At 41.4% G+C, this 144179-nt stretch overlaps 3 protein-coding genes, 2 long non-coding RNA genes and 5 other non-coding genes across 16 annotated transcripts; 5 read left to right on the top strand and 5 right to left on the bottom strand.

Annotated features, from left to right (window-relative positions):
* Positions 1 to 73549: 73549 nt before the first annotated feature.
* LOC125019546 lies at positions 73550 to 95258 on the bottom strand. 2 transcript variants are annotated; one of them, XR_007114084.1, is made up of 3 exons: positions 94709 to 95258; positions 73792 to 77610; positions 73550 to 73714 (listed from the first exon to the last, which is right to left on the bottom strand). It is a non-coding gene; the product is annotated as an uncharacterized LOC125019546 (long non-coding RNA). The 2 variants fall into 2 exon arrangements; XR_007114083.1 differs by lacking the exon at positions 94709 to 95258 and adding an exon at positions 81640 to 81782.
* Positions 95259 to 97837: 2579 nt separating this feature from the next.
* Positions 97838 to 105929, top strand: ctps1a (CTP synthase 1a). 3 transcript variants are annotated; one of them, XM_047605690.1, is made up of 18 exons: positions 97838 to 98021; positions 99384 to 99565; positions 99657 to 99827; positions 99920 to 100020; positions 100515 to 100631; positions 101195 to 101278; positions 101997 to 102077; positions 102163 to 102314; positions 102412 to 102544; positions 103598 to 103686; positions 103784 to 103878; positions 103990 to 104052; positions 104756 to 104799; positions 104880 to 104976; positions 105054 to 105109; positions 105187 to 105283; positions 105363 to 105507; positions 105580 to 105929. In XM_047605690.1, the coding sequence occupies exons 2-18, from the start codon at positions 99397 to 99399 to the stop codon at positions 105662 to 105664; spliced, it is 1779 nt and encodes a 592-aa protein (XP_047461646.1). In that variant the 5' UTR covers positions 97838 to 98021; positions 99384 to 99396; the 3' UTR covers positions 105665 to 105929. The 3 variants fall into 3 exon arrangements, with proteins under 3 accessions (XP_047461646.1, XP_047461644.1, XP_047461645.1); XM_047605688.1 differs by lacking the exon at positions 97838 to 98021 and adding an exon at positions 98401 to 98569; XM_047605689.1 differs by lacking the exon at positions 97838 to 98021 and adding an exon at positions 98595 to 98620.
* On the bottom strand, positions 105926 to 107725 carry LOC125020366. The gene is made up of 6 exons (XR_007114195.1): positions 107626 to 107725; positions 107096 to 107157; positions 106786 to 106839; positions 106566 to 106616; positions 106272 to 106331; positions 105926 to 106103 (listed from the first exon to the last, which is right to left on the bottom strand). It is a non-coding gene; the product is annotated as an uncharacterized LOC125020366 (long non-coding RNA).
* On the bottom strand, positions 106164 to 106237 carry LOC125020643. Its single transcript, XR_007114243.1, has one exon. It is a non-coding gene; the product is annotated as a small nucleolar RNA SNORD99 (small nucleolar RNA).
* LOC125020635 lies at positions 106399 to 106530 on the bottom strand. Its single transcript, XR_007114235.1, has one exon. It is a non-coding gene; the product is annotated as a small nucleolar RNA SNORA44 (small nucleolar RNA).
* Positions 106920 to 107057, bottom strand: LOC125020642. Its single transcript, XR_007114242.1, has one exon. It is a non-coding gene; the product is annotated as a small nucleolar RNA SNORA16B/SNORA16A family (small nucleolar RNA).
* Positions 107726 to 111411: 3686 nt separating the features above from the next.
* On the top strand, positions 111412 to 111484 carry trnav-cac. The gene has a single exon. It is a non-coding gene; the product is annotated as a tRNA-Val (tRNA).
* A 3417-nt stretch (positions 111485 to 114901) lies between these two features.
* Positions 114902 to 121863, top strand: rab42a (RAB42, member RAS oncogene family a). Of its 2 annotated transcripts, XM_047605262.1 has the most exons (3): positions 114903 to 115069; positions 115398 to 115619; positions 117301 to 121863. In XM_047605262.1, exons 2-3 carry the CDS (start codon positions 115405 to 115407, stop codon positions 117734 to 117736), a joined length of 651 nt encoding a protein of 216 aa, XP_047461218.1. In that variant the 5' UTR covers positions 114903 to 115069; positions 115398 to 115404; the 3' UTR covers positions 117737 to 121863. The 2 variants fall into 2 exon arrangements, with proteins under 2 accessions (XP_047461217.1, XP_047461218.1); XM_047605261.1 differs by having other exon boundaries at positions 114902 to 115619.
* Positions 121864 to 122443: 580 nt separating this feature from the next.
* Positions 122444 to 122577, top strand: LOC125020639. The gene has a single exon (XR_007114239.1). It is a non-coding gene; the product is annotated as a U11 spliceosomal RNA (small nuclear RNA).
* gmeb1 (glucocorticoid modulatory element binding protein 1) lies at positions 122451 to 136333 on the top strand. Of its 3 annotated transcripts, none has more exons than XM_047605860.1 (10): positions 122451 to 123088; positions 124277 to 124476; positions 124630 to 124682; positions 124802 to 124917; positions 126475 to 126578; positions 127131 to 127279; positions 128187 to 128306; positions 128425 to 128562; positions 128862 to 128984; positions 133895 to 136333. In XM_047605860.1, exons 2-10 carry the CDS (start codon positions 124337 to 124339, stop codon positions 134749 to 134751), a joined length of 1800 nt encoding a protein of 599 aa, XP_047461816.1. In that variant the 5' UTR covers positions 122451 to 123088; positions 124277 to 124336; the 3' UTR covers positions 134752 to 136333. The 3 variants fall into 3 exon arrangements, with proteins under 3 accessions (XP_047461816.1, XP_047461814.1, XP_047461815.1); XM_047605858.1 differs by having other exon boundaries at positions 128847 to 128984; XM_047605859.1 differs by lacking the exon at positions 122451 to 123088 and adding an exon at positions 123133 to 123737 and having other exon boundaries at positions 128847 to 128984.
* Positions 136334 to 144179: the final 7846 nt, after the last annotated feature.

Raw genomic sequence — 144179 nt, 5'->3', positions numbered from 1 at the left:
GAATACTGGGTTATTCACATATTGCCTACAGGCTAAATACCTGGAGGGCAATAAGCAGCTATTCATTGGCCCTGGTCAGACCTTGCATTAACATCCAACCTGGGGAATCCAATCACAAATGGCCACCTTTTACTACACACCTGACATTAAAATGCATCCCACCCCTACTTTTTACACTGGCCACTTGTGATTGGATTCCCCAAGATGGATGACAATAGGCTCCAATGATTAGCTGCTTATTGCCCTCTAACTTTCAAGTTAGAACAGGGCCATTGTCAATGGGACTTGACCACTCCAAATTTATGCAAATGTCAGTGAAAGACACCCGGGTCCAAAGTTTGATCCAAATCAGGGGATAACGTTCAGCGTTGTGAATACAATGCAACAATCACCATTATTCCAAGCCATGGCAGCTGTTTCAACAATACATATTGTACCGTGAAAAACAAAATGACGACTAACAAAGGTACTGTACTCTCTGGAAACGAACCTTACAAACGTTAATTAACATGGCTGCAGTGCAGAGGTGCGGCTACTTCAGAAACAGCTGTTATAGTTTGAGCACTGTATGGGAATTGTGTTAATGACACATCTTATTCTGTAGGTCAGAAACTTCCCTATTCTGTTTTACCTCTAAAAAAAATCACCTCAAGAGTTGCCAGGCTAGCAACTCTGAGAGGCTGTAGTTAGGCTAATGTCACAATGTTTAGTTTTAGCAAGTATTATTTTTACCATGTTAATCATGCGTGTCTAAGCACTGACCATGAGCAACTGGATGGTCAGTGATTGTGATAAATAGAAATCCTGATGGTTACCACAGTTGAGTTAGTGATTTATCAAGTACTATAGACCACACTTAACTATGGTAGTCAGTAAAGTCATGGGACAGATGACCTCAATGGGATTCATTTTCTGGGAACCATACTTGCTGTACAGCTTCATGACAATCCACTCAATATTTGTCAGGATATTCCATGCGGCTGATCAAACAAAACGTTTTGCATGCTTTTCTTAGAAGTGTGTGTTTAAACCCTAACCCAAGTTTGGAAAATATCGTATCATTATCATAATGATAATGCCTAAAAAACTACAATTTCACAAAACTCTATTGCTATTTATATGCATACATTTAAATACCAGTTTATATGGGGCTTTACAACCAGGCTCTCATGCATCATATGGGCAGTGGACAAAACTGAAAATACCCGTCATATATATGTCTGACCGCAGTGTTCACTTCCTTGTAGTGATCTGAACAATAGCAAGGGCCTCTTCTTTTTTCTTTCCTTCCCTGCCTATTGTACTCCAAAGAGCAGGGAGGGGCGTCCCACCTGCTGCTCCAGGTAGTAGAAACAGGAGCATATGTTGTTTTATTGGCCTGTGTTTGAGTGCATCCAACCACGTCCGTTCATGCATGTGTGTGCTCGAGGTGCTGTTCCTCCACTAAAGCCTGTGTTTGCATGGGGGAAGGGGGCTTGCTCTCAGATTCCTAGGTCTCTTGGTGTGAGATGTGTGAGTTCCATTTGGCTAACTTCGCCTTGTCCCCCCCCGCCCTCCGACCACCATTAGGCAACCTTTACAAGTTCTGCTTGCCAGGATCAGGTCTGATCCTGTTAACTCTTTGCTTATTAACTCCCGACACTCTCGAGCTACAGATAAGCACGAGGTATTTGTAGCTCAGCCAATGGCTGGGACACATTATAGCTGAACACAGAACTGCAACAGGAAACTGGTGTAATAGTGGTTATTTTCTTATACAACTTCCCTTTTCTGAGTGAGGCACAATGACAAATCTCCATATTTGTAACTTGTAATAAGTTATTTGATCAGACGGTGTTGACGTTTATAGTTAAATAACTTGAATCTGAACTGTATTGCAGTTTAATTTCAAGAGCTATGACATATTGCACCATATTGTTAAGAGCCTTTTGATTCAAAATATCTAGTTTATGGACATAAATATAATCCATATAATCATGCTCTGGTTACCCTGGAATGTCTTCAAACTCCTTTTTTTTGTGAGGGGGCACTTTGACAGAAAACTGTCCACATCAAGGTCTGTCAGAGGGGGAAAAGAAGTGACACTCTGTGTTTGCGCGCACTTATGTAACTAGGTGACTGTTAGCCTTCCGCGACAGCCTCGGGCAGGATTCACAAAAGCGATTGTCACTGTGCACGCAACACTGGCGTCGACTGCAGAAAATTTGCAAGCCTCGCAGGGCTCCTGCTTGCTGAGGCTCAAGTTGCATTTACGGCGTCTGTTTTGAGCGGTGGAGCTTGTTAAAGACGAGCGGGGGAAAAGGACCTCACACTGCTAATGCTAGCTTGTCTAAGAAAATGGTGCACACTGCTATCGTGAGAACTAGCCTTATGTGCTTATGGCTGTTTTTGAGAAGGCTGTCATATGCATTCTTTCTTTGCGGCATGCCTAACAAGCTTAAATCACATATTCCACACAAGGTTTAATGTACCCTAAATAAACCTCTTTGTTCTTGCTTTATAACCCTTAAATCCTTAAATACATACCTCTTGTGTAGAGCAATAACACCACTGTTACACTACTCACAATAATAAGTCTGCTATCCTTGGAAAACAATGCAGAACAAGAGAAGGGTTTTGTTGAAATTAATGCTTTTTGTAAAAGAACACACACAATAATAATAATAAAAAAAGTTACATTTGTACAATTCAAATCTAACAAGACAGTGTGTGTTTCCACTATCTGAATAATAGAGAAACGCTGTTTCTCAGCACTTATTTCTAAAGCCATTTCTTAGCTGTATAGTTGGATTTTGTGGAGAATGGATGCGATAAAGGTTTAAAACAGGGCAGCATGACTATGAACCCTGGAGCATTTCCTGTGGACTGTGAACCCTCAAGGATCTCACTTCACCAGGATTCCACTGGAAAAGAAAACAGGTTCTAAAAATTGTTTTTCCCACAATAAAGTCCCTGTACGGGAACAAGTGCTTTGCAAAAGTATACGAAATTTCAAGGTTCAGCAATCCGCAATGAGACGGCCTTCCTTCAAGTTCATCATCATTTTACACTGAAAGAATTCTGAAAACCCCCAATCATTTTTTGATACATACCCAAAAGACATTTATGTTTTTCACTTTGAGTGGGGACTTGTGAATATTTTTTTTGGAGCTTTTCCAATTTTTCTCCAAACCCTAACCACGGTCCTAGCTGCCGAGAGAATTTGCTTGGAACCGTCCTGTTATCTATTTTTGTCATTTTAGTTTGGAGGGACTTGACGAAGATGATTGACTTCCTTTTGGCTGCTTTAAATCTTGTGTTTAGGAAAATACATTCCTACAGCCACAGCCTGTGGTTCCGTCGACAGTGTGAAGGCAGAGCTTTGCTGCTAACTGATTCTTTTGGATGACTATTCAGATCTATTCTAGGACATAACCCATATCTGATACCAACATGAGCTGACAGCAAGGTCGAACAGCCCTTGCTGTCAGCATCAGAGTAAGAATAAAAGATGTCACATTTGTTTTTGTACCTATACTGAGCTTCTCCTACACGTTTAGAACAACAAAAAAAGAGCCTTTGGTTAGATCAAGCTGGAAGTCTTGATTGATTTGAGGCATCATCCCACACACCAGTCATATTTGTGTTTTCACTTTCTTTCATTGGATTTGGTTGCGCTCCATGCTAATGCTGGCTCAGCCAAACCACCAAACTGTGAAATGATGGATGATTTATTTATTGTCACAGCAATGGTGTTAAATTCCAATACAACTAGTGTTTCTCTCCATCATTTGATTTTTGGAATATACGGCCATTTCTATGAGAGTGGACAAATGTGACAGACATTTATGATATGAATGTGGGTGACAGTATCTTTTTGAAGCCCTGTCACATACTGCAGTGATTGTACATAAATGGTGAACTTACTGCTAACCCACTAGCTGGCTGGGCTAGCAATAAGACTTGGGAACAAGTACATTTCAACACTGGACACTCAGTTCATTCTGTAAAAAGCAATAGATGAGGGGAAATACATTTCTCAAATAAAGAGCTTGCAAATGGTCAGTTAGCTTCACTTCATTACTTACTCAAAAGACATATTCGTACGATTAACTTACAGTTGTCCACTGTACTTTTGTGAAACAAAGAATATTAGCACCAGTTTTTTTTTAGCTAATAGGTTCCTGTGTGTTAGACTCTCCTTTCCATAATACCATTAAGTTAATTTGGTAATTTGGATTCATTTTGTCCACATCGGCAAAATCCATTAAGTTAATTGGACTTGCTGTGAAATTTAGCAGTTATTAATGCCGGTGTAAACAATAACTGGGAGTCTTTTCTTTTCCCTGTAAGCAGAGTCAGAGCAATTTGTTCAGGTGTACATTTTTTACAGTGTAATGACTAATAGTGGCACAATGTGCCTGTTTGTACACAGCCATCAAGACTGTCTGTTCATACTGAGTTGTGTTGATGTCCTATGAGTCACTGCTGCGTGTGTCCTGTGTTGAAATACTTCTTTCCAGCAGAGACTCACAAATAATGCGAATTGAGCGTAAACACCCAGACGAGGAGACGATGATGCAGGCTAGTTGTCATCAGACCCACATGTTGTTGTACACGTATCTCATGTATGTCAGTTAAGCTTCTGTCTGGCTGTTTTACATAACACCGAATATAAAACCTCTCGGGTTACTGTAGCATCCTGACAAAAATTACAAAACAACGCTCCACACAGCTTCGCATTACATGCATCCCAAATACACGTTCCGTTCCAGAGCGTATAATTGTTTTATATGCCACTTACTCCTGATTGTCCTCTTTCTGTTTTCTATTATTGTTTTTAAGATAAGTCAGTGAAGTAGATCTCATTAAGTTCCCATCCCTGATAAAAACACTTGGATAACTGTAAAGCTACATTGTGTGGAACTTTGCGAAGACACATCAGCCGATGCAAATTTAATCACTCGACAGATAAAATTTCGCCTCTGAGTCAGACTCATACTTTATGTTTATCATATTAATGTCACCTCAGATCATATTTATTTTGCCGTGCAAATGTTTAAACCAGATACAATATGTATTTGTGCATTAGGAACATTTTCATATCAAACCCATTCATTTTATACGTAATTATTCACATATTTTCATGACGTTTCCTCGTATTTATTATATTCATGATACAAATGTAAAGATTAGTGGTTCCTAGACTGTGTCTGTCACTTTATCTCTTAGCAAATCTTTTCATTTGCCTCAGAGAATTAAAATAAGTTACATTTATTCCTTTTTTTTTATCTTAAAAGGACAAAAACCTAATTTAAAAAAATAAGGACAGAATAACTCAGCTTCCCGTCACATAATCTGTTGCCCATAAAGTTATAATAAAATATTATTTACCTCTTCTCATTGTGTGTGACAATGTGATTTATTGTTTATAGATAAGGCATATATCTTATCATATATCTCTTAAATGATCAATCTCTTTCAAACATATAACAGATGTGTATAAATAGGAATATGAGAACTTTATGGACAACAGCGTATATTGGTATGGCTACAGGACAAAATCATCACTCACAGCAGCACCTGCTTCTTTTATTAGGTTCTGTCCACAGTAGAACATACACTGACACAGAGTAATACATTATATATGTTTCAGCATTGATATGCCAACGGTGGCAATGAGCAATTTCCCAATATATACAGCAGTGTACACAGGAAATCCCACAGCAGTCCTCCTTTGGGAATGCGGTTCTCTACACAGAATGAAGTAAATCCAATAATACAACATAAAGCGATAGGCTATGGCCACTCTGGGACTTCGGTTGTTCTTTAGTGTACGTGCATATGAGAATCTACCGTGTTATCCATGTTGCTCTATATTAGCATCTGCTCTGGACATGTACGGAAATAGAAAACCAATAAAAAAAAAACGACTGCTTCCTCACAGGTGCAGAGTGGTTCACAGCTTGTTTGTTACATCCACCGTCGACAATCAGTGGCGAGTGTAGGTGCAGTGTACCATATGTGACATTCTAATCCGTTATAGCTACACCAGCTCCCCTGAAAGGATAGAGATCCAAAGATCAGGATGGCCTCAAAAATGTTGATGCCTGAGGATTTTGTTGATCTGAACCAATGAATAAGATATCAATATTAATATTACATAGTATAGACTGTACAGAGCACAATAGAGTTCGGAGAATAGACCATAAGTGAATGGGTATAAAGACGCCCTCTCGGATACGTGACATTTTTTCAAATATTACGCAAGCATTCCCTTGGACACAAAGAATGAGGATGAAGTATTTACGGCCTTGCTTTGTTGATGACAGCAAAAACAATAAAAATTCTTTGATGAGAGCACCACTGTATCACAGTAAACTGTTAATTGCTGAGCAATGCTAACAGCATCACATGTTAGCACTCCCTCAGGGCTATAGACTCTTCTTAAGGAAAACTTTGTTCATCAGAAATATATGGAAAAACAACAACAACAGCTTCTCTAAATTGGCTGAAATTTGAGCTTTGTTTGGACGGAAATGGTGCTATAAAAACTCAGTACTGACACTTCGTTCAGTGCTCAGACCACAAGCAGTCTGCTCAGTGCAGTGTTGGGTATCCCTCTGAGTGTGGAAGATCAATCAATAAAGACTGTTTACAGAAGAGGCCTTTTTCACCTCAAGGAGCTGCTTTCAAAATGGCAAGCCACTGTTACAGAGACCTTTTTACATGTGAATTATGATAACGTTTTACCTTTAACATGATTCTGAATGGTTAATAATTAGCCGTTTCCCGTGAAGGATGACCCTCTCTTATTAGGATTGTGGCTTCCAATTCACAGTTATCATTCATGCCTCCAGCTGTCATTTGTGTAGGTACATGGACTTAGTAGTGGGCTAGAGTACACAGAAGCCCATCTGAGCACTGACACTGACCTCGCAAAGTTGTGACAACGTGCTCAGAATCACTCTGCCTGTTGCCCAAGACTAGTTGTGAACTTAGTGCCCGGGAGCACAAGGTCCACTTTGCTATTCTTAGCACTCTTGGAATGCCGTTTCTCCGCCCTGTTATTTTGTTTGCTCTCTCTTCACTTCGGTCATGTTCGGAAACATGTGTTTGTCCTGGCTGCTGTTAGCCAGGATAACAACCGGCCCTCAAGGCCTGTGACGTGCTGTTGAGCTGTTGGTGGAGAAGAAGAGTCATGATGAGTTGAATGACTAGCTGCTTGGGTTAGGAAGAGGGTTAGGGTTAGGGTTAGGGTTAGTCCATGCAATAGCCGCAATAGAAAAGAGTTGATTAAAACCTTCAACATAGAAAAAAAAAGAAAAAAAAAGAGAAATGTCTCACTCTTAAGGTCTGAATATTACATTACCCTAAATATCTCTAAACGTCACTAATTTCATGCGCTGTTGACTAGAAAGGCATGAAGCAAGCTGTGCAAACAGGTGTTTACACCTCCGGAAACTCAATTTGGTAAAAGGTGTCAGGGAAAGAGTGACTAAACACTCTTGACATGGCCTTAAGCTCGGGGCTTAGCTGTACAGTGCACCAACAGAAGCCTGAAATACGATTATGTGGCTACTACATGAATGTTACACTGAGAGAGATTCACTTTTTGTTGATTGCTACAGGTTGAGCCCACCCACCGCCGCTTAGTGCTTTCCGTTGCTCATCTCTAGCACACTGTCGTGCATCATTTCCCACTCTGTTTATGATATATCTTGCATTCATACTTCATGCCAGCCTACCCAGTAGCAAAATAAACAACAGTCATTACTGACTTAGTTTTCTGCCTCAGTGCTCTTGTGTCTCTTGAAAACAGTAACCTTGTGAGCACATTGATGCCACACATACAGCATTTAAGCTGTTCTGTAATTAATTCTGGGTCTGTCCATGATCGGTCTTGCATGTATAGCGCACCACCATACATACTGCATGTATCTAGTATGGTTTATCTCCTTACTTCTGCTTCTGTCTCCTCCTCATCTCCCTTCTTTTTTGCTCATTGTCCCTCTTCTGTCACTCTTCCTATGAGCCCAAGGTGTACTCTTCTGAAAAGGGAGCATTTCCTTCCTAATCTCTTTGTTCTGGCTCTGGGGGTTCCATAGTTGCTTTTAAATTGTTATGTTCTATGCCAACCAGAACATTTGTGAATCTTTTTCCAGATCAAATAAAATTGTGCTGTTTCTCACACATCTCTTAACAGCGGTTATATTGCAAAGTGCAGGGATAAGGTGTCCTTGATTTGATCTTTAGCAGAACATCAGCTGGTAACAGAACAGAAAAAGCTCACATGTCCGGACTCCTCAAAATTGGTTCATCAACAAAACAACCAGTTGATTTAGAGCAGCTGCCTCTAGTACATTTATAGTACGTGTTGTCTGTTTTTGTGTGTTTTCAATATTTGCGGATACTTTCTTGGCTTGGGATCTTTGGGAAAGCAAGTAAGCAGCAGCGAGTAAAATTGTGTTTTTGTCCTTCAGGCAAATACAGGTTCACAGGCTCACTTTTTATTCACTGCTGTCATAAACAGATTCTCAAAAACTGAGCATGCTAAGTCAAAGTGTGTAATGTATGACCGTGTAATGTGTGACCACTCTAGAAAAGTAATATTAATTGCAGAAATTCTGAGAATTCAGACTAGGTTTTGATTTTTGAGTGTGATGTTGATGTACACTAATCCCCAGAGAGTCAGTGCAGGAATACAAGAGGCTGTTCACGGATGAAAAGCTGTAAAATGAATCATTGCTGCTGGAGACGCAGCTTCAGGAGCGCCTTAGAAAACAGAGAATAAGTGGAACATTTGAGAAATCATTTTGCTGTCTCTTTGCAGTTTGACCGGCAAGTTCTTACAGAAATCACAGTTGCATTTGTCTTGCAATGTACCTATTTTGCCTCATTTTCTGTTAGTACAGAAGAGGAAGGAAGGAGCATTGATTTCGTTTACACTAACCCCATGGCTTGCATTTATGTCAACTTGTAATCAAAGCACTGTACAGTTACATCTATCCACGCACATTCATGCAGTGCCGAGCATGCATGTGGTCAATATACTAACCCTCAATTTCATGGACAACCCGCTTTAACCACTTAGTCACAGCCTCCCACTACAAGCCAGTACAGTTTCTAATGTCAAAACTGTGTCTTACAGATCATACAGAAATACCCGTACTATATAAGAATGCTGCTGTCCTAAAGAAAGCATCCCCATCTGTATAGGACAGAAAAAAGAGACGGAGAAACAGCTGCATATACAAATGAGTGGAGGCCTGTCCGTCAGTGTGTTCCCTGGCCATGCTTTTCATTTGCTGGCCTGTAATTAGACTACGTAAGCTGCACACAGACTTTAGAGCGGCCGGCTGTCGAGCGACTGTGTTAGAGGCAGAGCTTGTGGTTCATGTATAAAAGCGTCTGCTCGCAGTGGTGCGTTGAACCGAACACAAAAGCAACGAGGGAACTGAACTCATACGGACAACCTGCACGTGAAGATGCAGGTTCAGTCGCCTTGCAGTGCTGCAGTTTATCTGTTAAATTAGTTACCTGTTGTTATAATCTAGCCTTACATGTCATAAGTAGTTGAAAACAGAGCTACGAATCATTTTAGATGCAGATGGTGTTATTTTTAACAACACTGAAGTGTTAATCCATCCTAAATCACAGGAGAACGGGATCAGACTATAACATGAGGAAAGCTACAACTGGATTTTAAAAGTATGAGGACATATATAAGGAAAGTCGTATGGAAGGTGTGGCAACAAAAGGTATATGAATATGACAACTCTGTAACCAATGAAAACATTAGCATTAGCCTTAAGTAAAATTGTTTTGAAACGCATTCAGGAAATTAGTATCGATTAATTTCATTAAGGGAGATCACAAAATCTTTGGTTGATTAAACATTTTTCATACCATATATATTATATATATATATATTATATATATATATATATATATATATTTTTTTTTTATTCCCCCTCCAAAATTTAAATTAGTTTAAGTCCAACATATTTCAGTCAAGGGATAAATCGAGGTTATCTCTCGCCAGACACACAGAAGAGAAGCTAACAGTGCAGCTCGCTCAGAGTTTAATAGGCAGAGTTTAATATAGAACACGTATAGTAGGTAGGGGGTCCCTACTTAATCTCGCCATCAGTTTGAGGGTCCTTGAATAACGCTGAAGACCCCTGCTTTAGAGTATAACTGAAACTTTGAGGTTACTACTGTTAAATGAGCCTCTATTAATGTGGTGGAACACAGCGGATGGGGCCCATAAGGTGCCGCTCAACATATCTGACAGGTTCATGCGGATACAAAACGAGCTGGGTTCATTTATGAAACAGTCAAACTGTTCAGATATGTCCTCATAATACTGTAATAATAATGTTATGCCCTGTGAGCTCATTGCTCTTTTTTGTCTTTCATGAAACAACTTTTGTTAAGATGCGCCTTCAACAGTGTCAGTTTCCCGAGGTCCAGGGAATTACATGTTGTGCTTATATATCTTTTGATGCTCTCCTGTCAGGCGTAATCAGTGTCCTCTGGCAGAATCGACATGTTCCCAGGTTGTACAGAATGTTCTGATATTCAGCCACTTCTGTCGGATTGTTTTCCTTGTTCCTTCTTGTGCTCCTCCTTGGAAAACACTGGCTGCCTTAAGTTCTTGGTATCCAGCAGAGTGATCACATGTCTCCCAGGCCTGAGTAAATCACACAGCACAGAGCAAGATGGGCTGGACAAAGGAAAATAGGCTGATAGGGAGAGAGACAGAGAGGTGGTGGTGGTGGTGGTGGTGGGAGGGGGGCAGGGTGGCATAGAGCACGTGTTTGAAGTAGCTGTGCTCATACCCATCCAGATGAGCGAGAGCACGTGGACGGGGAAAGGGGGAGGAGAGCAACGGCTGGAGGGAGGGATGGAGGGAAATCTGTCCGAGGGGAAAACACGCACCTCTGCAACAGGAGGCAACAACAGCGCTGGAGCCATGTGACAGCTCCTCCGTGTTTGCAAATAATTTCACTTTCATGGTGAATGATAAGATATGTCACGTGACATGATAGCAGAGCCAACAGGTGGACTCACACACGGCAACTTTGGATTTGAAGAATAATTGCTGTTCACTAAACTTTTATGGCTGTTTGCACTTCCACATGAATACATGTGCAACAAACATTTTCTTTTTCTCAGATTTGTTTTTTGAAAATCTGTCTTAGTTGCAGAAACACAACTGGGTCACTGGGTTTGGTTCGTCAAGAAGTACAGAAAAGTAGCTCACCACAATTTTTTTTTTTTAATTTACAGTTAACACATGCACATTCTGTTACTATAACCTCGCCTCGGCTCGTAGTTTGGAAAAATCTGGAACCTTTTGGGTCAACGGTGGCAGTTACATCTGTCAAAGTGTCAAAAATCGACAAAGAATAATAAGAGGGCAAGGGGAAACGAAATAATACAAATGGAGGAAGAACCAGGTCTTAGCCCAGCTTCAATGCCAAGGCAGATGATTCTCTTGACAGGGCCAAATTGTCTGCATTTACTGGGGATGTGACCTGTTAGCATCTGATCAAGAACTCAGCTTAGAAGACAGTTTTCTAAGTCTAGCCAGAGGCCAGACGGGGCTGTGGGTGTAACAGTTAGCCAAGGAGCTTTGTTTGGATCATGGATCATATTTCCCACTCTTGTATGTTCCAAACTTCAGAATATCCCCAAGCAGATTTGAGCATAATTAGCACCCTTTTGGTTTCATACAACAGTCATGTAATGCTAGTTTTCCAGGCATATATCAAAAAGCATAGGCTGTATGAATATCAGCATCATCTTGTGACTTTGGAGCCATAGTTTGCGCAGTATGGCTCAAATGGAGTCATATGGAACTGCGATGTCGATGACCCACCCATACTTCTGCCAGACTCACTCGTGTTTTGTGTTGTAGGAGGTGGAGTTTATGACCTATACTGCAGCCAGTCACCAGGGGGAGCTCTACTTGCTTCGGCTTCACTTTTGAGGCGCTGTCAATGTCAACAATTAGCACTTTGAGAAAATAACTTCTTGCACAGACTTTTAAGTGATTCCATGGGTGAGAATTACAAAGTGAAAAATTCTGATTGTCTGGAAAATGGATGGTCATGCCAGATCTTTTTTTATGGAGCACAATCGGTTTCCAACAGAGTAACTACAGACCACCACAACACTTTTGTGAGAGTGGGAATTTTGGGATGTCTTCCAGACTACAATGTATGTGCACATCTTGCATAACTGACAATACTAGCCACATACACACCTTTGGTCTACAGACTAGCTTGCTACTTTCACAAAGCGCTGTGACAGACCTTTGGCCGATCCAACATCCTGGTTACAAATAGCAACCATGTTGACAAGTGGGAACTTGTCAAAACTTGAAAGACTTTGGACTAATTTTCCTTGTCAACTGATAGTGGTTTAATTATTTGTAACTCTGACAAATGTACATCATTTATATGTGTGGGTGCAGACATTTTGGAAGCAAATGACATTAGATGCGGCAACTCTGCCAAAGCTTCAGGTTGAGTGAATTAACAACCCTTCTCACAGAGGTGAAAGATAAATCAGCATCGCTGTAACCTTGTTGGAAATTCACTGTACATGTCTGTCTGTAAAGCCGGCAGTGTGTTTTGCACAGAACCACGCTGACACATTACATGCTGCTGGAGCACACCTGCTGGGTTTTGGTTTCTTTCTTGCACTCCTCCTCCGCCTGCTCCTCCACCTCCTCCTCCTCCTCCTCCTGCCTTCAGTCCTCCTTGGTTCCCCTCCCCCCTGTGCATCTAAACCCAGCCCAGTTTCCTGGCAGTGTGGTGAGAGAGCCGTTGGGCTGCGTCTTTGTTTGTGTTCCATCGGCTTCCTCTTTTTTTTTTTTTTTTTTTTCAGAGAGAGCTTCAGCCCAGCAGATATAGTTAGAGCAGCGCATCCCCTCCCCCCTCTCCGGTATCCACGCCTCAGCATGGTGCTTCATGCCAAGCGACCTGAGACGCTCCCTGACTCGCAGTCCAATCCGCTGACTTTTATTGGCAAGTGTTTACCACAAACAGCAGACAGAGCACATAGCATTGCAGTTTATGCATTCAAACCATAATGAGGTTGTGAGTTGTTTGGTTTGACAGACAAGTGGGCTATTATCTTAGATCCAGTGCAGATTTTTATCATCAATAAATATGGCGTAGCTTTGTCAGCACAGATTACGCAGCAGTGCACGATGATCAATATTTAAAATAATTAGAAAATGCTCCAAGTGTAAGACTGTCCAGTGTCTGTGTTTGCTCGATTATGGCAGCAACTGCCAACTCTCAGTCTTCTGTTCTCCTGGTTGGATACTGGAAGCTTTTAAATTCATTTGGCTGGTTGAGATGGTGCTGTGCTTGATACTTTACTTTGACATGGGGATTTTATGCCATATGTGATGTAAATAAATGAACAAACTGACTTCTCCTTCTTAAGCTAATACGACTCAGGGATTCAGTTTCAAGGAGCCAATGCCAGCATTCATTGGGTGACGTGAAGGGAAGTACCTTCTCTCTTCACACCTGTGGAAAATTAACAGTCTAAACTTGACCTGCAAGTGTTGGGATTGTGAATAGAAATCGGAGCACCCAGAGGAGGCCACACAAATGCAGAAAGAACTATTTTATTCTTGACGCCACCTGCTTGTCTGGTTCCTCCCACTGTATTATTTTGTTGTGACACTGAGAAGGTTTAGCTATTAGCTCATTAGATAGATAGATTTTGTTCTATGTCCTTGCATCTGTCAACAATGTCAGGGACTCCAGCTCTGCTTGTACTACAGAGCCCTCCTTCTGTATCAATTTGTCCATCCGAGCCTTTGAGCTGAGAGCTTGGGGTATCCTTGGATGGAACCTGTTTCTCCAACACATCCCTCAGCTGCTTGACCAGATAGCTGAGAGAGGCCAATTACCATCATTAAAAAATATTTAGATGTGTTTTCACGGTAACATCAACATAAATGATGTTTACGTTTACACAAATCCAATTTTTGGGTGAAACTGTTCTGCAGTTCTTACACCCTTTTGAATCCAGGTCCCAGGGCGAAAAAGAGAAAAATACGAAGCCTCTGCAGATCATTTTTTTGATTCGTGTGAACAGCCTGATGCGAACACGATGATGTCATCGTCCCACGCCCCCTGACCCTCTAGCCCCCGACATCTCATAACAACAACAACAACAATGGTGGACTACAGGCATGTAACGGGGCTACATCAGATACTGACCCTTGTTGGGTGCCCAGGTCCATATATACTGTTGCTTCGCCACTACCATGAGCTAAAAAGGATTACAGACTGTACGGTGTGCAAGGTTGATGTGCATGCTCTGCCTCTTCTTTCTTTGCTGAGGTCTCTAGCGCAAACAGCGCCACGCATAGGCCTGGGATATGTACTACAGCCTTTTTACAACTAGATGCGGTTTCGGAATGGATTGACATTTACGGAGAGATACTCGACACGACACCAAGGAAAACCGTATCTTAGCTCAGTGATTGCAAGGGTGCTTAGGGTGTACATTGGTGGATCGGCAGAACCCACAGATGTTACGATTTGACCCCCCAACTCTTCACCAGTCTTTTAGCTCTACAAGTCCTGTTGCCCTGGTTTGTTGTTGTTTTTTATGATAAACCATCACTAAGATCCTTCACAGACATCCCAATGTCAAAGGGTAATTTTTGCACCCCATGTCTACCAGCCAATGTTATAGCTGTGCTTGAAAGCTACTGTAACAATAGTCTGCTATAAAACCAGTTACATACTGCCAGAATGTTTTAGTCTGAGTTACCAGAAATGTTGAGTCCCCACATTTTCTCCTTATTCTTTCTTCTCTATCACACAATGCACATTCAGAGCTGAAATGTTTTCCCATTTTGTGTGGGTGAGACTTAATTGAGCTCTGTCAATATGGAAATGCGCTGCATCCCCTAACAATTCAATAATTATGACTAACCATCTCCCCAAGACAATGTCTAATAGACTGTAACTGGAATATTTCCGAACTTGCTTGAGAATGCAAATGTTTGTAAATAATGTAGCTCAGTGTAGGTATCCATGGTTACCTTGCTAATATTTACAACCAGGAAATGATCAAAGCAGCAGCAACACAGATATTGAAGTGTAAATTGCACCTTGTGGAGGGCAGTAACTCATACAGGGGATGTGGACCGGAAAGTTGTAGACCAAAAGTCGCATAGGTAGGAGGAGAAAAACGGCAAGCAGAATCGAACGAGCAAAGATGGACATGGGTCTTTTCAATAGGAGGTCCATCTTCACAGTCCTGCCAAATGGTTGTCTTGACAAGAAAATGAAGTATTCATGTTTTACTGTTGAAAGGGGTAAAGGGATAATCACTCCCCACCCCCATTAATGACAGGTAAGTATCCAGCCGTTAATGAGAATTAGTTGCACCAGTTTCTGGTTCTTACAGAAACAAGTCAAGCAAGTTTCTGATGAGTTTTGACCTCCCACCAATCCCTTAGAATTGAAGAAGCTACCCGGATGAGTGGCCAAACGTCTTCTCAAAACTCTACAAGTCCAGTTGCCTTTTTTAAACACCTTTTGGATTACCATGACCTGGATGACCGAGAACCTTCACAGACACATGTACAGTTTCTGGTCTTTCTAGTCTTTCAAGTCACCCATCATCTCACCATGCTTCTTCAAACATGACTGATCTTCATTATGAGATTGTTGAATAATTTAGAACTTTCCCGCGTTTGACAGTGGTTTCTTTCATTCAATACAAATTAATGTAAAATGTAATGAGGATACTGTGTACACTGACCCAGCGTTTATTCTGATGCTCACAAGCTCTTGAGGCGGGCACAGATCTGAATTCAAAGCTAAACTAAGTTAAATCCATATTTTATGAACTGTTATTCTTGCTCACCATAAAACACAGGCAGCATGTTAAAGATTCATTGAGGAGCAAAATCAACCCCCAGGGGCAATGACACAGAAGCGAAGCGCATACATAATGAACTCTGGAATACACATGATTTCAAGTCGGCCTAAGGAAGTAAGCTGTTTATCTACCGGTCAAAGATTATGTTATCCCTTTTTTTTTTTTTTTGTCCATGCTAGTATAAACATTGAACTGTTTAGTAGGACTAGCATAGTCCGCCGACTACATTTATTGTACCTTAATGCTCCTTTAAATTCACCAGCTATTAGCAAGTAAAGTTGTGAGCCAATAAACCAAATCAATGAAAGCTTGCTCTGTATGCTGACTGGAGCTGCAGAGTAGGTGATAGTTCTCTATTTGTTTCTAGTTATACATTGTAAAATGATTGCTTATCCTCATATGTATATATATATATAAAACAATTAGCACGTCTTGAATTGTTGTATGTGTGTTTAACTAGAAAACTGAGCACACCACCACCAGTGGAGCAGCCTGTAATTCTATACTGCTCACATATAGTCCTGTTGGATCCACTTGTGTTCGCACCATGCCAGCAGCACCAGGCAAGTTCCCCTCGATATCCTTGTGCGCTGGCTTTGTTCCACAATTAGAGTGTGATTGAATCATCCTGAAGGGCGTACTTTCATGACGCCGTCGCTGCTCTTGTTTTCACCAGGGTGATAATGATGATGAACAGGAGGTATTAATACACACGTTTCCTTTGGGGGCTAAGTCTCACACAGTCGGAGCGGAAGTTGACAGTGCTCAGGGAGGTTTTCACAAGTTGCCCACATTTACTTTTGTTGCTGTGTTTTGTTCAGTTTCAATTTGACAGTGAGTGGTTGCTCTGTGTGTAGAATGACTGGTTGTTTAGAGATTTGATCATTTAAATTCATTTCTGCCAAATACACAGCTTGAATATTAACAGTATATCCTGCACTTGATATTTGAATAGAATCCTGCAGCTTTAATCATAATAAACAAAACTCTTGCAGAAATTAAGTTAAATGAGCATCCAGAACCATATTTCCATGATGGATCAGGCTAATATTTAATATTTCATAATTACATCCACAGCAGTACTCTATCCCCGTCCCCAAAGACAGTATATTTGGACGATCTGCAAGGTTACAGTTAAGAGTTTCAGAGTTGGATTGTCTGCTCTACAGAGGTCCTTGAAGAAAATTGTCTATTTTTTTTATGTTGTACTCATTACACTGACTGATGAAGAAACATCCCAAAGTAAACACATGTCCGTTTGACTGAAGGATCCCTGCTGTTGTTCTTCTAAACAAGCCTACCCCCTCCTCCCGTCTCCTATTTCCCAGTGCATTGTGGGATTACAAATAAACAAGCCCAGGCGGAGGAGGAGTCCAACGTTCAGCCTCCACACCAGGGATCAGTAGCAGAGTGTTTCTCAAAGCCAGCTGAAGCAGCAGAGCTGAGTCACTTGGACTGTGAGTCAGTGTGCTTTCAAAGGGGACAACATGTTGTTCTGAAACACATCTGTGTGTCAAGGAAATGTACACTTGAAGACAGTGTAGGAAAGCTAGAGTAGGAGCATAGGAGGGTAAAGTAGTGCCAGACCAATACCCAGGAAAAGATTTAAAGGGTAAATGAAAATAGTGTAAATGTTTAAAGATACACTAGTTAAGAATATTATTGTGACCACCTGCCTAATGTCGTGTGATCACCCATGTGCCTCAGTTGTGACTCATCAGAGAATAGCCATGGGCCTTCTTAGGGTGTCCTGTGGTGTCTGGCAACAGAATGTTGTTAGTGGGGGCCTTCGGGTTCGGGATCTCAATTTCTGAGAAATTGGAGGCCAGTTTAACACTTTGTGCTGTTTTTCATTTTTTTTTCTTCTTCTTCTTTTTTCTTTTGAGGTGTTTAGTTGTTCCAAAGGTGTTTTTGTGTGGCTGTTTTCCGGCTGTATCCTGCTGGGGACATCAAGGAGTGACTGAATTGACACAAGATCAATGGTCATAATGTTTTTCCTGATCAGTGTATAATAGCTGTTGTGTAGATCAGACATTCTGAGATGTATTAAGATCAAATGCAACTGCCTCACATAACAGACAAATACAGAAGCTTTACATTACAGCAGAATGTATATGTGTGCCGCTCTACTCCAGCACACCGTCACCATGGCGATCACTGGGGAAAGGTCATGAGCTATCCGGGTGGGATGTTTTGAAGGTCTGCAGATTTGCTATTGATTCCAGTGACACCAGATTTGCTGGCACACACTGGTCATCCGTCAACTGGCTCATTTTCAAACTTTGCACTTTTGCTAAGCTCCTCGGTTCTCTGGCCCAAGTTTGTGCACAACACAGCGCTGACTGATAAGGGTCCCTGAAAGCTGATAGTAAGGTTTTTTGGAACAAAGCTACCGAAAATGGAAATTCTCCATCTATATAGGTCTTCCCATGTCAAAAGTGATGAATACTGAAACTTTGCACTGAAACTCATGATTGTATTAAGCGAGTTAACAGCTCCTACTGCTCTTCACGTGCAATTTGAATGAAGCAATCTAGTCAACGAAGAGCACTTCTGGCCCTTTTAAAAACAGTGAAATACATTAGCCACGTTTCCCAAATGTTTAGGACACATCTGCCCACTTAGCAATAGCTCATTTATTTCAGTTCAGAGTGCACAATTCACTGTTACAAAGCAGATATCTAGAAACAAAACAAAACAAAACAAACAAACAAAAAAAACATTGGTTCCATTACATGTATACAGACCCCTGGATTCATTACATAAAGTGCACCCAGCCTTTTGTTGGGTTGACTTCCCATGGAGGCATTGAATACTGGTTTATCTGGCTGAGGCTGGGTGGGCATATATAGTATGCGGGTTATTCATGTTCTAATTTTGCTGTTAAACAAATCCCCTATCATCAGCTACTGCCAGCAAACCTGCTGAATATATAAAAAAAGCTTCTTCAGTAAACATGTTAGCCCAGGTGCTGTGACATCATGTTGTAATGACAACAAGCCAAACAAACACTCTTTTGGGTCAATGGCTCCATTGAGGTCACATTATAGATCTGATCACTCAGACCACATTTGGAGGTCTGGGCCACTTGTGACTATAATCATTAGGCAGTGTGAACCCACAATGTGTTCTGGCCACATTGATGGTCCACTTATTAATCATAACTGAAGGAAAAAACAACAAGGTAAGTGGTGTCCATTCATTAGTAGACAGAGCTTTTAACTATAAGCTGACTAAACTGCTCAGTACGATTGAAACATAAATAAACTAATAATAGGTTAACCCGTGTGCATTCAATGAGCAGGAGAGACTTTTGTCTGTATTATGTCCCACAAATTGTATCATGTGACCATGCTCTGACACAACACACAGCACTGTTCATGGTTCGGAAACAGCAGCCACAACATGGAGCGACTGTGGCTCAGTGGGTAAGGGTTTTCCATGGATCACATGCTGTTCAAGTGCCCTTGGAACAAGACCCTGAACCATGAGTTGCTCCCAGTGCTTGGCATTGAGCGGAGTTCACACCTCCGTGGGACGCTGTAATCTTCACACCTAGCCGACATTTATATTTGTGCGCTAGTCGGCGCTGTGTCTTTTTTCTCAATATCGTTCTGCACCCCGTTCTGCACATTATTATGTGTTTATTTGTATATTAAGTGCAGAACTGTGATCCTGTCGCAAGTGATCACTCGAGGTCGCACGTGGAGGCCCACTTTGACACTATACACCATGATCAGCTCACCCAGTGTGAACAGGGCCAGTATATGTGTGTTTAGACATTTTAGGAGTGAATCATGCATCATCATGACTCACATTTATACGGCCAAAGAGTCCCCTGCTTTAAACATTTTTTAGGTTCTTTATGTAATAAAAGGAAAGCAAAGGTCTTTGTATTTCTTACTCATCAAGAAAATGATACGAAACAGACTCGATACAACCCGCTGCACATATTGTCATAAAGTGAAACGTCTGCTTGCCACTAATCACAACCGACTAATCATCTTCAACTTCTAAATAAATTCTGCTCCCTGTTTTCCTCCAACAGAGGCAGAACAGTCAGCTCTGATTAGGCATGCAGGTATCACACACAACCAAAATATATACATCCCAGCAGGGATTGCAAGCTCTGGGTTTTATATTGATTGAGGCGAAGTGGATTAGTTTAAACATTTGCATTCCTAAGCCCTGCATTACAGACTGTGGCCATGTGTTTGACTAGTATTGGTGAGCTGAAAGCTACATCAAGATTAGGCACTATATTGTATAGGGGATGACAGTTTTTGATCGTATGTCATGAGCAATACTCATGGTCAGGTTTTCTTCTTGAATTCACAAATTGTTTATCATGCTTTCTGTTTACTCATGTTATTTTATGATCTTGGCTGGAGTAGCAACCATGAGAGAGTGATGTGATATGATTTACTGGCTGTCCCAATTTACCCAAATCCTTATGGACACTTGCAAGGAGATATTGTAGCTCTAAATATGTCTTGTTTTAACAAATTCAATGCAGTTTCGTTCATATGGTGACAATGACAATCCTAATTGTCTAAAGGTTCTTTGTAAAAGTAGAGTCAGAAACACCCAGAGCAAACACTAACGTGACAGTGGCAAGAAGAAACAAGAAGAGAGCTTAAGCAGAAGCCGGCTTTCACAATGAAAATACTGGGTTGACATGGGATTTTCAGACCCAGGTCGACCCTTCTTTGGTGTGTTATCACATTGCCAGCAGTCCTGGGTCCTCCCACTGTGAGAGCTGCATGCCTGTTTTTCCCCTTTCTCATAAGTCATCGCATCGACAACGCCATCATTATACATTTAAGTGCACCGAATCTCCTCTTCTCCATGGATGCAGAGCAGCCCATGGATCTCACGCTCTTGCCAGTGCGCTTGCGATCTCCCAAACATAACGTAAGGGCTAATTCATCTATGTGCTTCAGTTAACGATCGTGTAACAACACATTCGATTTGTTTGAAAAAATGGACCAAAATCTCTGTCCATCAGAGACAGATCTCTGAGCTGCTCGCAACCCTGGAGCTTCTACAGTAACACAGTCTGACAGGCCAACCAGTGACAAAATCAGAATGTGACAGGCAGGTACATCAACGTCACTGTGTAAATTAGCGTGTCGACTCAGTATTCCTGTTCATATTGAAGCCAAGCAGAGCATACAGCACTCATCATATGACAAATGGATATGGCCACCAACTATCAAAATCAATCACAAATCTAATAACCAACATAGGTACAAAAATCTGAAGGACAACCAGCTGAAGCCAGGACACACCCTGTACAATACCAACATATGGCACTGCTAGCATCACGATTCAACCAAGAGTTGTACACTGTAAATGCATTCTGCAAGTCTGAACTACACTGTAGCTGATAGGATTTTAGAACTGGACTGGGATTAAATTTAAAGGCAGATTTTAATTTTAAAGTGCCCACCTTTAGTCCTATTGATGTTAGCGTTGAGATTAATAATGCTAAAAGCAGAATATGACAATGTTATGTTTTAGAAAAGGAGGGTAATGCACTGGCCCAGTGAAAATAAGCCTTTATATTCACCGGTGCATGCATATTGGAAAATGGGGCTTGCTTTAGAATGAGAAAGCTTTATTAGTATTCACAGTGCTGAGTCACAATCGTCTGCAAACTAAAAGAAAAGGACAGACGGATAACATTGAAAGACACACTAAAATGTGGTTTTGCGTCACAGACAGTGAATACTTTGCATTCCTTAAGTTGCTTCCACAAGGTCTAAACAGCAAATTATTAAGAACGAGATGCACAGTGTTTGATTAATTGTCTTCCACGGCAATGAACTGTCTTGATTATCCACTGGCAACGTCCCTGCTCGCTGTTTGTGTTGTGACCCACTTCTACCTCCAATTTCAAAACACTTAGGCAATGTAGGGCAGCAGTTACGCAGCTCCAAACCACTCAGCCAGCCAAACAATGACACACAGTAACACCGTGTAGTCGGGCAGTATTCTATCAAAAGAGAATGATTTGTTCCAGCAGGTACTGAGCCTGCGGGGAAAGGCACAAAAACAGATGGAGATACAGAGAGAGCCGACGGTTGCTGCAGAGTTAGCAGAGCAGCATTTGGCAGAGGGAAGGTGAGAAGGACCAGAAGTCAAACTGAAAATAAAGACACGCATTTAGGCATTTAGACAACACAAACTGATTTATGTATGGACAAGAGATAAATTCTCATTTAATTCAATGAGAAGGTGTGTCCAAACTTTTGTACGTACAGCAAACCAGTTTGTTGTTTAACATGATGTGCAGAAAAAAAAAACTGGCAAGTCAAGACTGTATATTATAATAGACAAGGACTACATTGTTCGGATTTTATTTTCTTACATTTACCAGCACCTTGTCGTGCTGGTAAATGGACAGTTAGAGCTAAAAATAAGTGGCAGTTTTCAGCAGTCAGCTCAACACTTGGTCATCAGTCTAACACTGTTATGAATTTCACAGGCCACGTTAATAGATTAGAACTGATGCAGTGAAGTGAACAGAAGGAACCAGCACGATGTTCATAATGTGCCAACGAGGTCAATATGAGCACTAATATCTGCACCGAGGTCAGCAAACACAAGCTAACATGCAGTGGTGTGTGGTGTAGCAGCGTTTGGATGACACATACTGTAGGCTACAATGAATGCACACATGGGTAGGCTGGCAGGCTGTGTGTTTGACATTAGTGCTATTATGAAATGCTCAGCTGTTAGCAGTAAACGAGTAATCCTGTCCTTATTTATTTTAATATCCTTAAAATTTACATTGTGTTCTTATTTGGAAATTGGACTCACAAGAGCAAATGATAGACAGTCACGTCATTATATGAGCCATCATATTTACTAGTTGCTAAGATCCCAGTCTTTGGGGAAATGATACATATTCTGGAACAAGCTGTGAAGTCTCTCACTAACTGAAAGCACATGCTTATTTTTTCATTGTGATATTCATGAATGTCATTATTTATATTTAACCTACTTAAAACCTCAACCCTCAATTTACACACTCTAATTTCCCCACAGGGATAAATAAAGTCCTATCTTATCTCTTAAAGAATTTTTTTTCTTTGCCCTGACATTTGTACCACGGAACTGGTAGAGGACGCACAAAAATCACAAAGTACAAAAAAAAAAGCACGCACACGCACGCGCGCACACACACACACACAAAGTACGCTAGAAAGAGACTGGAACATTACTGATGTGAAGTACAAAGACGAACTGGCAAAGTGGGAAGGAAACAGAGACTAAATACCATGGGATCAATGAGGCACAGGTAAGACACATCAGGACAAAGCTAACAATCAGGGACAGCAATGACACAGGTGATATGAAGACATCTGGAAAGACAGAGTTAGTGACTTAAAAATAAAACCGGAAATACCCAAAACACAGTAACAGTTAAACATGACCAACAACATTAATAATTTTATAGACCTGCTCAAAACAAACATGTGACTGAAGAGCTTTGATTTCTGCATCTTTAAAAATCCTTTTGACCACTCCGAGCCACCGTAAACATTGTCATCCTTAATGACTTCTGCAAGCTCGTAATACATTTTCAACTGACAGAATAACACACAGAGTACTCATATTTTAGATAGGGTGACCAGACATTCTCTTTCTCTTTCTCAGACCTAAAAATGTGTCAAACCCAAACTCTGAAACAATTTCAAAATTGTCTGGAATGTTAACATCGAGCTCAATGGGGTTCATTGTGTCTACGCAATTCATAATATGTTCCCGTTTTCCTTTTTTCACACACGAATTTCTTAGATGTTAATCATACCTTGATCAATTACCTTTTTTTCTCTTCAGATGATCATTTATAATAGGTGTTGTGCTTTTCTGAATGAATGATGACAGATGGTGGAACCTACACACGTAACCTACATTGGTGTGTCAGTCTGGCCCAGTCTGTAACAACACCACCTAAACGCCAAACGTATTTTTTGCTAGTCGGGTTAATTTTTATTTACTTCTTCTACTTTCTGCTTCAGTTTTTAACAATGGGGACTGAAGATGGAGAAGCAGACAGAGATACAATGGAAACATGCTACTATCAAGCGAACCACCCCCAGCTCTTACGCTTTGCGCTGCTGTTACATTTCTGGGGAGGTATGTCGTCAAGCTGCGATGTTAGGGTCTCTAAAGGCTTTGGGCTAATGCCATACATACGATGAACAGTATAAACCGCATGAATCTGAATGAGGTCAGATGGGATCATAATGGATAAAAGTTATTGCTGTGGTATTGCTGCTTTTTTCCCTTTAAACAGCTGTCCACTATGCCAATGAGTGACCTTAATGAAAGCAGTGACGAAACATTAAAATTATGAGCTGTTACCAAAACAGTCTGCTGAAAGATGCTAAAATGACACATTGAGTTGGGAGCAACTGCAAATTTTGGTAACAATTTTAGTTTTCTACTATGAAGATTACTTTTCATATTACACAACATTTTATTCATTGCTATTTGAAATGAAAATGCTTTAGAGCAGATTTAAGTCACATCGTGTGGGAAGTAGTCGAGCTGTGGTGGACTCAAAAGAAAACATATTCTATACAAAATGGAAATGCAAAACATCTGAACTAAAGCAGACTCTTTTCAAAAGTTCTTTTATTTTTACAAATTACTGCAACCTTATTTAAACAAAGTTCACATGCAGCTGTTTTGCATTAGCAGGTGCAATTTCAGGTCAACGCTAAGTATGATGTGCAAAATAGAAGCCGAAATACGCTGCACCGAATGACATCGCAAGCAAAGGGAGAAGTGGTAATGAGGTCCAGAGGCCCTCCTTTACGGCTAAAATATGAGCTTTCAAAAAAAAAAAAAAAAAAAAACACATAAGGCCCTCTGAATGTCCTTTAGTGCTGTTTACTGGAGAACCACTGTGGTTTGAAACAAACAATGATAAATTGCATGGCTAAGGGAAGAAACTGTGCCTCTGGGACAACTCTATTTGGAGCAGTTGTCAATCGTGCAAACGTTAACACTTTTTATAGCAACAAATAACCAGTTAAAAGCAAAATGATCAGGAACGCCTCCACTAGCATGGAAAATGAAGTGTTTGCTACCAGGGATTGGGTGAGGTACACTGACTTCACTGTTGAAGAGCTGTGCTGTCCACCTTTGCATGCAGGGTATGGTTTATTCCCACACAACTCACTTTTGACTACTTAAGCATGGTCATGGTTGGGGAAAGTTTCTGTTCTCACATTTAAATAACAGAAGCTTCATTGGTGATATCTTGGGAAATCAGAGCCCCATTCAGCCTCCCCGCTCTTTTCTTTTTATTGCACTTAATGAACATCACACTTGAGCAGACAATGAATGTTCTAGTCGGCTTAATGTGTGTGCAAGTGGTCAAGAATATAGGCTTATAAACGCAAAAACAAGGAGACGAGGCTCATTTCTGCTCTGTGTCCAACAGATAAAGAGAGAGAGAGAGAGAGAGAGCGTGTGTGTGTGTGTGTGTGTGTGTGTGTGTGTGTGTGTGTGTAAAGTCATGGGCTGTCGTCTGCTCCAATGATTATGCTTTCATAAACTGCAGCGGAATATAAATGATCTGTTGGGTTGGTGTCGTAATTTACAGCTGGCACACAAGTAAGTTAGAGAACGAAAACTGTTTCCAGAAAGGTGTTTGCATTTTCCAGGGTAGCACAAATATTTCTGTTTCTGGAAAGATATATACATGTTTTTAGTGCAACTGTCGTCACTGTGAGCCCTACTAATAAAATTCCACTGACTTCTGTTGTTTTGAAGCCTAGTAGAGGTGTGAAATGTGTAACGTTCTTCAAACTAATAAATTCCATTTCAATCGTATTTTTTACGTGCGACTTTTTCGCCTTCAGGTTTGACCACCACTCTTTCAGTTATATCATCTTGTTGTGTCGTTGCATCCTGTTACTCAACTGTGGTTTAATGGCAGCCAGCTGGAAAATTATCACCACTTAGTGTTTACTTTGACAAACCCAGAAAATGTATTTTCGCAAACCAACTTGCGGATGGAAATGTGCATTCCTTTGCATTTTCTTTGGCCACTTTTCCAAAATTAGTTTGAAATATTCGCTTCGCAGGGACAGAAACTCAGCCAGTGATAGCGCTGTCACGTATCTCGTGAATTCCAATTTCTAAGTAGGAAGAATTTGCTGCACGCAGGGCTGCTGCAGTATAAAATTGCACAAAGATAGAAACAAATCAAAAAAAAATAAAAAATAGAAACATTAAGAAAATAGGATACTCCAAATAGGATTCACCCTAGATGATGAGAATGTTTACACATTTTCTCATATTTTGAACGCAATCAATCAGTCAGTTGTGGTGAACATATTTACATAAACATTAGTCAGTTTTGAGGCTCTTCATGAGTATTCCCTAATATTTTATGTAATACTTCTGCTCCCCATTTAAAAGACAAATGTTGTAGTCTACTGCTTTTGACAGCTAAAGTAACTCTCCTAATTACATTATATGCAGAATGAAGGATCAGATTCTATAATGTGATTCTCCTGAAACCAGCTACCGCTCTTACATGAGGACAATTGTTCTGCTACCAACTACACTGACTATGCCTCTTCAAATTCAACATTAAAATGCAGTCCAGGTCGTCTGATTACAAGTGGGTAGTCGTACACAATCAGTCCTAACATTATGATCACCTTCCTAATATTGTGTAGAGAATGGACATGGGCCTTCTGAGGCCATGGACCTTCTTCTTGTGCTGTTCTTCATGTTTTTTTAGTTGTTCCTAAACTGTTTTTGTGTGTGTGTCTGTGTCAGGCTGCATCCTGCTGGGGATGGCTGCTGCCATCAAAGAGTGCCATTGCTATGGTGTGGGGGTGTCTGGTCTGGTCTAGGTGAGTGCTACATCCACATGAATCCCAGGTCCAAAAGTTTCCCAGCAGAACATTGTCAGTGGTTTTAATGTTGTGGCTCATCGGGTTAAGTACATGTGTTCGTACGTAGCATTTACAAAACATCTACACATCCACTTTCCACTGTGATCCAATAACAGGTCTGTGCTCTATTTGCAAATAAAACCTAGGCAACGTCATCTGGAGTGAAGCAAACAGAAAACAGCTGCTTAACACAATGCTACTGCTGTTTCAGAACCACAAACAGTGCTGACAACTTGGTAACAAGATAGAAATTGTGTGAAATAATGCTCTATCATTATTAAGTTTGTTTATCTGGTAGAGTAATAGTCAGATATCTTTGTTTATCTGAAGATCCATCTCTTTAAAACCAGCACACAGCATCCTCGAAAATGTGCCAAGAGCTCAGCCTCATCTATATCTAGAAAAGCCTGGTTAAAAATCACCATATTAAAATGCATCACTGAGTGAATGAACTGTGTGTATTTCTTGGAAATGCCACAAATTATTATTTAACCATCAAGACAAGGCAGAAATCAATAGTCCTTAACACCCTTTGACAATTCTGCAAAAGAGCACGATGAGTAGATTCGTCGGACACATTTCGTGCTAAGTGTCTGAGCGGAGGAGGAGGAGTCAGACTTTTGTGTTTCAAATTGGGCCCGGTTGAAATGGTTGGAATGTGGCCTGTGAGGGGCAGGAGGAGAAAACCGTTTGATTCGCAGGGATTAAAGAATGGCTTCTCTTCAGCTCATTCTTCCTCTGGAGCTCCTGTTTTATTCAGCTTTACTCTAATCAGGTTTTAATCAGGCAGTTTAACGGAAAACAAGATCTCTTTTTAAAGGAGGGCCCCATTTATTCACATTTTTGGAAGTGATTTGAATATATTATGACAACAGAGTTTCATTTTGCAGGGGGAAAGGTAACACCACAGCCCTCCTAGCCTTTATCTGAAAGACCCAGCACACACAGAGCAGTTAGAATAGCTAATATGAAAGCTTTCATGAACAGGAGAGTGGTTGAGTCATTATTGTTTCCTATCAATCAGCCCTTGAATGTAGCAAGAGAGCCATTTATTCATCTGACAGCTTCTCTGTCTATTTAAAAAAAAACAAGCTTTGATTTGCTCTGTTCTCTTCATGTCGGCTACAGAATCACTGAAGCCTCTGTGCTGAGCGTTTGACGACATGGAAAAAAAGTCTCATGCATAGTCACACAAGGATTGACATATGCCAGCCAGAGCAAGTGAAGCAGCTTGGCTGGGCTTGTTCACGGCCTTAATCAATGGGAGGCTTAGCTGGTGACACAAACGATCATGGCAGCAGCAGAAGCCACAGACTGTAGAAAATCCCAGCTCATCTCATTACTGCAGATGCATGAGAGAAGCCATATTACAATTTCTGCCAGATCTGTCACTGTGAGCGTTTGGGGGGGGGGGGCAAAAAAAATACAAAGCTGCTCGCTATATATGTAAACATCTGGCACCGTGCGAATATCCAGAAGCTAATCAACTGTGCTGATAAGTGTGCGTGCAGATTGTGTTTGGCATATGTTGTCACTCTCTGCGCTGTTCATCTCGCCGCATTACAGGTGCTACCGTGCGTGGAGCACACTGTTACACTCAGCTATTATTTTTATGTTAATTCTAGGGCATTTTTTTAAATAATATATGATCTGTGTGGTGTATTTATATGGTGCGCAGATTGAAATGTGCTTTATAACCGATGACAAGTAATTATCAGCATATTAACCTGCTTCACTGAAGGCTTAAATCAGCTTCTTTCACGTTCAGTGGTAACTGCTAGCAACATTAGCAGTGTTTGACCTTTCAGTACATTCTGCACAGCTTGGATATTGAATATTACTCTACTACCAGAGACAGACGGAGACATAGAAGCAGCTCTGGAGCTCACGCACACTCTGTGTCTATGGTGGCGTCTTCGCGGGGATCCTCATTTGACTTAATGGCTTCTGTCAAGCTTTGCTCACTGCGAGTTAGAAAAACAAACTCATCACGGTTACAGAACACAAGACTCCAAGCAGCTCAAGTCTGGTCAATAAAAGGCTGTCTAGCCAGGAGACGAGTGCAGTATCTAAGACATACCATTTTATCGAGGATGGTGGGGAAAAGGAGCTCATGATCCAGAGTTAGAGACTCATGTCGTGACATCTTTTTGCTACTTTGGAGTATGACACCTGCACCAAATTAACTTCAACCTAGACACGAGAAGCTCCACTCCATCCTTTAGAAATATACAGCACCCTCTGGCTTGCACCTATGTGGAGAAGGATCCATACTGCAGCAAAAAAAAAAGATCCCAAATACCCCTCAGGTTTGTAAGACTACGGTAACACCAAATTAGATCAAGAAATGCCATGGACCTTCTTCTACTCTCACCTGAACCCCACTAAACATTTAGGGAGGCATTTGAAGTCCAAGAAAGAAAAACATTCCTGATATCACAAGAAGATCTTTGGAACACAGTCATAGCTCAATAGATAACTCAAGTCATGGACAAAGATTTTTAGGCCATGTAGCTCAATTGCTACTGTCAATGAACCAAGAGTTTGACAAAGAAATATAAATTTAAAAGATAGATTCACAGTTTGTAAACAATGTGATGTTTTTTGAGGGGCGGGCTTAACTGGATGCCAAACATCTCAAACACTATAGTCTGTAGACAGCAGTTTGCATATTTCAATGGACTGTTTTGGCATGTATGGACGAGGAAAAATGGAACGGAAAAACACATATTTCAGAGAATATACTAATACACTCACTCCGAGACCATGAGTGTTATTTTAAAAAGCTGACTGTGACTGATGGGACTACATCACTGACCCCTACACTGTCATTCACTGGACAGACGATTTGACCAAAGGAGGACACAGAGGGGATGAAGTCTGGTCTGTCTATACCAAGTGAAGCCTCTTCAACAAGAAGTAAGTGGAAACACTGTGAAGGGTAATGTAGTAAATGCAACTTCTGCTTGGACACCCCTGAAACACACAAGTAATGTTGTGTTAGCTTGCAGTTAGCATTAGCATTAACGTGTTACAAGAATCCTCCAAATAATGATTAACTTAACTTAATTTGTCAAGTCATCCATCCAATGAGTGATATATGATTTGACAGAACTGCCTACCATGCCATTTACATGGATAAGCATTAACTTAACAGAATTTCAGACACGATTTAGTCTATCCCGTAATGTTATCCAGGCTGAAACTGATGATGCATTACATATTATTCTGACCTGATATGAAGTGTGCCTGTTGTTTGTCTGTTGTATTGTCTCACTCCAATACTTTCTTTTAATCACCAAAGAAAACCAAAGTTGTCTACGACTGGCAGTGGCTAATCAAACAAGCTAATAAAGTTAGTCTTCTTTTTAATTTTTTTTAATTTTTTTAATTTTTTTAATTTTTTTAAGTTTGGGGGGGGGGCTGTAGTCTCAACACATGGTGTGGGTGCTCTACTCACTAAGCTGGTGAAAGTGACAGTGTTTTTACAGTATAAAATCAGTATAAAAGTATAATATAGACCAGGGGCGTCAAACTCATTTTAGTTCAGGGGCCACAAGCAGCCCGATTTGACCTCAAGGGGGCCGGGCCTGTTACCCAATAGCTTGTTACCTGGTAAATAACGACAACACCAAATGTTTCCCTTTGCTTTAGTGCAAAAAAGTACAGCTACATGTAATGAACAACTGTGAAATTTCTTACTTTGTCAAAAATTTTCGGCTAATTTCTTCAGTGTAATTTTTGCAAATTCATCCCACGGGGCCAGATTGGGCCCTCTGGCGGGCCAGTTTTGGCCCCCGGACCTTATGTTTGACACCCCTGATATAGACTATGTCAGACAATAACTAAGAATTTTCTCCTAAAAGATGAGGCATGGAAGGATTTTTGAGACGTTGACAAGGGCCAGATTTCAGTGGAAAGAATACTGGATCAGAGTATTTCCAAAACCTCCTTTGTTCCTGTTCTGTAGCTGTTAATACCTATCCACAATGGCCCAAAGAGGGTAAAGCAGTGAACTGGCGTCAGGGCGATGGGTGACAAGTGTGGTCCAATCCATAGGATACAGTAGACAGAAAGGTGTTAGAACACACAGTGCATCCTAGTTTATTTTCCATGGGCTGTGTAGCCACATACCAGTCAGGCTGTCCATGAGAAATCTTGTCCATCACCGAAAGCACCAGCAATGTACACGTGAGCATCAGAACTGGACCACGAGGCAGTGGAAGAAAGCGGCCTGTTTTCTTTTACATTATATGGATGAGCAAGTGCCTATTCGTCCCTTTTCTGGGGGGGTATCCTTAATGGCTATGATTTGATATTTACTTCTTCTGCCAGTGGTTTTAATGTTGTGGATGATTTGCATATATTTGCTAAGATAGGTTGTTTTGACTGTGCTGTCCATCATCCTGTTGTTGGGGGCACACAAGCATGGGGCAGTTTAGATCATTTGGAAACCATCTGCTTAAAATTTCCAGTTGCCCTTTGCATAGAAAATCAGTAAACTGACACAGCATGTTACCTGGAGAACACATAAAAAGAATTACTGACGGATCTCTTCAAGCTGACACATACTATTAATCACCCTCATATAATCCTGCGGTGCAGCTGGGCCTTTGTGATTTGCAATTCATTTACACACTTCAAAGTTAAAACCCATTGTTTAGTGTGGTGTGTTTATTCGTTTTCCACACACTGTACATCCAATCCCCTCAGTATACTCACCAGTCAGTCATGATAAAGATAGAGAGCATATCATGCTCCAGCCAGAGCTATTAAACAGATATATTTAGACCTGCAGCTCAGTGCTGTAAGGCCGAGCGCCGGTATTCCCCTCTCCCTCCATACGACTGTGTTCCACCGCCGCAGCACAGTCAGGGGTCTTCCACACTGTCAAAGGCTTTGTTGAAAGCATACCCACACTGAATCAATCCCTTATGTAGTGGACACAGGAGCTGATTCACAGCGATAGGTTCCTCATAACTGATCCATGTTATTTTCTACAAAGAGTGCTGTTGTGTAGACAGGAGCCAAGCTGTCTTCCCATGACCAGCAGGACCGGCCATGTCTAAAGGAGTGTCAGGGTGCTGTGACAGGCCTGTGTCACAGATAACAGGACGTGAGTGTCTACTGGCCCCTACTCGGCTGTGGAAAATAGTCAGCGGCTTGTGTGGAGTGGCCAAGACTGTTTGATAACAGGGACTGAGAGCAGGATGAGTGAGAGTACAGAGATTTACAGCAGTTGTCCAAAAATGGTGGATTCCCATCCCACTAACCAATATACCTGATTACTATGATTGTTACTTTTTATCAACTTCTCAGGGACAACCTCTCTACTACTAAGGCGAATTCCTTCTAAAATGAAACACACAGCAAATATTGAATGAAATATGTCCTTCACCCTTACAGAGTTGGTTAAATCAGTGTATGTGCGTTCACTGGTTCCATCACTAGTATATACAAGACTGCATCATGCTGATTATTTCCCATTTGTTGAGATGATGTTGGTATACATCACACATTTCTCTCATTAAAGGAACGCCTGCTCTAACTTTAGACAAATGCAGATGTTCAAGGCTTGGTGATGATCATTCTTTGTTCTTACTTCTGTCTTTTTAAGGAATCAGGACATGTGATGGTCGAGTGTTTGATCCACCACTTGACCCGACTGAAATATCCGACTCACGGTTGAATAGATTTGCATGACATTTCTCTTTCAAGGTGCACAGTGAATTAATGTCAGTCACTTTGGAAATCCTTTTTTCCTTTTATATAATACCTCTGCAGCACAATTTTCTAGGACTTTACAAAGAGGTTTGGTGTCCTGTTTTTTTTTCTGATATTTCTTCATTTCCGTGTAATTTGTCACACTGATGTCTCTGTGATTCCCCTCTCCTTTTATCAAATGGACAGAGGGACTCTTAAACACACTGCTTGTGGTCAAGGAAGACAAAGAGGGATTGAGATGATGGGTGGGGCTGGGCGGAGGAGGACAGAAGGGGAAGTGTCACAGAGGGGACAGAGACAACAGCATTTGGCTGCAGATGATTGTTTCACTCATTAGCGTGGGTTAGGGTGTCCTCAGACTTCTCAGCAGGGCTTTTCTCAGACATGATGTTAAAGTGGTGAAAATCTGCTTCCGATCCTCCTTGTCCCTGGGTTGACCTTATTAGGCAAGGGCTATATCATGACAGAAAACATCACAAAGTAAAACTAGAATTACGGCTTCCGGTGTCTTAGTAAAGTTGACTGCTGTTGACCTTTTTAATATGTAATTTCTTCATCCTTGTGTTGTATTAGACATTTGTGTGAAATTTAGCTATAATTAGCTCATGTTGTGTTGGGTTAAGACAAACCGAATCTTGCTTAGTGATATTACAGTGACCTTCTGACAACAGCAAAACATAATCAGATCATCACTTAGCTATCACATTCAAGGTACAGAGACATGAAAAAGCTTGACTTGAGGTGCTTTTAGGGTACTACAGGGCATAGGTGCCATTACCTACCTACGTAGCCAACACCGGTAGATTTACAGTATACTTGAGTATACAATGCGTCAGTCTGGCTCTCTCTGTAAAATCCCCACCCAAACGTTAGTCTGCGCTGTGTCTTTTTTGCCAGGTTAACTTGTGTTTCTCTTTCCTGCTTCACTTTCCGCTTCCTGCTTGAACAATGGTGCCTGAAACTTTCACCGTAATCATACTGAGACATACAAATGTGTATCTCTGAACCTTCTCGGTCAATCTTTCCTTGATGTGTTCCATCTGAATTGATCCAAAACAATCAGTCCCATGATGGCAGAGACGGAGAAGCGACTAGAATACTAAAGCCGAAATACGCTACTATCACAGCTCTTGTTCTCTGCATTGCTAAAATGCCTCTGAATTTCCACTACTTTCATTTGCTCCTTCTGTTTCTCTGCTGTTAAAAAAAAAAAAAAAAGTAATTAAGCAACAGTTTGTACGACTTGCCCAGTTTAGCCAGTTTTGGGATAGCATTAGTAATAGTTTAGTGAACTGGCCCTTTCTGTTCTCTGGTTACAAATGAGACTGACAACCCACAAACTCTCTCAATCCATCCTCCAAAGACCATGCATTTATGTATCAAATTGCATGGTAATCCATCCAGTAACTGAATTAGTTCAATAACACTGGCTGTTACTGGAAAAGCCAGAATTTCACCAACATCTGCGCCAGATATCCCCTGACAGCACATTCATCACAAGTGGGTCTTTATCAGTACGATGAATGCCTGTGTTTCATTTCATTGATTACTTTTCAATCCGTCCAGTTGGGTGGTGATGGTGATTGACCAAAATGACTAATATTGTCACACCCACAGCTGTAGGTTATTTCAACAAGCACGACAAGAGCTGTCAAGGTGTAACTTAAGCAGTCATCCTCTGCTGACCATAACCACATGACAGGAGCTGTCAAGAGGTTCTAAGAGCGCAGGAATGTTTTTCTAGCTTCTATGACTGTTGAATGTATTTGTTGGAATTCAGTGTTTAAGGTAATTTTTAGTTCACAGTTCAGGTACTTTCCTGTCACATGAGGAAGCTCTACTGGCTATGAGCATATGATGATTGGTTTAAGACAGGAATTCTGCATCTACAACCACTATTTAAAAAAAAAAAAAAAGACAAAGAAAACAAAGTTGTAAAACATTAGCTCCTGAAAAACAACAGTATATTAGTATTAAACCATGTAACAAAACACAAAGAACTATAGTCCAAGCTTTATCAAGCCTAGATGCTGTGTTGTTGTAATGTTATGTAAGTGATTACCAGACATCTATTATTTAAGGTTCCTGTTGGAGATGTACTCTCCATGAGTTCTTACCATGAGGGAGTCCCAAAAACTGTTTGGTCTTAAGATATCTGTATTACTCTGAAGCAAAATGCTGAGCCAACTGAATAACTGACCAACAATGAGAGCCACAAATACCCATTTGGATCATTCACATGATGGCATCATGGCTTTATTTATTCATGTTGTGGAAAGACAGTGAACACGAGAACTGACAACCGTTCGGGATCACCTAAGTGTGGACTTTCTTATCCAGGAAAAAAGGCCCCAGACAGCCATAAAATATATTAGATGCATGTCGTGTTCACCAAAACAAGCCCAAGTGCATATAAACAATGTGCCTGTGATTACTAAATGATGCTGTCAGCTACACGTTCAAATGCTCGGGGAGATCTTTGTACTGACACACAGAATTGTCTTAAGTGAAGATGAATTTATTGGAATGTGGTCTTCTGTTGTTATGCTGTCATCTCTTTGTCATTTTTTACCACAGTGAATCAACAACAGTCAGTCAGTCAGTCAGGCAGTATTGTATTGTATTACATAACACTTTGTATATTATTCCAAAAGTAGATATTATAAATAACCAAGTGTGACCGCTGTAAAACCAGTTTAAGCAGGGTTTATTTTTTAAAGGAGAAACTGAGTAATATTACATTTGATGGTTTAGTCAATTCTGCCTCTGTGATTTTTCAAACCATCCATCCGTCCATCCATCCATCCATCCAAGATTACTATTGTATATTCTTTGCAATCAGCTCTGGAATACCCACACAGTTTCTCGGGAAGGATTTCAAACGTCAGGCATTTGAATTGGAAATAATCAAAGAAATAAACTGAGCACTTGCTCAATTAAACATGACTGCGAGGACTATGTACTGCTACTTTACCTTTAGGAGGATATCCAGGCTTAGGAAGACACATGATGGACAAAATGATTCTCACATCTGCTTGTCCCAGGCCTGCTTCCCATCCAATTCTATCAGCTAGAATAGAATAGAATAGAAAACACTTTATTCATCCCCTGAGGAGAAATTTTGAGTGTCCAGTAGCTTGTACGCAAAGATATACAGTCATCAACATAACATTATATCAAAACTAACAAGTAATAGCATCAGTATGAGCAGTGCAAGTGGAAGACTGTATAGAAGCCTGTATTAAAAATGCATGTCTGTGCAAAAGCGGGAGCAGAAATTAGAAATGATTAGCTGCCCTAATCATCAGAAGTGTACTCCCTGACCACTTATCAAGAATAGTTTAATCTACGGCTTATTTCCCTATGCACATTTATTGCCTGTTTTCATCACTTGTAAATACATTTTATTGAGAAGGCTACACAAGGTATCCTCAGGAACATCATGCTTTTCTTGTTATAATTTCTACATAGATTGAGCATCTGCATCAAATTGGTAGCTGGAAGCCGATGCGTTATTGTAGAGGTGCGTAGACACTGAATGGATATCATGAACTGCCAGCGACAAAGGCTGACAGCCACATCACATTACGTTGCCCATGTCTTTGTTGAGCACACCACAATAATTACTCTTGCCGGAAACCTGAAGTGCTAATAGCTGCAAAGCTAAGATAAACTACAGTCAGTTGGTCATCTCTCCATGCATGCATTGTCAAATGTCAAAGCTTTCCAACTTACCCTGACCAAAGAAGGGGTATAAAAATGACTGGTAGTGCTGGACCAAGTAATAAACTGTAGAAAGAAAGTGCAGTTCAAGTCATCCGAGGAAGCCTGTAAGTGAAATGTACTGAATTGTGGACATTACTATGGACGCAACTGTTCTAGGTGATTATAGTGTTGCGAAAATATTTGTATTTGAAGTAAGACATTGTCATTTCCATTTAGCTGAGACAGGCGATAAGGGTGGTCTCCCTCACTGACTCAGCATCCTGAAAGGCTGCCGACAGGGGTCTGACTAGTGGTAACGGTCCACGACAACCTGAGAACCAACAGTCGGCTGGGTATGTCACGGCCCTAAGACAGGATACAAGGAAAATACTTCATGGTGTTCATTTGAGGTATTTTCACGAATGGCGATATATACCAAAAATCATTATTGATTATAAACAACAACAAAAAAAGATGTGCAATTATTTGTGTTATGTACATGGGGTAATTGAGTTTTTCGTCAACATTATATTCCATTAAGAAAAATCAAACCAATTCTTTCTAAAGATTTGTAAAAGCTTTTTTAAAAATAATAATAATAATAATTTCATGAAGAGAGTGATGTGTCTCCATATACATCTTTGTATATCTGAAATGGAAATGTTGTGGTTTTACAGACTAAATGCACAACTCAGCTTTCACGCTGGCATTGTGTTTACCCTGGTTGTCAGCACTGTTGCAGGCTGCCTTATCAGCACCTAATCAACACATTGGGCAGTGTCCCTGATAAGAATGATCTTTCTGACAATGGGCTTTATGCAGGTCCTTAGAGAAACAAAAGCCTGCGACAACAGCGGATGGTACACAAGATGTAACATGAGCCGTCACCATAGAGCCAGGTTACCTGCTGAATCTTCCTGTAATACTTGTTCCCTAGCCATTCATTCATCGGGATGACACAGGCTGTCTTTGCCTTATGCCCTCTGCTGTGCTCTTCCCAGGCAGCCTGATTATGTAAGGTGTTATCCAATCGATGCCTGTCTGGATCGCACAGTCCTCTGTGTGCCTGTTTGTTTGCATAGTATATAGCTGAGAGCTGCACAAAGAAACGTGAATTTTGAAAGAGCTTTATGTAACTCAAAGCCACACAATGTACCACAAAAATACCTGCGTGCACTGGCTGCAAATGCACTTGGCAATGATGCGAGACTCAACGTGTAATCATAGATGTGACAATTTGGGTACACTTCATTCTGAACACAAAGGCTACGACCTTGAAAAGTCACGAAGGCCCCATTCAGATCTCACATTAACATCTGTCCTAGGCAATCCAAATGTGAGTGACCAGAGTTTTAGTACTTGTGTTCAGACCTGGCATTAACATGCTTCTCTAAATATGTCTACAGCCAGCTCTTTGAATCCGATCGCAGTTCCGCGTTCTGTATGCAAATAAATACCCATTTCATTTGAAGCGGCTGTCTCTAACGAATCAGTTAATACAGTTACACGCACATGAAAAAAACAAATTATTGCCTTAATCCGACTTTAACTGGAAAACTTAAGTGGATGTAAAGACGTTACTCCAACTAAAATAGCAGTTCACCTTATCCGATTAAGACACCCGGATAATGTTATTGGATGTATACGCCTTAAATGGACTTTTAACTGGACAACGCATGTGTGCATGCTCCAGAAATGCTGCGCTAGCGTATGACCCCAGAACAAAAACATTGAAGGAAGCCGGTCGCAGAAGAAGAAGGTAAACAGAGCTGGTAGAAGAACGACCTGAGGGATAGCATCATCTTATCTGCGCCATAGGTATTGGACACATTATGTACGACATTAAAAAAGCTATACATTTAACCATCTAATTATGGTTTGACATGCCAGTCTGCCGCATGAATGACTCTTGTCTATTTTGTGACGTAACAGGTCCACTGGAAAGGGGGCCGTATTAACCCGCTGAAAAGACACATATGGCACCTAGTGTGGAGGGGGAGGACATGTTTCTGTAAGTTATTTGATTTTTTCGGTTGCATGAAAGCTGGGACAAGGACCACATTCAGAAAGTCAAATTTTGAGCATAACTTGGTTAAGCTGTGCATGTAAACGCACTGATTGCTGCTCCTCCAGAACTGAGAACAGGGTTGTTTCACACGCTCTGACACTAGTCTTATAATCTTTTGTGCAGGTCTAACTAACACTAGCTGCGTTTCCATTACAGGTTTTTGAAAGACAGAAGCGATAATTGTGAAATTTCAATAAAATGTGTTTCCATTGAAAGGTGTTTTGTGAGTGAGCTGTAAATTGTCTCATAATGGACTGGACTTCAAATGGACTGGTCACATCTCCGATGAGTGATAAACTTTTATATCTATTGGTCTGAAAAACCACCTCATGGGAGCGTAAAAATGTTTTAGCGATATTTGAGAGGCTTTTTGGAATTTTTTATTGCGATATTTAGGTTTCGCGCATTTCTAGGGGTAATGGAGACGCAGCAACTGGAAGTTTCCACATGCACCGTAATCTCCAGTAATGAAGAAAAATAGACATTGGAGGTTGAGACAATTCATAAGACACTCAGCTCCTTATACATCAACATGATCACATCAATAATTAATCACCTAATGATATTTCATGACAGAATAACATTTGTGCACTCATAATATATACTATCAATTGTTAATTCTTGTTTAGATTGATTTATTATTTAGTTAACCGCTACAAGGACAGAATATTTTAAAATGTTCTCATTACTAATGAACAGACATCGCTTACGGGGCTTTTTCTTCTGCGTTCGATCATTTATAATAGCAGTGTGTTTTTCTCTGAATGAATGAGGCAAAATTCCTCTTCCCTTCATCATTCCTAATGCGTAGGAGGTATTTAATGTGACTAAGGACACACTGCATTCATGCTACCTAAAGAATGCGGACAAAACTGGACAAATGCAACCCAAATACCTCCATATGTGATACATTATCACATGTCTCTAATCTAAATGCGTCCTGGGGCCATTCAGGAAACATATCGTAAATGGCCATGTGTTTGTACTGTCACTGTGTGTTCCAGCACATGCGAGGTGGCATACATGGTCTCATACATTTCAATCCTGGTTGATTCAATGACTCCTACCGTTGACGGTTTTACATGTTACAATATTCTGAGGGAAACCAAACTGGTGTTTTTATAGAAAAGGGTAATAGTTGTGTTTTTCCCACCATTCTGTGAGCTACCATGATCTGATATTTTGCTGAGTGCACAAGTCTCTGATCAGCAGGGCAGACTGAAAGGAGGTTACCTTGCAGAGAAGTAGTCTGTGTGCACTCTAACGTCTGCAGCTCTTCATCTAACAGCTCACTGCGGCTGCTCCTTGGCGTTCCATTTCTACCTGAAACATTTTAAACATATCTGCTGCTTCATTTTCGATATATAATTCATGCCAAGCTCACATTAACCATGACGACTTCAAGTTGGTTAAAAGGTTTTAATCCGAAGCTAAACTTATAAGTGATCTCTTGTTGACAATTTAGCATTGCACATTCTGTTTATCAGATCTATTTATTGAGATTACATTCACAGTAACTTAATATGATATTTCGTCCATTACAGACACCTAGTTTATAATATGTCATTTGGTGATAAAGAGTGACTTAACATTTATATGAATAAAAAAACTTTGTTACTTTATTTTCTTCCTGCTTATATCTGTCCAATATCCTCATGTAAGAAACATTGCAAACTCCAATAGTCCTTTCCAACAGGTAACATAAAAAAAAGAATTATAATAATAATCACCTGTCATCAACACGAGGGGCTTTTTATTACTGCATATTTACATTCATGTCATATCTATCAATTATTAATTATGCATAATTATTATTCATGTAAGGCATAGGTCTTCAAAATCTCTCTCTCTCTCTCACTCTCTCTATCTTTCTCTCTCTCTATATATATATATGTCAATGTATGTTTGTGTGTGTGTGTGTGTGTGTATTTTTTCTCCTCCACATATTCAGATTTCTTCTAATAATCATTAACATGAATCCAATGTTTTAGTGAAGGGATAAGGGATAAGGGAGTTTAATATAGTTTAATATAGAACACATATGGTAGGTAGGGGGTCCCTATTTAATCTCTCCATCAGTTTGGGGGTCCTTGGCCTGAAAAACGTTGAAGACCTGTGATGTAAGGCAATATATTTATTGGGTGTATGGAAAAATTTAAATCAACTCAGCACTGAAATCGAATATCCATTTTCCTTACAAGTAGCCATGCAGATTTTCAACCAAATATCCACAGGAACTTTACTTGTTTGCCAGTTTCTTGGGAACATTCCTGTTCATGTTTGCATTTCATCTAAATAACTGTGACAGTTATGCAGATCAGTTCAGCTGTATTGCGTGATGCTCAATTTTCACACCCAAGGAAGCACTGCATGATTAAAGCTGTACACAAGCTGTAGCAGCTGCAGGGCTTGTGTTTGACCAATCAGCGACATTCAGCTCTACAAACTCTGCAGCAAGTTTGTGGGCCGCTGAGAAGTACAAACCCCAGAAGGCGACTATGTTAAGTCCAAAAACTATGACAAATTACCTTCTGGCTGAAACACGTGAGGTTAAATGCTAAAATGGTTCCTGGGCTTCCAGAAAGGTTCCTACAGTAAAGAGTTCTTGTGATTTGGAAAGAAGACTCACAGATGGGTCTAATTAAATGAAGACAGGAGATTTTTAAATTCTCTAAAATAGTAGATGTAAATAGTAAAATGTAAAATCCAATTTTTTCCAGTCACACATTCATAGCTCCATTATCTCGAGCTTTTAAACCCCTCCACCCAAACATTTCACATTGGATAAAAACAATCTTGTAACTCGTTTAGTTAATTTCAACCTGCAGTATTTGTGTTGACCTTTAATTTCTTTTTCAACACTGTTGCCCAATAGAAGACATCATAACTATGTGGCAATAAATGGATTCACAGTATCAAGTAGACAGAAATACCTGAAAATAAAGCAAAATATGATTCAAACTTTGGATCATTTGAACCAGACAGATTTTGCTCTGACAGCAGCTTTGCACACAGTTACCGTTCTCCTAAGATTGTTTATGGTTATATTTAGGTAGTTATGACTTTTTAAGGGTAAGGATAGGTGAAAACAAAGTCTGCTGTGACTGGATATCTAACTTGTTTAACATTATGTCAACCCAGTGATATTTTAATTTCTTTGCCCAAAGTGATGTTGTTACTTTAAGAAAACGAAAGGAGAATGGCAACTCAGGTTACATTTTGCTCCTCGTTTATTTTAAAACGAATGAACTACCTTTATGAAGTGAATGAAAGTCAGCATGAGTTGAGTAGTGTATAACTGGTAAAATTCAGTTGTACAATAACATCACTTCTGGAATACATGGGTTGGATGAAAAGGACACATCGAATAATATTTCAAAAAAAAAAAAAATTGCAGTTGCCAAAATTATTATTAGAATTATTATTAGAATAAAAATTTAACCAAGATCCCTTTCATTCAAACTTCAGGTCCTGTTGCCAGATTTCTGAGCGCTAACGGTTCCTAAGTGGCTAGAGAATTTCCTTTCAAAATCATTCTCACTCACAAGAGCTCATTCCTCAGATCTGACCTTTGTGCTAGCTAATCACACAAACACGGTGTGCACAGACAGGCCTGAAAGCCCACCGCTACCTGCTCTGTGTGCTGCTGAAAATGTAAAAACAGGAATATCGATTTTGCCGGTGAGTCTTCACGGGCGTGTGTTCCGACCGGGTGATGATTGTGGTGTGTCAGTATTCATTTAGTCATGAGATGTGAAAAGGAAGGGCTGATTCTGTAATCAGAGTCACACAGCGCCGGATCAATATGGTTCGAGACACATGTTGCTGCGGAATATGGCTCCGCTGACTCTAGGGGCGCTTACAAGAGCCATGCGTGATAATCAAGTGCCGAAATCACACGAGATGTTTTTATTCCTCCTGTGAAAAGGGCTTCGGTGGCCAGGCAATCACTTTTTCCGCGTTCGCCGTGTGAAATGGACATAAAATAAGGATGAGCAGCTGCTTGCATCAAAAGGTATCAGTCAAATGGAGCAGAGAGGCTGAAAGAAAGGGACAGTGGATCTCTGCTGCCTTTCCCACTGCTCTCTGTCAGTTCAGTCAGCTGTGATTTCCATATCAATATTTGAGTGACACTGAATAATTTAGAGGCGTGCAGTGACACAACAGGATGCAAGCCTGAGTGGCGCCCTGCCACCGCTCTTAATGTTTGTGTGTGGATGCATGCGTTTTGCCGCTTGCACTCAGAATACATATTTGGAAGTCAACTGACAGAAATTGAAAAGGCAATCATGTATGTGAAATTCAGCGCTGGCAGAATAGGCTTTCAAATGGCCTGCCAGAGAGCCCCTTGCTTCCACGGGAGCAGTTCTGATGAATACAGGCGACATTAAGAGGTGATATTTGTAAATGGAACATTTGTAGTGTGAAGGATGCCCTCTGAACACAACTTATTTTCCCGCATAGTGTTGTGTATTTTTAGAGTGGAGGAAGATACCACAGAAACAGCATCTGTTTTTCATCAGTCGCAAAAAACAAAAAACAAAAAACATAAAAACAGGTGTGTCACTATGCAGGTTTTCATAATTAAAGATGATGAACTACCTCTGAGGAGATGAGCTATAGAAGCCATTGTTTTTTTGTTTTGTTAACAGATGCTACATTATAATAAGCTTTTTGGAGAACTTATACACATTTTCAAAGTCAGTTAATGGAATATTGTTGCGTCCTGTGTGACAGCTGATTGAAATGGTTATATTTGACACTTTTTATGTGGGTATCCAGTCTGATTTTTTTTTATGCCTCGATGTGTGTTGAACTGCTAGAGAACTTATCCTGCCCACACGGTCGTTGCACTGTTTACCAGGATGCATTGGTATCAACAACCTGTGGTTGTGGGGGCAGGCATTGGGTCCAAAAAGTAAAGACATTTAAACTTGTATATATATATATATATATATAACTATAACTTGTTTGACTGGAACACGGTAAGCAAAGTTTCACAGAGCTCTGAAACACCACCTTAGCCTGAAGCTATCACTTTGTTGTCTAAACATACAGTTACACGACAGAAATAACGTTAGTCACTCAATGATCTGAGGCTCTCCAAGTGAGTTGTAAAACCTCACGGACTGTAAGACACACATACAAGGGTTCTCTCGGGGCCCGGTATCAGCATCCAACTAAAATGTCCTCGTTAAAATTCATGGGGAATTGTGTGAGCAAGACACCACCAGTCAATGCTCCTCTTGGCTAACGCAGCTTCAGCCTCATGCTCTCTCTGGTGGATTGACTCATCCTTTTCCTTTTGTAGCTTCCTCTGTTGCGAAAAAATAAACACACTGGAAAAATAAACATCTGAATCAGTCAATACATGGTAAAAAGTAAAATATCCTCATCCTAACATTTTCTGTACTACTACTAAAGAGGGTATTATTACAGATTTTGATTTAAAGCACCAGTCACTGATTCCAGGCATAATAACTAATTTTGAAGCATTAAAAAATATGTATTATCTTGGCACAAAGAGCACAGAAGGGGGACAGTGTAACATAAAATACTGTTGGACTGGAATGGATATTTACAACACACTATATTCACGCCTTGTATACAATTTTATGTAGTTTAGCACAGCTATCTTTGGCTAGATTTGAGCAGATATCATTTTATTTTACCTTTTTTTATTATTAAAGGTGTATATAATAGGAACAGGTAACACTACAGATATGATTTGATTCTGATTCACAAGGTCCTGATTCAGTTTGTTTTGATTCAACATAATTTATTAATTTAGCCATTGATTCCAATGTCGCTGCCTGGTATAATATATTATAAAATAAAGGACTATCATGAAGCATACACATATTAATATGTGTTGCCTTCTATAGTATACTCTGTGGTATAACATACTCTTCATATTATATGCATTATGCACACTATAACAGAGTATCACATGTTATAATACAATTTCAGTGTAATGGTAATGTAGTATGGTGCAAGTATATCCACTGAACAGATGCTAACCGTCATTAGTATGTGGTTTAAACCAAGTGAGAGGTTGCTCTTTGCATTCCACTCAGCCACTGTTGACCCAGAGACTTTGCCCCCGTCTCTGTGACTGATCAGCCATTTATCAGCTCTGGATCTTGTGACTGGAGGCTGCTGTCACTGCCTTCCTCGCTCTGAGTTGCCTGGAGACTGTTGCTCCTCTATCCACTTCAGGTACAAGGACAAAGGGGTTGATGCGCTCGGTCCGCTCAAGCATACTGAGGCACGCAACGGTGTTTCTAAGAGAAATACCTGGTTATTGCTTAACGTGAAGGTCGAGCAGAGGGGTTTCAGTTGATCTGAGCGCTTAGGTGCATCTCCATGCAACATATCATTGACTTTACTGTAATGCAGTGTGTACAGAACATCTTTATATCACACTGAAATGATATTATTTCTATTTTTATTAGGACCACAGATTGGAGAATGTTACTTAGACATGTACCACCAACATAAACCAGACCAGACACCCCCACCCCATAGCAATGGCACTCCTTGATGGCAGCAGCCATCCCCAGCAGGGACGCAGCCTGACACAGATACACACACAAAAGCAATGGTTTGCATATTATAGAGACTGGAATGTCGCACCATTTTTTCACCTTTCAGGAACAACTAAAAAAAACACAAGGAACAGCACAAGGTGTTGACCTGGCTTCCAAATACACTAGATCCCAAACTTCCCAAAGTATTGTGAAGGTGGTCATGATGTTATTCACAATTTCTGTGTATAAAGCCTTAAGATTACATCATTTTTTGACATTTAATATGGAGGACTTGTTGTTTGGCCCAAATTAAACAATCCATAGCTGCTACTAAAAGCAAAACACTAAAAACATCAAATATTTGCAACATCCAGGTTTAAAGGTCAGAAACTGTGGAGTCTGTCTAGATAGAGAATCCTGTCTGAATCAAAGGAAAGAGACAAATAAAGGTAAAATAAGTGTACACTTGAGAAAGCTGCAAAAAAAAAACAAGGTGCAAAAGCAAGATCCCTGAGGCACCCCACACCTGATAACTTATCTCCTCCAAATGATCTGATTTTCGACATACCATTACCAACAGCATTAAAAGTCCTATACTGGGAATAGAAATGACTTGCCTAAAGCAAGGGGCAGATGGATTGCTATAACCAACAAAGACAACAGTTTTAGGAAGGTGGTCATTATGTTATGTCTGATCAGCATAAGTGAGACACTGTAATAGCAGATCAAAACCTACATTGTTTGCTTATGGGTGCCACAGTAGATGGCAGTGGATGGTAGTGGATGGCAGAAAAAAATTTCTTGTGCAGGCCCATAATTCTTTGCTGCTCTGTAAGCAGTTTTGGGTCCAACACTCTTACCAGTCAATCCAAGCGAACTAAGCTTGCTGACTTCTCGTTAGCTTGCCACATGCAAAAATGGCCTTAAATGAAAGAAATGTGTGATCTTTCTAGTAGTGCTACAGAACCAAAAGAAACAAAATTCAGTCGAGTCCAGGGTTGTTTTGTGTGCTTGTGTTGCAGAACTGTGCACAACAGACCACTGGAATGAACAAATGATATTTCTAATGAAATATTAAGACAGTCATGCTTCCAGCAGTCATTAAAACCTTGGCACAGGTGCAATGGACGTGGAATGGTGTGAGAAAATTAGTTGTCAGAGCCAGCTACAAATGTTGGAACAGGCTTTTCAAACTTTAGTTTGTTCACGGGCACAATTTGATCCCAAGGGGCCCGGATGAGTAACATAATTGCGCAATAACCTATAAATACCAACCACTACAAATGTTTACCCTTGTTTTACTATTACATTACCAAAACTACGTCAGTATCAAGATGTTTACATTTAGTGAACTATTCCTTTACATAACATTTTATGACCAACCTGAAAGAAAAATGCAGCCCCTAGTGGACAAATAAAGAATATTAGCATCTCTAGGACTGGTTTTGACCTGTGGGCTGCATGTTTGACACCCCTGGGGTAGATGAATGATTGGAGCACGGATCTCTCGTAATGATAATTAGCACTGTATTTTGGGATTGTGTGCATTTTGAGAATCATAATTTTGGGATGTAACACTGCAGAAATAATATTTCACATCATACACTCTAACCTTGTTTTGCATGTAACGAAATGCAGGTTAAGTTGGTTAAAATACAATAAAACAGCAAAAGGGGTAGCATTTAGATCACCCAAGTCAATTACAATACTGTTAAAAAGCTGCAGACTTGGACCCAGTATTGATCCATTATGACTGACAGTGTAGGGACATTGCAAAGTTGTAATTGTGTCAAGTTGCTTCTGCAGGCATGACTTCATGCCAACTTAAGTGGATTTTCCTCCTCATTCCCCAACTGACAACAATAAAATATGTCCAACTAATCAATATCTAGCTAAACATCCACCACTGTCTTTGGGTCCCAGCCACTAAAAAGCCTTTGGGGGCTTTATTCTGGCTCCACAAACATGACTGGGACAGATATGACTGCTCCTATCTCCCTTTGATTTCTCCCTTCATTTCTCCTTCCATTTGTCTGCCTTGTCAATTTTTGCCTCCCCAGGCATGTAGCCAAGCTCATTGTTTTGTTGCACCATCTATTTCCTTCATCTTTACAGCCTCTGGATACGTGAACCAGGCTCCATTTGGCACACGCACACACACACGAACAAACACGCACAGAAATAAAGAGAAAAGGAAAATGGGTTGAGAGGGAAGGGGGGGAGGTAAGGCAGACATATGACTTGAAGCCATGTTTCCAATCTAATCCTCTGTTTGTCTTACAGGATCTCTATTCTTAAAGGGCTTGACATCAAATTCAATAAGCAGATCTCGGGCCGGCATACCACGGAGCTCATTGGTTTTCAGTCCCTGTTTTCTATCTCGACTTCGCCCCGTCTCTCCGTGCAAGCTCCTACCGCTCAATACTCCATGGTTTTTGGAGGTCACAGCAAGGAAGACCCTGCTCTGATCTGATTTGAAAGGGCAGCCATGGTCTGAGTACATCAAGCTGAAACGTTAACCATAAAAATTTCCCTCCGGGTTATAAAGGCATCCACTGCCTCAACTCTGCCACTTTAAAGCTTTACCTAAAAATGTACTTAATGCCCATTTTCTTTCAGGAGAAATCGCTGTGTTCACTTTTGCAGTGTCCAAATTTACACAGAAATGTCTGTTTGGCCACACTTGCAGATGTGAATATTCCCCACATGAAGCCCTTGAGTGTGGTCACCTTTTCCATGGTCATGCTAAAATATAGCCTGGAATGAAAGAAGGGGAGAGAAATGGGAGGCGGGGGAGGGATGGAGGGATAGAGGACAAAAGGAGACGCTAAGGGATGTAGGGTGGAATTGCAAAGGTGAAGAGTTGTTGTTTTGCTCATGAAAGAACCAAGGTGGTTAATATCCCTGTGTGTCTCTTGGGTAATGAGGTACAAGTAATTGAATGTCCTTCACACTCAGTTAAGAGTGATTACCTGGTTACATTACGTTGTTAGTGTGAATGTTTTGGAGGGTCTAGATTCATAAGCATTAAAACGCATCTCAGCATGAATCTGGAGCTACTACTTGGGATCAGATCTCATTTTCACTTTCAGTATGCAAATAAACACCACCATTATTTGGGGCCTACTGTTTTTTCAGAACCACAAACAGCGCAGTTGGTTGTGTGTGTGTCATGGTAACATGATGCAAAATGTAGGACATTTCAAACTGCAAAGTCTCTTTCTCTCATTGAAAGCACTCACGTTCATTTTTTATTCTTTTTTCGAAAAAAATAGCAGATAATAACTCGAACCCTCAAAACGTCCAAACAGACTGTTTGCAGCAATCCCAGGTGTGTTCACCCGTATACTTTAAACTGGCCTCTTGAGATCAGATTGGAGAGGACAGCTGTTAGTGCAAGATGGATGGCACCTTCCATCAGTGTGACTCAATTCAGTTCACCCACCCAATCGAGTTTTGTTTTGAGAATAAAATACTATGAACTGTCTTAGTGGTTTCTGAACAGCGTTTTTACCTATAAACCATCAGATGTATCTGGCAAAGGAAAGTGATTCAGGGTCCATCCTGGTAAGATTGACACTGTGAGGGTGTATTTTGTTAAATAAACACCAAGGCCTTTCTTTACCACAACAGAACAGAAGCTAACACGACTTTATTTGAAGCAGGTTTATTTTAGGAACTGACATTTATTTCTAATGATAATAATTCATCGTATATTAGTGCATTTTATGAGGAAACCTCCTATTGATCTGCTCCTGCTGGCCTTGTGAAAGTGCCACATGCTTTTACAAACTTACCCTTCTTGTTAATGTTTCTAATTAAAAGAACTCTGACATCTAAAAGGACTCAAACCTGTCATTTCTTAACAGTGCGTCCACTGTGTAACATTTGCGGGCATATAGTGCGCAACAGCACTCAGAAAGAACTAAAGACACAGTCACAATTGCTGTTTGCATTACCCATAGAAATGCACAAAACCTAATTATCGCAATAAAAAACTGGTAATGGGAACGGCCACTTTTAAAAACCTCTCAAATATCACTAAAACATTTCTACGCTCTTGTCTGCTTACAACTCCAGAGCAGTAGGTGGCAGTAATGAGCAAATTCCTGATCAGTACTGCCCCTCTGTATATCAGTTGAAGGCGAAGTGAGCTTAAAGTACAAACTTGCTGGAAGGTGTTTAGCTCATGTCTTGAGGCTGGTTTGAATCCCACATTTCCTGTCCCTTCATTTCCTGTCTGTCTTTACTTTCAATTAAAGGTTAATAAGAAGTACAAATTTGCTAACTACAGGAAGCTCAAGTGTGTCAAGAATGTCCAGAGGTTGAACTGAAGCCCAGAAAAGCTGAAGTAAATTACTGCCCTTCCCTACCTACCTACCTACCCATCTGGTGAATCTGCAGGAACACTTGAAAAGATTAGAGAGACCCTGCTTTTATAAGTAAGGAAAAGTAACAATGAGCACACAGTGGCTGTTGAATTAAGTAACTCATAATCATATCATATAAGTGTAATTGGCCCAACTAAATTATGTCAGGATGTTACATTTACCCTAACAAATAGTTGGACATAATCCTAGTAATTAAGTAACAGTAATGCAAGTACATCATCTTGATCCAACATATTTACATTTAGGTTAGGTCACTCAACAAAATCGTTTCTTGCTAAATTAAAGCATTTTATTTAGGTGGAAATTATTTCCATAATTTTATTATGTTCCGCGAACAAGTTATTTTTTGAGTGTAGGGTCACTGGTTTCGAATCTGTTCAGTGTAGAGAGTAAATCCTCTAAGGATCCAAGGGCAATATTTGCTGGTGTATGTCACTGTACTTCAAGTTCCTCCTACTAATTTATTACAGACTTGGGACTGTAGGGTCAATGGTTCAAATCCCCTCTATATCACTGACTTCACCAGAGCACCTAACGCCTCAACTAGTCTCTCTGCACCTTAAATGAATTTCCACTCCCCCAAGTCTACCCACTATTGTCTGCGTGTACAAATGGATTTGTTATCTAAGATTAAAATGTAGAATTCATCTTCTGCCCACCGCGGAGCTCTGTTTAAATGTTTTGTCCAATTATTCAGGAAAAATATGTGGCGGCGCTACAGGAGAAGTCTGATCACTAAAGTAAATACGGTTTGCCCTCTGGGGAACCTAGGGCAATCCATCCAGTAGTTGTTGCTATATGTCAGACCACAGCATTGCACTCCAAGTTCCTACTAATTTATTTATAGCGATGGATGATTAAAAACACAGCTGAAATGCTTTCTCTGTTAGCAGGGATAGATGGCAACGTTTCTAGATCTAATGTCATTTAGCAGTGCAAGCTCCGGACCTGAATGCTCCATCTGAATTTTCCAGCTTTCAAAAAGTGCATTATTGTGTACTGTGGTTTGAAAATCCACCGCCGGCCTAGTTAGGAAATTTACTTGCACCTTGTAAATAATTATGTGACACTATTTTGGGGGGCATTTACTGTGTGCGAAGATGCATGTCTTTAATTGTTAAAGGCATTTAGTAGAGTATGACTAAACAATAAGTGGAAGGGGTTCTTGGTCTTGGTCAGGGATGGGGAAGCTCTCCCACATTGATTTTCTAGGGACTGCAGCCAAGCAGTTTCCAACTGCTCCTGTAATAAAAAGGTTTCTGGTGGGAAATAATCAATGTGAGGGGTTTTCTTGCCTACTTGTTAGTACATTCTTTTCCTTGCTCAAGGTTCATGGCCTTATTACTCCAGATAGATCTGACAGCAAAGACATCAATTGCCCCGGAAAGGGAATGGATTGACACAATGGATAACAACAGCTTCAGCGCTGGTTTTTAAAAGATCAGTCTAAAATATCTGGGCAGCACGATAATAGCTTTTTTAGTTAAAAACTCTAAATGTTTTTATGTTCTTATAGCATATTTCATATTCATGTTTTCCATTTTAGATTGTGTCCATTACCGTCCTTGATGTGCTGCTTAACTCCATAAATGATTCAAGCCCAACAGATGGTAGGCTACTGACGGATATGAGTGTCCATGTGTGTAATGAAGCAAAAATGCAACTTAATTAAATGGTATAAAAAAAAAATTTAAAAAATCCCTGGACATGAAACAAGCCACCCAATCTACACCTCTATGTTTGTCCATCAGAAACTTTGTAACAATAAAATATCCGTTTTCATAAATTCAATTTATATGTCAAAAAGCTTCATGTATTCTAGCATTAAAGGTCACTATATTCTTGAATTAGAAATGACTTGTTAGCAGATTAAGCCAGACTAGCTGCGGGAATGTTAAAATTAAACAGGCCAATCAGTATGCATGATGTCTTGAGACTGATGTTGTGATGTCAATTTCTCTGGAAGACCATGAATAAACCCCTTTCCCAAAAATGTAAAGCTATTGATTTGGAAAATGAACAATGCAGCCCTCTAGCTCTGGGATTTACGTGGATTTCTGCTGCAGATGAAATTTTAGAATCTTGCATGTCACAGAAATTTAAGACACGGTAATTTGCAATTATGTGAAAGTAGAAGGTAAAGCAAACAAAAATATGGATATTGCCAGACAGTTCTCATGCTTTCAGTCACTGTCTCATACTATGTTCGAGCAGCAAAAGTTACAAAAACCAGCTGCACTGTTGATAAGTCACCACTGAGCTGTTCACTCAAGAGCCCAGCGACATGGTTCCGCTGAAAAATGACATGTTCCTCAGTGATATTGGACCAACTATCACGCTCTGACCAGTTCCAGACGATTACGGTATCATATTAGCTGCTGCCTTCAGGATGATTTGTAGCCCAGCTTTTCGACTGGTAGGGGAAAAACAGCATCACACTCTGACAATGCTCAAGAAAAAAAACAAAAAAAAAAACAAGCTGTCACCCAGAGTCATCGTTCTATGACTAAATAATTTTCCCAATACATACAGTTACATTTAAACTATCATTACGCAATTTTCAACACTTAGTAACGTGGGCTGATATTTATAAATGATATATTTGACTCATGGAAATTTACTCACTTGTACTTGCAATTGAAATGTTGTAATGATACGTGCAGGACAATCAGTAGTCAGTAAGGTACAATCCATGTTACAATCCATATGCTGGAGGCATGTCCATATTTCAAATAAGCTTTCTTTAGAAATTCACAGTGAAGGCTGCTACAGACAAATTATATCCTCAGTGTCTTGTTTCAGTCCATTATAAATGACCTAAAGGCAGGACAGAAAGTCTTTGTGGACTCACTTTCAGACAGTTTTTTTTTTCTTCTTTTTTTTTTTTTAGGAAGGCATTCATGGTGTTCAGATGAAAAATGGTACATTGTGAAGAATGGAAGGAGCGTGAGAGAGAAAGCCTGCCTGTGTTCATATGCCCAGCCAGTTGTCACATAAAGAGGTTGTCATTCAGTGTGTTCCCATCCACTTGTTTTACATCGAATTTGTGCTTACAAAATGATAAGAAAAGTAAAACATATATTTGTTAATTGGTATAAGAGTGAGGATGCTGATTTCTAACAACTGAATACCCCTCACCTAAAACGTACTCCTGAATACCCCTCAATACTAACATATCTGTAACTTCCCAAAGAGGGCAATACAAGTTCTCCCTTCACCTTCAATGCCATGTGTCCTCTTTTTCTGCTAGTCTGCTGTTTTAGTGCTCCTAAATTAAGATTTGCAGTACATGTGGACAGAGATATGAGTATTGATCTTCAGATCTGTCCGCGATTGTCTCACCGCTAGAAAAGAGGCTTAGAATGTTCCAGACGCTGTTAGCCTATCTGGCATCATACCGGGGCCTTTACTGCACACAGACAGTTTTCAGGATGCGAGCTTCCTTGGTCTGGGGACAAATTGGACAATCTTGCAACCTTGTCATACTCTACAAAGAGAATGTACTCACATAGTCATCGCTGTTCAAACTGCTTCATTGAGTAACCCATAAAGCAAAGGCTTGTTTTCTTCACGAGCCTACTGGATCTGAAACAGACAACAGTGACGGAACAGATGCTATTGAATGAAAGCTCTGTCAAGACCAGCAGTCACAGACAGTCTCTCCTTTCTTCTGGAGCCTTTCTGTGCTTTCTGAGAACCCTCCAGCCATGCAGCCTCTTCCTCATCATCTGTCGATGGCAGACGTCAGGTCAGCTCCAAGAGGCAGCAGGTGGTCTGTAGTGACAGTTAACCTCTCCACTTCTGACTGGCTGAACTCTGAAGCTTGTCAATATGCACGAGCATCAGCTCAACCTCACTCCGCCAAGCGGATCTGTGCATTGCAGTGTGCCTTTACCTGTACTGACAGTGCAAATCAACAGCTGCTGATCTAATCTGACGGTAGAAAGTCCCGTGTCTTCAGCTAAACAAACATGTGTGATGCAAAGTTACTGGAAGGTACAGCTGAGAAGTTCCAGTACTCATTAATCGTTCTAGGCGGGCCTGTTCAGACCTTGCACTAAAATCTGATCTAGGCAATCCAGTGAATGTTGCGAGATCCCATCTTTGACCACATTTGGAGGTGGTTTGCATTGAATGTGTCCACATTTATCTGCATTCTTTTGAAAGTGCAAACGCAATGCCTCCTGAGTCACATTTAGTGCTTCTGCTTCAAAGGTTTGCCTCATTCGCCTGTAAAGGAAAAAGCACAATAAGTAAGTCTGTTCATTATCAATAAGAGCCTGAAAATTAAGTAAACCTAATCAAGAATTAACAAGTGAAAGCATTTAACATGAGTAAACTGTGTGTGGTCGGCATGTGGCTAATTACTGAAGTGGTCATGTAAGTTAACCACATGCGGCTCCTCGTGAGGACATACGCTGATGTATGCATGCATCAACATAATTGCTCAATCACTGGTGTCTTTATTTTCCTTCATTACTGGAGATTATGCTGCGTTTAGAAATGTCCAGGGTTAGAGCTATAATATACATGTCAGTGTTTATTTACATACAGAGCAGGAAACTGAGATTTGGAGACACTTTTGGAGATACATGTTAATGCCAGGTGTGAACACCCAGATCGGATCTTAATGCAATGTCTCAACAGCCCCTTAAAGGAACCAACATCAGTGTCCTGTGTTACAGTTCAATGGTTTTTCGGCCCGTCTATTAAGCCCAACCTCCTCCCTGTGCTAACGTCATATTTCAATGGGCACATCACCACATTTCCCCTCTTGCGTCATAATTACAACATCTTTTGTGGTGGGGTTTTTACATTGAAACATATCTGTAATATGCTGCTTGAATAAATGGACAACAAAGGATAAAAACCTGTAAGCTCATCCAACAAACAAATCCACAAGAACAGAGGCTGTGGATGCCAGGTCGGGGAGGAAATAATAATTAAACACATAAAGTGTGTCAGACTATGGAACTGGTGTTGCCTCATCTGTGATATGAACTCTCTAAAACCGAGCATTCGGCATTGCTATTACACTATGAAAATGAATCGCTTGATTAAAACTCTCACACTAAATACTACAACTACGACTATGACTAATAGTGAGGAAAAATTCCTCAAAAATAAATAAATAAAAATAGTGAGAGGACACTACTTTTGTCCTTTGACTTTAATTCAGCCCCAAAGCTTGTGCAGTGCAAGGGAACCTGCCAGGTGCTGCCAGACATGTCAGAAATGATCATCTCATTGCATTGAAGTCAGCTCTGTAGACAAGTCTAAAATACATGTAGTCTGACAATGATGCAAAGCAGGTCTTCATGCATGTCTGCATTTTCACTTAAGTGTGACTCAAAGCCTACACATCTGAACGTTAAAGTCTTTGATTTAACACAAAACAATTTGCGTGCTGTGACACACACAGTTCTGAATAGATAATGCCAAACCCTGGCAGATATTTTTGTAAGACTAAGATTTTAAGTGGAAGCAGAGAGAAGCTCTTGGGATGGGCTCAAATTACCATGAGAAAACAATTGTGGTTTATGGCAGTCTGGGATTGGTATGGTACTTGCCACACCCTAGCTTAAGTGGTTCCAAAATGTGTTTACTGTAGATCATGAGTACAGAAAACATCACGTTCTGTTTGTCTTCTCTTCTATATTTTACGTTTTTACATTCAGGTTTACACTGCATGTCCACATTCCAGCAAAACTTCATCACAGATTTGGCATCCCAGCAGGCTGAAAGCAGACATGTGAAGTGAAAACAACAACCTAATCCCAAACACTGTGTCTTTGGGTTATTATATATATTTAACTTGATTGGATTTTTAATTTAACTTTGTATTAATGCACATAGAAACGCAAAGAAATGCAAGCATGCATTTTGACATTGTTAGCAAGACAAACATATACTTATTTCAGTTCATTTTCAACAGATCCGGCCAAACACACGTGTCTCAGCTGTGAATAATCAACATCGTGTTTATCAGTTCAGCTAGGTAACACAGACAGCTTTGACAGTGGTGAAGACACTTGTGCAAAACATTGATTAAAACTGAAAACTAAAAAATAGCTAATGATCAAAACAAAAAATTATCAAAATCATCTTAACATTGAATGGTCAGATGTGTTTAGGTTAAGGCTGCTTGCCTTATGTAGAAACTCATATATGTTGTCCCTCCACACAAATACCATTGATGTCAGCATCTGCCTTGATAATGACAAAGTCCAGTTTTTCTTTTTTTGAAAATTTATTGCTGCTTGCTGAGAAAGGGACACAGATCCAGAGTTCAGAGAACCAGGCAGATTTGTATAAAGTACTAGAGACCCTGACTTGAGTAAAAGTACGAGTACTCTATCAAGAAAGTGACTTGAGTAGAAGTTGAAGTGTTGTTTTAAAACCACACTAAAGGAAGTACTCAAGTATTCAACAAGTATTCAACATTTTTTTAAAGTAAAAGTAAAAGTATTGTGTTATGTAGTTATTATAGAAAACTGTCAAAAGTTTGAATTTCTTTGTTTATATTAGTTAAATGTTTAGCCTAAAAGACACTATACTCACACTACAAATGTACTGTAATGGACAAGAAAGTACAATGCTATGCTAAATTTTGATGTAAACTGACAAAACATAACGTTAGAGAGAGCTCCCAGCATTGAGACCCAACGGAACAACTAAAGTTAGCAAGTGAACGTGAACTTGCTGGCTGTTTGATCCACTTAAGGCACTGCTCCTGTTGTGTTTTCGGCTTCGGGAAGAACGCAACTACCCAAGCCAAACTCTTGGTGTACCTAGTGTCCGATCACACCGTTTCACCATTTAGTTTGTCGGTGGTCGGCAGCCAGGTTGACGGACGTTGTTTACATGGTAATGGTTATGGTGCTGTATGATTGGACAATGACCGTTTGGGGATGGGGTTTTGCAAAACATCAATTGTAACGTGAGTAAAAGTATTAAATTCATTGGAAATACGTAGCGAAGTAAAAGTGGAAGTAACAGAAAAAAGTAACACTTAAGTAGAGTAGTGATACAGCATTTTAGTATTTATGTTCAGCAGTGAAGTAGTTCTACATCTCTGGAACCAGGATGCATTTTTTTGATCCGGGCAGTTAGTGTTTAGGCTTAGATAAGTGCCTCCCTTCTTCAGGTCTACTATGTAACCTGTATCTCTCAGAGAAAATGGGAATGAGCGTAATTCTTTAAACTGCACTCCTCCACTCACTCACTCAGTCTCAGTCTCACTATTGCGAAAGTCTCTCCAATAGTGAGACTCCACTCAGTCTCACTATTTACAAAATACTATACATGGAGACAGAAGTCCTTTGGTGGTTTTTGTTAGTTTTTTGTTTTGTTTTTTTTTCTCTAGCAAAATGGATGCCATGTCCTGAGTGATATTACACATTGGCCTTAAATCTAATAGCAGAAGAACCGGTCAGCCAGTTGTACTACAAGACTGCGTATCTCACATCCTCTGAATGCTATTTCTGACACTGAAACGGTGCCACATTCAAGTTGTAAGTGAATTCTTTGAATTTCCTCGCTGTTGAGTGTTCCACTCACAAATGCATGGAATGAGAGTTATGTCAGCTGCCTGTGGATAAGAAGCTGCTGTGTACGGAGGTGGGCTGCGTACTAACCAGGAGGGGAGAAAGTGTTTGAGAGACTGCTGAATGTGACCTCCTTTTTAGGCTTCACTCTTTTTCCCTAATGTGAGCAAGGGCCCCGTATAAACCTTGGCTTTACATTACTCTGCTTCTAGATTAAGTGAAATGCACGTGTCTCTGTGTTACTCTTCTAAGGGCCTTACAAATCTTGCACTAGTTTAATCGCTTCCCCTTATTGTCTGTCCCTGGCTGGAGGAAGGGCTGGATGGAGAAAGACTGCGTTTCCTTTCAACAAACTGTCACCTTGTGGTGTTCTGTTGAGCGGACACGTTTTCAGAAGGCTATTAGGCAGCTGGTGCCTTTTTTTTTTTTCATTCTTGGCTGAATGGTTGTGGCTGTGGTGGTAGATGGAGGGATGGCAGGAAGGAGATTTGTAACCCGAGGAGAGGTGGATCCCTGGGGTGTTAAGTTTAGAGGGAGGACAGGAGCGGGGAGAGGTGGAGCATGAAAAGAGAGGGTGATAAGCCGAGTGAGGAAGAGGGGTGGGAAAGTATACGATTGGGTTTTAATGACGGCAACAAGAAGCTAGTTAAAAAAGAACTACACCGCAAAGGCTAGAAGGTTGGCTCTAAGTCGGTGATTACTGCTTTCACAAAAGTTGTGTGACGTTCTCAGCCATGCATGTCTTGCAAGAAGCGTCATTATGTCACATCTATACAGCTCAAAATCTTCCCAAATACTAGTCAGAGAGTCATATCTGGACTATAAGGCATTTGATGAGCTTTCACATCCTAATAGATTTATTCAGTGAGAATTCACACGTATTGATTACAGATTCTCGGCTACTGTCAGCCCACAAACGTGAGCCGTTTCCAGAGCCGTATCGGTCGGGTGCTAAACAGCATACAGTATGTCACCCTGTTCCCTGCACGTCCGTAGAGCTGTGCTAAGCTCACAGCAGCACGTGTGCGCCCTGTCCATGAATCATTAACCATCTGCTGGCTGCGTTGTACAGGAGAAGGAAGGAGGGAGGGATGACAGAGACAAAGAGCGAGCACAGAGCAAAGTCTGTTTTTATGGCTTTTCTAGGGCCCAAAACAAAGGATCTGTTTAGTTGCCTGCAGCATGATGATAAGACTGAGATAGTTGATTTGGGAAAGGAGCCCAGTGATCAGCTATGATAGTTAGGAGAGGTTGATGTTGGTTTATATTTTGATTTTCCCATGGAAACTCCAGACAATTTCAGTAGAGACCAGTCTGGATATTGCCCAGAGTTGCCTTTCCACACATGCATGCAATGTTGGGATTGTCACGTCAGACACGTTCTCACTGCTGGAATATTCAGTTTGGATTAGGTCAGAGTTGCTCCCTGAGAAGAGAAAGCAGTGGGTAGGACGTGATGCAAACAAGTCTGCTACGGAACGATCCAGTTTGTTATTTAGTCAACAGATTTTCTGCCGTTCCTATAAATTTTCTGACAACAGCAATGTAATCAAATCATCTCTCCAGTTAGATATGCTGCAGACTTCACACATCGGCACATTCAGACATAACATGGACTTTGTACTGGTGTTCAGGGTAAAGTCCTTTCAGAGTCTCACATGCAGCTGCTCTTTTCATGTTTTCTTTCTGTGCACGTGTGGAACTGTCTCTGTCAGAATTTGACTGCAGTGCTTCTTAAAATGTAGAGTTAAACCAGTTATTAGCTGATTGGTGAAACTGCAACTGGAAAGGCTAAATACTGTATTATGTGTGAACACTATAAACCATTTTTTAAATCCCAGCCATCTGGGAGCAGTGATATGGTCAATTTATAGCTACACTAGAATCATGATACTGTGTATAAAAGTGTCAGACTAAAATACATTGCACATCGAGCGTCCCCAGAAGGTAAATCTGTCTTTGGTGAATGAGTAATTATGTGAGAGTTACATCTACTTTATCCAACATTTTGATTTATAATCAAGTTTGTACCAAACAACATTCCCATCAGAATTTGTTTAGCCGTTCAGTGGTAATTCTCTGATTATCAGTGTGGTGTAACATCAGAGCAGGACCGTATGAGTGTTTGCCTACTGATGTTTGACGGCTACTGTAGATAAAACAATATAAAAGTATGGAAAACCGCATAAAGAAAATAAATTTAAATGTAAAATCCATTTGAGGATTTCAACTTGATTATTTCCAATTCAGCTGAAACATCTGTAACAGATGTGCCGTTTATTCTGTGGCCATCATTGCTGAGTCCAATCCTGAGTGCTCTGGTGTTACCCTGAGTTTCCATGTAGTGGCTACATGAGGTGGTGGACTTGTTGGATCTTGTTGACTTGTCAGTTACTGGCTAGCCATGACATTTGATACGCCCAGAGGATGAATCCAAATTTAGATCAGGTGACTACCTTCTGGTAATCCCCTAACTTTGCTAAGCTCAAAGGGCAGTAACAAGTGTCCCTCATTACTTTTTCTGAGTATTTTCTAAGGCTACATTTTCTCAGTGAGTAACAAGTACTAAACAACTCTATCAGTACACACTACCAATAGCCCCACTTTAAGCCAAGCGTACTAAAACCTTAACAGTACTCTGTTACTGGCTCAGGCTGCTTTATGGAGTTATTGGTGAAAACCTGTATCCAAAAGACCAACCGTGGCTAATTTGACAATAACGCTGCAAGTCACAGCCTAGAGAAGCTTCAAAGCAAAAACACTGCTGATCTGGGTGGTGACAGGGATGATTCAGAGCATTCAAGGTTAAGGACTCATTTATGTACTGAACTTCTCTCAGCGCAGTTCTCTGGAATAGTTGTACGTGTGAGACAGAACATCTGCAGCTTAAATTAGTTGGTGCACATATGTGTGACTGAGGACTGACTCAGGCGGGGTGAAAGAGGAAGATGAATGGCATCCATGGCAAATGCAATAATTCGTAGGCACCGTTTAACTCTTTATTGTGACATTTTCCAGAAGCGTAGTCTTTGAGTCACTTCAATACGCCATTAATTCCTGCCAAATCTCAATGACATGTTCGCTGGGAATGAATGCATAGAAGTGAAAATATGTAATTGATTTCTTAATGAGGTCTTATGACAACTATTAAAAATAATAACGCCACGAGTCATATCATAAAAAAAAGAGTAACCTGTGTTTAGTGCTGGAACACCCATCATCAAAAACTGGAAGGATTTGTAAGTGACGAACAGATTATTGCAGAGCTGTATTGGATTGCAGAAGATTGCAGAGGTGTAGTGTTTCTAATAATGCTTATGTAACAACTGGGTAGGAGTCAATATACAGTATTCTTGAATCATCGTCAAACTTAAATACAGCCATGACCACCAACAGTTTCCTCATAGGACACTGATTTTTCCACACCTCTTTGAATCATCCACAAGCGCAAGTTTGACGTCCAGCAAGGTTGTCCTGTGATCCTATGATCTCAGTTGTGTTGCAATAAACCAGCTGTGTGGAATTTTATTCAGTACCCCACACACTGTTGAGTGGAACGGAGCGGCTTATGCTTGAGCTGGAGCTAATAAATATGGCTAAACAGTTACTTTCCAAGAAATCACTACAACACACAACACAGAGAAGTCACACGGAATTGTCTGTGCTTGTCCGCCTCCTGAGACACGTGAACAAGGAAATGTCTTGTGGACTGGCTGCGACGTAGGATACAGTGTTGTTTCCGGAACTAAGTACTACTTTGAATTGAGAGTAAGTTACAAGTTGCGTCATTGATCATGAATCAGAGTGGTTCCAGCACATCATTCATCACCCTGACATGGTTTATGGTTGGTTCACTGTCAGTAATCACCCACCACTGCTGACCGGGGGCATCCAATAAACCTTGTCACTTCTGAGGAGCTCTGACCCAATCCTCTGGCAATAACTATTTGGTCCTTTTCGGAGAGGCTTAGGGACTTACACATGCCCATTTCACCAGTATTCAGCACCCTGCAAGAGATGACTGTTCACTTACTCATCTAATACGAGTTGTTGTGGGTCATCTGTATATTCAGCTTTACAACCTTTTAGCCTCACAGTCTAGACATGATGACTTCAAGGAATGAATGTTTGCCCAAAGTCTGCTCATCCAGAAGGTAGGCATTTCACTTCTGAGCAGTCAGGTGGAATCTTCTCTCTTTAAAATCCGTCTTTTCAACACCTAAATCAAGCTGCAGGTGTTTTAACCAGAATGTTGGCACGCAAGCAATTGCTGATCATTCCCTGACCTTTGAAGAGAAGAGATGTGGTATTATTCACACTCAGAGATTGCAAACGAGCTCATGGTTTAAATACATTCCTTATGATTGGTAGCGTTCACTGTCATGTAAGCAACTGAAATTGATTTAACCCAGTGACTTTACGTCCTACGCCGCAGATAAGGGTGTCATAGCCCTTCAATACTTTGTGCTTTTTGTTGGCAACTGTTTGTCACAATTTTACAAAAACATGACAAAATGATGACAGCTACAAACAGTTACGCAAAGACACACACCCACATGACCAGTTGATTTTTAATAACCGTAACTCACCAATGGACTGGGGAAGTTACGGTTTCTGGTGACAAAAAAGGCTGCCATTACGGTGGAGCCTCAGGAAGACAGAGTTGTTTGGAGGAAGGAAAAAAAGAAGTTAGTTATACCCTTGAGATGTCACAAAGGTCCTCCAGACAAAAGCACAACTTCCCACTGTTCAGCAACACTTTGAATTTTGTCAATAGAGCAAACAAACGGGTTAAGCACGTTTCAGCTTTTTATTGAATGACCTGCATTTATTTAAAACAGAAACAGTTTTGTTCCCTGTTAAAATCCAACTGATTTCAATTCCGGTTAATGATGGACCATTTTAACCGACTAGCCTGATCACTTTACCTGAACAATGCCTGAAAGCTCAAGGATGAACCTGCAAGTCTTGCGAATATTGTGATTCATAAATATTCATTCGGTCGTTTTCTGTAAGCGCTTGTCCTCTGGAGGGTCACAGTGGGGGTTTGCTGGAGCCTACCCCTGCTATGATTCATAAACAATTTAAAATATTATGTGATCTCATGCACAGGTGGTGTCATGACCTCATTAAGTATTTACCAAAACGTGGCCATTTTAGCGGATATGACTTTCTAATCAAAAAAAATAAATAAATAAAATGAGGCTCACTCTGCTGTAGCTTCTCACTGACCTAGGGGAAAGGTAGCGTCAGAGGGTCAGAAACAGTAATGACGCTGAAACGCTGGTCCTCCTTATGCCTTAATCAAATCAGACCTGCTTTATTTGCTCATATACGTACACACATACAAGGAAGTTGTCCTCTGCATTTTACTCAGCCATGTAAGGCTGATTGAAGCTTGAAGCTGCTTCTCTAACCACCAGTCCACAGCTTTAGAAACTGCTATGTGTTGTTCTTCTGTTAGATTTTATATATTTGTTTTATGTTACCTTTATAGGAATATGTATATAAACATAGGGAACACCAACTTATTTTACCTGCTGTGGCTGTGTGCCCTTGCAGCCTCGCAGCTAACACACTTGTTGCATAATTGCAAACACAAAAGCATCCTAAAAATAAAAGGCACTTAAAATTCATTAACAAATCTAAGCATGTTCCTGTTTTGTTTGTGTGTCTCCGTGCACGAGATAATGCTCTAAGCGCGTATGTGTGTGTGGCGGCAAACAACAGCGCGTAGCCGTAATGGCAGGGAGCAAGGATCGTGCGTAGCTGCAAGCTGTCACACTCCTGACTTAAAGAGGCAGTGCGCTAACTCTGCATATACACACACACACACACAGAGCCAGTCACACATCAGCTATTATACCCAACGAGCCTGTCCGGAGGAAATTAAGCATCATTGTCACATGCAAGCACACACACACACACATACACACACACACATCACAGCCTCAAGTGTTCGCTTTTGTTAAGGAGGACAACAAAAGACAGTGGGACAATGAGAGGAGGAGATGGCTGCCTCTGAGGGAGGCAATGAATGAAAGGAGTAGAGGTGGAGGGAGGAAAAGGAGAACAGAGCTGGTGGGGTTGTTGTGATGAAAAAGGTGAAGGGAGGCAGGGAAATGGTGGACTGGATGAGCAAGTACGATCTCAGTGGCATTTCACCACTGGCCCTGTGTCAGAGGTATTGTGTAGGGAATATTGGTGGGCAGCACAAGGATGTGTATTAAGTCACTTGCGTGCAATCAGCAGACATCCACAGCATAACCTTGCCTTTTTTTTTTTAGTATTTATCTAGGAATGAAAGGAGCGGGGGGTTGCATAAATAACATTCATGAAAAGCCAGGGACATGATCTGTGCCACATTTGCGGCATTCCTTGGATTTATCGCTACACCCAAGGTCATTAACGTGTCCTTCCTCTGACCAAACCCTGCGATTCGTCCTTCGCTCTCAAATCCCAACCTCTCCGCTCAGATCGCCTCAACATTCACGTCACACTAACACCCTGTACCCTCCGTGCACGCACAGCTGCGCACATCCGCAGACAGCCATGCATCCAGAGCAGCTCCCCACCTACACAACGCCCAGAGCAGAGCAGGGCAGAGCAGAGCAGGGCAGAGAGAGGGACTGCGGATGCCTGATGCCTCGCCGTGCTCTGTCAGAGACCCAGTGGCAGGAAAGGGGCCGAATTGCGTGTGCAAGGATGGGGGTGGGATTAGAGCTATTTAAAGCCGCACACGTCTGTCTCTCCAGCCTCAAGCACCACACACACGCACACACACACCTCCCTTTTTCCCTTTTCCACAGAAAGCATCCCATGCACCACTGTGGCTCAGTAAAGCAGGCATGCAGGGCTCTGCTCCTGGGTTCAATCCACTTATGTAACACTGTCATTGGTGGAGAAGGAGCACCATCTGGGCCTGGGGCTACTGTACTGGCTGTGCTCTGTGTGTGTGGGGGCGTGTATGTGTGCCTTTGAGAGTTTCTGTAACAAAGAAAGGAAAGGTATTGCTGCTTCTTGTATGGTTCCCCAGTCACTAATGTTCCCATTAATCTGATAATGTCACATTAACTGTGATATTTTGCGTGATTGTCATTAAAAGACGTATCACCAGCATGAACGGTGTTTCAAACCAGCTGTCTTTCTGGGTTTTGCAATGTTTTCTCCATCTGCCTTTTCATCTTGCTTTGGGCATCTCATTTCTATTCCCAGTATAGGACTTTTAATGCTGTTGGTATTGGTATGTCGGAAATCAGATCATTTAGAGGGTATGTAAGTAATCAGGTGTGGGGTGCCTCAGGGCTCTAGCGTTTGCACCTTTTTTTTTCTCCCTTATTTTTCTAATGATATTTGTCTCTTTCCTTTCATTCAGACAGGATTTCCTAGTACTAGACAGACTCTGCTGTGTCTGACCTTCAAATCTGAATGTTCTGATGTTTTCAGTGTTTTGTGTTCAGTAGCAGCAATGGGTTGTTTCATTTGGGATGCACTAAACAACAAGTCCTCCAACTTCAATGGTCAAAACCTTTTGCCATCTTACTCTTATGTCTCTATACACAGATCATGCTTAACATTGTGACCACCTTTCTAACATTGTGTAGGTCTCCTTTGTGCCTCTAAAACAGTTGGGACTCATCAGAGAATGGACATGGGCCTTCTGAGGGGGTCCTGTGGTGTCTGGTGACAGAATGTTGTGGGTTGGGGGGAGGGGGCTCTACAGATCATCCCACTGATACTTGATCATTTTGGGATGAATTTGGACACCAGGTCAACACCGTGCTGTCTAGGTCAAATCAAAATCCAATTCTTTCCCAGCAGAATTGTCACAAGATGGTCAATGTTATTTACTTCTCCCGTTTAATGTGGCTGATCAGTGTTCATAGGATCATGTTCATCTCCATGCGTTTCTCAGAACTGACCCAAATACTCATTCAATGCAACAATTTTCTGACATCACTATGATTAAATATGCATTAACACTGGCAGTGAGAGGGCGACAAGCCATAACACATTTTCAATGGAAGCCACTGACATGAAGCCACAAGCTGGCGCCTGACACTTGTTGTTGACAAAGGCTCCTCCGATATTAAAGTTGATCTAGCTTTTAACATTTTTTTCTTTTTGAAGATCCAACAGAATTTATTGAATGTAGAGCTAAAGTCCTCAGAGAAACCACAAACCCAGCTTTATTGACTGGAAACCACTGTTAATCTCCATTAATTCTTTCCCACACCATCCAAACATAACTGTAGCTCTTCACTTCAAGGTCCTCGAGGAGAAGAAAAACTTTTTCACTTCAGTATTGCTTAAACGGAATTGATGTGTGGCCTGCTCCCCCCCCCCCCCCTTTTTTTTCATATTCTGAGACTCTCACTCAATAATGTTTGATGTTGGCAAGGGCTAGAGGCACTGGACCATGTCACGCTGGCTGGCCACTGGACTGCAATGACAAGATAAATATATCTTGTTAAAGAAAGTGACACACAAAATAGGTTTAAGAAAAGAATTCTCACTTAAAGTCACAATAAACCCACAGGTTGTTTTTCTGTCCACCGTAGTTTTCCGCTAACTTAGTAACAGTGCTAGCTTATGATCATTTCAATAATAAAGGCTCTTGATGGTTGCCTCACCAGAACTCTGGTTATATTATTAAAATGTTCCAATACTAGGTATGAATTCTTTAAAAAATCCATTGGAGGACAATAAAGGGTTCTTATGAAACTTGACGGCATCTGATGGATCGAAACCTAATGTCCCAGAGGTGCTCTAATGGATTGCTATCATGCGAGTGTTGGGGCCAGTCAATGGTATCAATTCCTTCATTCTCCAGGAACTGTCTGCGTACTCTCGACCACTTGAAGCGTCATCCTCCCCCCCGTCATAGTTTCATATCGTATATCTCTATAGCTGAATGAAACTCGAACACTGAGCCTTTTCGGCCATTCAAGAACAACCGTGACAGAGTGTTTTACGTCCATCTAGGTCTCAGTTTGTGTGATGACGTGAACAGCAGGCATCCCCTGCAATCATAAAACTACAGGATGTCATTTTATTCAAACAGATGAAAATCAAGCTGCTTATGAATACAGTACTGAATAAATAATGGCAAATAAACTATAGCAAGACTGTCACTACTGAGTTCTCCTTGCAGTCAGATTTGTGTCCCTGGCATAGCCTCACATCTATTCTACATAATATTTCTCAGTTGTGCTGTTTTTTCCAGAGTCAGTGATGTTAAACGAGGCTGTTTTACTGCCAATCCTCGGTACGTTTACTGACACTTTACACGCATGCAACAATCGCGAGCTATAAGTAGCCAGATCCAGTCTCATCTTCACGTTTCATTTTATTTCACACAGCTGTAGAACTTGTCAGTCCTTCTCTTCTGCAGTATATGTATGTACAGTATAATGAGGCTGCATGCACAACTAAAGCTCAATAACATTCTGCGTAGACTGCAGCATACTTGGTTTATCCTGCGCATTTGTATAGTTTGTCGATGACTGTCTTCCTGCAGTATTGCTCACAAGATGCTTGAGAAATGATATTGGCTACGGTCTACTTTTTATTTCTCTTTTCTGAACACAGTAAAGTTTTTTTGTCCAATAAGTTTGGTACTGTTATTGGAGAGCAGTCTGGGTGTTACTTTCTGTCTGATCAGAAAGGAAAGTATCAACTTGGAAAAACTAACAATAACTTGCAACAGCAGTGCAGCTAAAAAATAAACAAGAATAATCACAAACTGGGTGATATGAATGGACAAAATTGGTGGAAAATATAGGTGTACCCATCTTTAGAAACTGCCACCACAAAATGACCAACACATCAGTCAAAATGGGACTTCAGGCAGGAACCAGACGTAACATTTGAGCCTCATCATGAGCTACATGAGCATTTTAGATAGAACATGTGTTTTATTTTACATCCAATATAATTTTGAGCTGTACTTTTTTGAGGTATTTGTCCTCACTGTCTTCCTCATCTTTCATCGATTAGCTGTTATGGTGTGAGTGTTTCTTCATTTATCTCACCAGCCATCACTTCAGTAGTTAGTATCAGCCACACTTGATAAAGTCATCCATCTTGCTCTTCAGGTGCAATGTCACAGGCAAAGTCTCGGATTGTCTGTGTTCATCACAGATTGTCTTTTATTTCTGGCATTACTTTCTCTCACGTTTATTCTGGTCTCTCTCATTTCAGTGTTTCTTCCCTGCTTCAGTCCTCCGGATTTGTTCGCTTGTCGCTGCCTTTGACCCAGTTTTACGCAGTTTTAGCACAGCTGTTCTGCCTCCAGATCTGCAATCCACATTCACACCTGCAGTTTTTAACACGATTGTCACAATTGTTTTATCGCATGCAAATCCATTTGGCATCAGACTGCAAGGGCCCATCCTTCAGAGTGCATCTTTTCATCAAAGACATCTTGGGTGTTACTTTTATAATGTACCTCATCACTGTGTAATCAGATCCCTTCTTTTCTGAATGAATCTATTTTAATTTAAGTTTAGGGCGCTGTTGTTCGTAAAAGTATTTGAGTGGATGATTAGATTTCATGTAACACCGCAGCACAGTTGAATTAGTTATACTGGGCCTCCAGGTTGTGCATGTTCTGCCTTAACAATCCCATGGTTTTGGATCAGCAGTACAAAAAAATTAACAATCATGTTCTATCAGCCTGGACTGGAATGGGTATAAAAATAATGTCAACTCTTGGGTTCTCTTAGTAGCAGACCTGAGTGACAGAAAGCATATTTCAAACAAGCTAAAGATTGTAATAAAATACCTCAAGCAAAAGACCTCAACCTAAGTTCAGAATGCCACTGTGGTAAAAAAAAAAAAAAAAAAAAAAAAAGAAAGAAAGAAGAAAAAAGGGCCACATACAGAAAGAAAATAAAACATCAAATACAATTTGCAAAACTTGCAAGGGAACCCTTGTCTATCGACATCATGAGGGAAAGTTCATCTAGATCATCTAGTGGTTGTACAGACTTGTTGACTAGTCAGTTTGCCGACTTCCCTCTTGACCATGATGCTTTAAGCATCATGTCCACTAGTCACTGATCACGAGACAATAACAACAAGACAGACGAGGAGCAAAACTAGGACCAAACTAGCAGTGGTTAATGTAGTTTCTACCATGAAATGCAAAATACATGAGTCAGTCCTGAAATACAACTAAAGTACTGCTGGAATGCACACTCATCTGAAAAGACGTCTGCTAACGCTAGCAGAGGAAAAGAGCAAATCTTCCTAAAAGCAGTCAAATGGCAACTTCACTAAGCGTTCTGCAGTAACACAGAGAAGGAGGCTGCACATCAACAAGTTGCTGGTGAATTTCATTGTCAAAGATACACAATCCCATCTTACAACACACTGTGGAGTGCTATTAAATGCTATTGATGGTGCTGAGTTGTAGCCTGTTTTTATACAGGCTATACATATTCGCAGAGCATGTAGCGCATGAGTTGCCTCATGTATACTTATTCAGGTCAAGAATATAGATTCCATTGTTGCAAAGCATTACTTTCTACCCTGTTTTTATTAGTGATGTCATCATTAATGAGTCAGTTGCTGCATTTCCATTACCCTTAGAAATGCGCAAAACTTAAATATCGCAATCAAAACTGGTAATGGAAACGCCTTCATTTCAAAAAACCACAACTTTCGCTACTATCACAGGGGGTCATGTGACCAGTTCATTTGAAGTCCATCTTCCTCAAAGTGATGAGAATTATGGGATATTGTGAGATACAGCTCACTTGCACAACTTTATTGGAATTTCAGAAACATCGCTTTTATTTTGTGAAAACCAGTGATGGAAATGCAGATAGTGTTGACTTAACTTTCATCATATAATGGTCATTTTTAGAAAACACATTCACTGAAAACAGATTTTCTTCTGATGGAATATCGTACCCAGAGCTGTAGGCTGGAGACACAGCTTGTGTAACCCTGTTTACATTTCATAAAAAGAGCCTTTTTCTGTATGTTCTGCATAGTCAAATGTACTGATCAATGGCTGCAGTAAGCAGATGATCAGTCTATGCTCTGTAAAGCATCTGCATGAGCTGATTGTGTTCTGAAACTTTCAGAGGCATTTAGAGTTCAGGTCATGTTTTTGCCGCTTTGCAAAAATCTCCCCAAGTTCTCTGTCCGTGTTATTTCATGCCTCAGCAGCTAAATAGCCTCACCGATGATCTGCTGCAGGTTACAAAGAAAAACTCAGTAAGTGGCTTCAGTTCAAATCTGACCTGCTGCATTTTAGCAGAGGAAAAAGGCAAGCAGAGGAGAGCGCGGGCGCTGTGTGAAGCCCCTGAGCCCCCCAACTCGCCCCACCCATGTTTTCTCCTCATGTGCAGAAGGGCCAGCAGTAATGACCTCCCTCTGCTCTGCAGAGCACCTTCAGCATGGCCGTGGGCTGAGGCAATCTGTCGCTTGTTTGTGCCGGTGACATCTGCTCCCACGGGGACTTGGGATTATTCCTCCTCTCTTTTCCAAAGCTCCTGAATGTGAACCTGTGTGTTTGTGGATTTTATTGCATGTGGGGGTGTGATGGGTGACAGCGAGAAAAACACTGACAGTGCACGCATATTGCTGTTGCCGAATGAAAATTACTTTTTGACCAGGATGTATCTGGGAAAGCAAATACTGAAACTTTCACACTCATGAAAGGTACATAGAAATTGACAATAAGTTAAAAACAAGCATGGAGTTTCATGCAGTTTCTCCTGAGATGCGTTCAACATAATGCAACCGTAAATCAATTGTGATTAGGGGGTACCTAATCACAATTGATTTATGGTTGCATTGTGTCTGTGATGGCGCAATAAAATTGTTAACATGCGTTCAATGGACCTGGTTCCACCCTAGGCACCTGATCTGAACATCTGCATTGTCAGCATGAGTGCAGCCGACCAGTCAAACCGCAGAAATGATTTGTGGCAATCAAGTTAACATGTGGCAGTATCTCAGTGCAATGTTTCCAATAACTTGTTGAATCTAGGATGCCAAGGACTGATCTGGCTTTGAGAGCAAAAGGAGGACCAAAGTAGTGTACTCATAAACTGTGCAATGTAATGACTTTGCAAAGCTATAAAATGAATGTCAAATAATAAGATGAAATTTGTGCAGTTTTTTTTTTTTTTTGTGATATTTCTACAGCCCAATGCATCTGGAATGAAACCAGACTTCCTTGACAGTATTTCATTGGCTCATGAGTCCCTGAAAGGGTACACCCTCAACAAATGCATCTGTTTGCACTTCTAGCCTCTGTTTCACATGTTTGCATTCATATTGATCTCAACTCATATACTTGAAATCCATCAGCTGTCAGATGAACCCAGTGGCTTCTGTTGGTACATTCAGTATAAACATGTAGTACTGCATTGTTAAAGCTAATACTATATGTGGGTATGTTTTCTTTTTCTTTTCTGATCACGAAGAACGCTGCGCCTCAAGTCACACAGGTTTGGAATCTCTGTTCTTGCACCACCAGCATGCCAAGGTTTGCCCTTATCCTTTGACATATCTCAACATTTATGAGATGGACTGCCACTAAATTTATGGTTAGCAGGCGATGAATCTTGATGGCTCTGGTATTACCATGACCTTTTACTTGATCCAGCGTTTGAGGGTCACATTTGTAGCTTTGAGCGAAATATTTCAACAATATTTGTTATGGGCAAATTAATATAAGATTTGATACACGTATTCGTGCCCACCACTGGATAAAATGGGACGTAGCTTTGGTGATATTTCCATTATCAGGTCAGAATGTCAGTTTGACTGACATTTTTTTTTTTGAACAAATTATATGCAAACAAACTAAACATCCACCATCCTCAGAGCACAAGAGGCAAAGTACAGCTCCTTACTAACCATGTGCTTGTGTCAGCATGCCATGTGAGATGTTAGCACCTCAACCTAAACATAGATCACAGTTGAATCATTTGTAAGCCCAAGCTTCACATGTATATTTCTTACATGGAGAACTGAGGAAACATACCTATGCTATTGTTAGCTAGCTGTTTTAACTGCTGCAGAGTTAAGGGACTAATTTAACAATATGACATGTAGTCTTTGTTACAGCTGTCTTCTTCTTTCTTCTGTTCAAAGACTTCTTGCGCAAGAGCAGCGGTGCTAGGATTACAGTTATTGTGGTGCACATTTTGTAACTGTGACTGATTTTATTCCCCACCCTGCCCCCCACGCGGAAGAGCTGAGCAGCAGCTAAAACCACACTCCTCATAAGGATAATGTCACAAGGAAGTATGCGTGCGTGTGTATGTGTGTGCTCCCCCATACAGTAGCCCCACACCAATGACTGATATTCTTTATGACAGCAATAAAAACTTCCTGAACTAGATTATAAGTGCAAACACCATGCACTAAAGGAAACGGAGTGAGGACAAGAAAAGCAGACAGTGTCCCTGGGCGGTGAAACATTAAGTGGTGGGAAGGATAACGGTTTTGTATTCTTTGCACAACTATACATCGGTCCCCTGATTCAAGCCCTCGACTTTATGTCAGATCACTAACACAGATGGGGACAGAAGGAAGAGACGACGAGCGAGGAAATTCTGCTCTTGAGGAGGAGGAGGAAGGGAACATGCTCAAATATCAGTTTAGGTTATGGCATCAAGCAGTAATGCACTGCAAAGTCAAAGGTTAGCAAACCATAACCTCCAGTCAGTAACTATTTTGCATCCCTGATATTTACTGACCCATTGTTTCCCTGCTGATGCGTCATCACTGGGAAGTCCTGATGAATACAGTAGCGTGCAGGTACCCATCATTGTATTATCATCGCTCCATAGGTTAAAGCAGGTGCCACACTGGAAATGTTACCCATTACCTTGTAATGTTAAAGTTAAAAAGTACAAATGGGGTATTCGAGTCAGCATCCCAGAGTGTGGACCTAGGTACGGCACTGCATAACGCAAACATCACAATGAACGTGCTTACAATCGCAGTGCTAGCATGCTGATGTACCAGGCAATATTTAAAGCTTTGACTGTAGCCACTTCGCGCAAATTCTGCGTTGTTCCGGGTCGTCACGTGTCTTTTTGGCAGTGTGAAAGGGTTGCCCCGGCATTTCTTCTCGGGTCAAATGACACTGCAAGTGACCCAGGAATTTAGCGGCTCAGCTCAGTGACATTGATGTACCTGCTACCTGGAAGCTGCTCACTCAGATCTCAAAACAGAGCAAAGTTTTGTTCCACTCCCATAAGGTCAGTGTTCCTGTTGATCTCCCTGAGGCTGATCTCTGAAGAATTGACGCAGATCGAGTTTTACGTGCCATGTGAAAGGGGCTGAAAGCCCACCAAGGCGGGTCGATCCTGGTCAGAAAAATCCCACTGCAGTGTGGTATTTTCATTGTGAAGGCGGTAGGCTATATCTTGTGATAGCAAGCTAGCATGTGCTTGATATAAGCAAAACAGCCCTTTAACCGCTATGGTAATCCATATCACCTAAGTAAAGAGAAAACGACCTTCACCATTACAAGACTTCAAGGTGAGTCGGTTTTGAAAAGAAACCTAAAAGATTTCTAAAAGTTTCTTCAAGTGCAGTCCCAAAACCCATCAAACATTGTGAAAAAATGTCTCTCATGAGGACAAACCGTCAAAAAAAAAATAGATCAAGAGTTCCCTCTGCTTCACAGGAAAATGTCAATAGAGTTCTTCTATCCTCAGGAAATCAGCATTTGTTATCATGTTATGTGACTGCAGTTTGATCAACAAGCGGATATGCAGTGCTGCAGCATGTGACTCAACATCATCATCTGACCTATATGTGAGCAGTATTCAGAGGAGTTCAAGTAGTAGTAGAGCGCAGAAAAAGGCTACTTTGAATACGTTGAAATCTAGCAGTGAAAAAGACAAACTCAGTTATATATTTTCAAAATGAAATTGGTTTGGGAAAAGTAAATACACCAAAGAAACTTATTTTGAATTCTTTAAAAATAAATGTGATAGGAGAGCAAAAAGATAGCGATGTGAGTGTTTCTGCACTGCTGAATACATGCTATGTACTTGTTTTCCTGTTCCTGTTCTGACGACAGCAGATATACAGGAATTTGTTTTGGAGCTGGAGAAGTAATGTACCAGACTAATGAGTGTTTTCACACACACACACACACACAGTACTTATCCTTATCGGTACGTTGTGCGTGTGTTCCAAGTTAGTTAGACATTTTGTTCTGCAGGGTCGTGTTACGAGAAACAACTTGTTGCTATCTTGGCGCACACAAAAGCTGGGCTGATACGCACTACGCGCCAACACAGAAGTTAATACTGGTCTGTTGAATAGTTCACATGTTGTGCTGTGAAAGGCTGCATTAGTTTATCTAACGCGACAGTTATGAGTCACAACTTGAAATGATTGTGATTTGCCACACAAGCACAGTCAGGCGCCAGCCAAGGAATTCCAGTGAGTCAAATCAGCTCCCTATTTAATGGCACTACTATCTAAAGTATCCCCATTATAAAGACGTCGAAGGAAGTATCATTGCCCTGATTGGCCTCTCACTAACAGCACAACCAATCAATTGCTCAGATGACGCAAATGACACTGATTGTCTTATTATAACAAGAAGGGAAATATTTTTGGTCCAATGTTGGATCAGGTTGAACCTGGCAGGGTTAAAGACCTGAGTTTGACCTCTGCCACATTGTTATGGCCAGACAAGTGTATAGTGTTAAGCTTGCACTTCAAGGGAAAAACTGGACTCAACACAGACTCGTTGCGGTGGCTCACTTTATTTGTGAGTTCAAATAAGTTGGAGGTTAGTGGGGGGTTGGAGGCAGATCGAGCTCTGTGCAGGCCAGGAGCACTGTTGTAGTCCGGGGCGAAAAGGCAGGTGAGGTAGGGCTGGGCACAGCGGCAGGATGGCTGGACGGTGGCACTGGAACAATAGACAACACAAAAAAATCATAAATGTGCGACTTAGACTTAGGGACATGCTAACAGGCCAACAGTTACCACTGGTGAATCACTGACGCCGGACGGCAGGATGGGCCCGGCTCATACCCTGCAGACAGGGAGGGGGAGTTGATGAGCCGGATGCAGAGCAGGTGTAGCTCCAGGTGGAGACAGAGTCATGTCCAGCCCACAGAGACAAACAACAGAGGGGAGGGGGAAACAGAGACAGAGGAAACCTGCACATCCTAACATATAAGGAGCATATCCAACTCAGTCAGGCCTATGGGATGCACTAAATCACAAGTAGTAAGAACCTACTGACAGTGGTCAGAGGAAGGCCTGTAATGCTTCCTGTCCACATACTGTATTTATATATTTCATAGGTAAGTTTTCATCATTGGATCAATGTTTACGTGTATTTAAAGAAATTTTAATTTGGGGGTTGGGGGGAATGCAAAATTTAAATTGTACAAACAATGTCTAATCAATCAAGATTCACAGACACCCTGTTGAAGGCCTACGGACTAATGGACTGGTATAATACTAATCTGTCTATGTTGCTATGGGTAGCTCAGAGATTGCCTAATTTCAGACTTGCTTCCACAGTTCAAGGGCAGGTCTTCACTCAAGGGTATTTTTGTATTTAATGTCATAATCCATATTTCACTTCCAGTTATAATCACCATTTCTGGACTTCTACATCAAACGCACAGTTAGAATCAAACTTTCCAGTAGTATATTTTTCTCCTCAGCGGGCAGTGCTGCTCTGGTGCTATGGAAATGAAGCATTGGTTCACTCACAGCATCATCGATTGCCTCAACCAGGCAGCCAGAAGAGTCACAGGTGAGCTGACAGTCCACTCACATAACCGATGACAGACTTAGGTAATCAACAGATTTCAGCAGAATGAAAAAAAAAAAAAACTCACTCATTAGGCTGTGCCTCTCCATTGAGCGGAGTTGTACGACACAAACCCATACTTGGTCCTGATTAGACTGTGGAGAGCACTCACTGATTTTCACCATGGCCTTGCAATCAGTGTAGGATCAGGATGAAACAGACCAACACTGTGCTGACAACTCTCAAATCAGTGACTTACAAACTAAAATACTCACATCATTTTCTGAGTCCTGACAATTGCTACTTTAATTTGGTGCCATGTCTGTCTTTTCCTTTTCTGGTTGCTGTTCGTCATGATGGTTTCAATAACTGCTTGGTGTGTCTTGTGCTGCCATTTTTAAAAGAAGCCAATGCTTGTAGCAAAACAGGAGGCAAATAGCAATGTTAAATAGCAAAAGTTAAATTATGTCTGAAACAAATATTCGTTTACTCAGACCCTTCGCAAATATGATATTACTTTGTATTTTATTGCATAAGTAATCCATTTGACATTTTTAATACTTAAATAATGGCTTCAAATACAAAACATTCTGCTGCTTTAAGACATCAAGGTGAGTCAAGTCAGGTCTATCTGAAACCCTAAAGTTTCCTCATTTGTACTCCCAGAAATCAAACACTGACGAAGCTCATGAGGACTGGCCAACACAAAGAAGACCAAGAGTTCTTCTGCATCAAATTCATTAAGTTACCATCTTCAGATGCCAGTACTTGAGGTGAAATAATCTAATCCAGGTAAAGGGTCAATCAGCTAACCAGATTCCCAATGAACTGATGTATATTTCCTACAGTAGGTTATGAGTTTCCCCCAGGTTGCCCTCACAAGCTGACATGCCTGGGATACCGTTACAGGTTTAGAGGTCTTTAAGTTCAATGGGATACCAGGCTAGGCAAAGAAGCTAAGATACACGTGTGTCTCTTACTGTTTGATATGCTGTAGTCGTATTAGACACAAAATTTCACACCCTATTCTGGGTCTGCCCACAAAATTGTGTTTTGCTTTAGGACAACCCAGGGCACACTACGACCCAATGCTTGAGCCAGCCTGTTCCCATACGAGGACACTGATCTCCCCATTTCCCCCCGAGGTGAATCCAGACAATATGTGAAAAAGAATGATTTTGGTATATGCCATCATATTTTGTTAGCTCATGACCACTACAATGATAGTAGCCCAAAGGACACAGGTAGAAGACCACGGTCCCAGGTTCAGACTTCCCCCAATGTCTTCCTTCTCTTTGAGGTATCCAGGAGAAACTTAAGCTAATTCAGATGACTAGGCACTGGTGAGAGCAACCAAAACTTTGGTCAGTCTTGTGCAGGCGTGACCCTTTGAGTGTTTTTCATACAATTCATGTCATCTTCTCCCTCACAGGAAATGTGTTGCCAGCAAAGTGTGGCCCTTTCCATGGGTGACAGATTGGCTCTATAATGACATTTCTACCCTTTAGTAAGGTGGCTTTCTTTATAAAATAGGAAAATAACAATAAGTCTTAATGGATCATAACATATACATTTAGAAATAAAGACTCTGGTTAATATAGGCCCGTTGCAGGAATTCAGATTGGACATATTACATGGCAAATTGTTATTTTCCAGGGAAATAACAAACAGCATTGATAGTGGATGTGGTATATATCTTTCCAGCCCAAATGGTTTGCTCAAGCTGTGTTACCATAGAAGCCCAATCCAATGTGTAATTGCTAATGGGCTCATTAGTGTGGGGGAGAGACACAAGAGGGGAAAGGAAAATGTCCAGTACTGTGGTGCAGCTACTTTTCATGTTAACTGTGCTGTATCGGCGTACTTCAGTTCTACTGCTTCACTGTTTTGTGCATCATAGTAATTATTTGCTTAGAGAAAAATGGAATTTCAGCTGGTAGGTGCATAATGGATGGCAGAGGGCCATTGTGGACCAATTACTATACATTTTCAAATTCAATTTAGATAGTAGTTGTATGTAGTTTTGTAGTTGTAGAGCCGTGACAAAAGCATAACTTGTTTTCTCCTCAGACAAAAAAATAACATACAGTTCCAAGCACAAGTGTACTCAAGGAGCAAACAAAGGACACAGTGTGAAGTGCTGTCGATAAACGTGCAGACCATTACACATGAGTGTGTGACCTCAAAAGAATAAGAGGAGAGATGGTGTGCATAAAAACACTTTCCAAGATGGTTTCTGAAACTCTGAGCTGGGTAGCATTTACTGTTGTGTAGCCCTTGTGGTTAACAATACAGGCTACGACTGGGGATAAAGCGGAAGACAAAGAGTACACAACGGGTTAACAGCCTTAGAAGAGCTAAAGTGGAATCTCAAAAAAGAAACAAGGAATCTATAGAGGTAGACTGGTTGGCAAATACTGGAGCGTGGGTTGCACCTGAAGCAAATTAGATTGAGAACTGCACTGTTAGCCCCGGTTCATAGTCAACGCCGCCCTACCGAATTCGTCCCTCTCAGGTTATCCAGTCTTTTTTTGACACTTTCTATGCTCTTCCAGATGGCAACAGCAATTTCTATCCATGCATTCTCTGTGTCAATCTTCTAAGAGTAGGGATGTGAACTGGGTGAGCCCGTACAAGCTCGCATGGTTTCCCTACCTCTCCCGTTATGTTGCCAACAGTCTTCTTCTGTTGTATAACAAAATGGTCAATAAGTTCATTAGATGAATTGGCGCCTCCCACGGCAACGGATTGTATTGCACGCGTCGAGCAGGCACGTTTTTCGACGCAGCGATGCATCATGGCGGCCAATTCGGCACTTTGCGTCGCTAGTGTTGATTATGAACCGGGCTTTAAAGTTGACAAAAATGGCTTGTTTATGGGTAGCTACCACAGAGGTGAAGAACTGGTGGAGAACTGGTGAAGAGTGGGACAGTTGAAAGTCTTTAAGTAAAGCGTCAGGCTTGATTGGATGATGAGAAGCCGGTGAGTTTGCAGCCCAGCCCCAGCGTAACGTCCTGCAGCAGCTCTGGTCAGGTCACCTGAGGCAGAAAGGAAACACTTACATGGTTAAGTAGAGATTAAGTAGGGACCCCACACCTACTATGTGCATTCTTTTTCATTCCATATGGAGCTTTTCAAATAATACACAGGTTCAAATATTCTTTTTTTTTTTTTAATTTCAAACATGTGCAACACTAGGGTGGCCATGCAACTTCCATAAATGCAAAAAAATACCTGACATATACACATGGGATTTCACCTTGGGAGTGCATAGGCTATCTTTAAATGTGTAGAGGAAAATTATAAAATATATATAAAAATGTCTAATCACCCAAAGCTTTTGCGACCCCCCGCCCCCCTTGCAGTACCTCCGTGGACCCCCTAGGGGTGACGGACCCCCTTTGATGACCTGTGCTTTACAATTTTAGCTAACCAGAAGAAGACAAAAGAAAACGTCAGTTTAAAAGTAAATAACCCATATATTTAATCTTCCGCCTCCATTCCGATTATTATGTTTCAGAATTGGCCTTTACCACATACACAACCAGTTAAAACGTTCGGCCACACTTTCTCGTTGAATTGAATGAGACAGTTTGTCCAAACTTCTGACTGGTAGCGTATTTGCTTTATGTTACCTGTTCATATTATCAATTTTTTTTTTCCACAATGGCAAAAAAAAAAAAGGTTGAGTAAAAACAGAAAGGAAGTTGCCTCAGCCTTCGCTGCCACTTTGCACAGTCCATCAGATACAGAGCGATGTGTCTGTGGCCAAGTGACAAGTACAAATCTTATATTAATTCATCTTTTAGCGCTGTATTGGTTCTCATCCGCCCTTGAGAAAAGAATTCTGTAATTTTCGCTGCTAAATGGTGCACTGTGTTCATGTCCATGTAGTCTCTAAATTTGTTTTTGTTGGGGCTGGTGGGTTGGTCCGAATGTCTGTCTCTCTAAACAATACAGCGAGCCACCCATTGAAACACAGAAATAGCACTACTGTATGATTCACTTCAAGATGTCAGAATTGTTGCTGTATTTCTCTGTCATTTTTGGGATGTTGGAAGAAAACTAATTATTTTATCAATATTTCTTTTATGTAGCTGTCTGCCAGCACTGAATACTGCCTGGATTTCCTTTACTTCAAATCTGAATGTGCTTTTTGATGCAATAGGAACTTTACATTCATTACCAGTTTTATGCCCCGGCACACTCTGTACCTTGAATAAATCTACTGAAGGCACTAAGTTAACTTTTCTTGAGTTCTAAGTGCTACATTAACCTTGAAAGTGCGCTAAAGTACTCTATATGGCATAATTTAGAGACAGAACATTTTAGGGTGGCTTAATTAGTTTTTTTTTCCTGCTACATTTCTGCAGAAAAATGACAAACAGGTCACAAAACATTTGCAGATTTTCACACCTGAAATTAGACTGAGAGAAACCACTCAAAGAAATGAAACAGTAATATTATACTTGTGCATTTATGTTGTGAAAAGGGTGTGTCATATCTGTGAGTTGCAAACGTGTGTGAATCCTTGTTTTCAGCATCTGTTGTGACTCCCTGGTGCAGACATTAGAACGTCTACAGGGAATGTCTCGTCTCCTGTAACTGTACACACACACACACACACACACAAGTAGACTATTTTGAACTATAAATATACGTATGCTTGGTGTTTTCCAGGAAAGTCCTCAGGCAAATCGGAAGCGAATTTCACAGTTTATTCATACAGAACAGATAATAACCAGCATGTCGGATAGATGCCGATACTGCGGCACCAAGTCCAAAATTGGTAAGTGCTCCCGTAAAATATTCACAGTACTGTCCATTGATTGACTGACAGGTGATCTCTGGGTGGAAAATAGTTCGGTGGGATTACCGCTTTAAATGCTTTAACAGGAAATGTTTCGCATGTATAGTAGGCTTCCAAGAGGGGGGCTTCTTTGGATTCAAGCCACACGTCCATCAGCTAAGTTGTGATGACTCATGCTGTTCCACCATGCCTACGCACATCTATCCCTCCGCTGCACACCAGCTTTATCTGTTTCCGTCTATTCCTTTCCATCGCCCTCTGCTATTGTCCTTATCCCACTCTCACACATACAGAAACACACAGTCAAACACATATTTATGGCCTAACCCTCCTCCCCCTTCATTCTGAGAGGCAAGAAGCTAGAACACGGTATTCTTCAATTCCACCAATCCGTGCCCTCATTTTAAACATATTTCCTGTCTAATTCCCCCAGTTACGTAACAGACAATTATACAACCAATTCCGTGCTCCTTCAAAGACTAGCCGCACAAGGGCAGTCCAAGCACAACGTTAAGCAGAGCGCTGGTGATAGAGGAAAAGGGAGGAAATGTGTAAGTAATTTTAATAAAGAGATGGAATACTGTTAAAGCCCATCATGGACTAATGATAGGAAATGAATTACGGGGGAGGGAAGGAGCCAGTGTGAAATTGTCAATTAGGATTTTCTTCCTGTGGTGACGAGAGGGAATTCAATAAGCCAGAGGCAATAGCAGGCCGCGTCTATATGGAGATCACAGAGGCCTGATTCTCCCTCCCTGTGTGAGCTGGAGCTCGACAAGTTAAAGGCAAACTGCAGATTATGAGATCGGCCTCAATGAATGCACTGAAGTGGTCACGGAGGAGGGTGTTTTATCATCCAGTTAGTGTCATCCACCTTTGCAGCTTGATTGATGACCTCAAGTACAAGTACATCATTTTGTATGGATTCTTACATGCAAATGACACCAATATAACATCCTTAGTGATCATATTTAATGGTTTGAAGGGTAAGGTTAATCTAAGTGGGTCTCTGACCGTAACAGTGAAATAACTTATCCTGCCAAAAGTGCAGCCCAAAAGTCTGAGACCACAGTCAAAGTCCGTCATATTTTCATGTAAACGTAGAACTAATCCGTGATTTTGAAGATTCAGAAAATGTATCTTATGACACATAAAAGCTTCTGATTTATAGGTCAACAGTCAAACTGATGCAAAGTGACCATGTTAATTCCTTTGTGCAATAGATCAGAGTTCCTCGAGTTGTAGCCTTCCTTCCCTAATTCAATGTAAAACAAAACATGTGAAACCCCATTGACTACTCAGAGACATCTACTAAGGTTTGCATTGACCCAGCTATCTCACTTACACTGCTTCTGGAATATCAGTGCCCATCTTGGACACAAAAATGCACTGGATGTAGCACCGTTAAGCTCAGAAATGTTCTTGTTAAGTCAGTACCATTACGTATAGGAATTCTCAGTAGCATCGACATCATGGATAACTTTGTTAAAAGTGAAACTCTCTTTCTAAAGGAATCTTTAAATCACGGCTGAGAGGGCAGTGCATGGCACTCTGAAATGCTGCATGAGTTCCAAAGCACAACCAAGCAGAGCAAAAGTGACCATGCAGATGATCAATACAAATATGTTTATACAGTAAGACAGTAAGAAAATCAACCTCATCACAGTTACAGAAGTGCTCATATCAGCGAAGGTCCTGTTAAGGGAGGACTGTCTAGTATTGAGTGGTCTCAAAGGAGCAGGGTCCTGTAGGCATTTCTCAGGATGACAACATTAGAGAGGGCTAAGACATTCGAAGATTTTTTATTTACTTATGGACACAAGTTAGGCATTTGTAACCGTATCAGGGGGTGTATGAAAGGAGATGAACTGGAGATGGACACCTGCACTTGCACAGACTTTGTAATAGTGTACATCTCTTTTTTTCTTACCTCCGAAGTGAAAACTAGCAATTTTACTTTGCTACCTTGTGTAACAGTGAGTCTCTAGATGCTGACTGAGTAGTACTGAACCTGATTTGAACTCCAATCAAATTTGATGCAACAAAGAATGAAGCACAGCAAAAGTCTTTAGCTCCAACAGTACTGGGAGAGCTCTGAAAAGTCGTGCTGGTTGCATTTTTACTAGAGATAGGGCCTGCTCCTGGTGCAGGGAAGAAGAAATAATAAGTAGTATACATTGACGGATGGTATAGAGTGCATGCCAATTCCAAGAGAAACAAATACAGCTAAATACAAAATGGAAACAATCACACCTACCAAATATCTTGCAAGGATGCAACTCTTCAAGGCTGTTATTTGTAGTGTAGGCCTATAAACAGAATTTTAATTATCTGTGTTATCTGAAAACGTTTAGTATGCTAAGTTGTCCTCTGTACAGTTGCAGGCCTCCTGGCTGCCTGGATGGGATGTTTTCCAGGCTGTAACAGCTCTGCGGTCACGTGGCTGGGTGGGATACAAGGTTTGGGGGCAAGTGGGGGCAGGGAAGCAGAGGGGAAAATCACATGTTCCCTGGAATGTTAGGCTCTGTTATGGGTGAGCAGTGGGAAGCTCACGGCCATCAGCATGAAAACAGTGGAGGCGCTCAGTTAAGCTAAGGTTGGAGAGGTGCAGCTGCGGAACTTATGCTGCTTAAAATGAAATCATAATGTATCTATATGTTGTATGATACAGATATGGAAATGGATGATAATAATGTATGACTTATTGTTCCAGAGGATACTAACTGGTAACAGTAGCTACCAACAGGACATTAGCCACTCACCAAATCAAGCTAACATGTTTGTGTGGGATCATTCCTATATTCCCCGGGTCCTATGTTCCCCACTTTGTATGTGACCGGGGAATATAGGACCCTTTTTTTAAAAAGGGTTAGAGTTAGGGACAGGGTTAGGGAACATAGGGGAACATAGGTACGCTCTCCGTGGTGTTAGCCTATGATGTTAGCTTGCTCTGACTGTTCAGTTGGTTGGTCAACAGTTTTATTCACATATTGTGAGTAGAGTTTTTCTCAACTCCATCTCAGAATAGCTTTTATGGCAGCATAATACCACCAACTCTTATGACTACCATCGACTTCCAAAACATACTGCAACAAATGCTTTGGCTAGAATCTATACCTAGATTACTGCACACACTAATGCTGTTGATAATTTCAAATACTTATTCTACCCCTCAGCTTTGGATACAGTGGTGGTAGTAATACTACTGACGCTCCTGAAATCACCTTCTATATTACCACAGGTGCAACTGTAGAGGTGCTACTGCTCGTATTATTATTGTTGGCTGGTACTGCTATATTCACTATAATGCCAAAAGTATTGACTCACCTGCCTTAACACGCTTATGAACTTAAGTGACACCCCATTCTTAATCCATAGGATTTAATACGACGTTGGTTTAATATGACGCAGCTTTAACAGCTTCAACTGTACTGGGAATGGTTTCCACAAGAGTTAGGAGTGTATTTTTTTGACTGTTTGCATAAGTGCACTTGTCATGTCAGACACTGATGTTGGACGAGAAAGCCTGGCACGCAGTTTTTGCTTTAATTCACCACAAAGGTCTTATATCAGGTTGAGGTCAGGACTCTGTGCAGGCCGCTCAAGTTCATCCACACCAAACTCTCTCATCCATGTCTTTATGGACCTTGCTTTGTGCACTGGTGCACAGTCATGTTGGAACAGGAAGGGGTTCATCCCCAACAGGTTCCCACAAGCACAGAATTGTCCCATATCTCTTGGTATGCTGAAGCATTCAGAGTTCCTTTCCCTGGAGCTAAGGGGCCAAGCTCAGCCCCTGAAAAACAACCCCACACCACAACCCCCCCTCCACCAAACTTCACACTTGGCACAATACAGTCAGATAAGTACCATTCTCCTGGCAAACCCAGAATGGTCCATCAGATTTCCAGATGGAGAAATGTGAGAACATCTCCACTGCTCTAGAGTCCAGTGGTGTTGTGCTTTACATCACTGCATCCATCGCTTTACATTGTACTTGGTGATGTTTGGTTTGGATGAAGCTGCTTGTCCATGGAAACCCATTCCATGAAGTTCTATACACACTGTTCTTGAGTTAATCTGAAGGCCATATGAAGTCTGGAGGTCTGTAGTGATCAACTCTGCAGAAAGTTGGTGACCTCTGTGCACTATGAACCTCAGCATCCACTGATACCCCTCTGTCATTTTTTGTGGCCTGACATTTTGTGGTTGAGTTGCTCTCAGTCGCAATCACTTCCACTTTGTTATAATACCACTGACAGTTGACTGTTGAATATTTAGTAGTGAGGTAATTTCATGACTGGACTTGTGGCATCCTATCACAGTACCATGAGAGCCACCCATTCTTTCACAAATGTTTGTAGAAGCAGTCTGCATGCCTATGAGCCTCAATTTATACACCAGTGGAACCATGGAAGTGACTGGAACATCTGAATTCAATTATGTAGATTAGATTAGATTCAACTTCATTGTCATTACACGTGTACAGGTACAGAGCAGTGACATGCAGTTTAGAATCTAACCAGAAGTGCAATAAGCAGCACATGTAGGATAAATAGTGTGGTATACAAGCTGTATGGTACAGGTTGCTTTTATAACATATGGACAATATTTACCGATGAAAACATATGTACAGGTGAAACCATATATACAGGTGAGTGAGTAATGTATATAATGTATGTAAAGATTTTTTTCTCACTGCTTAAGAAATGGAAATGCAGCTTGAGAGTTAGTGGAAAGTGTTGTATAGGCACATTACTTCGTATTCGTTGCTTGGACAGACTAGAATGTAACGTTAAAGTGCAACCTGCGCCCAGACCCTGAGTAGACCCTATGTGAAGCTCAGGCCAACCCTGATCAAGCAGCTAAAATTAGATTTTCAGAAAAAAGCAGCAAGATGTGACTTTCACAGATGTTGGAGAAGTGCTCTTTACCAACCCAGAGGGACAGTTTCTTCTCCACCCTCACTGGCATTTTGTATCACGCAGACTAGACTTCATTTCAGCTACTGAGTTAGTCTAGAGAGGTGCCACTGGAAAGTGTTCTGCCCTTTGTACAGAGACCAGCCTTTTGTTGTGGCTTTCCAATCTCATTGTACAAAATACAATTCATTGCTTTGAGCTTTTCGTTTATTTCTCTAAATACTTTACTCAGGAAGAATGCATCGCGTTGAAGCACTTGATTAGCCTATGCATGCAGTGCTGTGATATGTGATATTGGTCAAAGATACAGTACATATGAAAGAAATATGCTGTGTAAGCATACAGTCAGCATCAGGCCACCAACATGCAGTTTGCCCTTGTGTTGGACAATAAAGATACTTCCTGCTGTCATAATGCTTACATTTAAAATGCAGAGGTTGAAGGAAGAGAGAAAATGCCACTGCTGACTACCAAATGTTGTGCTCTGATGTATTTCATTGAAACTATATAAATATATATATATATATATATATATATATATATATATATATATATAATATATATATAAATATATATATATATATAATAAAGTCTTGTTCTGCAGGTAATACGAATAGAAAAGTGCACTGTTGAGAGTTCCATCAAATGTTGTTTTGAGATCTATCCCATTTGTCGGTTGGAAGGTCTGAGACACACTGTGTTTCGCATGCAGAATATATCCATGACATTCAACACAGTGGGGCTGTCTATTGCACTAATGGAGAGTCTCTATCCAGGGAACGATACAGTTCATACTGAAGGGCCAAAATGTAGAATACCAGAGGCAGTTTTCGACAACAAGAAGCAACTATTAAAAAAATGTAAAAAAAAAAAAAAAAAAAATGTTGGAACACCACACCAAAAACAAAGAAAATTGTTAACAGTCAAAGGTTGATGAAAAAAGTTCAAGCAATTAACTGAGGCTGGACACAATTTCCAGCAAAAATTCTCAGAAACTGTCCAAGGTACAAAGCAGAAACAGGAGATGTAACACCAAGTAAAACAGATATCTAAAAATGATTTAAGAGACTACTCTTCGTGAACTATAACCACTACTTTATTGATAAATACGTCAAACAAGCTGGACTCTTTTAAAGCTTTGGTTCAGTGAGTGAGTGACTTGAGTGTAATTCTGATGTCATTTAGTCTTGAAAGCCTGTGTTATTATTTTTACCATTAGCTGGCCTGGCGAGGCCAACACTCCACTGGGATTCCATTATGGGACGCGTTTCTACCAATACAGAGAAAATATTCCCCCTGCATGCAAGATAGTCCTACAACCAATCAGAGCCATTGTGTTGTAAACAAATTCAACTTCATGATCCATGGTCACTGTTATATTCCTATCCATCACCACACTGGAGCAAAACGAGTTCCCAAAATAGGGATTCCAGACCACATTTGAATTTAGTCTGTCCTCCAGGCTAATTATATAGTATTCATATTTGTAAACTGTGTTGTTAGGAAGACCAATGTCTTTTATATATTTTTTCCATATTCCATTTTGTTTTTGAGGAAACCTCTTGCCAAAGCCAACTTGAGTCTTTTAAGCATAAAAAATGCGCATTGCAGTTGTCTGAGCCATTGCTGCGGAGTAATGCAAAAGTAATGTAACAGGTAGTTAACAGATTATGTTCTACATGGTACAAAGTGTGCTATTGTCCCACAGATCTTGTAACATTATAAATAGAGTTGCTTCTGCTTGTACTTCTGCTATTGATGCTTCTACTATGTCTAATGCCACAGCTAACACCGTCACTACTGGAAATGCTCTGCTGTTACTATTGGTGCTAAACCTTATCCAGAGGCTAGATGTAAGGATTACTGCGTGGGATATGACAGGCTTCATCACTCTTAGCCAAAAAATGAAAGAGTGGTGTGTAATGCAGCACATTCCAGTCATGTAGTGGGCACCAAGAAGGTCACTCAGCCAGCTGTTAAAATGCAGCCACATCTGTTTCTTTGAGGAAAAACTCAGCCCACCTGTGGAATAACTTGCTATCAAATTAGTTCAAGTAAAGACTCCAGCACTCTCTCAATTTTCTACTCCACTAAAAAAAACATGTCTTGTGGAGTTTTCTAGCGTGTTTGTTTTTAAGGTGGAGACGGATTTCGTGGATTAGGACTTAACAACTGTAAATATCAGCACTATACTGGCCTCGTTTTTTGACTGCTGAACTTGTCGGCTTGGTATCTCAGTAGATTCGGCTTGAAAACCAAAAGTGGTTAAAAGCAGACCATTCCATTACCATTAGACCATTAGAGCTGTCCAGAGAAGAAACACAACTTAAACATGTTAAAAAATAATAATAACACCTAGTGTTATGGGTAGACCTAAGGGCACCATCAGAAAAGCTGGAGAACATGTCATTTGGCATTGCCAGACCGCTACAATCAGCTATTTCCAACTATGTACAACCACCACGGAGCACCTGTCCCACCATTTCCTCTTCCCACACTTCCACCACCTCCCCAACGAGATCCCATATCAAACATTTCACCCCCTGAAGGTATCATGGAAGTGATCAGAGTGAAATCAAAAGGAGTTACATACCTTACGCTAGAATACTACATTGAACAAGCTACTGTGGCCTCTGTCTGATGGTAGCCATCTATAAAATATAATGAGACGGAGCGTGCACTTCATCTGCTTCACTGTTACAGGGAGATAAGGCCTCTAGAGAGTAACGGAGCAGTCGTGTTTAAGGTGTAGATGGAGGATACGGATGGAAAGTAGCTGTGCTCCTGTGTTCTCTGATATTAAGACAGGTGAGACTGAGCTAACTCTTAGCTAAAGTCAGAGCGAAGACAAGCACTGTTTTCAAAGGATGCAACTCAAAAGAGATTTGCGCTATTCTCTCAAACAGGGGTGTGTTCCCAGAGGCCGGTCAGAGGCCCCATTCAACATCCGAACTGGGCGATTTGATCGCAGCTTTAGTACGTGCTCTCACACCTGGCGTTAAAAGACATCTCCATATGTGTCCCCGGCCAGCCCTTGAGATCCGATCACAGTTTGGTGCTCTGTATGCAAACAAGCACCAACATCATTTGGGGCACAGCAGAATATCTTTACAGCTGCTGTCTCTAATAGATCACTACTGCTGTTTTTGTGTGTGCCTGATGACTTAGGCACACATGTTAAGTTATTATTCACTGATTACCACCCTGACTTTAGGTATTTTAGAGACTTCTCAGATTACAATCTCTTTAAAAAAGAGCTACATGAAGACAGTATACGGCTCCTTACTCTGTTTCTATGACTGCATCAATAACAAAATGCATTTTAATTTTAATTAGTTCATCGTTGTTTAATTTTATTCTTTATTTGTTTAGTTAACAGCTGCAAACAGAATATTTCAAAAGGTTGTCAGTTACAGAGCTTTGTCCTTTTCAGGCGATCATTCAGAATAAATAGTCGTGTTGTCTTTTTTTCTGATGAATGAGCCAAAGCTCCACTCATACATCTACTTCAAACTGGTCACATGTGATCGGACTGCCCAGGGCGGATGTTAATGCTAGATCTGAACGGGGCCTCGGTCCCCTGGCTCCTCTCAAGAAGCACTTAATCAAGGCTTGTTTCTCCCTAAGCCTTTGTGACAGAATGAGATGGCGTACAATTTAATTGTGGATGGGGCTAATTCCTAGTTAATGTCTGGAGAAACATCGGCGCAAGAGCCAGGACACAACATGAGGCCTGAGCCTCATTCTGAGCACCAGCACCACAAGGCAGGCCGTTTAGCCGTGTTTAGATATCAGATTGTTCCTCATGGAGAAGTTTGGGAGGTTACCACCATTGCACAGTGTCTGCCTTGTAATCACCCAGATAGTCGAGTAGCTGATTTAGATTTAGAGGAAACATTTTTTTGTCAGTCATTTTTCACATCTGTGGCTATTGCTTTGGGGAGGGGCGACGGTATCACAGACCTTTTCGAGCTCAGATAGAAATCAACAAACCAAGGACAGACCATTCAAACTCCTTTCCCTGTCCAGTAATATTTGCATGAATGAGGCAAGAATAAAGAAGGGGACGAGAGAAGGGTCTGCCCTTCCCTTCCCTTCCCTTCCCTTCACTGTGTCTCAGTCGATGGCAGCAGGAGGAGGTTTGATTTATGTTTCCCAGGATCTGTGCTCCAGGAACAACCCCAGCTGTTCCATTGACACAGCTGAGGCCAGGGGAGAGATGAGTAATGTAATTAACCAATGAATGAAAGGAAGATGGAGAGATTGGTCTCTATGAGAGGGGGCACAGGGGTATAGTTGCCCGCTGATGTTCCCACACGACAGAGCCATATCTCAGCGTGTACCAGAGCTCTGCTCGGATGTTGTCCTCTCAGCATAATTAAATGAGATAAACGCGGCAGAGGGGCAGTGAGCCTTCAAGGCTGACGACTGCATCAGCGTGGCGCAGCTTCATGGCGTCAACTCGTGTTTCAGCGTCAGAAACAGGTCTCTTTACATCTCTGCTTGAACAACAGCTGACTCAAACACATTAGAGAGTGAGAACGACACAGGCACCAGTACTACTACCTACAGATTGGAGCTTGGCCACATTTTGTTCTAATATTCATCCAAGTGAATATACATAGATCAGGCATAATATTATGACCACTGACAGGAGAAGTAAGTAGCACTCAACATGTTGTGATAATCCAGTGTTCTGAGAGAGAGAGACCTACACAATATTATAAAGGTGGTCATAATGTTATGCCTGATCGGTGGAAGTATACATACATCTTTTAAGTTGCCAAAGTTTTGAGGGCTGCTGCTACACAGCGGACAAATCTACTCCACTTACTGATTAAAGAAAAGTACTGAAACCTCCGTAGAAAATTTGAAAGCCGATTACCATAATCTACTTCTCTCATTATCGTCAGATACGTGCCAAACAATTATCCCACCACTTTGTAAAAAACAAACAACCCCCCCCCCCCCCCAGAATACATAATTTGCAGACATTGAGTGCTACGAGGAGCAAAAGGATGGCCAGTATGACATATATATATATATCAGTGTTAGGTCAGCATTTTGTGGAGAAACTGGACTTTCCATTGTAGTGGCTGAGAAACAAAGCAGACCTGAACATGATGTTGACAGCTTTTCAGCATTTCAGAGCCACCTTGTGAGTCCATAGGCTTCCCAATTAGTGTATGTGATGCTTGATGCTGTAAAATACAGTTTATCTCATCTCATCTTCTACTACTGCTTAATCGTCACTAGGGTCGGGGGGGCGGGGGGGGGGCGGGGGGGGGGGGGGGTTGCTGGAGCCTATTCCAGCTGACATCAGGTGAGAGGCGGGGTACACCCTGAACAGGTCTCCAGCCTATCGCAGGGCTAACACAGAGACAAACAACCAAACAACCATTCGGGTCAATTTAGAGTCACTAATCAGCCTAACGAGCATGTCTTTGGACGTGGGAGGAAACCTGAGTACCCGGGGAAAACCCACGCCGACACAGAGAGAACATGCAAACTCCACCCAGAAAGGCCCGAGCTGGACGAAGGCATCAGCGCTAACCACCGAGCCGCTGGGCCGCCCTCAAAGTACAGTTTAATGGAATCAAATCATATAACGTAATTACTCTTAAGTTAATGTTTCTATTTCAAATGAATGATGTCACATCTCTCGAGTTAGATTTCTGAAAACTACGAGTGCATCAGCTAAAATCATGATTTTTATTTTGTAGCTTGAAGAATCGTGACCAAAATGGAGGTTAGTACTGAAGTCCATGCATAGAAAATCCTTACCATATCCAGACTATCCAGAGTCGCTCAGCGTAATCTGTTCGTACTTCTGATATTGGTCTATGTGTAATTAAACAGAGGGATATAGAAGAAGAAGAAGCTTTTAGCCGCCAAATATTCCATTAAATCATCATCCTTTACAGAAACTGACGTAAGAAACTGAAGCATTTGTAATTCCGAGTCTAAATTCTAAGTTAAACAATGACTGCATCTGTGGCTGTCGGTTTAGTAATTATAAAATTCACCTGTGCTCTCTTTCAGTGTTGCTTTTTTTCCTCCTTGCAGCTTAGAATGCTCTAAAAACTTCCACAGCTTTCAGCCCTCTCTGCCTTGCTGTGAATACCAATAACCTAACCGCAAGCCTGTTGAGCTGTCATATTTCCAAAACACCACTGTTATATATTAACAAGTGGACTACTGTGGGCTCTGTCTACAGACTGAAAGGTTCTGAGCAGCGACAGCAGCCTCCTGATGAGATGTCAGCAGAGAGGCGATTGGATCAGTAATGGCGGATCCTGATGTAAAACATAATAGATGTAGTTAAAACCTGGAGAGTACTAACATGGCTCCTTATTAAATCTGTGACCTGTCAAGATTATCTCACAACTTAATAGTTGCAATCATTGATCATCCAAGTGGATTAATTATTGTAGAAATGTAGTACTTATTGAAAACACTGGCCTGGGAAATCAGTTACTGTAGGATTATATAAGTCAAATTAGAGAAATAGAAGGAAAATAACTAACTAAGACGCAGCACAACGGACTGAAATTTCCCAGTCACACAAAAATGGACACCTTAAGGTGAATTAGAATAGAGACAGTTCATTTGGAAACAAAGACAACATTATTGCTCATGCATGGATGTGGATCTACTATATGCTGCGTTTTATAATCCAGCCAGGATCATGTTTGAGATCCAAATAATTTTAATAATAATAATAATTTCAGATATCAGCTTCAAAACTGACATGACCACTGCGTCAGTGTGTTTTATAACGTGTCATCTTTGCATCAGTGCACCTACGTCTGGTAAACTCGTTAGGAAAAGCCAAACACGACGTAAAGTTTGCATATGCTAAGTATTTTTGCCGCCACGCGGAGCGCCGCGATGCAGCCCCGATCGGAGCAGTGCACCGTTGCACATTAAGTAGCTCATGATGTCATGTAAGTAACGTTTCCTCGCTGTGCTGCTCTGGTCAGCTGCACCAAATCAAATCAGCGAGAGCGTCTGTGTTCTGCACACGGTGCCACATTCTCTGCAGTAATTCGACAGACTCTGTACGGTGCATGTCAGAATTGGGTTAAAAAATATATATTATTTGGAGGGTTAGTTGTTCTCTAAGTTAGAGTGATAAGGGTTAATTATTTTAATTCAATTAAATAATGAATAACTAATGGATAAACTAATGAGTGTGTGAATATGATGCATTTATAATATATTGTGTTTATTATATTATCATATACTCATATCATATAACAATATCATCATAGTATAAACTGTTACATGTGAACGCCGTCCACTTAAAGACCCTCCACACTGACAGTTTGTTAACACTCAGTCTAACAGCACGTCTGAACGATCAGGCCTTTGTAAGCCTTCTAATATGTCCCTTTAAAGCAAAGATTGATATGTGCAAGAAAACTATACCTGGAAATAATGAAGCCACACTAAGTGTGCAAAATCTGAATAGCGGGGGAGGAGCATTTACTAAGCAAGCGAGCGGAGAGGTGGACTGAAACTGATGGATATATCCTGACATGATGCTCGGCAGTTCAAACAGTTACAAGCTTATGGATGATTCAGAAGTTAGCAAATGAATGATATCACCATGAATAATTGAAATAAGTGACCAGTGCAAATACATAATATAATGAATGAAACAGATGAAAAGGGTAATGAATTAAAAATTAAAGTAGCTGCAAATTAATTAGCCACTTGATAGTGAAGAATGCTGTATATTAAAACAGAAATAAATTGCCACTTGAGATCGTCAGCTGAAGACAGTAGATGGATATCTGAAGAAAGCTGAAAGTAACGGATGACAGCAGAAAATATGAATCAGTAAAACAAGCGGCAGTAATGAACAGTTCAGATGGCTATATTTGGATGTAACGGGTACTAAAAGCAGGTAATAAACACTGCTTTAGTACATGCTGGCACAAAGGTTTGATGCGTTGCAATAATAGCGTGTGATTTTACCTTCAGATTTGCCCTGTTAGCCTAGCTTAGCATCTCGTGAGCTCTGTAAGGAAGCTGTATGACCCACTATGCAAATAACGTATCACCCAATGTATTTTCCCTCTTGTGATATACACAACCTCAAAATGGAAATTTTCCCAAAAGCTCAGAGTTCATAAGTTGCGTCAGAAATGAGAAATGATGGTTACCCGAATGAATTTTCATCAGATGAGTCAGATCATGTAGCCTATAGACTGGAATTTTACTTTTACAATATTTAGCTCTTTAAGGGGTTTTGTTCTTCTGTCAGAATGACAGAATAATTCAGGGACCTCTGTTCAAATTGAGGGATTCCCTCGTGGCATCTTTCTTTTTTCCATATTGAAGAGACATTGTGTTATACTAATATTTAAATCAGGAACTGACTGAAGATGCGCTGAAATGCCAAAACATCTTTTATAATGTGTGCACAACATAGTTAGTTGTGATCGGTGAGAGAAAGGCAGATGGCACGGCTCAGTGGTGTTATCTGGAAGCAGTCTATGGCATGAACTAACCTACTATATCTACTGGTGTAAAAGGAAGAGCCTGAGCGCAGAAAAGGAGACAGCATGAGAGAGGGAGAGAGAGAGAGAGAGACATCATCACCATGGTGTAAGACAAAGTAATCTGCCCATCCCCCATCACAGCTCCACTGTGCTCTGCTGTGGGTCACACGGTTGCATGTAACAGCAGCCCTCGCTGCTAACCCGTGCTAACTAGCTTCAGCATGGTTTAAACCACCACGTTGTGCTTGCTCAGGGGGAAATTGTAGGGTTTCTCTCTGTAACACTTTAAGCTCTTGACCTCACAATGTGTTCAAGTGCCCTGAAATGACACACAATATGTTAGGATGCGCTGATAGGTTGTTAAAATTTGAATCAATTCATATTATTACGCAACTTATAGGAAGTCAGATATTATCATAGTAGGTGAATGGGATAAGGCTCATATTGATATTAGACTGATGTTTTACTAAAACATGTGTGCATATATTTTCTAGCAGTCAGAACATAATTAGACTAGCTTAGCATAGCGACACAGGATAAAAATATATATAATTCCTTTTTAAGCAGACAGGCAGAGAATAGGCCTTCGACCTAGGGCAGTCACCACAGAATGATATCTTCAAAAGACGGTGCGTTGAGACACAAGCCCTTGACCTGGTCCAATGTTTAACTATTTTTGTGAGGAATCTGTGGACGTGTCGAGAAATGGCTAATTTGCTTTCTTTGAGAGGAATGAGACATCTTATGTCTGCTGTGTTGAACTTTGAGTAGCTGAGTATAAGCTAGCCTGACTGCGTCTTAGCCTATACCACAAAACACATCTATCAACACCTGTGAATGTGTTGAAAAAAAAAACTATAGACAGATTTCAGGAAGCCACACTCAACAACCCTTGAGGCCTTTCTATAACATCCAATGTTGACAATATACTACTGGTGTATCAGAATCATAGGCAAGTATCAAGACAGATGGCAGAACTGCTCCTCCAAAGTCCCCCTGGTGACTGGCTGCAGTAAAGGGCATAAGCTCCACCCCCTGCATGTTAGCAGGTGGGGACTAAAATACACTTAAAATTTTTTTTTTCAAGGACGGTTTCTGTCATTTTATGTAGCTAAAATAATACTGATGTATGCTCAAGTGGCAATATTATGTATAAGTTTCGTTTTAGTTAGTCATTCTTTGTTCTTCGTTATAGAAACAGGATGCGACATGATGGTGTTTTCCAGTTGTCATGCCAACCGCTCCGTAAAGAAGACCGTTTGAATGACTTAGGGAAATGATCTATAATTTGAAACAAGCTGTAAAGTCAATGAAAGCACTGAAAGTTAGAGCTTTAATAGAGTAATTTAGCTATGCTAAGCTAACCATTCTTCATGATATAACAAGCATAATAATACAGTAGATACAGGAGTACAATACATTTTGAATCGTAAACAAAATATAAAATAGCCACATTTTTTCAGTTTGGACAAGGTAGGCAGGCAGTTTGCTCTGGCATCAGGATTTATGCTAAGCTAGGCTAAACGCATTGACCCCAGCATGGAACCAGCAATAAAATGGGCATATTCTGTGACTCATGGCAAAACTACTAGATGCTCCCATCTTTCTGCCTGTGTCCAGTCTTTATACTGCGCTAGGCTAAATGCATCCCGGCTCCATCTCTGTACATTTACACACAAATCAGTATCGATCTTTTCCTCTAATTATCCGAAAGAAAACAAACACGTGTATTTCCCAGCATTTTGAACAATTCCTTTAAAAAAAACAATAGAACACAGATCAGCTGCATGAGAAACAGGGTGCAGCAGCAGCAGCAGCAGCAGACACGCGTGCTCTCCAAGTAAATATGTTCCTATAAAACAAAAGGGAAGAAAAAATCTCATCTCAGACTGACCTGCTTCCCTGCCTTCTGCTTCTGTTACATCTCTAATAGGAGGAAATGGCTTGTGGTGAGGAGAGGATCCAGCCCTTCTGTGGGAGTTTAATTCAATCACAGCCCTGGTCAAAAATGAATTAAAACTCTCATTAAGCCTCCCTCCTGTGTTCCAGGGACTAAGCTGGCTGCGAAGGCTCACAAGTGGAGATTTGGGTGTTACGTAGAGGTATCAGTCAGCTCTGCAGCTATCTGTCTGTGAGTCAGCCATCAGTCACTAACTCCATCATTTTGTTATTTTAATTTGCAGCGCTGGTGCCGCTCACCCACACGGTGCGCCCAGTGAACCCGGCCGCAGACGATCCAAACAAGTCTATCCAGCAAGTCACAGTTTGGCCAAATTGAGCTATCCTGCCTGCACTTCATATCTCACTGACACAGTGAGGATAATACGCCACGATCACAAGACCATTGACCTTTCCGCAGCACACTGTAACTAACCACTTTAGACTGTGGTCATTTATTATATGGAACAGAGAAACATAAAGTGTTGTTTTGTGTCAGGCAGAGAAAGAGGAACCTGCGTGTTGTAACCCCACAGGAAAACATCTCTGTGCCTCCAGCCACTTATGTTTTGCTGCTGAGGGACCAATTCAGTCTCGCATTGTCGCTTCTGAGCTGCAGCTTCCATTATCACCAGAGTCACACTGATACATCGCTACAGCTATTGTCAAGACACAATAGTGTGTTCTATTCTTAGACTCATGCGAATGTATTGTAGTTTTTTTTTATGTCTTAAGAATGTGAACAAATTAATTCTTGAACAGATAAAATGTGCAAGACGTTTTAATTCTCTGCCAACTGAGATGTGAACAAAGCAGGGAGCTCCAAGCAAAAATTATCTAATGCAGATAGAAGCCCAGTGCAATCTGTAAGGCTTACAGCGAATATGTAGTCTTTCTTTATCAGCTGGTTTAAAGCCTGTATAAACAAGGAAAATGTTACTTTACTCTGTGGCGGTGACAAGTATTTAATGATGAGACAAGAGCGCCCCCTGCTGTCCTTAAAATTAGAACGTGTGCTGCCTTCAGAGTCTCAATATAATATGACGGCCACAAAGTAACTGAGAACATGGATGGATTACTGAAGAGGCGTACCCATGAAAACAACAGCAAACAACCACAGACACATAACTCCAAATACACATCAAAACCTGACCTGAGGGACACACAATGACCACAAAGAGACAAAAATAATCTCAAAGAGATGCAAAATTACCCCGAAGTCACACAACATTTTGGCTACGGAGATGGAAAAGCATCAGAGAGATATAAAACAAAACAGAACCACTCAAATAGACTTTAAAGATACACAACAGTGACAAAACAGACAAAAATGACTTAAAAGAGGCACACACACACACACAGAATTCAAGAAACGGATGCAGATTGACCACAAAGATAAATAAGTACTTGTGAGAGGGTGTGACCTCAAGGGCTCACACAACAGAGTCAAAGCAAATGAGATAGAAAAAACACTGTAAACCATACAACATTACTCAAAACTGACACAAAGACGCCCCCAGACACGCACTACAACCGCAAAGAAACATGTCCTCAAAGAGACAGAAGTGAGGTCCAAAGCACAAGAAACAACCCCACATTACAAAATGACCAACTAAACAACTAAAAAACACATGCAGAGTGACCCTGAGGCACACAAAACAATCAAAAAACATAACAAATAACCCCGCAATAACTGAGCCCAAAGACAGCTACAACGATGTTGACAAGTAGAGCTGAGATGATTAATGACAAATAGTTTGGTTTACTGATGTACTGCCGAAGTTGTCTTTTAGAATAGAAGCACCTTCTTAAATATGAGTATTTGCTGTTTCCTGTCACAGTAAACTCGTCCCCTTTGGTGTTTGGACAACCCTTCAACAACAACAAACACCAACAACAACAAAAAACAGACACCAATATTCACTTGGCTTTATCAGTGAGCTCTTTCTCAACATTTTATAGAGTAAACAATCAATTAATATGCAGTTTTCTATTGGTTTATTGATTCATTGACCCAACAATTAGAATCGTTTGATGAAACAAAAAGTTCCAGACCAGACCCCACAAGAAAGGGGGTGTAGAATACCAGTGATCCTTTACTTCGGCTTTTCTGCTGCTTTAGAGGATCTTGAGGTCTGGTCTGGCTGAGAAGTTGCCAGACTTGGCTTAACATCCACCCCTTACTGAGTGGAACTGAAACTGAACTGATGTAATGATCATGGTAATACTACACACAGTCTTTACTGAAATGCATTACAGAAAGGCTTTATGATTATAGGACTTAAGCAGACTGAAACCGTCAATGCCGTTTCCGAGGCGTATATGAAGGCAGCGCAGTGTTGTCATAAGTGGAGTGAGTGATGCTGCACCATGTGCGAAACCACCATTTTCCTTTCTACCCGATACCAAGTCATACCAAGGCTAATATCCCGATATCGATACTTTTAGACATCTACTTGTGTATATGAAAATGATGACTTCAATGAACATTTGTGAATGTAATTATGAAAATTATATTTTACACCTCTAAGACTTAAACAAGTTAACAAATATCAGGTCCCTTTAATCAGAGCAATTAAAGACAATCAAATCAACAAGTAAACTCAAAATCTGAGCAATCATATTTAAAAGATCTCTCTCAAACAAAAATAAAAATAGGAACAGTGACTTTGATATACTTCATTTTGGACCAGACAGAGTGGTCTTCAGGTTACACAACTTGAACTTTGACAATAAAGGTCACATTCTAAAGTCTGTATCATTCCACATTTATATGTTTTTAAGAGACAACAGCATGCTGACATGATAAATGTGTACACGTATATGATGGCCACTGTGATGTATTTTCACTATATACCTGGATATAGCCGGTCTCTCTGAAGGGCTTCCATCGTAGAGGTCTGTCTAAGGTGTACAATCATGTTTTTTACTTTCTTAGAACTGATTGGGATGGGAGAACAGATTCTGTGTCATGGATTTATTAACATTTCTTGTCAAAGCGAACTTGGTATCGACATTTTAAAATGAAGATCGGTTCTAAAAAAAAAAGACCCCTGGTATCGACATTTCTGTATCGATACGCACATCCCCAGCAGCCACAATCGTGCTTTGTACACGTGTGGCGCCAAGTTGGGGTCTGTAGAGAAGAACGATAGCACACACGTAAATATTTGCCTCGACGTTTCCTTCTCTGAAAGAACCTCTCTAGTGAACACTTTCTGTGGTTGGCGTTTTTTGTTTTGGGGACCCCCTGCTTGAAGGATATTTTGGTGAGTTGGAAATTCGATACTGATTTAGGAGTCGGTTGGCTAGTTAGCACACACAGCAAGGTCCGCGCCATAACCCTGGCTTCCTGTCAAAAAAAATCTAAATGGAGTTACAGTGAAAGTACTTTGTAGTGCGTTGTAAGGTAGTGATTGCTTATTTATGAGCAGCGTTACACGGTATCACCGTAGACGGCCACAGTGATTCATATATCACCACGCTACTCGTATTAAATTAGTTAAATCGCTTAACCTGCTTTTATTTTGAAAGCAACGCCGGGTGTAGCACGTGTAAGTTGGCTAGCTTGTTAGAATTGGAACATTAGCATTCCTCTGGGGGTAAAGAAACGTAATTAAAGCGACAGCTTAATAAAAACCAACACATATGAAGCCTTTAACTTTGTGCCCCTAACCATATGTATTCCAATGATATTAACCCTTGGCTTAAAGCTAACTGCCCTGGCGGCATCGCCTCTAGGTCTGGTTGGCTTCGTTCGCAGTGCATCGTGTGCCGCCTCGGCGGGCGGCGCGTCCGGTTCTCTTCGTCGCAGTCGGTCAGTTGGCGGAGTCTGTAATTCCCCACCCGTGTGAGCTATGCCGAGCATGTGAGCGAGCGCTTCAAATGTTCACGGTTTATTTGTACGGGCAAATCGGTGTTTTGACAAGGATTTTAAAAACGTCAACGCGCTCCGTTTCACGCTATTTCAAATAACGGTCGTTTAAATTAAATATTGTGCGGTTATTTGCGTCTCCGTTACGTCCGAAAAATTAGCTTCCCGAGGGTACACGTTGTACAAGGACATGGGTGTTCAGCCATTGTTTTGGTTGGCCAAGTAGCACATTTCTCTGGCGATAATCTTCTGGCGATACTGTGGCCTTTAGTGGATTAAAAAATAAATTGTAATCTTCCCTTTCGACAGACGTATAGAAAATCATTGAACTTTTGTTTTATTAATAAGTGCATTTGATTTACATGCACTCTGAGGTGCAACATAATACCCGGGATATTATGCTAGATGCCATTATTAGAATGTATGTAATGATATACATATCTTTTTTTTTTTTTTTAATTAGGTGTCCACCTAACAAATATGTCTTAGAGCTTTCAGCCACATGCCATGGCCTTCATCAGCCAGTTGAGTTTGATAGGCTAGTAATAAAGACAACAAAATATAGCTGAAATATCTAGTCAGCTGACCTTGTCTGCATCAGTTCTTAAACATGTGTGATGTTCTGTCTAGTTATTCAGTGTGTGGCTGAGATTCTCAGAAACAATGAAGTTAAACAACTTTCCAAAGCACTGTAGAAAAGTGATGATGGCTTTTAACCTGAATACTTTTAATAGTCTACTGACACCTGTTTTCCCAGATACCAGAGCGCAATGATGAAGTACATCCTGGTAACCGGAGGAGTCATCTCAGGCATTGGCAAGGGCATCATCGCGAGCAGCGTGGGCACGATCCTCAAATCATGCGGTTTGCATGTAACTGCAATCAAGATCGACCCTTATATAAACATAGACGCAGGCACCTTTTCACCCTATGAGCATGGTACGTCCATGGTAGTCACGAGTGTAAATGAGCCTGTTTGCTAGCAGATGTTATCTACGCGGTATGATTGTTCTTCGCTCCCTCTGTCCAGGTGAAGTGTTTGTGCTTGACGACGGGGGCGAGGTGGACTTGGATCTGGGGAATTACGAGCGCTTCCTCGACATCCGACTCACGAAAGATAACAACCTGACCACTGGCAAGATCTATCAGTCTGTCATCAACAAGGAGAGGAGGGGAGATTACCTGGGAAAGACTGTACAGGGTAAACTCACTGCTCTTGTCAGTGTAAAATGGGGTGTCACGTTGAAGATGAGTAATTAACTTACCATGATTTGATGCTTGTCACTCTTTCAGTGGTGCCACACATCACGGATGCCATCCAGGAATGGGTGGTGAAACAGGCCAAGGTGCCAGTGGACGACGATGATGTAGAACCTCAAGTCTGTGTTATAGAGGTGAGATGTGTGGTCGATGTCAGGGTGCAGAAAGGGAAACTCGTGTATAGATTACACATCTTCTGCTGTTCCAAAATTGATTTGCAAAAACTAAAAATCTTTAAATTATTTAGTGTTGAGATGTTAAATCAATAAGGCAGAAATTACTTCTCATGCAAGTAAACTCACACTAGCGATGTTGTTCTCCACTAATGGAGAAATGAGGGATGCACCGATCCATATTTCTCACTTCCGATATCCGAGGTTTAGTATCGGCCAATACCAATACATTTCTTCTTTCTTTTTAAAAAAAACAAACAAACAAACAAACAAAAAAAAAACAACTAATAGAATAGAAAAAGACTTCATTCATCCTCGGGGGGAATTCCACCTAACAATTTATGATTTGCTCTGCTAAATGGTTCCCAGTTACTGTTCTATTGTGCAACGTTATATGCTGTGTCAATAGCCTGTTGTGGCACACGCTGCCATGATCGATGTTTGTGTGTTTACAGCTAGGAGGCACTGTCGGAGACATAGAGAGTATGCCTTTCATCGAGGCTTTCAGGCAGTTCCAGTTTAAAGTGAAGAGAGAGAACTTCTGCAACATCCACGTCAGTCTGATACCACAGGTAAGACAACAACTCCTTCAGAAGTCACTGGTTGCCCTGATGGAATCTGAACTCTTTGTTCTATTTAAGTCACAGTCTCAATCATTTTATTTCATTTGGCAATATGTTTAGTTACTGGTCAAAACAGCGAATGTTTAATTCTACAGGTAAGAGACGTCTGATGGCACCAAAACAGTCTGTCAGGCAATAACTGTAATAGTTTATGCGGCACATGGCAGAAGTATATAGCAGGGCACAGTAAAACAAACTGGCTAACTGTAACCTGCATCTCCTCATCTAACAGGCTCGGTTACCATTGTGTGAGATAGAAAATATTGCCATCTACTACAGAATAATTCTACAAGACACTTTCACATCACTTTCCCACCTTTGATTGTAATAGAGGAGAGGGTTAAGCAAAGACATTTGCACAGTAACTTCTCCAAAAACAGTCCTCCTAAATTGGCAGGCGAGCAGGTTTTTGTCTTGTTGCACGATGGATGTGAAACTTTCACTGACTGAAGCCGACTCTATCAGGATCTGTATACTTTGTTTATGTGCCATTATGTTCTCTGCATTTACAGCCAAGTGCAACAGGAGAGCAGAAGACCAAACCAACACAGAACAGTGTCAGAGAGCTGAGAGGACTGGGTCTGTCTCCTGACCTGGTGAGTCTATTGCATTTACACGTGGGTATGTTCCAGGCACCATTTGTGATCAGCCTGATCATCTGTTTATATTTAACAAGTCCGGCTGAGTTTAAAGAATCCGAGCCCATCTCCTTCTGAATGATCTAATATTGATTCATACATCCCTGAGGTTGATAGTTTAGTATACGTCTGTTCCTATGGGTGCATGAACCTTTAGCCCCTTAATCACAAGAACCTGAGGTTCCTTGTTCAGCATCAGAGTCTCATGAAGCAGCCTCAGCTGGATCAATATAGCAGGACCGTCTCCACTGAAAGCCTTAAGGCAGACGTCTGCTTGCATTTCAGATTTTATGCAGAGTTTCATTCAGTCAACTACAGCATCTGTAGAGTTATAGACTGATCGGTGAAAATGTCTCCTTTGGCTTGTACAGCCATTAATAAGAGGTGCTTCATATCATGAAATGTTATTTGTCTGTCAGTCGTGTTATCTGATGTTAGCATATCTTTTTCTGACCAAAGGACCAATACCTGATAACGGTATTGGTAACGATGCATCACTAGTGCAGATAGATTGCGATTTATTAAAGGGCACTTCACACAGTATGACACATGCTTTATATAAATGCGTTATGGTTGTCGGTACAATGCTTATTTAATCTTCTGTTGTGTTTTGCTGTTAAGTCGCTCTAAAGAGTCAGTTTCCTCCTAAATGTGACTCTCTCCTCTTTGCTGACAGATCATGTGCCGGTGTTCAACTGCCCTGGACAACTCTGTCAAAGAAAAGATCTCCATGTTCTGTCACGTAGAGCCTGAACAGGTAGGTGAAGCGCACGTTGGCGAAGCAGAGCCCCTGATTCTACCTCACAGCTGTCGACTGACTCACCTGTCCCGTCTGGCTCCAGGTCATCTGCGTGCACGACGTGTCGTCCATCTACAGAGTACCGCTGCTGCTGGAGGACCAGGGCGTGGTGAGCTTCCTGAGCAGACGGCTCAATATGCCCATAGAGGCCAAACCCAGGAAAATGCTGACCAAGTGGAAGGAGATGTCTGACAGGTGGGTCAGCAGCAGTCAGATTATAGAACTAAATGGAGGGGGATAATGTTACCATTGATTTCATTTTCTTTTCTGTGTGGTCAAATAATCCTCACAGGTCAGACAGACTGCTGGAGCACTGCTCTATAGCGCTGGTGGGAAAGTACACCAAGTTCTCCGACTCCTATGCTTCCGTTATAAAGGCTCTGGAGCACTCTGCACTGGCCATCAGCCACAAGTTGGAGGTCCTGGTACGTACACAATGTACTGTATTCCTTATTTTCATTCATTCCTTTTCTGGGGTACACCCTGGACAGGTCACCAGTTTATCACAGGGTTAACACAAAATGACACATTCACACTCCCAGCAGCCAATTTAGAATCACCATGAAGCCTGACATATCTGTCTTTGGACTGTGGGAGGGAGCTGGAACACCTGGAGAAAACCGACACAGGCTGAACATGCAAACTCTGCACACAAAGGCCCCAGGGCCAGCAGGAGTGTTTGTTCATGCTGTGAGGTGTTAACCACCACCTGTTCCTATCATTTTGACAATCTAATTTTAATCAGAGTGCTAGGATAAATAACAGAAGGATTAACCGCATCACAAACTACATCTTCCAAAATAATTATCCAACTGAATTATGAAATTTCTGACGCTGTTTCAACATCAACTGCTCATCGTGAAGAAGGAGTCAGTGCAGGACTGCATTAATTCCTAGTAGTGTACCTAATCATAAACTAGCAAGTGAGTTTTTCAGCAGCCTTAAATAAGGCACACCTAAAACAGATCTTTACATGTTTAAGGGTACGCTACACGTAGAATATTAGCTCCTCTTTACCTGACTGTCAAACAGCTTTCATCAGGTTCTGATGGGATCAGAAGACATTGTTTCTCTCTCACACAGCTGTTTGTTTATGACATTGTGTGAATGCCAGTTAGTATCTGCATGTCTGAAATGTATAATGCTCATGAGCATATCTTGTGCTCCTAACATCCATATGACATGTACCTGACACCATAAAGCATGCCCACTCTCAACTTCTCTAAGCTCTTTTTTAATGTAACACTTATTTTACTAAAAAGAACAAAATTACACCCAGTTCACCTCAAAAACTGACAATATCTGAAATATTATTCACTTATACTTTCTTGACTGGACATACAGATGCTGATTTCATGACCACTTTATTACAGTATACACAGCACCTTAGTCATGATGAGGTTCAGGACCTTTACTTGTCCTCTTTAATTTTCCTCACGTTGCCTCTGGTCTAAATTGCGTACGTCTCTTTATCTCAGTATATAGACTCAGCGAATTTGGAGCCCAGCACTCTGCAGGAGGATCCAGTGAAATACCACGAAGCATGGCAGAAACTTTGTGGCGCTAAGTGAGTTCTACACACACGTTCTTACCTGATAGAGCCTGTATGTTAAAAGGCCAGCTTTGTCAACATTTTTTTCCCCACTTTCTTCCACTGTCTTCAGTGGCATCCTGGTTCCAGGAGGTTTTGGTGTAAGGGGAACCGAGGGAAAGATTCACGCCATCAACTGGGCCAGGAAACAGAAGAAACCCTTCCTAGGTACAGGATAACACATGATCACACTCCGTTTTCCCCATTTTCATTTATTTTTTTTCTCGTAACCGTTCACGTAAACAAATATCAGCATCAGAGGTGTTCTCCTTTCTGCAGGGGTGTGTCTTGGCATGCAGCTGGCTGTTTGTGAATATGCCAGGAACGTGCTCAACTGGACAGGTAATACTGTGCTCTACTCTCTCATGTGTTGTTCTTGTGTATTAAGGAAAGTCTTTGGAGTTGGCGTCCAAGTAACAGTGAGGCTGAGGTCATCTTTCAACAAAAAAATATATCTGCCTCTTCCCAAACTGAAACTCTACACGCAGAACCCGACAAATGTCAGCAATATCCTTTACACAGCTATGAACATATGGACATTTATTAGTGCAGTTTCAGTGTAAAATAATCCACACAGCTCTGACCGAATCTCTGCAGCTATCAGCTTCCTCTCCTACAATAATCAACATTTTTTTTCACTCACGACTTTATGATTCTGACTGATTTAATCACAGAAACACTTCTCGTCCTCATCTCTTTATGAATGTGGTTTATCTTGTGCTCAACTAGGCTAGAAACCAGCTTCCACATCTGAGAGCTGTGGAGTTAAATTTGTTTACAACAAAGGGGCTGCCATTTGAGACGCATGCTGTTTAAAGTCCATTTTTTCACCTGTTGTCAAATATGTTGACGGTGAAATAACTTTAAAGGACGAACAGTTAAGGTTAAATCTCACATACTTTGTTGCTCTGATTTTAAGTGTTTTTTTTTTTTTTTTCTCTATTCACTCTCTCACCAAGTGTCTATATAAGGCTGAACAGTGTGGCTCAAATGAGCAATTCATTCTAACACTGGTCCTTTTTTGTTTTTCTTTCTTCATTCTTAGATGCCAACTCGACTGAATTTGACCCAGAATCGAAGCATCCTGTGGCAAGTTTTCTAAAATATTCAATTTACTGCGTAAACTACACCATGTACAACATTAAAGATGTTAAACTTGATTGTTGCAGGTGATTGATATGCCAGAACACAACCCCGGGCAGATGGGTGGAACCATGAGGCTAGGGAAGAGACGGACCATTTTTAAAAGCACCAGCAGCGTCTTGCGTAAGAAAAGCTTTCAGTTCATTCTGATCCAGATGTTGATTGTCACCCCGTCCTTACAGCTGTTTATAAATTTCCAGGCAAGCTTTACGGAGACGTAGACTATGTGGATGAAAGGCACAGACATCGCTTTGAGGTATGTCGACTCCCTTCATCTTTATTTAAATATCTACACACATCAGAGTGTATTTTTTACTGAGTGTTGCTGTGCAGGTTAACCCTGAGCTGAAGAGTCACTTTGAAGAGAAGGGCTTCCGCTTTGTGGGTCAGGATGTTGAAGGAGAGAGAATGGAAGTCATAGAGCTGGATGGTAAGACATTATAAATTAGTTACTTTAAAAGTCAACCATTTTCTACAATATTCCCTATACTGACTCTTTTCATTTTCAGATCATCCATATTTTGTTGGAGTGCAGTACCACCCTGAGTTCACCTCCCGGCCCATCAATCCATCGCCCCCCTACCTCGGTTTGCTGCTAGCTGCCGCAGGAAAGCTGCATAGTTACTTACAGAAGGGGTGTCGTCTGTCTCCACGGTAAACAGAGCACAAATCGACTCACCCAGCACTTCAAGTATGCACACCCACTTACTGGTTTCTCGCTTTCAGGGACACGTACAGTGATCGGAGTGGCAGCAGCACCCCGGACTCTGAGATATCAGAACTGAAACTACCTTCAATTTCAAATGAGTGACTTGCATGTTTGTAACTTGTGTAGTCTGAATTGTCACTTGTAAACTGAAATACATTTTTCATGTCCCAGTTTGTCTACTTTGAGTCTAAACTTGCCCTTTTTAGCTATAGTGCTACATGAACCTGCTGCTTAACTTATTTCTTGGTAATAATACCAAGCTGTCCGCATGCACAATTGTGGCCTTATTGTAAATACGTACAACCACATGGTGTTACAACTCTGCAGCTTACAATTTATGGAACACAATAAAGAAATTCCAAATATTGTTCTTTAGTCTTTTATTGTATTCAGTCTCAAGTGTACAGAAATGCTGAGTTTTACAGATCTACTTTGAAGCCAACACAACCAGGCCACGTTCCAGCTTCAGGGCAAGAGTCAAATGTTGCAACAGTACTCTTCATCCAGACCAGGTAGGCGACCCCTCAACATGGCACTGGACCTGAAAATTAAAGACCAAATTAGCACAAACCAGCAACATTTGCAGGAGACATTCTGCAAGTCTTGATCTCAGTCCCATATCCGCAAGAGTCATCCAACAGTCCTCATTATGTAAAGTGGTCATCACTGATCAAGGCAATCATTCTTTTACACACATTTCAAAACATACCTTCTAAATAAGCCTCCAGGTAAACAGAACAGCGACATCACCCTGGAGCTGCACAGACGCCTAGAAGAAACGATAGGTTATTAGATGTGTAGTGTGTATGTTAATGTCATTTGCTATCCATCGGGAAGTCTGTAGGACAGTTGAGTGGCTGCTGATGGCAAAGACAGGCCACAACAGTCAAAGACCACCCCATTTTCTTGCATGCACTTGGAGAACCACGAGCTACAACACAAGCCCAGGTCCTTAGGATAGCATGCTGCAGAAGAGTCAGGAACTCTGAGGAGCAAAATCTACCTGGATTTAGGACGTCTTCATCCAGCAACTATCCTCAGGCATGGCAGTCCCCTAAAGAACAACAACAAAAAAGTTAGTTTCTGAATCCATCGCAACTTTCTGTAACAATTAGAAAATGTGGCTCAGGTACACAAAATGTCTCAATCAGGACTGTCAGTGAGGGCAAGTTTGTCATCACAGCCGGGATTTTCTGAATTAAAGCCATGACTTGACAATTTACCTGCATGTTATTTTATGGTCAGTTTCCCTTCACATCTTCAGCGTCACCCAACACCTGCGAACACAGAAAGGCAGTTCAACATTATGGTAATTGCTCTCGTAGGTTTAATCATGATTAATGGAGTCATCTAGTCCAAATGTCCTTCCCCTAAATGTTGCTGGAGCAGTTATTTTCAAACTGAACAGCGACCGTCGGTGAAAGTCTTCATCTCGGCTTCCTGTTGACCGTTCGCTGCTACATTAAGAGCACAAACGGCTTCGATAGGAGCCTGTAACAGCTACGAGAAGGCGAAGAGAAAAATGGACTGTACCTGCATCCCGGAGAGATACCAATGGTTGGAAGAAGCTAGTCCGAGTCATCATGCACTTGAGCCTGTAACAGAGGAAAAGACAAAGTCATGATCCACTCCGAATCAATATAAAGGTGAATAATGAGCATGGTATATGATGTGGATACTGGGCAATGGGTTAACCAAGCTAGCCACGTGGTTCCCACATATTAGCGCCCAAGCTAATTATGCTAACTTAAGCTACAGCCAGGCCTTAGCTTAGTAAACTAGGCGTCATTTCAAAAATTATTAACTGTATAGAAAGCTCCGGTAGCATATACACGTAATAACATAGTCTCACGCTAAGAAAACGTAACTTCAGCTCGCATGTCTGCAGCACATACACTAGCAGGAGCGATCACTAAGCTCCCCGCTAGCTCGTTTAGAACAACAGGTCTCATTAATGCATTTAAATACTAGTGTACACTTCCCTTTTAAAATGAATTATATTAGCAAACAAAAGCCTTGTTTAGAGATGCATGTCTTCTATATTAATTGAACTGAGGCCTTACCTATAGTGCATTTTCTACTTGGCTCCTCGTGGCAGACTGGAGTGGAAGAGAGACCGATGAGGTTCCTGCTGCCATTATATATACGTGCTCAGTCTAGCTGCTGTCCGCTGATTGGCCCGCATACCTCACGTGGTGCATGTGCATGACGATTTTTTTTGGGGGGGGGGGGTTAAGCCGAGGCAGTGTCCTTAAAGAAGATGCTGAAACTTCAAATGTGCAGGTGAAGGTAGAAAATAGCTTTAAGTCGTGATATTTGGAGTGAATGTGTGTAGACAGAGGTAGAATATGTGTTTTATCTTAGTCTAGCACTCTAATCCATCTCTGCTCCTTGTGTTGACAAGGTTTATAATGATAAATATGAATAAACTACCAGCTACTCACTGCAGCAACACAAAAGTGGGACTGTATTTCAGTGAAAGGAATGTGCATGAATGTGAAGCGGTGAATCATCTGTCCTAGAAATGAGCTGTGGAGAGGTGGGGGATACTGTTTAAGGTAGGAACACTGTGTGAGTGTCACGACCAGCCAATCTGTGTCACAATGCACTCAGCACAACAAACACGGCACAGCAGGGTGACCTTAGTTCTGTTTTCTGATTTAAACTGAACAATCCAATATTCATTCATTCATTTTGTGTAACCATGTGTCCTCTGGAGGGACAGACAACCATTGACACACCTATGTGCACTGTTTTTTTTTTTTTTTTGTTTTTTTAAATAAACATCATTTCCTATATCCTCTCATGGGCGTAAGAAATTCGTAGCGTTCTCAGTGAGGCTACAACCCTGTATTGATTTCCTTCATCAATTCCTCCTGTGAATTAGTAAAGATTCTTTCATTTTATGGAGGTTGGCAAACAACTTGTAGGTGCATTACTGCCACCATCTGGACTGGGATGTAAAGATTCGTCACGAAAAGTATTGATAAGGGGAATCGATAAGCATGAAGGCTAATGATAATGATCAATTGAACCAGTTAGAACCAGTTGGAACCAGTTCCCATCCCTAGGCAAGATACACCAACTAGTGGTAAAATATTGTGGAAATACCACAAATCCCTAGGACCAATCACTACAGTAGTCATAGCTGAACGCAAGCTAACGAAGATTCATCTCCCGTGTCTTTTATTCTTTTTAGTACCTCTGAGAGTTTACAGCATCTTGTCTTTGCTTTTTGTTTTTTTGTTTTTTTACCCTGGAGACCAGGGGTATATTATATTAAACTCTGTGCTGACTGAAAGATATCGTCTTCTGACTCTATTTATTCCTTTGCTAAAATATGTTGGATTGCATGTTAACCCTTAAACAGGCACGAGTAGAAAACCAATTTCAAAAAATAATGTAATGTTATTTTTCTTCTATTTAAGAACCAAGTAAAACATTTTATTTAATTTTTTTTATTATGTTCTATATTTTGGATTTTATAAGTTGTATCTCCCAGGATACGTTGCCTTTTTTGACAGCCGACATTGCAAACATATTAGCATTTAATTTGAGGAAGACACATTCAATTAATGGAGGGAATGTTATTTTCTTCTCCCTCCTCTTGTACAATAAGTACCCCTGTGCCCAATCTTGGACTTTTGAGTACACAAAGAACATTTCCTTTTTACAATTGAACAAAACATAGCACATACAAATTAACAGCTACAATGCCTTTTCTGTCTCTTTCCCATCTCTGTCTATATTCACTTGTGGAATAGTTGAAAGCAGTTTGGTGGACTTTTTCCAGTGACGATGCACAGACGAACATCACATTTACTGCAGGAGATTGTTGTCTGTCCATCTAGACAGAATCTGCACCTTCCCTTGTTAGTAAAGACTGGGAAGTGATCCACTTGAACAAAGCGGACATCAGCCACTTATCTTGGGGTTGTTGGTCTTTGGATGCATCTTGTGGGACTCAGCACATCCTCTTCTCTTCCCTTCTTCTTTCCACCATGGATAAGTGCATCCGCAACCGCAAACACCAGCTCGAACAAAGATCTTGATACCCCAATGGTGTGGTTTTGTTGGTAGATACTGTCGGAGAGACCCAGCCTTTCTCCCCTTATAAGGGACCATCATTTCATCTATTGAGAACTGGTTCTCACTTTCAATTTCTAGGCAGTTCTTCCTTATGTGCTCCAGCACTGGTGTGATCTTGCAGAGCCGGTCCTTGGTAGTATCTGAGGTCTCATTATTTTGGAAGTGGATGAATCTTGACAGACATTTGAATCTTTTTACTGGCATCACATTGGCTATTTTGGGATAGCGTGTGTCTTCTGACCAGTAATCATCCATGGATGACATTCTCACCACTCCCATGATTAGCTTGATACCAACAAATGATTTGAGCTCATCTACTGTGGTGTTAATGCTGGCCCCAATTTGTTGACAGCTGTAGAGGCTTGTCTGTTCTGCATTCTATTGCTGGGAAGAACTTTCTGATGGTGCTGGGTTCCTCTGACTGTCTTTTAACTTCATCCCAGATCTTGGTGAACAGCCGCTGGTGGATGGCATGTAGAGAATCTGTAGCAGAGGAGGTCATCTTGAACTTTTTAAGGGCCTGTGAAATCAGCTTCTCTGCAACCACTGCTCACAAATATTTTTTCCTTTGCTCTTGAATCCTGTTTGTTCTCAAAGGTAAAGGTGGACACCAAAGCTGTGCCCGGAGGCACAGGGATCTCCACAGTGGGGACCTCTGTAACGTCGGGCGTCTGGCTCAGGTTTCACTTCCAAACTCTCTGGGATCAGTGGCGGTTCTGGATCAAAATTACTAGGGGGCTGAGGTAGGGCCAGTGGCACATATAAGAAGAAAACAGGGCAATATTTAAGTTTTCAAAATGTTTAGTTTATTTAAAACCAAAACAATACATTAAGTATTAATACAATAAGACAAACATTCTTTGTCTCAACAAAAATAAAATAAAGTGTGCTCAATAAACCTTGAAACCATGAGTCTTTTTTGTAAAATAAGATTTCTCTTTTTGCTTAAAATGACAGTTTTATCTGTGCAATGACACTTTTAATCTAAGCATGTAGCTACACGCAGAGTTCTTTTTCACAGCATGAGACTCGAATGTACAATCACACTGTCTTTATCTAAATCATACTCATCATCTCACTCTTTCTTTATGTACAGTCAGGAGGAAAAATGTTAAGAAAAAAAATTTTAAAAAAGGACACAATGTCCTTCTTGCTCCATTTCATGATAGCCTACTAAAAAGAAAATATAGAGAATTGTAGCATCTACCTCAGAAGGGCATTCAAGTTTTTCATTAAACAAGTAGCTACATGCTGCTGGTTATTTCACCCATTTCCCAAACATGACATCATGTTCACTGACTTCAATAGCTTTACTTATTCACAAACATAACAAGACCAAGCCATGATGAAGTGCAATAAAAACGAATTTTATCATTTATTTTATCATCATCATTATCATTAGCACAACGGTAAAACACGAATATGTAAAGCTATGCCTTCACTGACGTTATGAAATGGAATCGTTTCCCTACCTCGTAAGAAATTATTAAATCTATTATCCTTTCAGCACAGGGGCCACAACAGGGGCAGGAGTAAATTTACAGGGGCACTGGCCTCTGTTGGCCCCTGTGTAAAACCGGCAATGTCTGGGATGTCACTTTGAAGAAGAAAAAGTTTGAAGTTTATTTTGAATATGAAGACATAAAATATATAATATAATACGAGACAAAACATTTAAGCAAAAGACATATAATACATACTCGAAGGAGTGGGAAGAGGTATAAAAATTCTGAGGCCGTCTCTTTATGTGGTCGTCGTCAGTTTCCGTAGTGTAGTGGTTATCACGTTCGCCTCACACGCGAAAGGTCCCCGGTTCGAAACAGGGCGGAAACACATTTTTCTCATAGAGATAAATAAAGTATCTATCTAATCTAAATATGTCTAGATGTGATGCCTGATATTTATAGATAAATTGAATTTATGAAATAAATACATTTACATGTTCACACAATACAATCATATTAAATATATATCTGTATACACACACAAATATACATACACACTCATAATATATGCGTAATATAAACACCTTCACATATATAGATGCGTATACCCATGCACATACAAAAAATATACAAAAAACAACAAAATAAGATATAATCAGCGGACATATAAATACAAAAAAAAATGCGATATCCTCATAAGACAAAGTGCAACCCAACACCTCCCTCATCTCCATACCTCTTGAAAATAGTGTCTTTGTACCTCAATTTAAACTCCTCTGACCTACAATTACCAAATAGCCTTTGTCTTGCTCAGATTTAATGACAACCTGTTTCTGTTTTGTCCTTCTGTAATTTTTGTTAATTATCCCCAGAACAGAAAATATTGGTGTCATCTGCAAACAATAAAAAAAATGCAATACCTTAGTAATTTTATACAAAATTAATAATTTTGACTTACTTATTGTAGATTCCAGATCTTCTTGGTCTACTTCAGGGAACCTTGGTTCGGAAGTAATCAGGCTGAGTTTCAGACGGAGACGTTTTCTACGTCTTCTAAGTGCACAGCATTGTAATGGTGCGATCAACCATTTTTCAGCCGGTGTGAGGAATGCAGTGCTGTATGGCTTCAGGTGAGTGCTGGCAAAGAGCATGGACTTGACACATGCTGCTGCCGCTACTCTGATCATGATGCTCCTGAAAAAGTCCAAGATCTCACAAAAAACCTCATCTGGAAAACCAGAACTGTTTGAGGTAGTGCCTTCCCCAAACTAGATGACAGGTACTCCCGAGGCTTAACTCCTCTCCTCCTCTGCCAGCGTTGACTGGGTAATGAGCATCAAGTCCATCAAGTCCATTAGCAGCTCCGCTAGCATGTACCTAGATAGATAAACACAACATACTATATACACAGTATTTACAAGAATTATAAATACAAGTGAAATATCTGGTCTTGGTGTCAGGGGTTCCTGTGAGCAAAAAGGCCCACTGCGTGGGTTCCATTATCCTGAACTAATAATCCACAACATGGTGAATCCTCTTCCTGTCTTTGAAAATATCTTTTCAGAACAAGGTTTCATTATCACGAACTGTCTTCTCAGTGTAATGAATACGAACTGAATTTCAAATGATTCTACCTCCAGAATGCTCAGGTACCATAGGACTGTGACATCATCAGGGACTCACTAATGGAATGTGCCATCATTAGTGAGGGCCAGGAGGTCTTCACTTCATTCTGTCCTGAGATCAACATATCTACAGTATCTATACAATAAATAAGTAAATAAATACTTAACTCATAGCCATCAAGGCTTTGCCACTGAGAAGCTTCCCCTCAACATGATGCTTCCACCACTGTGCTGAATTTCAGGAATCAGAAACACTATATAGATACAAAAAATACTGTGTGCTGGTCACAACTAGGAAAATATGGCAGTTCTTTCATTTCAGTCCTCCCTAGGGCCAGCTTAGTTGTCACTGGTGGTGCTGCTCTGCCTTAGACAAGAGAGTGAAGGTCTGTGAAAACACCCCTGATAGTGATGATGATGATGATGATGACGATGCTATCTGGAGTAAGGTTCGAGGAAAACACAATATACTACTACTTTAAAACTATCCCAGCACCACATAGAGACTCCACAAATGAGAAGTTTTACAACAATCAATTCTATCAATACTATGTTACTAGAGGCTAGAGGCTCACAGGAAGTTGGAGTCAATGAAAGCTGTCATTAGGCTACAGGGGTACACCGTGGACAGGCCGCCAGTCTGTCATGTGGCTACCACAGAAAACTAATAAATTAACACTCATCAAGAAATGTCAGTTTCCAACCTTTTATTAAAATGTTTATCATTACATACTGTATCAAACATATTAATGTTTATCATCATATTTTTGTCATACGAACATCTCATAATCCAGTCTTTTAAAACCGAACTTCGGAAAGGTGTTGCTTTTATGAATAAGATCGTGTTGAACAAGGTTTTACTTTACTGTCTTGTAGTGGTTCTAAGTGGAAATGCAGCTGTAGTATTTACCAGACAACGTTTATCTCACTTACTGATTAGAAATCTATGTTGTTTACTTTTATAAGTCTGTGCACTGGAGGGCAGCGTTGCAGCAACACCTGTTAACATTTACTCGATCAACCCAACCGAGGATCCGGTCCGCAGTTAACAGCTGAAACAACGCTGATGCATTTTGAAGTTGGAAAGCTGGTGGACGTTCTCTGATGAGATGTTGTGCGTAGATGTTGTCGCCCTTACAGCGAGATGTTCATATAATGTTTTTCACTTTAACAAGGTGTTGATGTTATTAGTCAAATCAAGTCAACTTTATTGTGTGCAACATAAAACAGGATTGAAATTACCTTCCTCAAACGCCTACGGTGCAGCAACTAAACAAAAAATATTAACAAAATGTTAACTTTCCTCAGTTTGCAGAGGAAGTAGAGGAGCTGTTGAGCCTTGTTGTTGGCCAGTGATGCCGTGTTGGTATCCCAGGAGAGGTCCTCTGAGATGTGCACACCCAGGAACCTGGTGCTGCTCACCCTCTCCACAGCAGCACCGTTGATGGTCAAAGTTGCATGCTGGGTGTGCACTCTCCTGAAGCTCACAGCAATCTCTATTAGGTCTCTGTGTAAAGAGTTAACTCATTTTCAGCATGCCTGGCAGTAGGAGACAACATAATTGAACAACAATGACTTTGGTGAAAACTTAATGCACTTCCATTACTTAGACACTAACAACCATTTGTGGTGGAGTAAAGAGCTGGAGTGCCCCGCACAGCTCAGATGCTCTTACTGTTGATGCAGGTGATGCAGGTCAGGAAAACACAGAAATAGTTTGAAATAAATTGATGGAAATTAATCAGTTCAGGACATCAGAAGCAAGACCCAGCCCTGGAGCAATTACAGTGGCTAAAGGTGATAATATGAATAAAGGAATACACCTTTATCTTAAAACATCTCAAAACAGTGAAACAGCATTAGAGTGATACGTGGTGGACAAGGGTAACAGAAGTCATCTGGAGGGCACAGACATGGGATCTGCACCTGCCAGCAAATGCAATGTACATAATATATTAATCTACAAAGCAACAAGTTTGAGTGAATTTAAGTAGGGGGTAGTGGTGGTGTCTGTGACTGACATTGTGGCAGGTAGATTTAGTGTGAAACAGACCCTTGATCTGTTCTAACATGAGGAGGCTTTAGGAGCAGGATGTGTCAGAGCAGGAAGGCAACGTGGAAGAAAACTCCCATTATGGGTCCCTCTGGTGAAGTTAGTTTACATGTACCGCTGCCTCTGCGGGCACTGTACCAAGATGGCGGCGCTTTAGACACGTCCCCCACAGTCAATGCGACGTCTACGTATATGCCTATGGGTTAGCCTACTTCAGAACCACGGACAGCAACAGCACAGAGCAGTGTTTTCTTTTTTTCTCTCTTTTTTCTTTCTTTTTTTGAGAAAGCTGACGGTAGGGAATTCAATTCAATTCAAGCTTACATATATTTTTTAAATGTAAAGGGTGACTGCATTGGGTTTAAAGGCAACCCCAATTTTGCTTTCCTGCCGCTTAAAATCCCACTAAGAATGTTTCTGGCTCCCTATGTGCGGAGGGTTTTACAGTCGCGATATCCAGAGTAGTAGAGCATAGGTAAATCTATCACATGACTGCTGCGGTCGCTCTGTGCTCCGCGTCTCTCCCCGAGCAGAAGGCTCCTTGTAAACACGCTGATCGCAGGGCTTTGTCTCTCTGTCTCCCTCACACGCTCACACACGCCGCTGGTATCTCCTCCTTCTAGTCATGCCATGGATATTTTGTGGCAATACCAGTTCCGAATCATCCTACTCGGGGATTCCACGGTGGGGAAGTCGTCGCTGCTGAAGCGTTTCACGGACGGGATTTACAGCGATGTGGCGGATCCCACGGTCGGGGTGGATTTCTACGCCCGCTCGCTTGACATCGAGCCCGGGGTGAAGATAAAGCTCCAGCTTTGGGACACGGCCGGCCAGGAACGATTCAGGTACGAAATAGTATGTGGGTGGGGGTGGGAAACCTACACCTACCGAATATGAACTGTAGGATAAAGATGATTCTGTAGGGATTTGTCGTAAAAGCATCGAGAGGCCCTGATCCTCTGTCTTGTTGACTCCTGTGTTCAAATGAACCTTTTTCGTGTAAAAGAGCAATTTATTCACTGGGATTTGATGCAGGGAGCGCGTCGTGGAGAAAGGACCAGGAGGACATTATGCCCTGGCCTGTGCAACAACATTGCATTTCGAGATGAATCATTCATTCATGGATGATGGGCAGCCTCCTCATATTTAGGCCCCGGTTTGATTTACTCGGATACTGACTCCACAGTCTCCAGGGCAACGCAGGGATGACAAGTCTTCTTCTGCATATTCCTCCTTTCTTTCTTTCTTTCTTTTCCTTTTTTTTTGTATTTACTAGTCCTGTTGCTTGTTCTGCTTCTCATGTGTTCCTGCTGTCATGGATAATTCCCTTTAAACACTTCAGTGTCTCCTGGAGCAGCTACGCTCTTAGATCTGCTTTCCCTTTTGAAGTCTGTGCTTCTGAGGGTGTTTTCCTTCAGGCTTCACCACACCAGAGGCTTTCACTTCTGTCTCGACACGTCTTCCTGTGGGAAAGTGTTTGTGAAATCATTCAGCAGTTGTTAAACCACTGTGTGCACATAATTCATAATTAGGACTAGTTTTCCTTGGATGTGTAGAAAATAGAAACTAGTGGGAGGTTGCAGGCATCCAAAGAGCCATTAGTATACTGTGCTGCTGTCATATTTCATTCAAACAAACACGGACCATCTTGTGACACAATGTTCGGCTGGGAAACCTTTGGACCTGACATGAGGAACAGCACAGGGTGTTGACCCGGCCTCCAGATTCACTAGATCTCAAACTGATCAAGTATCTGTGGGATGATCCAAAGACCCCCCACTAGCAACATTGTGTTGTTGGACACCACAGGGACAGAAGGTCATGTCCATCAGAAGGTCCATGTCCATCCTCTGATGAGCCACAACTCTCATCGGAGATACAAAGTGACACACAAAAACCTGCTGTGTTTTTGGAGACAGTAAGAACCCATTTACAGCTGGTATTAACATGCGAGTGAGAAAGAGGAAATGCATGTAAAGGCAGAGTGTACATGCCAAACCCTTATCTCGATCGCGTTTGAGTGGGCTTTGGTTGCAAGAACATTGTCTCCCAATCCCAGTCTATTCTTGCACCTCAAGTTGCTCATAGGAGCGAACAGAGTGCTTATCACTTATCCTGGTATCTGGTCACTGCAAGGAAACCCACAAAACATTGGCCTTTGCCCCAGAGGCGAAGTCATGAGACAGCAGCAGACGGGTTCCCTGATGAGGTGTCAATGAATGACTTTGACATTTTAAAGAGAACAGTCAAGCAAGTTGAAAGGTCATTACTTATTGACTGTCTTTATCACGGCTTGTAGCCGAGCCTAGAGTTGTCTCTTGACAGACTGAGGCTTCCGTTTTGATACTTGACAGACTTGACAAGAGAGTTGATGTCTATCATTAAAGATTAAACTCATTTCTACCTCAAGGTAGTAGATCCTCTTTGTTTGTGTGTCCACGAGGGACTTTCTAGATATTATGAACTGACAGCGTAGATCATTTTGCCTCCCTTAACTAACATGTCATCGATGTCTCTACCCACCAGGTCCATCACAACATCATACTACCGCAACTCCGTCGGGGGGCTGTTAGTCTTTGATCTGACCAACCGCAAGACATTTGACCATGTGAGGGAGTGGCACAAGGAGGTGAGTGAGCACATCCTGCCTCACCACATGGTCTATATCCTCATCGGCCACAAGAGCGACCTCAACAAGGACCGCAAGGTGACCCGGGACGAGGCGGAGCAGCTCGCGGCCGAGCTGGGCATCCGCTACGTGGAGACGTCGGCCAAGTGCAACAGCAACGTGGACCGGGCCTTCGAGCTGCTGACCAGAGACATCTACGAGCTGATGAAGATGGGGGAGATCGTCACCCGTGACGGCTGGGACGGTGTGAAGAGCGGCCTCACCGCCAAGGTGCTCTACCCGGAGGAAGAGGAAATAGCTGCAACGTCCGCTGAGAAGGGCTGCCACTGCTGACTGAGAACTCTTTGTGTCAAAACACTCTCCCATCGCACCAGGAGCTCACCTCGTCTCACAGCTGTCCGTCAAAACCGAATCACTGCGGCTCAGCACTCCCGTGACGCCGCCATCTATCACCTCCTCACCTTGTGCTTCATGCCCTCTGTGTGTGTGGGGGTTCTCCAGACAGCTGGGATCGCTTTCTAACAGGGTTCTTGTGTATATTCCAGTGTGTCGGTGTGGTCAGGTCTAGGGGCTTAAGTGTGACTCATGCCTCTGCAGGACTAGACGTACGCACGTAGCCTACACCGGTGCGAACCATTTATACTCGTGCCCTCGTCAGTCTGTCTCGCTCTGTAAAAACCCCACCCAAGCGCTAGTCGGCCCTGTGTCTTGTTAGTCGGGTTAATTTTTGTTTCCACTTCCTGCTTCACTCTCAACAACAGTGAACAAAACTTCCACCGAAATTTTGCGACAAGTCGTACAAAAGGTTGTACCTTTGAACCTCCTCAGTCAGTCCTTCTTCGATGCATTCCATCTTTGATCCAACATAATCGATTTGAAAATTGCGGAGACAGAAAAGCAGACGTAAATACTAAAGCGGAAATATGCTACTGCCGAGCGGACCAATCGCAGCTCTTGCAGACTGTGTTGTCATGATGCATAGTTACAATTCTGAGGTGGTGCACATCAGGCTACGGAGTTGGGGTCTGTGTAGGGTCTGCGCTGTCGCTGTAGCTACGGCGTCAAACTGACGTAGAAGCATAAACCGCCTATCATACCTGAGACACAGTGCTGGAGGTAATGGACTACTGATAAGAAAACAGTCAGATCGTCTCTGTGCTCTATTTCACGTGGCACCATCGTGGGTTTCTACCCGTCAAACTTCGTTGATGCTTTGCCTGCAATCTTCCGTGACTAATATTGTAAATAATAGTGAAATCTATGGAGATGAAAGAGAAAGAGAAACGAAAGTGTCTCTGATAGCTTTTTAATTGATAGTGTGAACAGATATAGTACCCTGGAACAAGCGTCACCATATTAAATCGATGTGCTCCTCCTGCTACTGTAAGCTGCAAACTGACGTAAACCTTTATCATTCTGTGAATATATGAGTAATGTTTTTGTAAAAAAAGATAGAGATTATTTGTAGTTGAGGCGTACACATGAAGATAGATCATTGTTATTAGGGTAGGCGGTCCCATTTAGGTATTTAGCATGAACAGCAGCTAGAAGTGTAATGGAGACTCATCTCATCAGTCATCAGTCCTTTAACAGTGACGGAAAGGGCAGTTTGAGGTTTGCCTGCAGCTTTTTTTACGTTCAGCGTTCAATTGAGACCTGTGGGTTGAAGAATACCTTCTCATTAAATCCACCGGTGCTTTATGATGTGTTTTAGGACGAGCCTCTAAACCATTTATGTTTTTACTAATCCACAGTCCCGTTCAGGAGTTTTCCCCCCTCTCACTCCTCGTATTTCCTGTCATATATTTTTTGGCGTAGAAGTAATTTTTAGCAGATCCTCGAAAGCATCGTTATATAGTATTATCTTATGTGTAACCGTTTTACCAAACAAGTTCGTTCACTTCCCAGCAAATACCAAGAAGTGGAAGAGAATCCTGGCCGGGAACTTTAGCTGCTGTGGATGTTGTTGCCAGATTAACTGATTTAAACCTCACAAACATCTCAAACACTCATTGGGCCCTGCCCCGAGAAATCACATGTTCACCAGACAATGGTTATTCCTGCCCTCGAAGCAAAGTTGAGTAAGTAAATTAAGAATGAGCAACCTGAGCATGACGAGCATATGCTGGTAGCCTACTTTTGACATCCGCTATCATGTAAACTACAGCTTTCGCTTTCTCTAACTGCAAAGTGTATTTAAAATATGAAATAAGTTGCTGCAGAGCAGTCCTCATTTCACTTAGGTCGCCTTTCCCCATTCGGTCACTTGAGATGAGGTGGAGTTCACAATAATCTTAATAACATCCTGTTGTAAGTGATGATGATGTGATTTTTTTGAACCAAAAAATTGTGTCTGAGTTTAGAGGAAAGAATATAACCCAAATTCAGAACTGGTTAGGGTTCTGCATAATTCCTGCAGTCTTAGCCCACCTTTAAATGTGAAGAACTTTATCAAAGAGCAGTGACCCGTGACCTTCCCATTAAAACTGAAGGCAGCTCACCTGGTTCCTTCTGTAGTTAGAAAACACAGCTAAAATGCATTCATTCCGGAGAGAAAAGTCGTGTAGTTTTTAATGTTACTGACACAAAATATAAGTAATTTTGATAATTCAGTTGTTGTCACAAATAAAACAAATAAGCTACATTGTGTTTCTTAAGTTTTAGATGTGTGTGCAATTAGGGTTAGGGTAATTTTCAGTATGCTCTAGCTCATGCCCATGTTTTCACTCTCATAAAGAAAGCTGCTTTCCATCCACCTAAATACCGTTCCCAAGGGTAACGCTACACTTAAAGTGGCTGTAACTCTACTCATCATGTGCGCATACCGTTGCTGGGACTCTTAGGGACTTGACTAACTTGTTAAGCTTTTAATACCTGCTGTAACGGAGCCAGAGTGGATGTAAATGTGAAAGTTGGTCAACTTCCTGCTCCTGATCATCGAGCTGCGTTTACACACTCGCGAATGCACGTCCGCACACATGACTTCCAAACATGGCTACCTTTGACGCAGATTATCACGAATCCGTTCAAGTCTCCAGAGGCTTATAGCTGTAGATCCGCTCACTCACCTTTCACCAGCATCTCAACAAAAAAACCTCTCACTCTCTCCACACACACACTCGCGCTATTATCAGCAAGAGATTATGCATTCAGCGGTTTCTATTTTGTGTTAATGTGACCCACCTAACAGTTTTTAAGTTGTGTGTATATGTATAGTATATTTTCCATCATGTGACTGCAGTTTTGTGTTTGGTAAGGAATGTATTCTAATGCATTTGCACCATCCCTTTATTTCTGCACAGATTCAACCTGAACTGCTCACAGTTTAAGCGTACTACTGTATATACACCATATGTTTTTTAGTCTGACAATCAGATGTTGGTATTTCATGTTCTCACTGCACTCTGAGCGCCTTGTCAGAGGGGTGCTGCTCCTTGAAATCTTGCTAAATGCCCTTTGACCATTCGACACTCGGCCTGACTATGTCTGTACTACTGACTTTCTCGCTTTTGCTCTCCTCCAAACAGGGTGAAATTGTATAATAATGTACGTTAATACTGTGTTGTTAACAAATCATTCGTTTCTCAAGTGAGCATGAATCCCATTCCTGAGGACTCCATAAGAAGATGGGCAAGCTCATTTAGTCTGAAGGACAACACTGCGTAAAGAAGCGAAAGAAGGAGCATTTTCAAAGAATTTATCGAGAAGAATAGACGTGTTACTAGATGCCTCTATATGCGTCAATGAGGAACAGCTAATAATTTAAGAATTGCATTTGCATTGCAACTTTCAGTCAAAGTCTAGCCTCTCTTACTGTCTTATAGAGAAGCCATTACAAGAGGAATATGCTTATTTGCTTTCTTTCCAAATGTGAGATGAGAAGATTGGTACCACGCGTGTCTGTGTCCTAAGTACTGAATTGAGAACTGAATCCAGAGGGACATTAACCAGGCTTAGCATAAAGCCTGGAAGCAGGGGAAAGCATCTACCTGAGCTCCGTTTCAATTTCAAAATGCGCTGAGTGATCCTATCCTAAAAGGCAAATAGCATGAACTGAGGAGTTTTAGGCTGCACTCTGTTACGATCCAAAGAGCACAGGGGAACAGATTCCAAGTCAGACACATGGCATCGATATCAATCATCTAATCTCACTCTCAATAGAAAGCAATAACAAATTGACAAACAAGGGTGAACCATGTCTTTATTAATGCATTTCTATGTTCCCCTGTGAACTGATCAAAACAACGTGCTGATAGGGCTTCTGTACTAGAAAAGATGGCCAGCTCTTAGGCTTGCAAAATGGTACTTGGCACAAAACGGTATACACAAATTGGCCACATCTCACATCATCATTGAATAAATGTTATTTATTTTATATACTATGTATAAGGGATTTGCCTTTAATTTGATGTGATTTTACTGTTTGGTTAAATAAATAAATAAATAAATAGATGTCCAATGAATAACGTTTGCTTATTTGTCTTCAGCAAGGGTTTGGCACCCCCTTCTGGCCAAATCTGGAAGGATCATAATGAGTAAAGTTGTGGTTTCTAATCTTATTTTATCAAAATACAGTTAGCTGTGAAAGATGCTTAAAGAGATCGTTTAAGGATAGTGAATTTGGAAACAGTCAAATATACTTATACCTGCTCTTAAATGATAAACGATGACAAGCTGAGAGAGAACGACACAACCTATGGCCTATGGATGGAGTTTTTAAGTTCCCCGCATTACCTTAACGCAGCACACAGTGGAACTGCACACAGCACCCAATGACCAATGGCAGCCTAAAGAATAAGGTTGTCCCGCCCCTTCTTACCCATGATGCTCTTCGACAGTGAATTCTGCGAAGGAAATAAATACATATTTTCAGAAAAGGTGATCAATGTTTGCACTGAATCTCCAATAAATCGCCCTCATGGCTTTGGATAAACAAAATACCACAAAACAAAGCCCTTAGATTCAATTTACACTTGAGCTAACCCTGACTGAGGTATAGGTCTCTGATATATATACCGCGGGACGTTCACTTGTCTCGTTAAAAAGGGCTTCTGCCGTGATTGGCACAGGAAGGGTGGGGATTTCTACTCTTCTTGCGGAATCGCCATCAAGAGATTTCGGAAGCACAATTTTTAAAACAGGGGATGGTAGTGACCGCTCGTCCTATCGCCCCGCTATAGTTCTGTTCAATGATAACACAGTATATTCTACAACCTTGGAAAAGTGTCCGTACTGACTCTCGCGGTGCCTACCGTATACTGTCTGGATCCGAGTTCTGGTCACTTAATAATTGTGGCTTGATAATGAAATGACAACAGGGACACGGGAATGTAATATTTCACGTTGAGGATACTGTTCAACTGTAACCACACGCTTCGGCACTCAAAATGTCAACATTTTTTTCACGTGTTGCAGAAGCCATAGTTCGGTCTATGAGATAAGAATACATGCATTAAGCACGCAATTAGGCGTTGCATAGTTATTTGCCGCCATCGTACGTAACATAGTTCATAAAACTACTTTAGTGCTTGTGATTTAGGTGAGTTGCAGTTGAGTTTTGACGGGTTTTAACAGGAGCATGAAAACTGAGCGAGCGCTATCCAGCAGGAAGTCATGCTATATCCGTGAAGTGCGCATGCGCCGCAGCTCTCTACAATCTAGGGATGCGTTTGTCTTCATAAAACGGTAAGAACAGGCTATTTTTTTTACTGTGTGGTTTTAAATATACGCGCCTGCACGATACCAGCCACTTTCACGGCAAATAGAGCATTTTTAGCCGGTAGTTTCTGGTGTATTGCGGACGGGGGTTCAGCCAGCCTAGCCAGGCTCGTACAGAATGGAGGGGCAACGCCGTCGCCGTGCCGTTGTTTGCTGTACGTGCCGCCGCACAGGGAGACGTCATTTTGAGGGGGAGCGGAGAGTTAAAATGCAGAGTTACGAAGGGACGTACGGTTCATAGACAAGCAGCACGTAACCGTCACACTATAAATGAAAAGCTTTACCCATCCCGGGAAGTATAGTTTACAATATTCCCTCGATTCCCACACATGAAGTTACGCCCTTGCGTTAGCCGTAATGGCTACCACCGAGCCTAGTCTGTGTAGCTGTGTTGTGTTGATCTCAACAACGAAAAGCAACGAGCCGCACGCCGCGGTTGTAATAATAACCTAGCCAACTTTGGCCAGCGGGAGTCTTTTATCTGCAAGTAAACTGATAGATACAGGCGTATTGCGGCCGCGAATGGTCTGCTAACCCTGTGTTAGTAAGCACTCCGCTAAAACACGCAAAACTGCGGTTTCAATTCCACAATGCGAGGGAAAACGCCAGACTAACGGTACCCACGGCTCCAAAATATGAGTTTTAATAAGCGGGCTCCTTTACCACTTAATTATGTTGTTAACACGGAACACATTATAAATTCTACTAAAATTACCCATTCGGATTGGGAGTGCACATAAATAAAACAGTTTATTAAAAATTACGCTTTGTATTAAAAATTTCTTGACGTTAATTTCTCGCGTTAATTCACAGCCGTAAACAGAACATTAAAATGACAAAATTGTAAATGAAGTTTGGTTAGCGGTTTTGTTCGTGGTAGTTTGAGTGAAATAAATAACGTATGTTTGTCTGTAATAAGTACAGTAATATGTTGAAGCAGATTTTGTTAACTTTTTTATCCGGTCTGACTATATAACAACATTCTTACATGTTGCTAAGGTTAGCTAGTTATGCTAAGTGTAGACTATTAAATTACGTTCAGAGCTCCAATATGTGTGTACATGTATATGTATATATATGTGTGTGTATATGTATATGCATATATTATATTATATTATATTATATTATATTATATTATATTATATTACTTTTCAGATGAACAAACTCCCGAGTAGCTGTTGCACGCAAGCGGCCCCCCCTCTCTAGGCTACTCTCATGAGTGTGATGGCGACCACCGAGGAGGTCACGGTGTCCATGGGGGAGGTGGTGATGGTGGGGAAGGGTGAGGAGGAAGGTGATCCTGATGACCCCAATAAGACTCAGGTCATCCTTCAGCTCCAGCCAATCACCGTCGGGTAAGCACTGAAGCCAAGGGCACGGACTGAGGCTCATTTCCAAGTAATACCACACACCAAACACCCGGGCGATGGCCAGATGATCAGCAGTGATGGGTGCTTGCTTTATAGTACCAAGAAGAAATGTCTGAATGCCAACTGTTTCCTTTTCAGAGATGAGTCCGCTGAAACAGATGCAGCTGTCATGGCTGTTGAATCTTCTCCAGGTAAGAGGCGATCAACGTGACGTTTGAACAACTTCAAAGATGTAGCGATGCTGAGGTTTTGCAGACTGTGGCGCAAAATCATGTCGGTAAATGTTGCGTGTATATTTTCATTCCTGCAGAGGAAACCGAGGGAGACGACGTCGAGATTGGCTGTCCTATAACATGCGGCGACAGCAAAGCTGTATTGCTACTGAAGAAATTTGTGTGCCCAGGAATCAATGTGAAATGTGTGAAGGTTGGTAACGTCGGGGACGCAAAGTGGCAAATGCATTTGAACATAACCATAAATAACTGCAGCTGACACCTAGGTCATTCACTGTTTAGTCACTCAGCAGGAAATAAAGAAGCACTGCTGAAATGCATCCTAGTATAACTGCACTGAGTCACCTATTTATTCTACTTTTCACCATAAACTTCTGGTGTCAAACTGCTTTACGCGTATTACAGCTCTAAGCTGTGAGCTGAATGTGATTGGTTAAATAAGAAACATTCTCATTTTGTGTGTCATGATTGAGTTGTATTTCACAAGTGGTCATTCATCTTAGTTGGTGTAGCTGCACCTGTAATCATCGCCTAAACAGTTCCAAGCTAAATAAAGTATTTCATGCACTCCAAGGCTCACAAAAGAAATCTGAAGCGACAAGATCATTTGGAATTGCAAGATAGCAAAAGAAAGAGTACGTGAAACTTACTATATTTGGCAGTATTTCTTAGTACCACTTTGTAACTTTAAGTGCCGAGCTGTGCCACAATTGCACAGTCCAAAGCCAGTTCACACAAAGCAAGTAAAAATTAATATTTTTCTCAGTTTAACACCTACAAAACATGGTGGTAATGGGTGTGGCCATCTTGTAGTACTGTGTGCCTCCGTGTTTGGTGGGTGGAGACATGCTATGAAGGTCCAACTTCCTGCCCGTCCCTTGGATATAAACCTCAAGATAGAAGCCATTGGGGTAAAAGTAGTAGATGCTGTATGTAGCTAGTTAGCTAGCTACATACAGCTAGTCTAGAAAATGATTGGTGACCAAGATGGTCCAAGACTGCGGCAGCTAGGCTACATGAAGTCATTGAGTGTTTGTCCTAGATTGGATTCAATTCAGGGGAATATTAAGATATTAAGAATGTGCATGGTAACTAAAGGCTGTCTTAATTGCTTTGGCTTGATTTGTTTTGATAGCTTTCTTTGTGTCTGATCTGATATTTTTGATTTGCCCAGTTATTGATCAAATACCCACACTCAAAAAAACAGCTAACTACCAAGTGTGACGCTTCTCTCGCAAGCTTTTCAATCCTCATTCTGGTTAAACAACATCAAATTTATGTGATTAAACAGAGAATTTGTGTCTTTTAAAAATGAGATTCAATGCTTTGCTTAATAGAAGACGAGTCGTATTGGTGGGGGTTTTAAAACGCACCGCTCTGGTTTTGCTTTTGGAGTGCTGACACTAGCCAGCTTGCAGGAAGCACGGATAAGAGTGGGAAGCTGGTATAGGAACGTGATCTTGGCGCAGCAGCAGCACTTATATGGAGTGAAATGTTGGCAGTGTAGATCCCAACTGTGGTGGTAAAATACCCCCTCAGCTCAACTTAGAAAACACTAAAAAGAAAGGAGCATTTATGGGCTTAAATAATGAATATTTTCTATTATTTGCCGTTGATATAAAATGTTACAGAACATTGTTTTTGGGTTCAAGCACACAAAAAAATCCAGCTACTTCGTAGCTCTACCATGATTGCTGACGTTTTATCACTTAGCTCATTGCCTTTACTTAACCAGTATTCTCCCCACTAGTATGAAGACCAGCTGATCAGTCCCAAGCAGTTTGTGCACATCTCTGGAAAAGCCACTCTGAAAGACTGGAAGAGAGCCATCAGGATGGGGGGCGTCATGCTAAGGTGAGAGGGCTTCATGTAATATTTTGACAATGTTCTTCATGCTGGTTGGTCGCACTGTGTCACATGTTTATTACTCATTATCACAAGCTGCATGCAGACTCTTACGTTTATATTGCAAGTGACATAATAAGATGTGACTCATGTATTTTAAATAAATGACTGGATGAGATGGGAACCAGCTGTCTAATTCTCCTGCACCTCTGAGCTGAAAATGAGATTTTAAGAGCAAACTATGGCTCAGGTATCAAACCCCCTGTCTCTGTCACTGAAGGAAATAGACCATCTTAAACTTTTGGCATTACATTATGGAGGTGGATACATATATTTGTGTTCGGTGAATTTGCACCAGGGTAGTGAGCATGGCAAGTTCAAGCATGGCTGCTTGAAATGTGGGATGCTTGTATTTGGTCTTTTAACGCCTTAAACGACTTTAATGCAGCTCAAATATCGTTTTTCACTTCTAAGATTCCAGATGATTTTTGCAGCCCTGGCAGTCAAACTAATCCCGCTTTTCCTCTTGTTTTTATATCCTTCCTAATTTCTGCTCTCCAGAAAAATGATGGATTCAGGTCAGCTGGACTTCTACCAGCACAGCACGCTGTGTACCAACACGTGTCGAAGCACCAAGTTTGACCTTTTAATCAACAACACGCGCTTCCCCCCGGACGGCAGCGGGCTTACCACGCCTACGTCCTCTCAAGGTGAGAGTGCACACAGAGCGCGGAGAAAAGGGAAAAAGAAAAACACAATGAGCAAAACCTCGCTTGTTTACGGGCACTTAAACAATGATCTTTGTGTGATTGTTTTGTTATTGTCTTGATGACAGCTTTGTAACTTTGGACAAACTTCCTTTTTTGACTGTTGTTTTGTTAAGGCTAGCTTTACTTGTAGCCCAGTTAACCATGGAGACCAGACCACTGCCACCTGTAAGGCATGTAGAGTACGATAGAACGGGCTTGTGCTAGCGAGCTAATCTGCTAGTGTGTTACAGCTCACTAACTGTGCAAGTTACAAATAGTTTTTTTATATTTTAGGGTTTTAGGATTTTGGTTCCATCTTTATGGAACAAAATGTCCGTGTGAATACATTTTAGTGGGAATTGGTTACTGGAAATGTTTGCTGTGTGCATTGACTTTTAGCTGTGGTGGAATATGTCAGCTATGCACTTTGTAAATAGAACCTGATAAAAACGAAGACCAGAATTGTCTGGATTTGCTACAATGTAAAGATAAGCTTCCATAATAATTATCTTAACTGCTGAGTACGATTGGAGTGAAATTCAGTGTTTAATCCACTGGTAAGACAAGTCAAGGCAGCAATCAAAAAGTAGCCTACTGCTACACCTCAAGTTAATTTCTTCTGTCTAATAATCCTGTAACTCATAGCAACCCCTGAAGAGGCTCCCGTATAAAGGTTATTAAATACAAACTGCAGTAGGTCTGTCTTAATACCTAACAGGCAGCCATGGCTGAAATTGCAGGAGAGAAGATCTAGCAAACCACCAAATCCACATTAGAGCTGAGTCCTATCTTAGACAGCAGCAGAGCGGTTAGTAGGTCATCCGGCCACGCTACATGTGTAATGTGTGTTCTCTTGTGCAAACTGCAGCTCAGGTGGTCCTGGGTAATGGCGGAGCAGCCGGCGACGATAGAGCTGAGGTCCTGAGCGGGAAGTCGGACTGGAGCTCGAACTCACTTGAAGAAAAGAAAGGATCTAATGAGATCTCAGGTTACAGAGAGCACACATCCACACATTCATTCACAATAAATACAGCCTCTGCTAGAGAATATGAATGCACGCTGGTGACTAACACTCCCCCCTGCGGTGTTTGTTTATTTGTCCATAGAGGACACGCTGAACTTCTGGAAGGGCATCGCCGATGTGGGTTTATTAGGTGAAGTGGTGACGAACATCAACACGGAGCTGCTACAGCTGTTGAATGGCGTGCAGCAGCGCACGGAGCCCGCTGCTCTACAGGACACAGGTACGGAACGACACTACTGTGAACTGGGCTGCAGCAAACAGCACCGCTAAAACACAACCTCACGGAGGATGTAGGGCTAGCACTAATGCTCGTGAATGAGAAAGAGAGAACAAATTCAGCTGCTGTCGGAAGCTGGTGGATAAAGGCCCAGCCTCAGAAAGTTTTAACGATGTTTTCTCTGACCAAATACAGTTCATGAAGGTTTACCCTGTGCAACGGCTGAATTTGTTCCTCCTTTCTAACTGACCAAGTGACCCTTTGATTGATTGCCGCACTGATCCCAGATTCCTGTCTGGTAGAGGTGGCGGTGCTCAGTAACCTTGCCCAAGTCTTCGGCCTCCTCGACTCGGTCAAGAAGATTCTGGAGAGGAGGAGGCAGCAGACGGATCCCGGCCAGGAGGAAATCCTCAGCACACTCACCAGTAAGTACGAGTTTGGTAGTTTGGATGTTTACAAATCACCCACTGAATCTTTTTATATGGTTTAGCTAAAGGATTCACTATTTTAAGCAGCACAAGAGAACTGATTGTAAATGTTTAGTGAAATGAAAGATTTTAAAGGCCCCATTATCAAAGAAGCGTGACGCTGACTGTTAATAGTATCGATGCTAATTAACTGTCAAACCACACATGGTATCAGTTCTCTGTCACACTCAATACCGCACTTATTTTTGTCATTTATTTTGCTGCAAAGATGAGAAGATTCATGTCACAAGTCACTGGGCAGTTGAGCTGCAACTGCGGTAGATCAAGTGAAAAATAATTCTCCTGTATCATTAATTGAATATCGGCAAATGTGAATACACGATGCGTTTTGTAGGAGCCATAGCAGAAGCGCCTCAATAATTTTTTCAATTATTGCTATTATTAATTTCTTAGTAGTTGATTAATCCTGCTGCTAACTTAATAATAATAACAAACAACTTTGAACATTTTATCCAAACATTTTGTCACGATACTATATTTTAAGGATTCGAATGGGGCTAACATTGTTTGAAATGTTAACCTAATGACACTTGCCGGATTTATTCAGTGTAAGCTTAATTAGGAAATGTCGTTGTTTATTATAGTCTGCCATTAATTACGGCTGCCGTAAGGTAACTTACACCCACTTTAAGTGTCGTTTAGTTTTATAGGTCTACATGCATATCAACAATCTGTACAATTTGCAAATGCACTGGAGGGCAGTGTTGCCAAACCAGCCGCCAGCATGTGCCAAAACAACACGCAGTAATGCATTGAGTAGCATGAGTTTAGCAAAGCATGAGCTTAATCTGATGAGAGTGAAATTTATTTGGTCACGATTCCAACTCTGATCACCACATGGACCACTGTTAACGCCGTCTGTAGTTCCTCTTTCGGCCTACGGTTCCTGTTTTCTGATGTTGCTAACACTTGAGATTTCTACATCTATCACTACTCCTCTGATGTTTTTGTGTGTGTGTACACTGTATACACACAAACTGCATAGACACATTCATTAACATAATATCAGTTTCATTTTATGGCTCCGTTTATCTTTTATTTTTAATGCAGATAAATGCGGGAACTGGTGTGAAACACATACTACTTAAAAAAAAAGACTACTGTGTAGTGCATTAGTCAGATCAAAACTTTACTCTTAATACATCAAATAATGTAGCCAAGTTCATCGTGTAGCTGAACCAAAGTGGAAGGCAGTGGAAGCAGCTGTGACGTGAGACCGACTATAGAGACATATAAAAATGACACCCACCCCCTTTGGTAATGTGCATGTAAGGATACTAAAATACAGATGATTATCTCTAGTGGATATATGGTTTCTCGTTTCTTTATCCTCTGCTCTCCTTGTCCACAGTTTGTTGCGTGGAGTAATGCTTATTTGTTAGCCATTAATGCAGCTTGGGGATGGATTAGAAGGGGTTGTCTGGTCGTGGTGAATCTCTCCCCCACTACGAACACGGCACAGTCACAGTCGCTTAAAAAATAGTCTTCTCACAGTCCTTTTAATCAGTACAGACATTGTATTTCAATTAACCTCGCAGGCCTCATCCACCCGAGCAAGAAAGCAAATTGAAAATTTATCATTTATCCTGAACACTAATGGAGAATGAATGGGCTACACCTTGAAGCCTCCACAAGCCTCTGTTTCCCTGTTCGTATTTGAGGCAGGGATGTGTCAGTTTAACCGTTTCCACGTGTTTATCGACACACTTGTGCTCCAAACAACAAATCCGACATCTGCCAGCTCCTAATGAAGGAGGGATGCAGCAGGACGTGAACTCCATGATTCAATACACGTGTCGGTTTTGTGGTCACAGTTGGGTTCGGTTCAGACGGCCCACGCTGTCCGACTGCTTTCTTTTGATATTCTTATGCCATTTTAGGCAACTTTTACTGATTTTACTATTTATTTTGCTTAAAAACAACAAGTAAAATGCTTCTTAGCCTTGGCAGCTCACAGTTGCTCGTACCCTCCGCACACAAATTAGTGAAAACCTGATTTGAGAAATTGAGTTCCATCTATTTGTAGTGAGAGCAAGGCTCCATGCTTTAGCTAGTACATTCTCAATACCCTGGGGCGTATTTTTTCATCAAGGTTGGGAATTACTTCGGTGCAGAAAAATGCGTGAGAGGGTACTTTGTAATGTAGGATGAACGTTTCCGTTTCCATAAGGTGACAAAAGCCTCCAGCCATGGAAGCAGCTTGAAATCATTTGCAACGTCCCCACTGCCTTTGTTCGTTTTTTTGTGTCTCTGAACCAGCGGTGCATGTATGATGGAAGGCACTGGTGTTGCGTGCTCGGCTCTCCTGTTTCCAGACGGTGATAGCTGTTAGCTTGGCTCCATGTACATGCGGTTCACCTGCCATCAATCTCTCGTGAGTCAGGAAGTGGACTGTCAGTCAGACATCAAAAAGTGATGTTTCCTGTTGACATCTAACTGGGTGTTTTGAAAGCAAGCCGCTGAGCCAGGAAATACACACTGTGGCATCCAGTTAGTTATGCTGCAATGATTTGCTCTGAAAGTAAAAGTTTATGTTGGGTCACGCACTGGCATTCAGCGTGATGCTAAAATATTTTCAAAATAAAAGTCAAAAAATGTAGGTGTGCGAAGGGGACAAGTTATCTGCAGCTTCTGAGGTTTTCAGTTTTAGCAACATCCATCTATCCCTCCCATGTGTATCACAGTGTTTACAGTGGTATAAAAAGATGCTTGCACTCTGTCTGATTTCTTATTTTTTTGCACGTTTGTTCCACTTAAATGTTTCGGATCATCAAACAAATTTAAATATGAGTCAACACAAAATGCAGTTTTTAAATGAAGGTTTTTTTTTTAAGAGGAAAACCATCCAAATGTACATGGCCCTGTTAAAACATAACTTAACTGTGGTTTATCACCTGAGTTCAGTTTCTCTAGCCACACCCAGGCCTGGTTACTGCCACACCTGTTCAAATTGGACCTGCTTGACAAAGTGAAGTAGACCAAAAGCTGACTCAAAAAAACTCTGGAACAAATGAGAAAGAAAGGGTTTGAGATCTTTCAGTCTGGAAAAGCTTATAAAGCCATTTCTAAAGCTTTGGGACTTCAGTAAACCACAGCGAAACATTATCCACAAATGATGAAATCATGGAACAGTGGTGAACCTTCCCAGGAGTGGCCGGCCAACCAAAATTACCCCAAGAGCTTCAGAGATGACTCATACAAGAGGTCACTTGAAAAAAGACCCCACAACAACATCCAAAGAACTGCAGGCCTCACTTGCCTCAGTTAAGGTCAGTGTTCACGACTCCACCAGAAGAAAGAGAATGGGTTAAAATGGCCTCATGGCAGAGTTCCAAGATCAAAACCACACAGCAAAAAGAACAGAAAGGCTCATCTCAGTTTTGCCAGAAAACATCTTGATGGTCCCTAAGACCTTTAGGAAAATGCTCTGTGGACTGACTAGAGGTGTCGGTCCCATTGCGAACGTCTGAGTTCTGCAGCAGGACAATGATCCAAAACACACCAGCAAGTCCATTTCTGAATGGCTGAAAAACAAAAAACAAAATGAAGACTTTGAAGTGGCCTAATCAAAGCCCTGACCTGGATTCTACTGAGATGCTGTGGCATGACACGAAAACCCTCCAATGTGGCTGAATTATAACAATTCTACAAAGATGAGTGGGCCAAAATGACTCCACAGCGCTGTAAGAGACTCATTGCAAGTGCAATCACATTTTCCGTGGGGCCATGTACGTTTGGATTTTGTTTTCCCTTAATAACGACAACCTTCCTTTAAAAACTGCAATTTGTGACTGACCTTCTAATTTGTGACTAATATTTTCATTTCTTTGATCTAAAACATTTAAGTGTGCCAAAAATGCAAAAAAAAAAAAAAATCAGGAAGGAGACAAACACATCAAATACTGGATCCATGACATAAATCTACAAGACTATAACATCTGGCTCTGTGTTAAACAAGACCGAGAGGCAACGGGAATAAAGTAAGGGAAATATTTCCACAAACCAGTTGCTCTGTCTTAGATGTGGTCTGCCAAAATCCACAAAAGCAATGTGAATTCATTTTTTTCCCCCTGATGTTGAGACAGCTGCTTGTGGATTACTGACATGGATTAGGAGTCGCAGTGAGATAAAACCCCAGATAATCAGTCAGATTAAATGTGATCATGCGGCCGTGTATGCTGCAGTGACCATAAACGACTCCTCAAAGAATGACACATAACGCAGTGAATAGGCTTTATAACACAAACCGGGAAGCAGGCCTGAACCAGTAGCTGTGTGGGATGGCTGTATTGTCGGTGTTTGTCATCAGATGTGAGAGTCTTTGCTAACGTCATTATTGTTGCTTTGATTCATAATGGAGGCCACTATATTTAGGCTCTTATCCCAGTTCTCTGGGTGGAAGCTGACAGGTCCAGCTGTCAGTCTCCACGGTTCACAGCTCCGCTAATGTATTCACAAAATACTTAACTTTTCTGCAGCAAAGCCAATTATTAGGACATTAAATTCCAAATGCACCCAATCAGTTCGAAATCATAGTAGATAACAATCAAGGAGCATATTTGAACTTGTATCTGCCGTGCCTCCGCACTGTTGGAATACTAAATATGTAAAAAGGTGGATGGCATTTTTATTGAGTCGCTGTTTAATTTTCGAGGTTGGACTTGACATTTTCTGGCTTAGATCTGCCAGGCACGTCTGCTGAATATTGATATCATAGATCAATACCGGGACGTGCAAAATCTAATCAAGGAAAAACCTGGCCAGGAGAAAATGAAAGTGTAATGCTTGATAATCGGTTGTTGATTGACTCGGCCCTCACTCTCAATGCTGTTTGTGTCTCCGTATAGACCTGGAGGTGCAGCTGGAAGAACAGAGGAAGCAGCAGCAGGTCCGCGCTCTACTCTCCTGTCCGCAGCCCGCGAGAAATAAAACTCCCACCAAGCGGCCGACCAAGCGGCCTCGCCTCCAGAGGCCGGCCTCCTCCACCGCCACCATCCTGACCTCCCCCATCAGCCAGCAGCCCACCCTGCAGCCCCAGCAGTTCACCGTTCTTTCCCCGATCTCGCTCTCCTCCGTTGGCCAGCCGTTCACCGTGGCAGGCCTGCCCATCGCGTCCCTGGCCCAGTCCTCCAACACGGTCACCCTGCTCCCCGCCGGATCGCAGCTCTTTACCCGCTACATGGTGGCCGGGGACGGAAAGACGGACACCATCACCTTGCACCCGTCCTCTGGCCTCACGCTGGTGGGCACCACCGCCATGCAGGACTCCGGCCAACTGGGTACAGTCATGAGCCCCGTCGAGCTGGTGCAACTGAGCCAGCAGGCTGGCGGCGCGGAGGTGATGCCCATCGAAGGCCAGGTGGTGGACGGGACCATGCTGGTGCAGCAGGAGGTGATGCAGGGCGAGGTGGAGGCGAGCCAGGAGCACACGGTCATCGAAATCAACCCGGCTCCGGTGGAGCAGACGGTGGGAGTGATGGAGCTGCAGCTGACTGGGGAGTCGGGGAGGGACGGGGCCACCATGGTGGTCCAGAGCGGGATGGAGGTGACGATGGCGACGGAGTCGGACGAGACGCAGTGCCAAATGCAGGAGGCGCAGACTGAAGAGGTGCAGAGCCTGCAGCTGGATACCGGCACTCAGCTGTCAGGGGTACAGATAGTGGTGATAGAAGAAAATACTCAGGAAGAAAACGAGGTCAAATGAGACACTCTCATCCGGCACGGCAGGTATGAACTCATGGATTGAGCCGTCACTGACTGGTGAAGCTGTAAATAAACAGAAATTTCCAAATCCACATATTGCTTTGGCTTGAGGCAAAGCACTAGGGTCGCCATTTTTCCTTTTTGGTGTGTTTGAACATGTTCCCTTCAGCTTCGTTTTTATTGAAACAAAGGGGCATAGTAACAAATAATATACTCAACGCTTCTGTTTGTTTTATATTCAAAGGGTAGCTCTGGTTCATGACAATGTGGATCTTATTTTGTGGTTTTAGCCCTCAATTCTGTTCCGTTTATGACTTAAATGTTGAAACCTGGAAAGATGGAGTTATGGAAGCATCACTAAAATTATGGCAAATGATCAAACCGGATTTAAACAGTCCCTCAGTAGAACTAAATAAAACAAATCTCCTCACACATAACCATCATCACAGGTTACAGGCTTTGTGGTTGACTCCAGTTTGTTCTATACGGATGCATCATTACCAACAATATTGGTTCCCAACAATTTCCTGAATCCAGCCTCCACACCCAAACATAAAGAATCTTTTGGTTACTGACTGAAGATGTCTTACTTGGCTAGAATCTAAAATTGGACTATAGTGAGTCTCCTGTCACACAAAGCAAAGAAAAACAGCAAATCATCACAAATATGGAGCTGGAATATTGCTTGAAATTTGAGTTAAAATATTAATTGATCATCATTACCATCGCAGATGAATTTCCTCTAATAATAAAATGGCCACAAACTAAGACTATGGAACCAAACCCTGTAATAAGCCATAATTGTCTTTCAAGCCTCCACGAACAACCTGGCGACAAGAGAATGCACATGTAAGTTCACATGTTCCTGTTAGAGACGCAGTGGCAGACGGCTGGAAGTCTCTGCCGTCCACCGGACTCATTACCAGTAACAGTGTTGGCGTTACCTTAAGGCTGGGAATTAATTGCACTGTTTGTTGTGTCGCACCACGCTGAATTGTTTTTGCACTGTGTGGCTCCCCGTAGGACTACAGTTACAATGCTACAAATGTCTGTTCCTTCTGAATATTCGGCGCGCCTTTTTAGGGGGCGTGCCGAGTGTTTCTCTTTGCGTAGTTGAATGAAAACAGACTGAACTCCTCACTGGAACGGCATCTTTTATGCACTTTCCTCTGTGGTTCCTTACAGCCTGGTAGATTGTCTCAGCTGTTCCTTCATTGTGAACGCCTTTTTTTTTTTTTTTTTTTTTTTTTTTTGCGTTCTGTCAGTACCATAGATGGAGTGAGCTACTGGGCAGATTGAGTCAGGACATAAAAGAACATATATATATATACTTAACGTTAAACTTGCCTGTATTACACACTTGTTAACTAGTGTCTTATTTATTAGTTTTGCGGCTGAAGAGAAGGGCGGGTTGTGCTGAAGGTGCAAACATGAATTAATTTAAGCCCTTGGCTTTAGCTCACGTCGACAAAGATCTGTTCAAGACCTGTAGTTTTCCAATAATTTAACAAATGAGGGTATTTGCATACGAACTTTGTAATGTGTTTTAATATCAGATTAAAACTAAAAACAAAAAAAAAAAATGATGAGTGGTTGTTTAAGTGTTTCAACACCAGAGGGCGCTGTGTGCTCACTCCACGACGGGCTCGCTGCATTAATAGATGGTGGAGTTAGTCTTTTGCTGTAAGTTCTGGCTCCACTATGTGTTAGAATGGGTGGAGATTAACTGGGGCTTTGTCTGTGGTGCCCAAAAAAATGAAACGTCATCACCGTCAGCTTCTGAATGTAAAGCCGCAGGTGCGGGCTAAAGGGTGAAGAGTTCGAACCGCAGCGTTCACGGTGTCGTATGGGAAGAGAGGATACGTTGTCCAAGTAACTTACAGGCGCAATTTAAAAGATGCAGACTTTGTTTACACGTCCGAAATGTCTCAAAAGCAGTGGATGAGTAGAAAGGCTTTCAGAAGACGGGCCGCCCTGCTGTCTCCATCACCTTGACGGGGTAAACTGAGAATAGATGCACCAATCTGACATCTGGTAGTTGGAGTCTCCAACAGGCTGGAGGCTTCGAGCTCTATCTATAGCCTCCGAAAACCACCTCTGTCATCGCGCCCCAGCTGATTAAACAGGAGCCAGTCTTTCAAATTAAACAGACACGACGAAAAAGCATCGCTCTAAATGCAGGCTAGCACGCTCACCATAATCCTGCCATTGATCTACTATCACATTCACAAACAGTTTACCTGCAACTAAGAATTACAGAGAGTTCTTTTTAAATCTTGTACAAATGTTTTTGATGTGGGTGGCAGGTTTTATAGTTTTCAAGTGTGTCCTTAGATAAACTAGGGGTTGGGGTCCCCTCCAGAATTGTTCTGTTTTCGGGTCTTTTAACGGCATTTAAACTGCAGCAGAAATTAAAGTCAAACAAAGAAAGTTGCTCAAAGACTAGCTGTGAAAACACGACACATAAGTACCTTATAATTGTCTTACTGGTATGGGAATAGTTAGCAAACCTTAGCAAGCTCTTAAGACAAGGAATGATCAAATTCCCTAGACTGCAGACTGCAGACTTTCACAACAATTAAAACTTCAAAAACAAACACACACTTCAAATATAAAGTGGACATTGCAAACAAGTTAGTGACACAAGTTACTCTTACCTCTGTTTTGTTTTGGTCTCCACCAAGAGACCAAGTTGTACATGAGGCTGTGTGGAAACCCAAAACAGTGAGTTAAAAGAGATGAACTGCAGCTTGTGAGCACCCACTTATATAGAAAAAATTGCTTTCCTGAACCAAAACAATTCAAAGGTTTACTTTCTTCCTGTAATGTTTCCTGCTCACTGTGTACATGTACATGTGCTAATTTCATACTTGTGATGTTTCAATGGAACTGTACTGGAAAAGATTTATAGATTTCTCATTGACAATTAATATCCATAAGACTGACCCCTGCTGCATCTGAATGGGAGAGATCGAAAAGGAGCTCATGGCAACGCTCTTCAACACACACCAAGCTGTAACGAGGTGAACACAATGCACACCGGACAGCCACAGTAGTAAAACCACTGACAGTAGATAATACAGCATCTTGTGACAATTCAATGTCCTGCTGAGAAACCTAGACCAGACCAGACACCCCCAGCCCATAGCAATGACACTCAACAAAACCTCAACAAAAACAGTTTAGTAACAAGTTGTTGACCAGGTCTGCAAATTCACTAGATCACAAACTGTGGGATCATCCACAGTGGCTCGTCCCCTCAACCCATAGGACCCAATTTAAGGCCCCCTCTATTAACATTCTGTTGCCAGACATCACAGGACACCCTCAGAAGACCCATGTCCATGATGAGTCACAACTGTTTTAAAGGCATAACAGAGACCTACATAATATTAGACAGGTGGTCATAATGTTATGTGTTTCTTTTTAATTCACCATACACACTTCGGATTAGTGACAGTTTACTATCATGATGGCAGTTTCTTGACGGCACAGATATGGTTGGCATCAACCGCAGGCCATCTTTGAACAGTCATAACCGATTCAAAGTCCCAACGCTTGTGAAGCAGCAGCATCCTACATCTATCAGTAGGTGGCGGTATACACACATTTATTAACTTGCTCATTCGCTCATTCACCAACCAGGTGGCTAGGACACCATTTTTGTTGTTTTTTTCATGCGATAGGTTGGTGGGAAGCCGCATGCTGTATGCCAGGGTCATGGATGAAGGACATATGCCCATGTGAAATCAGTATATGCCGCGCTGAAGCGGCGTGCCAGCAGGAGCCCGTGCTGCTGCACTTCACATCTCAGTTGCTGCTGAATAGAGGTGTTGTGTCTAGTCAACACTAAAGGAATTGCAAGATTCTGAATAGGTTTTAATGGTAAATCATGCTAAAGCATATTTTGTACCCTCAGATAAAGTTAAAGGATCGCCACATTCATAAAGAAATAACTCGGCCAGTAAAACAAAAAACAAACCACTGCTCTAGAGTGTCTAGAGGGCAACTGCAGAGACTGATTAGAATTCTCTTTGGGGTTTTGACAAGTGACATCTAAGTCTCTTGAAAGGCTAACGTCAAGTCCAAAAGGCATTTTTAAAAAAGGCAACTGGACTTTATTATTATTATTTAAACCTCAACTTCCCACCACTCCCTTAGAACTGAAGAAGCTACTCGGATGAGTGGCTCTCTAAACTCTACAATTCCAGTTGCCTTTTTTAAAAAACGCCTTTTGGATTACCATGACCTGGATGACCGGGAACCTTTACCGACCTTAAGTCAAGCGTCAAGCAATTACAGTATAATAAACCTTGTCTTGTTCTAGCTTCTCTAAGTAGCTCGCTGCATTTCTCTCTCTGCAATGTCACTGCAAATTAAATCTCTTTGTGTGTCTGAACAAAAGACCCGAGCACAGGGACTGAATCACCTAAGGCTCCGGGAAACGTGCAAGACTGCCAGACAAACAATGGGGTGATTAATTACAATAAAATAAAATCAAACCAACAAAAACAACCAAAAACTGTGGGTTGCAGCTCAAAAGGAGAAGAAGCAGCATCTAAACTAAACAAAAATCTTTACCTATCACCCATATTTTTGGTCCCTATACCATACATTTGACTGATGTAATTTTACATGGTTTCTTTGTAACAGATTCAAATTTGAGACATGGTTTCCAGGTGCAGGTATAGATACCAATGAGTAAAATCGACTGGTTGCCACAAGAGGAAAAAATATTTCCTACATGCTATATTCCAATGTTTGCCTCGGGGCCTCACCAGCCGTGGTGGTTTGAATATTAATATTTAATGAGCATTGTATAAGGGAGAAGTATGTCGCCTCCATCCTTGATGGTAATATTCACGGCATGTTGGGCAGAGATCCAAAATTGGAGGGACTCTGAGATCAATGTCTGCCAATAACATAATTTCAAGTATGGCACTGGAGAGGAATATATAAACATTATTAATTAGTAATTTAATTAGTGATTGTGTATAAAAAGGGAGGAACCCCCATAGGATTCCTGATGAAGTTTTGAAGCTCAAAGTGGTGTTTCCAGCTCCCGCCATCTTGGCATTGTCTGACTCAACGTAACTCTCAGTTACTTTTATTATGCAGGTGCTAACTCTGTAGCCTGATGTGCACCTACCCAGAAATGTAACTATGCATCATGGTGGTCTATGACAATACAGACCACAAAAGCTGTGATTGGTCCGCTCAGTAGCAGCGTGTTTCCGCTTATAGTATTTCCGGCTGATTCTCCAACTCAGTTCAACGTAATTTTTGAATCGACTGTTTTGGATCAATAAAGATGGAACATATCGAAGAAACATTTCGGCAAAAGGTTTAGTCAGCTCTGTTGATAGTGGAGCAGGAAGTAGAAACAAGAATGAACCGACTTGCAAAAAAAACAAACAAACAAACAAAAAAAAACAGCGCCAGCTAGTGCTTGGGCGGTGTTGTTACGGAGCGAGACAGACTGACGAACACACCAGTACAAATGACTCGCACCGGCGTAAGCTATGGCGTCTCTGTCCCGCAGTACCCTAAAAGAGCCTTTAGGATGAACACAGCTACTGAACAACTGTGCAACAACAAGTGTAATTGCAGGTATGAGATTTGAATGAACACCTTTATTAACTTATACATAGTAGAATTTAAAGCTGTAACTATCATATAATCATTTGACTTCCTGAATCGAAGTAAATGATTATGTCATTATGTATGTTTGGAGGGAATATTGTAGAATATGTTGAGTGATTAATGTCCAACTCTGACATTTGTGAACATCATTTTGTCGTATGCAGCTTGTCAGGAATAAATAGAAAGTAGAACTTTATAATAACAAGTTCATCGTGCTCATAAATAAGGACACTTATTTAAGGATACGCCGGTTCCACGTGTGAGGCTGTGTGCCCTGTGGTCCTTAAAATGTGGTTACTCACAGAAATGAGTTGGATCACCGTTAAGAGTTATGCCACAGCCATAAAACTCAGCGTCTGAGCCGTCAAACCCACCTCACTTGCTGCCGACTCGTATTATATCATCTCACTGATCATTGCAGCCATTCGCACTTATTTATGAAACTCAATGAGTCCGTTTACAGTAAAGCAGGCTATTAGGATCAGGCAGTAACGGAGCTCTGACACATAAGTCAGATGAATAAAAACGGAGCAACATGTAGGCTGTTAAACATTACAGTGATGTACATTTGAAACGCAACCAACGGCGTCCGTCTAACTCCAGTGAAACTACTGACACAAGGAGCTGAGCGGTTGGTGGGCTGTTAATCCCAGCTACTGTATCATCCCAAACACTCCACTCAGACTTGCTTGAAGGGATTTCAGGCTCTGAGGACCGCTGTGTTTACGACTGAGACAAAGAGGATTGCCGACCTTGTCTGATTTTTTTTTTTAGGGGATTGGGGGGGCTAGGCTGCAGACGAAACTAATAAAATGTGCCGCAGCATCTCCTCCCTCTTGGCGGCCGAGCCCAGCAGCAGAAGGTGCGACTTCCCTTCTCCCGAACCTTGACAAGCAGGAGGAGGAGAGGTGGGGGCGGCCCCCGTGAGCGATGGGCCCGGCTGATGGACAGAGGTGTTAACCCCATGGCCGGGCGGGGAAAGATAGCGTCGCTCTTGTTTACACGCGCCGAGGCCCGATTGTCACCTTGTCTGTCAGGGAAACATCCCCTCTCCCTCTTATCTCGCTGCGAGACAGGCAGCGACTCTGTTGGAGGGACCTGCTGCAGCCTCTCCTCGCCATAAATCATTTCCCTCTGCCGCGCCATTGCTGCTTTTCCGCGCCGTTTCCCCTCCACTCCGACGGATGCCGCGGACTCGGGACTGCTCTGCCTTCAAAGAGCACGCCCTCACATTCACTTCGGAAGGGTCTCCGGTGTTTCGGCTGACAGTGACCCTGTTGCCCTCGTGTCCCCGTGAAGCACCGAAGGGTTTACATTTCCATCAAATCTGCGAGATGAAAACCTTGCATTTGAGTTAGAAGTGCACAATCATTTTTTATTATTTTTTTTCTATCAAATTATGCTTTTTGTTCATTTTTATGAAGCGTTTTAGACCGGCCGCAACCTTGCGCAAAACCAATTCTCGCATCAGCAAAGTGGATAATGAGCTTTTGACCGAAGTTGTGAAGGACGCCCGGCGCTGGCTTTTGTTTTAACAATTAACGCAGGCAATAATTTGTGGGCTTCGACGTGTGCACTCGGGGGAGAAAAAAAAAAAGGCACCGGTTTTACAAAAGTACAAGAGGACAGTGTGAAATGAATGACAAATAAAGCGCTGCGGGAAAAGGAAGCACGCGGGAGGAAATGAAGCGCACGCGGCGTAAGAAGAGCTTAAAGAGCCCGAGGATATGAAGAGGCTGCGTGGAGTGTGTGTGCTGTTGTTGGTGATGGACAGTGTACCCTGGAAATAAATTTTGAAGGACTGAGGGGGAGGCAGAAGCAGGGAGAGCAGAGTCCCGGGAGCTGAACGTATTCACAAACTAACGTTTGTGAATACGCCCTGCCAGCAGCTTCCCACAATATGGGAAGCACAAGTGGAGAAGCAAACTGACGATTGGCGGGAGCCGAGGCTCGTCCGTCTCTTGTTCGCTCATTAAAAGGCGAGAGATAAAACGTTATCAACGGCAGAGTGGGACTTTCCATTTAAAAAATTTTTAGGAGTAATTTGCGCGCATGTGTGCGCAGCGGTGTGGGCGAGAGATAAGACCGTAACGCAAGATAGGAGGCAGAGGATAAGAGGAGTGTGGAGGTGGCGTTAAAGTTGCTACGCTGTGACCCGACGGAGGAGCTGCAAAGGCTGGAAAGTTCTATTCCTGTATGCATGAGTGCTCTGATGAGTGTACATATGGTTTCTGTATCACACAGGTTCTGCTTAGTCACTGTAAGCTGCTCAGGCTCTGGAAGGCTCTAAATGACTAACAGCTTATAGTAGATGTTATTTTGGCTGTCGTTTTACAAAGAATTTCAAAGCACAAGCAAAGAGAGGGCCAGGCAGATAATAGTAAAAAAAACAACATATGTAAATATCTATAAAATGATTGAGAATAAATAAAGTGCCAATTTGTAGGTGTTTAAGCTCAAGTGACTCGCAGCGGGCTGTATTTGAAGCATGAGCTACTACAAACATTACAATTATAGCGTAACTCTACAGTGACAATAGCTTTGCTAAAATATAATTGTGCTTTGTACGCGTTTCCACTGAAAGGTGTTTTGCGAATGAGCTGTAACTCTCCTAAAGTCTCGTCTTTTCTTATTGCGATATTTAGGCTAGATAAGTAACCTTGCCTTTTTATCTTTTACCTATTTTATCCTTTTTAATCTTTTATTGCCTATCTTTTTTATTTATTATTGCTTTTCAAACTGTGCTAACTGTACTCCATGACTGCTTTATTTAGTATATGTCACTGCCTATGCATGTTTACCTCTGTACAGCACTTTGGTTCAACCAAAGTTGGTTTTGAAAAGTGCTTTAGAAATAAACTTTGACTTGACTTGGCTTAGGTTTTGTGCATTTCTAGGGGTAATGGAAATGCAGCAAATGCTTAAATGTTAATGGTGAAAGGGGCCAGCTTCCCTGTTTGCCTTTTTTTTATGGCGTAGAATTGTCCTGGAACTTCTCCGTTGGGAACTCATCATGCTCTGGCAAAGATCTGCTGAGTCAATCAAATCATTTGGGCGGACAGAACAGTGAAAGTGTCGTAGTAGTACACATCGTTTACGCAAATTTATTTACAGTAAAATGGCTGCCATCGTCATAACTCCATATGCCATGCTAACTGGTGAGAACTCGCATATAAGCCCTTAAGATTCTTCATGTAAAATGTTAGCTCAGAATGTTAGCTCGTACGCTGCCCATTACCCAAGATGGGGCGAATCTTGTATAGGTGTCGTCTCCTTTTTCCATATCTTTACATTCAAATTTGCATTCATATTCTCAAAATCCAAATCAAAACCTGGCACCATCATCTTACACCATGCCTCTAAAAACGTTCTGCAAGGTGCGTCAATTAAACCATTCCTCAATGTGGACAATTAGTTCCACCTCTCTGACCACCATATGGCAACAAATTAAAACCTAACTGACAATGAGAGGCAGTCGTAGAAGCGCGATCTTTAGAGTTCACTGTCATAATGACCCATCATGAAATCCAAATATAGTGTTACCTGACTCATTTTCTTCATCGCTACTTAACAATCCTTGCTTTAATGAGCAGGTGTGAAATAGACCGTCAGTACATTTTTATCAGAATTATCCCAAAAAATAACTTCTCTTTTCAGAGTTTGCTCCATATCCGCTAACATTTGGAAACTTTGGAAGAGCCCTAGGATTTTATTTTATTTTGGTTCATATTTGTATGTGGGGGAGATGCTGGGAGCCAACGGGCAGCCAGCAGCCGTAGCCAATTC

The sequence above is a fragment of the Mugil cephalus genome, chromosome 14 (genome assembly GCF_022458985.1).
Source record: "Mugil cephalus isolate CIBA_MC_2020 chromosome 14, CIBA_Mcephalus_1.1, whole genome shotgun sequence".
NCBI classification, from domain to species: Eukaryota; Metazoa; Chordata; class Actinopteri; order Mugiliformes; family Mugilidae; genus Mugil; species Mugil cephalus.
Note: the sequence above shows the minus strand (reverse complement) of the source record. Positions and strands in the feature narration are given on the sequence as shown.

Coding starts and splice junctions, on each gene's coding strand:
- ctps1a (XM_047605688.1), top strand. CDS start 98,442: ATGATATTAACCCTTGGCTTAAAGCTAACTGCCCTGGCGGCATCGCCT. Junction 102,078..102,162: donor GTCACGTAGAGCCTGAACAG/GTAGGTGAAGCG, acceptor GTCTGGCTCCAG/GTCATCTGCGTGCACGACGT. Junction 102,545..103,597: donor GCCACAAGTTGGAGGTCCTG/GTACGTACACAA, acceptor TCTTTATCTCAG/TATATAGACTCAGCGAATTT.
- rab42a (XM_047605261.1), top strand. CDS start 115,405: ATGGATATTTTGTGGCAATACCAGTTCCGAATCATCCTACTCGGGGAT. Junction 115,620..117,300: donor GCCGGCCAGGAACGATTCAG/GTACGAAATAGT, acceptor TCTACCCACCAG/GTCCATCACAACATCATACT.
- gmeb1 (XM_047605858.1), top strand. CDS start 124,337: ATGAGTGTGATGGCGACCACCGAGGAGGTCACGGTGTCCATGGGGGAG. Junction 126,579..127,130: donor ATGGGGGGCGTCATGCTAAG/GTGAGAGGGCTT, acceptor TCTGCTCTCCAG/AAAAATGATGGATTCAGGTC. Junction 128,563..128,846: donor CGCTGCTCTACAGGACACAG/GTACGGAACGAC, acceptor CACTGATCCCAG/ATTCCTGTCTGGTAGAGGTG.